Here is a 142,171-nt window from a genome sequence, read left to right on the forward strand (position 1 = left end):
CAAGATTGGGAAACTTCCAACTGTCCCTGACACAGAAGGGTGCTCAGCAAATATTTGCTGGGTAGATAAAAATTTCATCATGCACATTGTACAGTGTTGCAAGTTCCTGCCTGAACTGCATGGGGTGAATGGGAGGCTGCAGGGAGTGCTGACTTACTCTGGGAGTTCAGGCTTGCAGGAGGTGGTGGGGTAAGAGGAGTTAAGCTGAAGACCTGAGAATCCTAGAAGGCACATCTCAACCTTTCTCCTGCCTCTGAGCAGGGTTCCTCTGACCCCGTCCAGACCCATGGAGGAGGACCCTCAGCAGAAAAAGCCCTGGCCCAGAGGAACCTGGGCACCTTGCTGGGGGTGCACTGGGGTGGGGAACGGGAACCTAGCCAACCCCCCTTGCTTATATCCCACACACAGCTCACGGTGTCTCCTTATGGAGCTGGGGAGACACTTGGCCATTTTACACGATCTTGTCGCATTTGTTTCCAAACCCCGAGTTACACTCCATCCTTCCCTTGATCTTGAGATCCAGAAAACCACCACAGGCACCGTGGAGACTCAGAGAGGCTCCTACCCAGAGGACTTCAACTCCAGTTAATCCTCTCTTGAATTAGCTGCGTGCCCTTGGGCAAATCTCTCTGAGCTTGTCTTCTCACTTGTAAAATGAATCATTCCACAGTACTCCATTCTCTCTGGAAATATGACAACATAGGCCTCTTTTCCTCCCTGGCTGGGGAGCTTTTCCAGGGCAAAACAAAATTCTCACATTTCTTACTCCCTCATCCCCAATGGTGGGAGTATAGGAGGCACCAACACGCTGAATAAGTAATACCCCAATGACTGTTGATGTTTACTCTGTGCCTGGCACCAAGCTAAACAGTTTCTATGGATTCTCTCATTCAATCCCCATATTGCTCAAGGAAGGTACTGTTACTCTCATTTTAAATGAAGAAACCAAGGCTCAGAAATGTGTCCAAGGTCAGGCAGCCTTGCATGGGGTAGCGAAGACAGACACCAGAGCAGAACCTCACATGTGTTTGCAGACAAACCTTGCTCCTTCAAGAGGCAGGGACATTCCTGGGAGAGGAAACGAGGCTTGTTTGAAACCAGCACCAAAGGAAGGTTCTGCACCTGCTAAACTGTCTCCAGGGTGTCAGGTTCGGGTCCAGGGTCCCTTACCAAAAGCCTCAACTGGCCAGGTTGAACTCTAGGTGACCCGGCACCAAGGCAGTCCCCGTAGCTCTCCACCTGAGCAGTCCTGTTTGATGTCTTACTTCCACCTAGCCACCCCTCTTCACTTACCCAACATTCTGTTGCTTGGTCATTTATCACCTGCCCCTCTCATTGTTTAACTACCACAGGTTAGCAGAAGTTTTCCCCCTGCAGCGAGAAATACACCCAGACTGAGTTCTCTGTAGGATGAAGTCTCTCATCATCTCACTGCTGATGCCACTAGGGTCTCAGCCATCTGTTTGCAGATGCATACATTTCCTGTAAAACTCATCAGGCCTTGCCTGACCTGTGGTGGTGCAGTGGATAAAGCGTCAACCTGGAAATGCTGAGGTTGCCAGTTCGAAACCCTGGGCTTGCCTGGTCAAGGCACATATGGGAGTTGATGCTTCCAGCTCCTCCCCCTTCTCTCTCTCTGTCTCTCCTCTCTAAAATGAATAAAATTAAAAAAAAAATTAAAAAAAAACAAACCCAAAACTCATCAGGCCTTGTGTGTCCCGCCTTTGGCGACCCAAACATAAGGGAAGGCTCACTTCCATGTTGAGGTCCTCATCTACACTGTTCCTGGCTGCTGTGGTCAACCATGTTATTTGCTCCTTCAGCAGTGGTTCTCAACTGGGGGTGATTTTTGTCCCCCTTTCCCCAGGGGAAATTTATTTGGTCGTGTCTGGAGGTCTGGTTGTCACAACTGAGTGAGTCCACTGACATCTAGTGAGCAGAGGCCAGAAATCCTGCTAAACAGCCCCATAACCAAGAATGGCCTGGCCCAAATGTCACAGTGCGGAGGTTGAAAAACCCTGAGCTACAAAGATGGGACTCCACTATGGGCCCCAGGTTTGGTCCTTGTCTGAAATTCCTTCTTCTGAAATACATATTATTCCCCTTTTACAGGTGAGGAAGCTGAGGCTCAGTGAGGTTGGGACTTACTTTGGAGCTCCAATTGGAAAACCAGGATTCTGTCCCCACCCCTGGGGACCTGGGAGATGACCCACCATCATCAGAGGAAATGTGATGGGGGTTGTAGGTGAAGAGTATATTCAGAGTCAGGAAATCCAGATCTGGTCCGAGCTGTCACAAACCCATCACCTGACCTTGGAAAAGTCACTGCTCATTTTTTGATCCTTCCAGGGTTCTCCCCAAAACTGGCTAACACTGGCCTTTTACTATTGAGAAGTGCCTCTGAGACTTGGAGATGGGGAGGGGTGGGTGACCCAGGTTCTGACAGGAAGCATTTGGGGCCTTCCCAAACACCTGTGTCCACCTCTGCACAGAAGAACAGACAAAGGGAGGAGAACAGAGTCCCTTCCCTAGGGAAGCTGGGGGGAAGAGGTTCTTCTTGAGCAGAAGGATGGGCCCTGGGTCTGCCCAAACCCTGCAGCTCCAGAGGCTAGTCTCCAAGTGTGAGCTCCCAGAGTCTAACATTGAATTCTCCTCCAATTTAGCTAAATTCAGCCATTCTCCAGTATACCCTGATGGGCTGGGACAGGCCTCCTCAGTGTGGTACAGCCTTCTATTAAGTTTTAGACCCATTTCTGTCTGGAAATGAGATGTCCTGCTTACTCACAGGGGGCTTTGGGTGGGACTCCAGACACATCATGGCAAGATTCAGCTTAAACAGCTCGGAAGCCAGCCTGGCCTATGGTGGCGCAGTGGATAAAGAACAGACCTGGAACACTGTGGTCGCCGGTTCAAAACCCTGGGCTTGCCTGGTCAAGGTACATATGGGAGCATATGGGAGTTGATGCTTCCAGATCCTCCCCCCTTTTCTCTCTCTCCTTTCTAAAATGAACAAATAAAATCTTTAATAAAACCTCAAAAACCCAGCCCAGAGCCAGAAGGGAGACCCCCAGCACTGGGGGGCGGGGTAGAGGATGGTTTGTTGAGGGCATTGCAGTTATAGGAATAAAAGGGCTTTGGGGTTCCTGTGCTGCTCAGAGGCAGGGACCAAGACCCTCAGGCTCTGTGGAGCTCCCTCTGCTGGGCACGCTGGAACCCCTGGCTCCTTAGGAAACTGAGGCAGCCCCCGAGTTAGAAGCATTTAGCACTTGGCTGTTTTATTTTCTCAATAGTAAAACAGAGGGAGATGGGGCCCAGCTCAGCACCATGTGGGTGGCTCCCCTTCCCCTGTGCCCACCGTCACCTTCTCTCCTGCCTCCACTGGGAGCCTGCAAGTCAAGAGAACTCCTGGCTTCTGGGGTGTTGCCCCATGTGCCACATTAGTTGGGAGGAAGAAACATTCTTCTGGTGAAAACAGCATCAGAACAATCGGGCTGGGTACAGCTGGTGGCTGGCTGGGTGTCACCTGAGTTTCCTGTGTCATGTCCTGCCCAGCCTCAGCAGGTCTTCCCCCGGCCCTCGGAGATGACTTCTTCAGGCTGGGCACGCATGTACCACTCCACCCAGGAGCCATCATAGATGGCCACATCAGGCTTGCCACACAGGTAGGCCCCCAATGCCACATGACAGGCTGTGACACCAGAGCCACAAGTGGCCACCAGTGGCTGGGACAGGTCCACCTTCTTATCCTGGAATAGGCGGCGGATCTCCTCGGGGCTCTTCTCCAGGCCCTCGTTGGTCAGGAAGTCCATGAAGGGGATGTTCACAGTGCCAGGGATGTGCCCAGGTTCAATGCCTGCAGCAGGAGAGCAGGAGGAGGGAGCAAATACGAGGGCACTATGAACAGCCCTTGCAGTACTGAGAGCCTCCCACGCAGCAATGGTGCTAAACCCTTTATATGCGTCATCTCACGTGGTCCTCACAACTGGAATCCCAGGAACAATTTATAGGCATTCCCATTTCAGAGATGCTGAAGTTTAGTACAGCCCGGGATCATGCCTCTAGCAAACTGCTGGCGGCAATCTGAACCCAAAACTCAGAGCCCACCAGTGCCACACTCTACCCCTGGTTTCCTGAGGACCCACTATGTGCCCTGGGGCAACACTGATAAACAAGACCTCTGCCTCACTAGGACCAGCAGCACTTGCAGTCAAGGAGTTTTGGTCGGGCAGGGAAGACTGGTAATAACTGAATAATTACAAATATGATGAGTGTTAGCAAGAGGCCTCACTGCATGGGGTACCTCATCTAAGATAACAGCTGACATTACTGAGCGCTCACTTTGTGCCTGGCACTGTTTGGAGCCCCTCAGTTGTATTTTCTCCTTTAATCCTCCCCAAAACTCTACGGAAAATAAATTACTACTTTCCCTTTTGTACAGATGAGGAAACTGAGGCTCGCAGACTAACTTGCCCAAGTTAGTAGTGGCAGAGAGATCCCAGAGCCTGTGGGCTAACCATCATACAGCACTGCCTGGGATGGGGTAGTCAGGGAAGCTTCTCTGAGAAGGGCGAGTAGGATTCAGCCAGATACAAGGAAGGGTCTGGGCCACGGGGGCTGACAGCATCCCAGCAGCATCCCAAGCACAGGGGCTCCTAGGGAACACGGAACAGCATGACGCTTAGAGGGGTTAAACATCATCATGGCAAAAGCTCAGACATGGGAAGGTGGAGGCCCGAGGGGAAACTGAGGTAGATGGGAACATCTTAGAAGGCCTGGGTTAAGTCTTGGAGCCTGGACATGACTGCAAGAAGAAATCAGACTTCCATTTTTAAAAGATCATTTTGGGCCCTGGCCGGTTGGCTCAGCGGTAGAGCATCGGCCTGGCGTGCGGGAGTCCCGGGTTCTATTCCCGGGCAGGGCACACAGGAGAAGCGCCCATCTGCTTCTCCACCCTTCCCTCTCTCCTTCCTCTCTGTCTCTCTCTTCCCCTCCCACAGCCAAGGCTCCATTGGAGCAAAGATGGCCCGGGCACTGAGGATGGCTCTGTGGCCTCTGCCTCAGGTGCTAGAACGGCTCTGGATGCAACAGAGCAACGCCCCAGAGGGGCAGAGCATCGCCCCCTGGTGGGCATGCTGAGTGGATCCCGGTCGGGCGCATGCGGGAGTCTGTCTGCCTCCCTGTTTCCAGCTTTGGAAAAATGAAAAAAAAAAAAAATAAATAAAAATAAATAAATAAATAAATAAAAGATCATTTTGATAGTAGCAGGAGAAACCCAGGCAAGGCTGGACAACCATTCATCTAGAGAGCCATACCTTCACCCACATTTCCAAGACCTTCCCCAGGGCTCCCTACACATGCTTCACTTCCACCACTGGTCCTTTTGTTCTCACCACCCCCTATTAGGCAGGTGTTACTAATATCCCCATTCTCACACCAAGGACTGAGATTTGCAACAAAACAAACCCAAACAGGCAATGGCTCAAATCTCAGCCATTTGGACTCTAGGGTGGCTTCTGCCTCAGTTTGCCCGCTGCTATGGGGTGACACTCCTTCAAGGAGCTGCTGACCCACGTCACTACCTCTTCTCAGGACGTCACGTATAGCCAGCACTCTAGTCCATGGTGAGGTTGGAATGTGTCATGCATCTCTACTTAACAAGTGCAGAAACTGGCTCGGGCTCAGTCAGAAACATTACGTAGAGTCTAGCCCGGAGCAAAGAAGCAGAGTGAGCTCTTAACTCAGGCCAGCTACTGTCAGAGCATGGCTGTCCCCATGCCTTGAACCCTACCAAGCAAAGCAAGCTTCCCCTCCCTGCTGGAATGATGTGGCAAATTATAGGCGCACTTGGCCAAGTCTTGGGCTGTGGAATGGGAATGACGAGAACAGTGATATTCAGCACTGGTTTAGATCAAGCCTTGACACTCATCAGCTCCGTCCACCTTGACAATGGGCCTGCTAGGTATATCTCATCTCTCCCATTTCACGAATGAGCAAGCATGATTGCTGCAAGCATGAAGCACCCCAGTAAAAAAGCCACAACCAGAGAAGCATGTTACATCACTTCCCATTTCTTGAGTGCATCTTGTGTGCCGGCGCAGAGTTGAGTGCTTTACATGCTTGCTGCCATTTGACCACATCCCTTAAGTTCCATGTTCTGTTGCCACTCTACACATGCAGAAGCTACGATTCATATTAGGAGACCTTCCAGGTGTCACACAGCCAGTGCAATCTGGGCAGGGCTCTGAACCCAGATCTGACTCTGGCTCAATGCCTCTGTTGCCTCACTCCTCCTCCCCACCCCTCCACGCCTCCCAGGAACTGAGCTGAAGGACCCAACAGGTTCAAGGTGGCATCTTTATTGGGATGAACATGAAACTGCCACCTATGTACGTTTAAAAATGGTTAGATATCAGCAGTTTCATACGGTTTGACCTAATGTTAACATTGCTCTGCAGGGTTTTATGTGGCAGGGACTTTCTGAATTTAACAAACCTCTCTGAGGCCCCCACCCCACGCGGTGCCCTATAAAGGCAAGAGCAATGCCCAGAGTGCACCAGACCCCGTGCCCCAGGGGACCTCCCAGCCCCTTTGGCCATCACTGTTACCATCTCGGGGCTCGGGCTCGGTGCCCCGGAACCGGCCTGCAGCGCGGGCATCCACCACCTGGAAGTGTCGGGATTCGAGGTTCTCCTTGATGTCTTCATACGTCTTGACAAAGGTGGGGTCCAGCACAGCTCGAAACTCCGTGGGCACCGGGCGGCTCTTGCCGGAACTTAGTGGGAGGCCTTGGCGCAGCCAGTTGCGGAGGCCGCCGTCCAGCAATGACACCGCGCGATGGCCAAAGGCACGGAACATCCACCAGATGCGTGGTGCCGCGTAGAGGCCCTGGTCGCTGGCATCATAAACCACTACGTGGGTGGCAGTGCCCACGCCCAGGTTCCCCACATACTCCGCGAAGTGCGCAGCACTGGGCATCATGTGGTCGTAGGGTGACGTTCGGTCACTGCACTGGTCGATGTCAAAAAAGGCAGCACCCGGGATGTGTCGCTCCTCGAACTCGCGGCGTGCATCGCGGCCCAGCTTGGGCAGATACCAGGAGGCATCGAGCAGCTGTAGGGGCTGCCGGGTGGTGCGCAGGTCCCGCAGTGCCTCCGCCACCCACTGAGCAGACACCAGAGCACGGAAGAGCTGCTGTGCGGCCATGGTGGTGCTGGCGACACTGGGGCTGCAGGCCTGGGAGACAAGAGGATATATCAGGAGGGAGCCTAGGAAGGGGCCAGTCCCTGTACAGGAAACGCCTCGTGCCACTGAGACTGGTACTGGGGCAGGTCCTGCCGGGTAGGTGGAGCCAGGGGAGGGCAGAGTCCATGGAACACAAGAAATCAGCGGTGTTGAACTCAGATGTAGACTTCGGTCACGGTCATGGGGCCTCCCCTCCCCTTCTCTGCCAGGATATATACCCAGCACAGTGACCAAATGACCATGACCCTTAGAGAGGGCCAGGAGGGCCACTCACTGCTGCCTGTTGCAGGGCAGATAAGGAGAGGGCCCAAGCAGGGGAAGGCCCTGCTGACATTTTAAAGCAAGGGTGGATGGGGGGTGGAGGTGGGGCAAAAGCCTTAGCCCCTCCCTAAGATGCACCCAGCTATACTTGCAAACCAAGGAAGCTCCCTGGAGAAACTAATTCATAAAACATTTACATAAGCAGCCTAACAGGAAGAGTAGCTGAATTCACTGGGTCCTAGCTAGGTATATACCATTCAGATCTAACCATATCTTAGAAAACAGCATGTTGCTGAGTAGGCGCTGCGATTGGCCCACCATGAAAGCTGGACCACCCACTAGTGGGCAGTAGGGACCAGGTTGACCAGCACTGCAAAAGTGGGTGGTTTTTATAAAAAGTTTGACGACCCCTGCTCTAGATTATTTGTTGAGTGAGTGCCCTCAAGAGGTTTGTTATTATTCTCACTGTTTTATAGAGGAGGCCACTGAGGCTCATGGAAGTGCACTAACTTGACCAAGGTCAATAGCTAGAAGTCATGACACCAGGCTACACACTAAGCAGTCTGACACCAGAATCCAGACCTCACTGAAACGCATTGAGCAAGCTCCCAGAGTTCAGCAAGTTCAGATTTTTGCCCCTTGAGCCTGAGCTTTCTCTGGATCTTCTTGAGGCAGGAGCAACAAGTGACTTAGTGCCTCACCCCCTCTCCCCTCCACTTCCCTGCGGGCCAGCAGCTGAGAGTACAGCAGTCCACCAGTCCACTGTCACACCAGCCCACAGCCTTTCAAAGCCGAGATGCTCCTAACACGCTGAGCCCCTGTCCAAGCAGCCCCTAGTCCACCAGGTGCCTTTGTGTAGGCTAGAGAAAGGGGCTCCTTCTGCAAGGTGGAGGCAGAGTCTCCAGATCAAGCCCCTTAGCTGTGCACCCCTTGCACAGGGCACGGCCTTTATATCCACACTGGGCAGTCCTGCCACTGACCACTGAGGGGAAGAGAGTAGGTAAAGAACCAGAGTTGAAGTTGGGCCTGGCTACAAGCTAAGCACTGCAACAAGTCAGGGACAGCCTCAGGATTTGAAGCCCGATTTTAACTCCTGAGGCTGGACTTCTTCCCCAACCCAGATCACCGATGACCAGGGCCTAATGAGTCCACAGTGTACTACCTTATGCCCTGCCCCATCCCACAGTCTCACAGAAGGCTGACTTTTAGGACCCACTTTGCCCACAGGGGCAGGCCCTGTGCTGGATACTGAGAAACTCTTGATTTTGCCAAGCCCTGGGGGTAAAGACAGGCCATAGGTCTGCTTGAGAAAGAGTGTAATTAAGGAACGGATGGAGTTCAGTGGGAGCACAGAGGGGCCACTAGCTCAGCCTGGGTGGGAGTAGAAGGGGTGGGGAGGTTTCCTGTTAGACAAGGAAATCAAACTGATCTGACCTTTCAGGGGCCAAGGACTGGGGATGAGAGGCTGCCAAAGGAGCTTTGGGTGTGCGATCATCAGAGTCTGTGGGTTGCAGCACAGCTAGATGATGCTGTGGGATGCTGCGGGCTCCCTCTTGAAGAGCTCATTTGTGAACCACAACCACCCATGACCCTTACCATTCTTGGGCCTCCTCGTCCCCCCCCCCCCCCAATAATACATTTAAAGTGAAAAGAACCATGGTTTGGGAGTCAGAATACCCCCCCACCCCCAATCACCAACAACCACCTCAAAGCCAGTGCAAATTCCACTCCGCAGCTTAACAAGTTATGTGCGGAAGGGCATGTTAGGCTCCCTGGCCCATTTCCATTTTGTTAGATTTGGGTCCAGGCCCCCTACCAAAAGCCTCAACTAACTAGGCTGAATTCTAGGTGATTCAGTGCCAGGGCAGTTCCCACAGCTCTCTACCTGAGCAATCCTGATTGATCTTTTACCTTCCCCCTGACCCTGGGACATCCTGCCAGTTAGTCATTCTCCCTTCACTTATCTGGCCATTCTGTTATTGAGCACCACCCTCCCTCTCCCACTGATTAACTGCCATAGGTAACTGAAGTTTCTCCCTGCAGCGGGAAATACCCTATCCTCTATAGCAGTAGTCCTCAACCTTTTTTGGGCCACGGACCGGTTTAATGTCAGAAAATATTTTCACAGACCGGCCTTTAGGGTGGGAATGATAAATGTATCACGTGACCGAGACAAGCGTCAAGAGTCAGTCTTAGGTGGATGTAACAAAGGGAATCTGGCCATTTAAAAAAAAATAAAACATTGTTTAGACTTAAATATAAATAAAACGGAAATAATGTAAGTTATTTATTCTTTCTCTGTGGACCAGTACCAAATGGCCCACGGACTGATACCAGTCCGTGGCCCGGGGGTTGGGGACCACTGCTCTAAGGATGAGGCTTTTCATCATCTCGCTGCTGAAGCCACTAGGGTCTCTCAGCCCATCTGTTCACAGATGCATAAATAAATTTATTATAAAACTCATCAGGCCTTGTGTGTCCCTCCTTTGGTGACCTATCACATTTCTTTTTTTTTTTTTTTTTTTTTTTTCATTTTTCTGAAGCTGGAAACAGGGAGAGACAGTCAGACAGACTCCCGCATGCGCCCGACCGGGATCCACCCGGCACGCCCACCATGGGGCGACGCTCTGCCCACCATGGGGCGACGCTCTGCCCACCAGGGGGCGATGCTCTGCCCCTCCGGGGCGTCGCCATGTTGGCAACCAGAGCCACTCTAGCGCCTGAGGCAGAGGCCACAGAGCCATCCCCAGCGCCCGGGCCATCTTTGCTCCAATGGAGCCTTGGCTGCGGGAGGGGAAGAGAGAGACAGAGAGGAAAGCGCGGCGGAGGGGTGGAGAAGCAAATGGGCGCTTCTCCTGTGTGCCCTGGCCGGGAATCGAACCTGGGTCCTCCGCACACTAGGCCGACGCTCTACCGCTGAGCCAACCGGCCAGGGCTCACATTTCTAATAATGGGGCTTCCAAGCCTTGCCTCTTTAAATAATGACCATACAGGGGCCATGATGATGCACTGTATATGGCTGGCATTAATAATCATTCAAAACGGCTCAATAAAAATCCCTTTAGTTCTTCAAAGTTATTCTTGTAGGTAGGTAGCCTTTGACCAGAGAGCCATAAATCTGAAATCTTAGAATTTCAGGATTGGATGGGCCTTCAGAGGCCTGAGGTCATTCTGTCCCACCCTCCCTGCTCCTTTAGCAGTTCTCACAAAAGACTGGGGGGGGTAGCGGGTCTGGGAGAGCAGGCTGTGTCTGTCACTGAAGGGTGGGGATCAGGTCCCTGTGAGTTTGGCAGGTCTGGATCAGTGTAGTTGGGGGGGTACTCTGAAGTGAAGGACTCTAGGACATACAGGACAGCCCCAGGTCCATCTCAGGAATATAAACAATTGTACAATAGGGTAAGTGTGAGTCCCAGGCTGACATCTGGGTGGACCCTGGCAGAGCAGGGCTCCAATCAGACTGGACATTCTTCAAGAATTTCTCCAGCCTTGTCCTTCCTGGATCCCCCTCAGCCCCCCACTGCAAAGCATAAAGCTCAGAGTCCTCACTGGGTAAATGCTTATCAAAGTATGGCTGTCTGCAACTTCCTGCAAGAATATAATTATTTTAGAATAAACAAAAAATTTAAAGGGGGATGAGAAAAGCATTCTAGGTGTAAGTAACAGCATATGTAAAAGCCGAGTCTGGCAGGGCAGTCCCACCAGTTGTTAGATATTCAGGAATTATGCCAACTGGTTGTTAAACACAGCTCATTGTTAAAAATTTATGTAGGCCCGGGCTGGTTAGCTCAGTTGGTTAGAGCATCCTCCTGGTTGCAGATTCAATCCCTGATCAGGGCACATACAGGAATCAACCAATAAATGCATAAATAAGTGGAACAGCAAGTCGACATTTTTGTTTCTCTTTCTCTCCCTCTCTAAAATAAATTTTAAAAATTAAAAATCCACACACAAAGTATATAAACTTAAAATTAAATGAAAAAATAAGGGCAATAATTTTTAAAAGTATGAGGCCTCCAGATTGGGGAGGTAAACAAAGGCAGCGGGTGCTTCAGCTCTAACACGGCCTGATCTCAACTACATCGAGTACCCTCAAGGCAAACCAGCCCAACTCCTCACTCTGGTCTTAAATGCCTCATTGCGCAGGCCCTGACAAAAGTTAGTTTTGTTTCACTCCAGCAAGTTCTTTGCCAGTTTCTCCTCCTGGCACCTCTGGGTGAGTTGGCCTCTCCCTAGCTTCTGTCAGGCTTTATTAGTCCTTCCTCCCTCCCTTCTGCCGTTTCTGGTGGCACCAGGTGCCCCCTCCCCCACCCATGGCTCCCCACCCGCCTCTGACCCGGACCCCACCATGCAGGGCGCCCCTAGCTGCTGAGTACAGCCATCCTTAGGGCCAACGGGAGGGCGCGCGTTCCCTCCGAGACTGCAGCCCCCTCCTCAACTCAAGCCCCGCAGGAAGCCCTGCGCGGGTACCCCAACGATCGGCCTCCCCCTAAAGAAATCAAGCGCAAGCGCAACACTGCAGTTGTTACCCGGGTCTCGGGCTCTCGAGTTCCGGGCTCGGCCATAGCCCCCACCGCAAGGTGCCCCCTCCCCGCGCCCGCAGCTGTTCCCTCCTCCCGCCACCAACCTGCGGCCAGCCAAAAGGAGGAGACTCGGGCACAGCCCACTGCCTTGGCCACTCGGCGCCGCCTGTGCTCGCGCCTTCCTTTGGCGGGGCCTGGGGGACGCCCGCGCGGCCGAGTTCCGCCCCGCGCCTCCCGGGTGCCGCCCGGTGACCCCAGGGCGGTCGGGGGATCCGAGAGGCCTGACGCGCCGGGCGGCGGTCTGGGACCGGCGCGGCTGGGCGGCGGGCAGCACCGGGCCGAGGCGGGCGGCGCGCGTTCTCCCCCGTGAGCAGCGGCGCGATGGTGCAGGCCAGTTGGGGAGTTGCGGGCTTAGGGTTTGAGCAGCCAACTTCTCAGCGGCAGGGGCGGGAGCCAGGGAGGCAGCGAGGGCGAGTAAGTGCAGCTGGGTGGGGGCGGCGACCAGCTCGCGGGCCGCTCGGGATTGGGCAGCTTGTCAGGCCACCTGCGGCCCAGGGGAGGGTCCCCGTGGCGAGGGCGGGCGCGATGCCCCGGGAACCCCTGACCCAACTGAGGCAGAGGGCACCGAACCAGGGCTGGACTCAGACATCCTGGGGGTGCGCGAGCCCTGGCAGCCAAGAAACCGCTGGAAGGTTTGCGAGACAAGAGGTGCCCGAGGGTTGGGGGTTGGGGACGGGACCATGCAGGACTCCAGCGAACCTTCTTCTCCTATGCGTCCACTCCCCTGCCCTCCCAGGAAAGGGGATTCTAAGCCCAAAATGCAATCTTCCCCGGTCCTGGTCATCTTTTCGCCGATCTTTTCTGGCAAAGTTCCAAGGGCAAGTAGTATAGCTTCTAGGGCCAGCTCCCCCCACCAGAGGCCTCAGAGCTCTTGCCCCACCCCCTTTTGTGATGGGGACCCAGGAAAGGGCGGAGAGACTTTCCTTAGGGAATCTGCAAACTTTCCCATTCCACACTGGTGGGTTCAGTGGGTTAAAAGCTCCTCCCAGGTCCTACCGCGCTAAACACATGGTCCTCATGCCCATCTTTTTCCCGGTTCCTACCCGCGCCAGGTGAAGCGCAGAGCTGAAACCATGGTTCATCAGGTGCTCTACCGCGCGCTGGTCTCCAGCAAGTGGCTGGCGGAGTCGGTCCGGGCTGGAAAGCTGGGACTTGGTCTGCGGGTACTGGATGTGTCCTGGTACTCCCCCGGCACTCGGAACGCCCGTAAGGAGTACCTAGAGTGCCATGTGCCTGGCGCCTCCTTCTTTGATATTGAAGAGTGCAAGGACAAGTCCTCACCCTATGAGATGATGCTGCCCAGTGAGGAGGGCTTCGCCGACTACGTGGGGAGCCTGGGCATCAGCAATGACACACATGTGGTGGTGTATGATGGTGATCACCTGGGAAGCTACTATGCACCTCGGGTTTGGTGGATGTTCCGTGTGTTTGGCCACCGCACGGTGTCGGTGCTCAATGGTGGCTTCCAGAACTGGCTAAAGGAAGGCCACCCTGTGACATCTGAGCCCTCACGCCCAGAACCAGCAGTCTTCAAAGCCACACTTGATCGCTCTCTGTTCAAGACCTATGAGCAGGTGCTGGAGAACCTTGAATCTAAGAGGTTCCAGCTGGTGGATTCACGGTCCAAAGGGCGGTACCTGGGCACCGAGCCAGAGCCAGATGCTGTAGGTAGGTGTCCCAGTGGGTGGTATGGTTCTTGAGGAATAATACCCAGTGGAGGATGGGGAGTAAGGATGTTTGGGACCTTCTTCAGGTTTTGCCCTCAGTATTATAGAAAAACTGTAGGCCTCAGTTTTTTCATCTGTAAAATGAGAGGATAGAGCTAAACCTAAAGGCTTTTTCAGCTCTGGTACATGAGGACCTCCACATGTGGTCCCATAGTCATGTGCTGACAGGCAACGTAGCATCCATGTGGGGTGGCATCTGCAAAGGTGACTGGTGATATATCCACCCACATTCACACCCAGGCACTAGCTCCCCATATGCCCAAAGGTGTGTTACAGAGCCACTCAAGGACACCTAGCTTCTCAGGGCCTCTGTTCCCTAGAAACCCTTATAGACATCAGCGATGTCCTTCCCCCAGCACCACTCCTAGCTTTCCCAGGCCCCCTGACCTTTCCAAACAGCTGCAGCCTGTGTACAAAGCTATAACAGCATCTGCCATTTCATGTTATGCACTCGACATTGCATTATCCGGGGGTCCCCAAACTACGGCCCACGGGCCACATGCGGCCCCCTGAGGCCATTTATCCGGCCCCCGCCGCACTTCCGGAAGGGGCACCTCTTTCATTGGTGGTCAGTGAGAGGAGCCTAGTTCCCATGGAAATACTGGTCAGTTTGTTGATTTAAATTTACTTGTTCTTTATTTTAAATATTGTATTTGTTCCCGTTTTGTTTTTTTACTTTAAAATAAGATAGGTGCAGTGTGCATAGGGATTTGTCCATAGTTTTTTTTATAGTCCGGCCCTCCAATGGTCTGAGGGACAGTGAACTGGCCCCCTGTGTAAAAAGTTTGGGGACCTCTGGCATTATCTCATCCAACGAGGCTTACTACCCATCCCTATTTTAGAGGGCAGGAAACTGAGATGCCAGGATATTAAGTGACTTGCTCGGTTAAGTGGCAGAGTCAAGATTTGAATTCAGTGCTGCCTGTTCTCAACCAGGATGCACGGCCGTTTTGCCCACCCCAAACCGTTCAGGGCCAGGAGGGAGCCCCCGCACTAGGCATCAGCAGCGAGATAGCACATGATTTCTCCCACTCCTGTGGAGGATTCTACACTGCTGGGGGTGGGGATAGTCTCAGGAGAGGAAATGCAGAGTCTAGAACCTCCTAACAGATCTCAGAGGTCTTACCATCACCCCTGCTGGGTGGGGCACTTCTGGTGGATGCATCCTCAGTGCTTTTGGGGCCTCTCATGGCCCCAGCTGGCCTGAGCCCTCAGGATAGCTGGCATCTCCTGGGGCAGTGGCTTTGTCCTCAGTCAGGATGTCTCTGCAGAATCTAACTCCTGTGCAACATTTTGCCTAACTTGTTGAAAAAATATCTCTTCCTCTCTGTGCCTCCAAGGAACAGAACTCTGAAAGCTGTTTCCAACCCTCTTTGAGCTGGAGGACCTGAAAGGTCACCACGTAGGACAGAAGGGAGACAGAGGCACACAGAAGAAGGGGAGGGGTCAAGGCCACATGGCTAGTTAGTGAACAAGCCAGGAGAATGCAGATCTCTGCTGTTCCCATTGTGGTTTTTCCCAGGCCCTGTGTTTTCCTTACTTGGCTTGCTCTCTGAAGGTCCAGAGTTGAAGATTCAAGTTTGTTTGGTAACTTCCAGAGACCGCTAGCAGGAATCTCCTACAGCTCCCTCATGGCCCTGGTTTAAGACACCTTCTCTCCTTGAGACTTCAGCTGCCACTGGGAGAAGAATGTGGAATTGTTCCCCCAACTGCTTTGCAACCTACCCCTTAGCACCCTGAGAATAAGTGAAGGGAAAGAATAGAGGTGCCAGACTCATCCTCCTAACTCTCATTTTAGAGATGAGGAGACTGAGGCTCAGAGAGGGGAACCGGCTTCTGTGGGCGTGCCTCCTGGAGGCCTGGGATTTTCAAGTCTCACCCCCTTCCCCCCGTGGTCCTACTCCTATCTCCTCCAGTTCCCATCTGGAGCCCTGGGGAGGGTGGATCCTAGTAGAGGTCAGTCCCTCCTTTGTGGTGGGACCTCAATCCAATTGCTCAGTTTCTCTGGATTCCTTTATTATAAACAAGAAAAGTTAATTGTCAGTCCTACCATCTGGGGGTCATTGGGTAGAAGGTATTTTGAGAAGTGTGAGGAACTAATTGTACAAAGGCCAGGGCCATCTAGAAAGGCATGGAGGATGTGGCCTTCCCTCCCTCATTTTCTAAGAGGCTTTGCTGGCCTTCTGTCCAAGATATTTGGGGACTCAGGTGCCTGAGGCTTCTCTGAATTCATGGTACCAGCTTGGAGTGGGATCAGGAAGGCAGCCTGTGGGTTTAGCAGTCCAGATTTAGCACCCAGGCAGTCCTTGGACATCCCTGGAAGGAATGTCCCCTGGAGGAACTGGAAGCAGGCCCTTAGAAATCCGACAGCCACGTCCTGCAGAACTTAGACAGCAACTCCCCCTCTGGCCCCAGTTTTGTGCCCCCAGTGCCTTTGGTTCCATTTGTATGGGGAACAAGGTGAGAGTCAGACCCCTGAGTTTCTATCCTGTTGTGGCACTTATGTGTGGCTTTGAGCAAGTCCCTTCACCTCTGAACCCTTAATGACATGAACACTGCTCACCTTATGGGAGGCTGGGGGAAGGGAGAAAGCAGAGATGGGAACTGATCTAAGCTCAATGTCTTTATAAACCTTCCCCCTGAGGGGGAAGAGGGGGACGGCTGAAGAGGGAGAATATTGACCACCTAACGAACACTCCACTGCAGAACCCTTTATATACTCTCCTTGACACAGCAGCCCTGCACAGGGAGGCGGCGGGGTGCGGGTGGGGTGGGAGTTAGAATTGGTCCCATGTGAAGGGGAATGGGAGCAGAGACTTCTCTAGTGAGGCAGAGTGGGCAACCCTGACCCTGGTCTGCAACCATCACAGGGCTGCTGTTTCCCAAGACCACTGCATGTAAGCTGGCACAGGGCTGGGAAGAGTGGTCCTAGCTCTGCGTTGTTGCTATGGGATCATGCGGCTCCTCTGTTTCTTCCCCGAAGGTCTGGGGGCTGGGGGCACAGGGGGGCAGGAGGGTTCCAAGATGCCTCCCAGTGGCCAGGGTTGGAGACTACCACTGGGGCTACTTGCACTGAATTCCTTAGTGTTATAAGAAAAAAAGCAAGATAGCCAAACAGGTTTTCTGGATCTTGAAAACCCACACCTATCAGTAGCTTCACAAACTTGACTGGCATCTTCTTGGCCAAAGCTGGAACACAAAGTCCCAGAGGAGAATGAGAGATCATCTAGTCCATTCCCCGCCACCTCAGCCTCCTTTCCCAGGAAGGCTCCAGGTGATCAAAGAACACAGGCTTTGGGGTCGGACAGGCCTGACTTCACTTCACACGCCTGTGCTGTGTGTCCTGGGATAAAGGGGATAAATGACCTTATCTCTCAGAGCCTGGGCTCTGTTTTAGTGCCAGGAGGATAAAGTTCTTGAGATAACCCATGGTTTTGGGGCCTGATGCCAGGGTACGAGCATGGTGACATGCCTGCTGGGGGGAGGGGAAGCCCAGCCTGCAGCGGAGTTGGGCTTGGAAGAAGAGAAACAGGAGCTTCTGGGCCCACCACAACCTTTCCTCCAGTTGGCTGTTCTCCGAGGCACTCTGGACAAGGTTCACCCCCCCCCCCCCCAGGCAGACCGTTCTTGCTCATTTCAGTTTCTCAGACAGACTCTGAGCCCTCCCTGGCAGAGGTGCTGGTAGAGATGGAAAGGAGGGCCCCACCTCCTGAGGCTGGCCCAGGAGGCTGGCTGTGGGAGACCCAGGCCTGCAGAACTCTGACTCCTTCACTCCGAGGGGGTGCCTTTTATGTAATCAGAGGAAAACAATGAGGCTGATTCATCGGGACGGGTGTAGGGAAAAACAGCATTCAGAACTCAACAAACACTGTGCTTTTAAATGCGCTCAGTCCAGCCCGCTGCATGGCCACTGAACATTTTAAAGTTGGGTTTCTTGGTGAAGAACACCCTTGAAGCCAACAGATGAATTGTTCCTTGTTGGTAGGGTCAGCACATATCTAACCTCAGGTTGGTTTCCAGACAGGTGAAATCACCACAGGAAGGAAGACATTGCTATAATTTTACCAGTTGGGTATCTATTCAATCAAAGGAACTCTTGAGTCATGCCAGTACATTTCAGAATCTTCTCTGACCTTGGGTGAGGAGGAATGGCACACCTACTGTGTGCCCAGGGGTACCTTTGGGAAGCATGTTACACATTACAAGTGGCTTTTTTATACACATTATTACATTAAGAATATAAGTAATTCATCCAAGGTGATGCAGTGAGTGATGCCAGAGCAGAGCTGGGATTTGAAATCTGGTGCTCTGCCCCCAAAGTCACACACATTGATACACACCTACTGTGTGCCCAGGGGTCATCAGGGGCTTTTACTTACTGTAGCTGACTTCCCCACAAGCCTGTGAGATAGATGGGCTTCTCTCCCCATTTCACAGTTGGGGAAACAGGCTCGAGGCTCAAGACCTGCCTGGCTGCACACTGCCCAGTGCATGCTGGTGACTCACTCAGGTTCTCTCCCACTGCTGCCACCCTGAGAGCTCAAATGTGTCTTGGACCCCACTCCCAGTGCCCAGCTGCCGGGGTGTGGGTGCGTGAGGAAGAGAGGAGCAGCCTGGGCACACTGGGGGCTAGATCGAGGCCTTCACCCTGTGGGCAGCACCAGCTCTGGTGGTAGTCTAGTCCACTTTGCCCAACTTGCTGGCTTTTCTGTGTGTGTGTGTGTGTGTGTGTGTATATATATATATATATATATATATATATATATATATATATGTAATATTCTACTTTTTTAAAAAGATTTTATTGATTTTATAGAGGAGTAGAACAAGTGAGAAGTATCAACTCATAGTTGCTTCACCTGAGTTCTTCATTGTTTGCTTGTTGCTTGTCATATGCCTTGACCGGGGAAGTCCAGGGTTTTGAACCAGGGACCTCAGCATTCCAGGTCAGCGTTCTATCTACTGCACCACCACGGGCCAGGCCCTGCTGGCTTTTCTGAAGCCAGATTTGGCAGAGGGGCCTCACTGGTAAAGTGACAGTTCTGGAATTGATCCCAAAGCCAGCCTAGACCCCCATTCTGCTTCCATCTGCCTCTCAGGATTGCTAGGAAGTGCCGGAAGGGACCACACTGCCTCCAGTTTGCCCGCTTCCTGGGGTGGGGGCGAAGTGATAGGAGCAACAGCATCTGAGGGTGGGTTGGCCAACCTCAACTGTCAGTGCTTCACTCCTTACACAGGGTACTACTCTTATTTCCATGTACCCATGGCTCAGAGAAGTGATATGATTTGCTTAAGGTCACCCTGCTGGTAAGTGGCAGAACTGGGATTTGAACTTATAGCTAACACCAGGTCATATGTTCCTTCCACAGCTGTGTGCTTAACAGGATTGACTTCATGAAATTCTCGGTCTGCCTTTACCTCTCTGTGAGGCCTGAGGGAAGCCATTTTATTCTGCCAGCCTCAGTGTATTCATCTGTAAAAGTGGAGTCATATTAATATTAATGAATGAATTCTGGGGGTCTCTTTGACATCTAGCTTTCTTGCTAGGCCATACTCTGAGGGAGCGGGCCTGAGCCTCTCCCTTCCGGCTGTGTCCGCAGCGGTTGACACAGCACACAGTAGCATTCACATGAATCATCTCATTGCTGTTCTCAACAGTCCTATGAGATGAGCCTGTACCACTGAGTGCATTTTTACAAATGGGAAAACTGAGGTTCAGAGAAGTGATATGCTTTACCTAAGGTCAAGGTTAGTAGAGCTGAGACTCATCCCTGTCCTCCCAAGCAGGTATGAGTTTGGACATTCCTACTTCAAGGCAGGTTTGGAGGGAGAGGGCACTTTGTCTTAAGCCATGTGCATGGGGTATAGGTAGGGCCGGGAATAAGTTGAGCTCAGAGAAGGGCAAAGTTATTTTTATTTGCGAAGCACCCTATCCTACAGCCTTGGCTGGTTGCAGTCTCCAGGCCCCACTTGCTCCCACCCCCTATGACTTCCTAACCCTGTCCTTTCCTTTGTCCTTTGCCCCTGACCAGGACTGGATCCAGGCCACATCCGAGGTGCAGTCAACATGCCGTTCATGGACTTCTTGACTGAGGATGGCTTCGAGAAAAGCACAGAGATGCTCCGAGCTATGTTCGAGGCCAAGAAAGTGGACCTCACAAAGCCCCTCATTGCCACATGCCGGAAGGGTGTCACCGCTTGCCACATTGCCCTGGCCGCCTACCTCTGCGGCAAGCCTGATGTGGCAATCTACGATGGCTCCTGGTTTGAGTGGTTCCACCGGGCCCCGCCGGAGACCCGTGTGTCCCAGTGGAAGGACAGGAAGCCCTGAGCAGTGAACTTCTCCTCTACTCATCCATAACTCAGCCAGCTGGTCATACTTCCTCAGCCAAGGACAGTGACACATTTTAGAATTACTAGGTAAAGCTCTCCTTTCCCCTTACGACACTGGAATAAATGTGACTTTTTCTGAGTTGCTGTCTGCCTGTGTCTCCCTGACTTTCACCCTTTCCTGGTACCCCCTGTATTTCCAGCTCCTGCAGGTTACTTAGAACCCACCAAGGAAAGAAACCTCCATAGCTACCGCCAGCTGGGGAAGCCACTTGATTAGTTTTGGCAAGGGAAGCCACCTGTTGTGCCGCAGGTGGAGCACGCTGGACCTACCTGGTAAAGGGGTACCGGGGAGTCAGAGAGGAGTAAAACCACAGCTAGCCAGACACCAACCCCTGTGGTAGTCCCATCCCTCTGGGTGCTCTGGGTGTGTGGAGAGGGACTGTTCAAAGAGGTGTCACACAACACAGGTCCTGGGGCCTCAGAAGAGGTGATACTCAGAACCAGGCCAGAGGAGGGTGGCCTCTACTTTAGGTGACCTTCCTGGCTCAGAATAAGACCCTCTGGAGGTTAATAGGGAAGGGACTGGAGAAGCAGCTTCAGTCCCCTGGACAAAGTCTTAGCCTCCTGGCAGTGTGAGCTGGGAAGCTACAGTAGAAGAAAGTCACCTAGTAGACTGGACCCATGTGGCTGGACTTCTAGTTTTCCAGAAACAGGCTCTCTAAACCCTCCTTTGGGGTTACATGATGATTCCAGGCCCTGTCTACTGGGGGTTCCCTGCTGCCTGCTGTCCAATTTTCCACTGCGCCACCGCCTGGTCAGAGCTGTCCAATTTTGAAAGAAGTTCTACTATGGGTAAAATGCTACCAAACAACGTCAGACGCTACAGAGAAATTGTTTGTGAAAGGAAGAGCCAATTGATAGGGCACACTTCATCGTTGTCTTATAAGAAGAAATTGCCACTGCTACTCCAATCTTCAGCAGCCAACACCCTGATCAGTCATCAGCCATCCTCAATGAAGCAACACCCTCCACCAGCAAAAAGATTATTACTTGCTGAAGGCTCAGATGATGATTAGCATTTTTAGCAATGAAATATTTTAAAGTATGTACATTGTTTTTTAGACCTAATAATATTGCACACTTAATAGACTACAGTGTAAACATAACTTTTATATGCACTGGGAAACAAAAAAATTTGTGTGTCTAGCTCTATTGAGATATTTGCTTTATCGTGAAGGTCTGGGACCAAACCCACAATATTTCTAAGGTTTGCCTGTGCTGTTATGTACCTATAGGTCAGGGGTCGGGAAGCTTTTTGGCTGAGAGAGCCATAAATGCCACATATTTTAAAATGTAATTCCGCCTGACCAGGAGGTGGCGCAGTGGATAGAACTTCGGGGACACGGAGGACCCAGGTTTGAGACCCCGAGGTTGCCAGCTTGAGCGCGAGCTCATCTGGTTTGAGCAAGGTTCACCAGCTTGAGCCCAAGGTCACTGGCTTAAGCAAGGGGTCACTCAGTCTGCTGAAGGCCCACGGTCAAGGCACGTGTGAGAAATCAATCAATGAACAACTAAGGAATCGCAACGAAGATTTGATGTTTCTCATCTCTCTCCCTTCCTGTCTGTCTGTTCCTCTCTCTGACTCTCTCTGTCTCTGCCACAAAAAAATAAATAAATAAGTAAATAAATAAATCCTAGAAAGTTCTTCCTCCCAGTCCCCCCACAAATTAAAAAAAAATAAATAAATAAAATGTAATTCCATGAGAGCCATACAGTATGTTTAACACTAAATACAAGTAAATGCGCCTGACCAGGAGGTGGCGCAGTGGATAGAGCATCGGACTGGGCTGCAGAGGACCCAGGTTTGAGACCCCGAGGTTGCCAGCTTGAGCACGGGCTCATCTGGTTTGAGCAAAAAGCTCATCAGCTTGGATTCAAGGTTACTGGCTTGAGCAAGGGGTTACTCGCTCTGCTGAGGGCACGCAGTCAAGGCACATATGAGAAAGCAATCAATGAACAACTAAGGTGTCGCAATGAAAAACTGATGATTGATGCTTCTCATCTCTCTTTGTTCCTGTCTGTCTGTCCCTGTCTACCCCTCTCTCTGACTCTCTCTCTGTCCCTGTAAAAAAAAATAATAAATTAAAAATAAATACAAGTAAATGTGTGCATTTTATGTAAGACCAACACTTTTAAAGTAGAATAAGTCTCTGAATTCTTTTTAATAACGTTGTTATGCTGTTGCTAACCAATGATGAATAAAGTACTTCTAACTATTAATGCGACTTCTGGTGCTGCATGGTTTTGCTGATGGCTTTGTAGTCTGGTTGATATGTGGTAAGCTTAAGCTTCATGCAGGCATTGAGACTTCCATCCGTTAAACGTGATCGTAGATTGGTCTTAATGTTCTTTAGATGTAAGAAAGACTGCTCACATGCATACGTAGAGCCAAACATTGTCAGTACAGCAATACTCACACGCAGCAGTGTGTGGTATGTGACGGGAAGCACATTCCAAGTTTTGACAATCAGCTAATCTGCAGGTTGAAGTTTTTTCATTTCTCCCCACTTGTGTTTCTCACCAACTCTGCTTGCTGTCGTGCAAGTCCTTCCAAATCTTCATTCAGTGACTTGAACTTATTCACCCACATGTCTGAGGCCTTCAGGTCTGCAGCTTGTAGCTCAAAATCTCTGACAGAAACACCAGGGATGTAACTCAGGTCAGCGACGTCCACTGCACACTCGTGTGGATGGGTGATGAACTTAAAAAGACGAGTGCGCTCATGAAATTCTCCAAAGCGTGATTGGAATGACTACAGAAGATTAGATGTGAAGCCCGCTAGCTGCTGGAGATCAAGATGTTGAGCAGGGTCACTTGCTGTGCATGCATCTTTAAACTCTCCCAGTTTTTCAAAGTGTAGTAAACGACCTGTTTCAATGTCAGTGATGAAGAGTTCCAGCTTGTTTTCAAATGCAAACACTGCTTGTTGAAGGGATAAGACTGTATTTCCAATGCCTTGCATTTTCACATTGAGCTGGTTCAGATGTTCAGTCATGTCCACAAGATAGTAGAACTTCAGGAGCCACTCAGTGTTAGCTAACTCAGGATGCTCGACGTTTTTCATTTCAAGAAAAGTCCAGATTTCACTCAGACAAGCCGCGAAACGGCTGATTACCTTCCCTCTTGACAACCAATGCACATTGCTGTGCAGAAGCAGACCAGGATAACTATTCCCAACTTCATCCAGCAGTGTTTTAAACTGGCGACCATTTAAAGCTCGGGACAACAATAAAGTTGACCACCCGAATGACCAGTGACATCACCTCACCTAGTTGCTCGCCACACATCGGAGCACAAAGCGCCTCCTGCAGTGAAAACTTAGGATCGGTCTCTTTTCATGTTCACAAAGAAGTGCTATGAATCCTCTGTTTTTCCCCACCATGCACAGAGCACCATCAGTACACACCGAACTAAGTTTATCCATTGGTAGATTTTTTTCTTTAGTGAACTCCGTGAAAGACTTGAATAAATCCTCCCCTCTTGTTGTCTCTTTCATAGGCAAAACAGCAAGACTTTCCTCACATAGTGTGTCACCGACAGCATACCTTGCAATCACGCTGAACTGGGATAAATGGCTTATGCCTGTTGACTCATCCAAAGTGAGAGAAAAGAATGGTGCTGCATTTATATCCTTCACTTGTGTTGCCTAAATTTGATTTGCCATCAAGATGGTACGATCGTGAACAGTTCTTGCCGACAGAGGCATGACTTTTATTTGTTTGATTATCTTGTCTTTATCCAAAAAGTCATCAAAAAGTTCATTGGCAACATCAAGCATGAATGTTTTGGCATACTCCCCATCTGTGAATGGCTTTCCGTTTCTCACAATTGCTAAAGCACCAGCAAAGCTAGCTGAATTCCAGTCACCTTGTTGGGTCCAAACATGGAGTTGCTGCTGACTAGCTTGTATTCTACACAGTAGCTCTTGACACGCTTTCTTCCTGCTGTCCCCTGCTGGATATTTCGATGCAAATGTAGTATGGCATGTGTCGAAGTGCCGCTTTATATTTGACCGTTTCATTGATGTAATTTTATCATTGCATATTAGACACACTGCAGAACCTGCTCTCTCCACAAAGGTAAATTCCTCTGTCCATTCCTGCTGAAAAATACGATACTCCTCATCTTTTTTTTCTTTTAGCCATCTTCTTCGTCAAAAGGGTTTCTGCAATTAGCTAGCTGACTACTTGATTAAAAGGAGGGAAGTTTACTTCCTGACCTCACAATGACTTGTGTACATTATGCATTATCCAATAAAAATATGATGTTGTCCCAGAGGACAGCTGTGATTAGCTCCAGCCACCCACAACCATGAACATGAGCAGTAGGAAATGAATGGATTATAATACATGAGAATGTGTTATATTTTTAATGTTATTATTATTTTTATTAAAGATTTGTCTGTGAGCCAGATGAAGCCATCAGAAGAGCCACATCTGGCTTGTGAGCCATAGGTTTCCAACCCCTGCTATAGGTGATTAGTACAGAAGACAAGAGCAAAAACAAGAAACCAGTAGGGAGGTGGATGTGTTAACCAAGGCAAGAAGTGGTTTGGACCAGGGACAAGGAAGATGTGGAGGTTAGATAAAGGAGACCAAATCAAGTGTACTTTGAAGGACTTGCTGATGGATTGCTTATGGGGTTAGCTGAGGGTTACAGGTGACAGCTCTCTGGGCCAAGCAATGTTCTAGGCACTTCACCAAGATGACTTCATTCAGTACTCAGTCTTACATGTGGAGGTGAGGTGGGTTTTTTGTGTTTTACATATGAGCTAAAGAATATGGACAAAGTTACTCTTCTAGTAAGTGGCAGGCCCAGACTCTGAGAATCCCAAGTTTAACCACAATGCTCTCTGCCTCCTGGGGAGACTGCAAAAGCCTGGGAATGTAGAGGGTATTCCCTGTACTCCCACCCCTGCAGAACAGCAGCCAGACAGGACTAAGATGCTGGCGCTAACTGCAGAAGTCACTCAACTTTATACCATCTTCTATAGCCCTTATGTTTCAAGAGGAGGAGAGTAGACCCTCCCTTTCCTACCCCTGCTCTAGTTTTACTAGACCCCTGATCCCTTCCTGATCCCTTTACTAGATTCCTGATCCCTTCCTGTTCCGCTCAGACAGCTCAGGTGCATCTTTCCCTCTCTTCCCCACTCCCCTCTACTTAAATTTATGCTCATAAACATATCTATGTCTTTACTATTTGAGTCATATCTAAACTGTTGAACTCCTATGCATTCTTCAAAATCTAGCTCAAATGGTCCTTCTGTGAGCAGTGTCTTCTTTTCCCTAGATAGAACTAATCACTCTCTCTACTTAATCCTTTGTAATTTCAAGAATTTCCTTCCCACTTGATGGCATTTGAGCCCCTCTGGGGCTGGTGGGGGCTCAGGGGATATTTTGCCCCTGTAGTACTGGCTTTCCATGGCCTCTGCTCCCTAGGATTGGCCTATCAGCCCTCTGAGGTAACAGAGGCCTGTGTATAATGATCGTCATGGAGACTCCAATGAGCAACAGGGAAGGGCTGCTCCCTAGCAACCATCAGTTGGTCTTCACCAGCACTTGTGCAATGTGGTTCTGCACTCCTGGGCTTCAGCGTGCACCAGAGCAGTTCATGTGCTTTCTGACATTATAAAAGCAAGTGCAGAGGTGAGGCAGAGACTTGCAAGGTGGGCCAGGGGTCTGTCATGACACAGGTTTCATCTTCCTTCTGCCCACTCGGAGTTGCTTGTGAGTAAAGAGGGCCCAGACTGCAACTGGAAGACCAACTTTTCCTCCCTTCGTGACCAACATCTCTGTGACCTTCTCTCCAGGTCAGAAACTTCAGTGAGTCCACACATTTGCGGACTGGGGGTGCCATTTGAGTAGATGGGAAACTGCTGTGGGTACTTCAGGTGGGTGGCTTGGAATGAGGACAGGATCAAAAAACTCACTTGAAGGAGATAGAAGATGTGGGACTTGGTTTCAACACCACCTGGGGGAGGTCCTAGTTCTTTCCTGAGCCCCAGTTTCTCTATCTATCCAAGAGGGTGAGTTAATATTTTCGCTGAACATCTCACTGTGTCCTTGTGAAGATAGACTGAATCTACTGCATAACAAATCAGCCCAACACGTAGTGGCTTTAACACAACAATATTATCTCATAGTTTCTGTGGGTCCGGAAAATAAATGTGGCTTTGATGGATCTTCGGTCTCAAGTTCCCTCTCAGACTGTGATTAAGCTGTTGGCCGTGGCTTCAGTCTCATCTCAAGGCTCAACTAAAGAAGCACCCCTTTCCAAAGTCTCTCACATGGTAGGATTGTTGAATTGAGAGCCTTAGTTTCTCATGAGTGGTTGGCCAGAGGCCACCCTCAGTTTTTTGCTTTGTGGGCCTGTCCAGAGGGCAGCTCATAACAGAAAGCTGCTTTAGTCAGAGTGACTGAGCCAAGAAAAACCAGACACAGTTGCTGCGAACCAGTGCAGCTAGTAATTCCAGGTCCAGAGTGGGAACAGTGCAGAATTAAGAAAATAGGCTTAAAGAAATAAAGAATGGGGTTGGGAGGGCTCTGCAATTGCTGATGGCAAGAAGAGCATGCTTCACGCCCGTTTCTCACTTTATTTATAGGGCAAAGTGAGGTCATTAGCAAATTGGAGATCTCTGATCATGTTTCCAAGGCAAACCAAGAATTTAACCAAGGGCAGAAAACCCCTACTATACATAACATCTTAACTTCACACAAAACAAAGGATAGAAGAAACTTGCCTCTAGTTTTTCTGGGAGACATGAGGTTGGGGGGTAGGATGAGTATAAACAATCCAGCACCACAGCCTAACAGCCTTTTGCAACCTAATCAGTCAAGTGAGGTGGGGTGATGGGCAGACTGTCAGCTTACAGCCAATTCCCCACACCTCTGTCCCCCAAAAATCTAAACTGCAAAAACCCTGTTGGCTTTTCAGTCCCCAACACACAGTGTAACAGGACAAAGTCACAGTCTTGTATAATCTCATCTTGGAAGTGGCATCTTGTCATTTTTGTCACATGTCATTTGTTAAAAGCAAGTCATTACATCCAGCCCACACCTGGGGGGTGGGCAGTGGAATTACCCAAGTAGATGAATATCAAGGAACAAGAGGTACTGGAGCCATGTCAACTGCCTCCCTCTCGCCCTCGATGACATACATCCCTTCCACATGCAAAATACATTCATCCCCTCCCAAGATCTCCAAACATCTCATCTCATTACAGCATCTCCTTAAAATCTATAATCTGGTCCTATAAATCAGGTGCAGGTGTGAATGAGGCTCCTTGGGTGTCATTTCTTGAGTTCAGTTCTCCATCAGTAAATCTGGGAAACTAAGCTACCTTCCCTGAACACACACCTGGCATACAATAGTGTGACAGGCATAGGAGAAGAGCTGCCACCATTCCTATGCACATATGAGGAAGATGGATACACTAAATCACTGGTCCATAGCAATTCTGAAATCCAGTCAGGCAAATGTGGGACTTTCCTTATTCAATTTCAAAGCATGGAAATAATTTTCCATAGTTCTCAGCTCTGTCCTACGGACCCGTGTTTCCACTCTCTATGTTATCCTTCTTTTAAAAAATAAAATGCGGGCCTGACCTGTGGTGGCGTAGTGGGATAAAGCGTCGACCTGGAACGCTGAGGTCACCTGTTCGATACCCTGGGCTTGCCTGGTCAAGGCATATATGGGAGTTGATGCTTCCTGCTCCTCCCCTTTCTTTCTCTCTCTCTCTTTCTCTCTCTCCTCTCTGAAAATTAAATAAATAAAATCTTTTTTAAAAATAAATAAATAAAATGCGTCTGATCAGGTGGTGATGCAGTGGATAGAGTGTTGGACTGGGGTGCGGAGGACCCAGGTTCGAAACCCCAAGGTCACCAGCTTGAGCATGGGCTTATCTAGTTTGAGCAAGGCTCACCAGCTTGAGCCTAAGGTCGCTGGCTTAAGCAAGGAGTCACTCGGTCTGCTGTAGCTCCCCGGTCAAGGCACATATGAGAAAGCAGTCACTGAACAACTAAGGTGCCGCAATGAAGAATTTGATGCTTCTCATCTCTCTCCCTTCCTGTCTGTCTGTCCCTATCTGTCTCTCTCTGTTTCTGTCACAAAAATAAATAAATACATAAATAAATAAATAAATAAACAAACAAATAAATAAAATGCAAGGCAGCCTGTGTTTTCTGCTGAGTGGGTTTTTTCAGACTATTTACCATTGATGGAATTTGCAAGTCCCCTGGACTCTCTTCATTTTATACTGTCTCTGTCTCTTCTATGTCAATCTGGCAGTACTTTTGTCAATATAGTTTTCTCATAACACTAGACAACTAGTAACACTAGTGACACGGCACTAGACAAACGTCTTCTCCACTGGCACTCCTGCTGAGAGATAGCACCCTTAAGCTTCCTAGAGGTTCTATTATTCCATTAGGAAAATCTGTGAGGCATTTTTATTTTATTTTTTATTTTACAGAGACAGAGAGAGAGTCAGATTGAAGGATAGACAGGGACAGATAGACAGGAACGGAGAGATGAGAAGCTTCATCATGAATATTTTGTTGTGCGTTGCAACACCTTAGTTGTTCATTGATTGCTTTCTCATATGTGCCTTGACCGCAGGCCTTCAGCAGACCAAGTAACCCCTTGCTCTAGCCAGAGACCTTGGGTCCAAGCTGGTGAGCTTTAGCTCAAACCAGATGAGCCCACGCTCAAGCTGGCGACCTCGGGGTATCGAACCTGGGTCCTCTGCATCCCAGTCGACGCTCTATCCACTGCGCCACCGCCTGGTCAGGCATATTTTTATTTCTTTTAAGGGCTCATTGTCTGACTAAATAATACTCTGATTCTTTCATCTTTCTAAGGTTTGAACCAAAGGTTTTACAGTCACATCCTTGGCTACATTTTCCAGACAGTGCTCTGAAGACTTTTCTTAATTTTAGCATCTTTCAGCTTCTGGAGAGGATGAGAATTTCCAAACCTATGAAGTCCTGCCTATTTTTCCTTTAACAGTTCTTTCTTCAATTTCTCTCTCTCCTCTCACATTTCCCTTTGAGCAACAAGAAGAAACCAGGAGGCACCTCTAGTGCTTTGTATGGAAATCTCCTGTGCTAGGTAACCCCGTTTGTCAGTTCCAGGCTCTGTTTTCCACATAACTGCCGATGAGTGTCGCTACACAGCAAGGACACTTCTTATCCAGGTTCTAATAACACGTTCCTCCCTTTCTTTTGTGCCTCAGTGGTAGTGTCCCCAAAGATCAGATTTCTTGGTGTTTTAAGGTGATAAAGTTTTAAGCTTTTTTCTGTTTTGTTCCTCAAATCTTTCCAAGCTCCATCCACTGCTTGGTCAAAAGCCGCTCCCACATTTTTAGGCATTTGTTAGAGCAGCACCCCCTCCTCAGTACTAAAATATATATTAGTTAGCTATTGTCGCATAACAAATTAATATAAAGCTCAGCAGCATAAAACTGTACTTTAAAAAAAGAAATGACAAATTTATTATTTAAGTAAAAAATAAAGTTTTGCTTGATAATTTTTCAAGATGACAAAATTAATCATTTTTAAACTGCTCTGAGCTTGCTGCCAGCAGAGCCACTTGCTGGGCGACCTAAGACAAGTCACTCTCCTTCTCTGGGCCTCGGTCTCTTTATCAATAAAATGAAGTGGTTGGATTAGCTTATCTCAGAGAGATCCCTTCCAGTTGGACTAAACATCTGTTATACAATAAATTGTTTTATCTTATTTCAAAATTCACAAAAACCTTTAAGAACGTGATAAAATAAGAGAATATGAACAAGGAAAGATCACCTAAGAGAAAGGAACACAGAACTGAAAGGTGTGGAGGTTTGTGAAGATGCCAGACCTGCCCGCCCCCCCTGCTCACCCCCAAATCTGGCCCAAAGGCCTGTCTTCAGAGGAAAGACGGGTCACACCAGAGTGGGTCCTTGTTCTCAGCCCTGCTCCACGTTGGCCACATTGGTTCCCTTTGCTTGAGCTTGAATGACCAGCTGGTAAAATGCAAAAAATCCTACTGACACCAGAAATATTAGTGTTCGTGCTGCTGGTCACCACTTTAGTCAAATAGGTAGAGACAGGGCCGGTGATCTGAGGAGACAGGGTTGTGTCCCCTAAAAAGCTCCTACCCCAGCCAACCTGTTTATAAGGGGCAAAAAAGGGCAGGCAAGGGTTTGGGAATTTCAAGGGAAAGTTCATCAGATAATAGTCAAAGTTAACTGAATCATAGTCAGTGGGTGTTCTGTCCTTGGAGCACAAAGGCTTTGCTTGCAAATCTCCTACGGCCCAGAAATGGATGACTTGCAGTCCCCTGGGGCACAAAGGTGGCTTGCTCGCAGGTCCCGTTAAGTCCTGTAGGCCCGCTCAGGTGTCCCAGTTCCCAGAATAAGCTCTTACTTGCATTAACCGTTAAGCTTATTGATTATAACTAAAACCACTATTACTCGGGCTAAAATTGTAACTTGCATTCCCCCTATCACTGTTTGAAGGGGGAGGCAAATTGTCACCAGGATGGAGAGCTTGGGACAGCACCCTACAACCAGGGTAGTGCTGGGTGGTGCAGAGGGGGGAGGGGGCAACGAGGAGCCCAGGCCCCAGGCTGAGAAAAGTGACTAGTGGTGGGGATGACCAGGGCTTTCCAGAAAGGGCCGAGCCCACGGGGGTCCAGGAGGCAGGCCCAGTGCCCTAGCGCTGGGTGGACGGGGTAGGGCCTCCTTGAGTGCCAGAGAGCACTGAAGGCAGCATGAAGGGACCTCTGGTCGGGCTGGGCAGATGGCCACAGGTCTCCCTGCTCTGCAGTCAGCTTATCCCCATTCACAAAGCCTCTGTGACATCTGAGATGACACAGTTTGTTTCTTTGCAGGACTAAGCTTGGAACCAGAGACCATGGAGCTGGGCCGCCAAGCAGGTAAGACAGGCCGACCAGGGATGGATTGGCAGAGGACACACAATGCATACCCAGGGCTTCCAGAGGGACTCCCGGGGGGGGGGGGAGGGCAGCAGGAATGACCCTCTTCCTGCTCCCTCAGTCTTGCTCTGGCTCCCAGACCCTCTGTGTGGCCCTGACCTCCTCGGGCCACTCTGTTTGAGAACAGAAGGGAAAGGGGAGGAAAGGAATATTGCTGAGCCCTCCCATCTGCCAGGTCCGGGGATCACGAGCCTGCCACAGAGCCCCTCCTCAGGGCTCGGAGGGGAGAGGCAGCCCTGCGTGGGCACCGCGTTGGCATAGAAATGTCCAAACCTGTGGAGAATTTTTATGAGTTTATTTGAGCCAATCGACAACATAGACCAGGGAGCGAGATCTTAAATGCTCTGGAGAAAAACAGTTGTGCAGTTCCTTTAAGCGTTTGCGATGAAGAAGGGGACGTGAGGAAGGTTGTAGGAAGGTGGGAGAAAGCCAGGCCAGGACTGGATTATAGGAGAGTTAAGATTATTTACTCTCTTGAGGGTGTTTACATTTTAGAAGGAGAGGTCTGAAAGGGTGGTCACTATTTGAAGGAGGGGTCTGAAAAGAGGTATTTGAAAAGTGTATTAACCTAGATTCACAGAAGCAATGGGCGGGGCTTGCTTGAGGCAAAGATAAGCCTTTAGTGAAGAAGTTCAATGCCAGGGGTGTGACTGCCTAGAGTGAAATGCCGTTAGGGATTTATGATAACTTCCCCAACTTGTGAAGTTACTTTTTGTGGAACCCCCCTTTTTTCATTCACAACCAGATGGGCAGACTGTGGGAGAAAACAGCGGGGCAGGAGGCCTGGTGTCTATGGGTAGGAGGTACATGTAGGTCGTGAGTGAACCCAGCTCAGGGGTTGATGTGGCCCGAGGAGGGGAGAAGAGTGTTCTAGGCACCAGGAGCAGTGTGGGCAAAAGGTCTAGAGGTGAGAGAGGGCTGGTGCTCTGAGTGAAATTCAATATGGCTTGAAGGCTAGAGAGTGAAGTGGGAGAGAGACCAGGCCTGGTCCCCGGCCAGAGCCCCGTGGGTGGAGGCTCTGTCCTGAGGACAAGGGGAAAGGGTTCCACTGCAGTTGTAACTGGATCAGGTCAGCTCTGAGAAGGGTCCCCACTGTCCCCACTGGTGAGCGGACAGTGGCTGGGGCTGACTGATGGGATGTGGGCGACAAGCCAGTGAGGTTGGGGCGGGACTCCTGCTGGAAGGTTTCTCTAAGGACCTAAATGACCCAAGGGCCTTGTTAAATGAACACCCAGACTCCCAGCCTCTCCCTCGGAGATCCTGATATAGCAGGTCTGGGACAGGCCCAGGAATCTGTATTTTTAGTGAGTGCCCTGGGGCATTCTGATAAATGGCCAAACTTGGAAAACTCTGAGGACTCATCACCTGACCATCTCAGTAGCAAATGGAATAGGGTTTACTGCACCTGTCCGACAGCTGCAAGAATGGAGGGGAGGGGAGGGAGAGTTGCAACGAGATCCCTGGGATGCCAGCTGCAGACTTGCAGTCTTTCATTCAGCAAACATTTAACCCCAGGGGGACAAGGGTTGGCCCCTGTAGCTCACTCACCGTGTGTCCCCAGTGTCTGGCACAGCACCTGTCACACCCCTGAACTGGTGACCGTATTGGCTTTCTGAGCCAGGGGATATTGTACAAAGTGCCGGCAAAGGGTGCGCAGGCAATTCCACAGAATGTGCTCGCAGAGGAGGCAGGCAGGAGCACAGCCTGGGAGAAATGGGGAGCACTATCCTGGAGCCCTAAGCCCCGAATGCTGGAGGACCCCAGGAGGAGTGCCATCCTGCACTAGGCCCCAGTCTCCTCATGAGCAGGAGGAGAGGGGTCACGGTTGACCAGGTGGGTGCTGAGTGCTCTTTAAGCTTCCTGTCTCCATTTCTTTTGAGAAGGGTCACTGTCCCCATCCTGGAAGCCTTAGTTTTTCCTGGAGGCACCGCACTCCTTTGCCTTGTTGGATCAGAAACTAGGACAAAGGGAGGGAAGGCTGTTGGGGCTCATCTTAGACTCAGGGAGTGCAGTGTGACTCTGGTCCTTACGGCCACCTCCTGGTTCCCTCTCTCGTGCTGGGCTTCACCTATATCTTAGATGCAGAGGACTCTCTGGCCGTGGAGGCCAGGGCTGGCTCACCGGTGGGCACCCCTCTCCCCCAATCTAGGAGGAGAAACAAGATGGTTTTTAGCTCACAGTGGCAGAGAAAGGGAAAACACAGGGTTGTGGGAGATTCTTGGAGCATGTTGGGGACAGAGTTGTGAATTTGAGAGGAGGGAGCCAGTCCTGCAGCTTGGGGAGGGTGTCAAAGACCACGTCCTGGAGAGACTGCGTGGAAAGAAATAGTAGAATTTTCATTTAGGGAAAAGGAGGATGTGGCCTTCTAAGAGCAGAGCCAGCCTGGGCAGATACAGAGGTGGGACATCCCACTTAGTGTGGAGATAGGAGAAGAGGGTGAAGAGGAGGCGCCACAGGCTGGGAGCAGGAGGCCTCCTGGGACTGGGAAGGGGGGGGAGGAATGTGGGCGGGAGGAAGGGAGGGGAGAGGTGTGGTGTGAGAGCAGGGAGGGCACCCTGGGATGACACCACCGGATTAGCCAAGAGAATAGAGGAGGGAAGTGAAGGTTGGGGAGCAGCTCAGAATGGGAACAAAGACCAGGGCCCGGCTCCAGTTCTGGTTCTTTCCAGCCCTGTGACTTGGCCAAGCCAAGTAATGCCCTGTGCCAGCTTCCACGGCTGCAGCTCCTATTGTCAAAAACCATGTGGGATGACCGTGTCTTGAGGGGGACTTGGCAGCTGAACTACCTTCTCTCTTTGACTCTTTGCAAATTTCTTACCGTACTTTTGGCTCCTGTGACTTCTTTCTGTTCCCATCCCTTTTTCTGCTCTGGCTCTCTGGGGTTCTGTGTCTCCCTGTTCCCACTTCACACCCCCACCGCTGTCTTCCTTCCTGTCTTCCTATTGTTGGGCAGATAAAATATATTATGCTCACTTTGTTAAAGATGGCACTGCCCATGTGGAGGCTGTCGCCCAGGTGATATTAGTGTGTGTTGGGGGCAGGCTGTGGGCAGGCAGAATCCTTGTAGCCTGGGGCTTGGTTTTGGGATTAAGCCTTTCCCACCCTTTTTGATGTGGGGTGGTACAATCCTATCATGCCTCAGAAAGTGACTTTGTGTTAGAGACTTCCCTATTTTGTATATTGGATTAAAGGTTTTGAATCTACACTATAAAATGGGGGCAGAACAAGAGCTTGCTCTCTTGGTTCCTGAGATTAGCATTAGAGGAGAGAGCAGAGAGGAGAGCAGAGAAAGGCCACGTGGAGAAGGCTAGGAGAAGCAGCCAAGATGGCGGAGTGTTGAGTGAGAAGCCAGTTTGTGCAGAGTTTGTGCAGGGAGAAGGAAGGAGATGGGGAACAGAGGTGAATAAGTCTGGTGAGCTAGAAACCTTTGATTCTAGGAAACTCGGATAAGTCAGTAGCTTTATGAGCACTGAATGTGAGTGGGTTTTGGAGCCAGTGTGTATTTTTACTTGCCCGCCGGGTGCAAGCTAGGATTAAAGACTATGGCTCATCAGTTTTTGGCTCCATTGTTTCTTTACCGACTGTCCGAATCCAATGCGAACCTGCATGGGCCAGGCTGCTGTGATGGTGGCCTTGGCCACTGGCTTTACACTCCCTCTCTGCATTTCCCTGTCTCCTTCTCTCCCTCCCTCCCTCTCTCTTCCCCCTGTTCAGGTACAACTGCTTTGACCAGGGTCTATCAGAACAACAAGGAAGGCCAGCAGGACATGGACCCCAGGAGAACTTCCCACAGCCCCTTGGATAGCTCCACGTTCAAGCACCAGGCCCCAGTCTCCCCGCAGCCGTCCCTGCACCAGGAAGGCAGGCCCCAAGGCAGCTCCCTGGGGCAGGACAACCTGAAGGGGGTCTGGCCTCCACCCCCTTCAGCTGCCAGCAGGAATGGAGTCAGGCCTGAGTCCCTGAAGAATGGGCGCTACACACCCTCCCCAAGGGAGAGCAAGGCCACTTTCCAAGATGGGGCTCAGCCATGCCAGGGGCTGAAGGAAGACCCCAACTCCAGGGCCCAGGGCCAGAGGAGCAACATCATTCCTGACAACATTCACCACAAGTTTGAGAGCAACAAGGTGGACCAGATGGTCCCCGAAGAGCAGGTATTAGCACATGGCACAGGGGGTGAAGGGTGGCAAGAGGGTGATACATGGAGACTTATAATGGGGTCCCCAAAGGAACCTAATCTTGAGAACAGAGTCCCTGTAATAATATGACCAGCAAGTAGTGTTTACTGAGGACTTTCTATGTGCCAGGCACTGTGCACTGTTTAAACTCTTCACATAACAACTCATTTCATCTTCCCAATGAGAAAGGTGCTATTATCCTCATCTTAAGGATAAGGAGCCCAAGGCTTAGGTGGGGTTAAGTAAGTTAACAAAATTTACCTAGTTATGTAGGATGAGGACCCAAACTGAGCCAACAGATAGATTGTGTAGCCCTTGCCCTTAATGACTTTGCGATTTTAAGTGTTATGTTTGAATTAGATGCTTTTAACTCACACAAGGACACAGTATTGAATGGATGGACGATATTGATTGGGAATCAGAAGACGTGGGTTTGAGTCATGGCTTTGTCTTAAGTGCTGAATGACTTTGAATAAGTTATTTCCCCTGCCTGGGTTTTAGTCTCTACATCTATAAACTGAGGCAGGTAGACTAGATCCTGCTAGCAAATACATGGCATGCATACCACAACTCTCCTAGTCTGCATCCATGGCAGACATCACTAATCAATGCTGGTACCTTTCCCCACCTGATACATCATCTTAGGGAGTTGTTACTGATCAGTTGAAAGTTGAGATAAAACTCATCTGCCATTTCTGTTCGAATACTAAGGGTTCTTCCTGCTTTGGCATTCTGAGACACATTTTCAAAGCCCTCCCCACCCCCACCCTTAGCACTCATAGCAACTCCATTTTGTGGTAGCCTGGGCAGGAGTTATTGCCTACTTTCTAACAGATGGCAAAACCAAGGCTCAAAGAGGTGATATGATCTGCTCAGGGTCATACTGAGGAAATGGGAGATCCAGGCTCACAAGGCTGTGGGCTGGGTCCCTTTTCATTTGTCATCTTAAGGTGCAGTGAGCCTATCCACCAACTAGTCTGGGAGGTCACAATCTTAAATGTTCTGCCTTACTTGGAGCACCTTGTCCCAGTTTGAGGTATGGTCACTATCTCTCATGGCCTCTCTCGGCCTTCAGAAAATGTAATCTCTCTCTTCTAAGTGGCCAAGAGAAGAACAGAGACGTGCCCAAAGTCAGCAGCTGGTATATGGCAGAACTCGGACTCAAACTCAGGTTTCCTGGCTCCTAGGCCTGGGCTCAATCTTTCTGGGCCTCAGTTTCCACATTGGCACAAGGAAGGAGTTGGCTTCCATGCAGTCAGTGGAGCTACCTAGAGCCTACTAATGTGATAGCTCGATTCTAGGAGGCAAGCTGAGCTCTGTGGTTCACCAACTGTGTGAGCAGCAAGCCCCCACCCTGAGCCCCAACCTTCCTCACTTATAAAATGGTCAAGAAATATCACCTTGTGAAGACCTCTCCCAATGAGGCACACAGTAGGTGCTCCATGCAGGAGTAGGTTTGTGATCACTATCATCTCTGATGTCCTGGTCCAGGTGGGAGGTGGGATGGGGTGAGAGGGTGGGGGGCCTGCATGTTGGTTGAAGGCTACCGTGCGGTGGGGTGGTGAGGGCAGGGTCAGTGGTGTTAAAGGGGAGCTATAGGGCTTGATCCTGCTTCTCTATCCCTGGTCTTTTCTCTAAACCCTCCCTGCTCAGGCTCAAAGGGCCACTGGTGAAGTCTTGGAAGGCCAGAAGAGGGCAAGCTCGTGGCCCAGCAGGACCCAGAATTCTGAGGAAGTCTCCGACATCTTCTCAGACTACTATGACCTGGGCTATAACATGCGGTCAAATCTGTTTCAAGGTCGGTCAAAGGGCAAGGGTGGGGGCTGTCAATAACATGGTCCCCCAGGGGCAGGAAAGGCCAGTGGGATGTCTACCCCTTCCTAAACCTCTATGATTCAGACCCTAGAATACACCCTCAGGGACACTCATTTCATGGCCACCAAGGGCTGGCTCTTTGCCAGGCTGTGCGCCGAGTTGTAAATGTCCAGTCCTCTGGCAAGTCTGTGCTCACTGTGAAGATCACCAACCCCAGTTGGCTGTCAGCTCCTCCCTCCCCCAAACACCTCTGGTGTCCTAATCTGCCGAGACCCAGGCACTCCTGACCCGGGCACCTTTGGTCACAGTGATATCAGGTTTCTGGTTCAAAGCTCAGCTCAGCCACTCACTGGGTGTGGCCTCACATAAGATTCTTAACCTCTTTGAGCCTCAGTCACCTTCTTGGTACAATGGGGACAGTATGATAATATGGCCCTCACTGGGTTGTTGGCAGGACTCTCTGAAGGTCCTTGACCTGTGACACACAGTGAGGGCTCAGTAGCTGGCAGGCTGGTGTTTTCCTTCCCAGAGCCTGGTGGTGGCACTACCTGGATCAAAGGGTGGGTTGGAGACTGGGACATTGACGGTGCCACCGCGGGTCAGCCGTAGACCGGTCTGTTACAGGGGCGTGCTGTTAGCTCTAGTTCACAGACAGGTCGGAAATGGTTTGTCCAGGACCTCTCAGCAGTAGAAGGTGGATCTGAAGCTCAAATCCAGGTTTTCCTTCTGCCTCTGAACCCCAGAATGTTTTTTGGCACCAGGTCATCTCCCTAGCTATGACCCTGTTCCCATAGGAGCATTAAATGAATTGCTGGGGGGGGGTGTGTCCATGGCCAGCTTGCAGGGACTTCTCTCTGCCCCCACAGTCCAGTTTAGCCTCATTGCAAAAAGCCAGGTCTTTCTGGTCCTCTTCCTTCTTCCTGCCTCACTCCAGTGTCCCCAGGGGTCTGGCTAACCTTCTCACCTGGCTCAGATCCCTGTTACTCAAGGAATCTGACAGCCACTGGAACTTTCTGGGTTTTTCTTTGAGTTTGTAGAAGGGTAGGTGCAGGGGGAAGGAAGAGAGAATAAAGCTCAGATTGTCCTGTATTCTGGGGCCTCAGGAACCAGCCTTCACTTGTGTCTTTAACACATATCACCCAGTAGTTCTTACATACAACCTCATAGAGTAATGTCTACATAAATGTAGAGGAAGAATGTAAAGAAATCTGTCTGATTTCTTCTCAGACTGCCCATCCTCCAGTCTGAGAAACACAGCTGTGTGTCATACCAGCTTGCACCAGCTCACAAGAGTAGAATGTTAAATTTTCCCGGACCGATTGATTGGTATCACAACGCTATCTTACTACTGGCAATGGTAGGAATTTACACTCCAGAAATTGGCAAGCGCTGCGAATTAGGACATCACCTTCAGTACACTGCATCCTCTCCATTTCCACCCACCCAGCTTGGCCTCTGCACTTGCTGTTCTAGGTGGGCAAGGCTCCTGTGATTGGACAGGAGTGAGAGAGAGGAAATAGGGAGGAAATGGGCCAAGTGGGGAAGGACATGGAAGGTCTTTTCTCTTAATGTGAAGCCAGGGAGGCTCTGGAAGCAGGAGAACAGCGTTGTCTGTCTTAGGTTAAAGGATTGATCCAGTTGCTGTGTTGAGAGTAAATGTGGGGAGCTGGGACAGAAACAGGGAAAGCAGTGAGAAGGTGACTGTAAAAACCTAGGTGGGACAGGTGGTGGTGGCTTGGTCTGGGAGCAGGGCTGGTGTGCTGCACAACCCTGGAGGTACCATTGTGCAATCTGATGGCCCAGGGAGGTCATGGTGGAGGTGGTCTGATGTGTAGGTAGGATTCTGGGTGTAAGGTGGAGCGGACAGAATAAGCTAACTAATGGATTTGGGGTGTGCAAGAGCTGAATTAAGGTTGATGTCAAGGTTTTTGACCTGAATAACTGAAAGGATGGAATCCAGTTTACTGAGATGAAGAAAGTTCCAGGGGGAGCAGGTTGAAGAAATCCTATGCCACGCTGAGTCATAAAGATAGTGTTTTCTATAGTCTTCTAAAAATATTTAGCTTTGCTTTTCACATCTAAGACTTTAATCCACCTGGAGTTGAATTCTGTTTTCAGTGTGAAGCAGGAAGTCATTTTCAATTCCTCCTTTATGTGGAGTCTCTTTTATTGAATAGTCTCTTCTCTGCCCCCCCCCCCCCCCCCAGTGACCTACAAGGGTAAGGCTGGTATCTATCAAGTTTCCTATCAACACAGATCAGTTTCCAGGCTCTCTGCTATTCTGCCCATTGGTCTAATGTTACACTTTTAATTGGCAAGGTATTAGAAGTAGTCCGATCTCTGATTGGGTAATTCCTCCCTTCCTCCACCCCACACCACCACCACCAGCTGATGTCTTTGCTATTCTAGGTTCATTACTCTTCCATACAAGTTCTAGAATCAGCTTACCAGTTTCCATGAAAGACTCTGTTGAGATTTTGATTGGAAGTACATAGAATCTATAGCTCAATTTAGGGGCCATTGTCAGTTTTATGATAATGAGTTTTCCAATCGATGAATATGGTATTCGGCTCCATTAATTTAAACCTTTCTTTAATATCTGTCAATAATATTTTCAAATTAATTTTTCTATAAAGGATATGTAGTTTTTTGTTAGATTTCTTTAGAAGAACCTCTTTTTTTGCTGTTTATTGCAAATAGTATCTTTTTTAAAGCTATATATTTTTTAGCTTTCCTACTTATATATACAGAGATAAATTTTAATTTTTATACATTAATTTTATATCCAGAAGCCTTATTCAGCTCACTTATTAATTACAATAATTTATTTTTTGATTCTTTATAAAGATTTTATTTATTCATTATAGAGAGGGGAAAGAGAGAGAGAGAGAGAGAAGGGGGGAGGAGTAGAAAGCACCAACTCCCATATGTGCCTTGACCAGGCAAGCCCAGGGTTTTGAACCGGCAACCTCAGCGTTTCCAGGTTGACACTTGATCCACTGTGCCACCACAAGTCAGGCTATTTTTTTATTCTTTGGGGCTTCTTTTTAATAATAATAATTACTACATTTATGCATAGCATGTAGTATGTGCCAGGCACTGTTTTACTTTAAATACATATATATATATATATATATATATATATATATATATATATATATATTTTTTTTTTTTTTTTTTTTTTTTTTTTTTTTTTGCATTTTTCTGAAGCTGGAAACAGGGAGAGACAGTCAGACAGACTCCCGCATGCGCCCGACTGGGATCCACCCGGCACGCCCACCATGGGGCGATGCTCTGCCCACGAGGGAGTGATGCTCTGCCCATCCTGGGCGTCGCCATGTTGCGACCAGAGCCACTCTAGTGCCTGAGGCAGAGGCCACAGAGCCATCCCCAGCGCCCGGGCCATCTTTGCTCCAATGGAGCCTCGGCTGCGGGAGGGGAAGAGAGAGACAGAGAGGAAGGCGCGGTGGAGGGGTGGAGAAGCAAATGGGTGCTTCTCCTGTGTGCCCTGGCTGGGAATCGAACCCAGGTCCTCCGCACGCTAGGCCGACGCTCTACCGCTGAGCCAACCGGCCAGGGCCTACTTTAAATATATTTTAATTTTCACAAGAACCTTAGCCTTACGTATTAAGTGATATAATTCTCCCCTCCCTTTTTTTTTATATTAAAAAAATGAGGCACGGAAAAATGAAAAAAATTGCCACGTAGCTAGGAATGGTCAGAGCTGGGACTTGAACACTGCAGCCCGTGACTAGAGTTTACATTGTTAACCACTGGGCTCTTCCTCACCTTTATGCCATCTGTCTTAGTGGACTTGTTCAGGACACTAGTGTGTATAAGCATGGGGAGCAGCTATCCTCATCTCCTTGATTCTAACATTTTACCATTAAATATAGTATTCAGAAATTTTTATCAGATTAAAAAGGGTATCCTTTATTTTTAGTTTGCACATTAATTTTAAAAAGTTATGGCCCTGGCCGGTTGGCTCAGCGGTAGAGCATCAACCTGGTGTGTGAAGTCCCGGATTCTATTCCTGGCACACAGGAGAAGCAACCATCTGCTTCTTCCCCCTTCACCTCCCCCTTCTCTCTCTCTTCTCCTCCCACAACTATGGCTCCTTGGTTTGTGATTGGTGTGCCTTGCTCCCCTGTGCTGAGGATGGCTCTGTGGAGCCTCTGTCTCAGGCACTAAAAATAGCTTGGTTGTAAGCATCAGCCTAGATGGGGGTTGGGTTGCTGGGTGGATCCCAGTAGGGGCACATGTGAGAGTCTGTCTATTTCCCCTCCTCTCACTTAAATTTAAAAAAAAGCTATGAATGAGTGGGTGTTGGGTTGTATTAACTATTTATACAATAGTTATTCAGATGACCATATGAATTTTTTCCTCTGATCTATCGATATGGTGTAAATTCTATGAACTGATTTCCTAATATTAAACAAAACTTGTGTTCCTGCATTTAAGCCAGTATAGGTACATTATTATTATTTTTTTTAATTGTGAAAACTACTACCCACATAGAAGAGTATAAGAAAGTCTATGGGTGCAGTTTAAAGAATAATAATGACTGGCCATGCAACCTCACAGGTCAAGGAGCCTGGGAAACCTCTCCTCTCTTCTTCTGGCTGCATCCCTTGACTTCTGTCAACAATCCCTTTGCTTTGCTTTTTAGTGTTAGCCCCTCTGTATGAAGCCCTAAGTGACCTCTCTAGCAGGTGACATCTGAGTAGAGACCTGCAGGAGGGGAGCAGGTCAGGCTGTGGATTGCTGGGGAAAGAGCAGTTGAGCAGAGGGACCATGTTGAGGACATTGGATTGTCCTGTCCCTGATGCGGGGAGGCAATGTAGTCTGTGTCACACCTCATTTGGATATTTGATCTTTATCACACTTAGGGCTTCAGTCCAAATTTCTAACTTAATTCTCTTATGTAAGCATATAAAGTCATACATGTCAAACACAATAAACATTGCTTAAAAAAGGTTGATTTTGCCCTGGCTGGGTAGCTCAGTTAGTTAGAGCAGTGGTGGGCAAACTCATTAGTCAACAGAGCCAAATATCAACAGTACAACGATTGAAATTTCTTTTGAGAGCCAAATTTTTTAAACTTAAACTATATAGGTAGGTACATTCCTTATGGAGGTAGTGCCAGCACGTGATATTTTGTGGAAGAGCCACACTCAAGAGGCCAAAGAGCCGCATGCGGCTCGCAAGCCACAGTTTGCCAACCACTGGGTTAGAGCATCATCCCCATTTGCCAAGATTCTGGGTTTCATCCCTAGTAATGACACATACAAGAATCAACCAATGAATGCGTAAATAAGTGTGACAACAAATCAGTGTTTCTCTCTCTCTTTGTCTTTCTCTCTCCCTCCCTTCCTCACTCCCTCAAAAATCAATCATTAAAATATAAAATAAAGTAAAAAAGAGCTGATTTCTAGCTTGATGGGATCTTCATTAGAGAACATGGCCTATAACAAGTTCATTTACTTGGCATTGTCAAAACTTGCTTGATAGTCTAGGAGATGGTCCATTTTTCAGATGATCAGTATGTTTGAAAATTATCTCTTGGGTTAAGGATTTTGTTTGTCTAAGAGTGCAGGTTTGCTAATTAATTCTCTACAAATCTTCCAATTCCTTGTCAATATTCTTTGTTTGATCTATTAATTACTAAGTGATGCACCTGTTAGTCTTTTCCATGGATAGCAGATTTGTCGATTTCTCCTGCAGTTTTGCTTTACTGTATTATTCTAACAGCACATTTAGAATTATTACATCACCTGACTGAATGACCATCACTTTTATTTCTCATACTGCCTTTACCTTATAGTCTATTTTGTCTGATTTTTTTTGTCTTTTTAAAAGATTTTATTTATTGATTTTAGAGAAAGGAGAGAGAGAGAAAGAGGGGCAGGAGAGGGAAGTATCAACTTGTAGTAGTTGCTTCGTGTATGTGCCTTGACCAGGCAACCCTGGGGTTTTGAACTGGTGACCCCGTTGTACCAGGTCGACGCTTTATCCACTGCGCCACCACAGGTCAGGCTGTGCTGATTTTTCTATGCTGCTTTTTTCTGTTTTCTTTCTTCTTTGGATTCAAGCGAGCTTTTTTGCCCCCCAATGTAATTTTGTTCTTACTTTTTGAATTCTTTTAGTGGTTACCACTGACATTTTTACATAGTCTAAGCCGTGGATTTTGGAGCTACAGGATCTAGGTTTGAGTCCTAGATCTTTCACCTACCAGCTGTGTGACTTTAGACAAATGACTTAACCTTTCTGTGCTTCAGTGACTTCAACAGTAAGATGGAGATAATAATTATACCTACTTCTTAGTGCTGTTGAGAAGTTCAGAGAGTAAGTTCTGTAAAGCTCTGAGAACTGTGTGCTCAGAGCTTATGGTAAATCTTCAAAATTGGTTAGCTATCATTGTCATGATCATTATTTTACTGCATAAATTAGACATTGATACTGTTATTATAATTGGTGTATATTGAGGTTTTCAAGGTTTCCATTTCTTTGCTCTATTCCTTCTTGTATCTCAGATCTTCCAAAATCTCTTTTTTTTCTGATTGATTGATTTTTTTTTATAGAGAGAGGAAGGAAGAGAGAGAGAGAGAGAGAAACATTAATTTGTTGTGTTATTTATTTATGCATTCATTGGTTGATCCTTGTATACGCTCTGACCAGGGATCAAACCGGCAACCTTGGTGTATTGGGATGATGCTCTAACTAAGCTACCTGCAGAGCTATTTTCTTTTTCTTTTTGAGGTATGTTATTTAGATATTTTTGGGTTAGATTCTGTTGTTGGTAAATTTTAGACTCCTAAAAGTCTTTATTTTATCCTCATTCTTAGAAGACAGTTCTTGTAAAGAGTTCTAGATGGACAATTGTTTTCCGTCAGCACTTTGATGATGTTAATTCATTTCCTCCTGGCTTTGATGATTAATCAAATTCATTGTTATTCTTTGTAAGTAAACTGCCTTTTTCCTATGGCTACTTCTAGGGTTTCTATGTCTCTGGTGTTTTAAATTTTAGTTAGCCACACCTAAGTAAAGAATTATTTTTACTTATGCTGACTAGGAAATTATGATTTTTGAATCTAAGGATTCATGTATTTCATTAATTTTGGGAAAACCCCAGCCATTATCTTCAAATATTGCCTCTCCCTATCTCTCCCAGTCATTCCTTCAGAACTCCAATTAGATGTATGTTAGGCCTTCTCATTGAACAGCTTTTTCATATTTTCCATATCTTTTATTCACTCTCTGTGCTGAATTCTAGTTAATTTCTTTAGCTATACCTTACAGTTTACCATTTTTCTCACCTGTATCTAATCTGCTGTTTCACCCGTTCACTGAATTTTTTTAATGTTTATTTTATTGATTTTAGAGTAAGAGGAAGGAGGGAGAAAAAGAGAGAGAGACAGGAACACCATATGTTCACATACAGGCACATATGTCCCTGTATGTGCCCTGACTGTAGATTGAACCAACAACCTCTGTGTTTCAGGACGATGCTCTAACCCAGGGGTAGTCAACCTTTTTTTTTTTTTATTAAAACATTTTTTTTAATTTTTATTTATTTATTTATTTTTTACAGAGACAGAGAGTGAGTCAGAGAGAGGGATAGACAGGGACAGACAGACAGGAACGGAGAGAGATGAGAAGCATCAATCATTAGTTTTTCATTGCACGTTGCAACACCTTATTCATTGATTGCTTTCTCACATGTGCCCTGACTGCAGCCCTTCAGCAGACCAAGTAACCCCTTGTTCGAGCCAGTGACCTTGGGTTCAAGCTGGTGGGCTTTTCCTCAAACCAGATGAGCCCACACTCAAGCTGGTGACCTCAGGGTCTCAAACCTGGGTCCTCTGCATCCCAGTCTGACGCTCTATCCACTGTGTCACCGCCTGGTCAGACGATAGTCAATCTTTTTATACCTACCGCCCACTTTTGTATCTCTGTTAGTAGTAAAATTTTCTAACCGCCCACCAGTTCCACAGTAATGGTGATTTATAAAGTAGGGAAGTAACTTTACTTTATAAAATTTATAAAGCAGAGTTACAGCAAGTTAAAGCATATAATAATAATTACTTACCAAGTACTTTATGTTGATTTTTGCTAAATTTGGCAGAATAAATCTTTATAAAACAACTTACTATAGTTAAATCTATCTTTTTATTTATATTATGGTTGCTCCACTACCACCCACCATGAAAGCTGGAATGCCCACTAGGGGGCAGTAGGGACCAGGTTGACTACCACTGCTCTAATCAATCGAACTACCTGGCCAGGGCTGTCCATTGTATTTGGTTTTAAACACAATGATGTTAATTTTAGACATCTTTTCTCCTACCAACTCACCCCACCCCAGATTATTTAAAATAAATCCCTAGGCCTCTTATTATTCAATGAATTTTCAGTTATTATGTGTTTCATTTCTAAAATTCCATTTGCTTCTTTTACAAATTTGTTCTTTCTGGGTACTTTCTTATTCTTTGCTTATACTATTATTATTCTCTTTCATGAATCCAAACATTAAATACGCCTATTTTATATTGTGTCACTGATTATTCAAATCCTTGCTATCTTTTGGGATTTGGTCCTCTGTTTGATGTTCCTCATGACTCTTTATCATGGTAACTTATTTCCTCATGTGTGTTTTAACTTTACACATAGAGATACATTTCGTGAAAATACAGGGGATTAATTGCCATATGCCACATGCTTCAGCGAATTTCCAATAAAGTAATCTTCCCCATGCGAGATCATTTCCTTCCTTTGAATAGATAAAGAGACCAAAGCTCTAAGAGGTTAAAAATTTGTCTGAGGCCACACTGTCCATAAAGGATGGAGCAGGGGTTTGAGCCCAGGCCTGCTGTTCTCTGCCTTACCCTCCCCATTCTTCCACCCTTGCACAACTCACCCTCCAAGGGAAAACTAGCATCCAGATTTGACCCTTAGAGCATCTGACCTTCACTGACCCAGCACTTCTGTGGATTTTTTCATGGGGTTCTATAGGGGCCTCTGAGGAGACGGAGAGCCTCATGAAGGCCTCTTACACCCCAGAAGTGATCAAGAAATCAGTCATGGACTTAGAGCACTGGCATGGCAGGAAGACGGATGATCTGGGTATGTAGGAGCCGGGAGGATGGGAATGGGCACTCCCCTCCCTGGGCAGGGTGTGCCAGCCCCAGGGTCCAGAGAGAAACCAGAGCAGCAGAGACAGCCTGGGGTGTGAGCAGTGGGCCTGGAGAGCTTTGGGCCACCACTGGGGACTGGGCACTCCAGAGGTCCTCTGTGTGATCTGTGCTGGCTCCCGCCCGGCTCTCTGCAGGACGGTGGCACCAGAAAAACATCATGAACATGAACTTGCAGAAAGCACTGGATAAAAAATATGAAGAAAATAGCAAAAGCAGGAACCCGAAGTCCTAGATCTGACCCAGAAGCGGTACCCTCGACTCAGCGAAAGTGCTAATAATAAAGAAAGGCACAAATTAAACTCTTCTACTTTTCCTTGGTATCTCTCTTCTTATAGGGGTGTGGCCAATGTATGATGCTGGAGAGACCAACTAAGGGAGGACAAGCCCTGAGGGCTCCAACTCTCCCCCAGCCTACCCTCTAGACACACACACACACACACACACACACCCCTACCTCTCCCCCGAATTCCAGGAAAGAATGTGAGAGCTGAGTGGAGTTTTAGGAAAAGACGTGAGAAGACCAATGTGCTGGGCTTCTCCCTCCTCCTGCCTTGTGTGGTGGGGTCCTGCAGGGGGCACTGCTGGATCTTGCCTTGTATGTGCTCCCTAGCAGAACCCCAATTATTTCCAGATGCCCATTCCTTGCCTATGAGCCCGGGGACTTCAGAGGAATTGGCCACATACCCCTCCATCCAGGAGTAGTTGTAATTGGGCTCTTGGTAATTCTGACCCCTTCCCATACACATACAAAAAGATTGCTTCAGATATGGGTATGTGACTCAATTTGGCCAATGAGAAACGTGTGAGGTAACGTATGTGTGTGTGTGTGTGTGTGTGTGTGCGTGCGCGCGCGCCCACTTGCATGTGTAACCTCCTGGGAGATTCTTTTCTGTGCAGGAGAGCTGGGGAGCATGGCTATCTCCGGTTGTACTGAGTGAGGAAGCGCACAGCCCAGACTGCTCCTCGCAGACACAGTTTGGGTCCTGTGCAATCTGGGTCCTCCAGGAACCTCACTGAGCTACCCGCCTCTGGACTTCTACTGTGAGCTTGGGCATCTGTTTAGAGAGCTAACCTTACCCTTGTTTGATAAGGCCGTGGTCACAACAGGGTAGGGACTGGGAATTGGGGTCCCAGGGAAGAGGATCGCCAAGAAGGAGTTCCAGGTTAGACAGTCATGTTTACCTGAAGCTTATTACCTGCTGGTTCTCCAAGCCAGCAGCACACCTTACCCCCAGATCACTGACTTACTCTCTCAGAACATGCTCTGCTCACGGGTTATTTACTGTCTTGCAAACCACCCCAAAGTTTAGTGGCTTAAAAATAACAGCAACATTCACCTGCTGATGATTGTGCAATTTGGGCAGGGCTCAGGCAGGTGTGGTTACTGTCTTCTCCGTGTGGCATCTGCTGTGAAGGTGGCTGCTTCTCTCACATACCAGCCTCAGCGGGATGAGTTCTGCAGCTGGGGGTTGGCTAGGCATCACTCTCTGTGGCGAGCTTGGGCTTCTTCCTGGCATGGTGACTAGGTTCCAAGAAGGAGCCTTCCAACTGGACAAGAACCAATGTGCTAGAACTTCTCACACCTTACACGGGCTTGTTAATGTCCCTGTGGTCAAAAGGTCATGTGCCTGACCTGTGGTGGCGCAGTGGCTAAAGCATTGACCTGGAAATGCTGAGGTCGCCGGTTTGAAACCCTGGGCTTGCCTGGTCAAGGCACATATGGGAATATGGGAGTTGATGCTTCCAGCTCCTCCCCCGTCTCTCTCTCTCTCTCTCTCTCTCTCTCTCTCTCTCTCTCTCCCTCTCTCTCTCCTCTCTAAAATGAATAAATAAAATCTTAAAAAAAATACCATGTTTAAAAAAAAAAAGGTCATGTGGTCAAGCCCAGACTCGTAGTGGGAGGAGACTGGCCTGGAGTATTCCTATGGGCAGGATTGGTTCATTGAGGACCACCACAATAAAGCCTTCCATGAGGATGATCATGCTTTGGAAAATCAAACAAGATCCCTGCCTGGAGAAGGCGGGCTGCCCCTCTCTCCACAAAACGAATGGCTTCTTTTAGGTAGGATTGGAGCAGGATGCAGTATGGGGAAGTGAATTTGACTTGATTTAATATTTATTGAATACTTATGTGCAAGGTGCTGAGTTCAGCTCAGCTTCCTTATTGAGTACCTAATCTCTGCAGCACATTGTTCTTGTGCTGGAATAGACTTTATTGAGTAGCTACTATCGGTTCATCACATAGGGCAACTGAAGAAATGAGCCACCCAGCGTATTGTAGCCAAAGCAAATGCCATGCTGTTTGGACATAGAAATTCTAATTTGCCGATGCGTATGATAATGTGCCAAATGCTTTACACACGCGACCTTTTTTTCAACCTTACACCAGTGCTCAGAGTTACTACCATCCTCTTTATGAAGATGAGAAAATGGGGGCTTGGAAAGGCCATGTAAATTGCCCAAGATTCTACCAAGAGGAAACTGTGACGGAAAACCCAGGAATTTCTGAGCAAAGCCATTTCTACGCCACCAGGCAGTCATACAGTCATATCAATAAATACATACTGAGCACTGCAAACATGTGGCCGTGTTAGGCACTGTGGGGACAGTGCTATGCATCTACTGCAGTCCTTCTCCTCAAACACAGGTGGATGGGGAGAGGCATAGCATTCCAGACAGAGGGCACAGTGTGAACGAAGACCCAGCACGGCATATTTGGGGAGCCATGGGGTGAAGGGCGTGTGTTAAGCTTGGAGAGTAAGGCTGCAAATTAAGGCACAGAAGTCAGGTGGGAAAGGTAGAAAGAAAACCTATGCTTGGGTGGGCTGTGTGTGCCCTGTGAGGGCCTTAGATGTGGGGCCCAGTCGCTCCCCTAAGAGCTTACAGTCTGGCTGGAATTTAAAGGGTTTTAATAATGACTGAAGAAGCCACATCGAATTGTGGAAAAGATGCTCAATATCCTCAATAATCAGAGAGATGCAAGTTAAAACAATATACTTCTTGGTTTGGCAAACATTAAATGTTAAGTGTAGGTGAGAAGGAGGGAAATGGGAACTCTCATACACTCAAAGAATTATGAGTGCAGAACAGCAAGGAAGCATTTAGCAAAATTGAAATTATATCTTATAATTTAAAATTCCATTTCTATGTAGCCTACAGAAACTCAAACATACACACCAGGAGCCCTGCACAAAGATATTCATTGCAGCACTGTTTGTAATTGTGAAACAACACACACATCTGTGAGCAGGGGAATGGAAAAATGGGGTAATGTACATCTGTGGAAAGGAATGAACCACATCTACACACACCAGCATGGAAAGATCTCACAATATATCTCAGTGGGAGAAAATGACAATCTTCCCATTGAGCCCCATGGTATGAAACATACCATTTGCACAACATTCAAAAGGCACATACAGCCCTGGCTGGGTAGCTTGGTTGGTTAGAGCATCATCGTGATACACCAATGTGGATTCCATTCCCTGTCAGGGCACATACAAAAATCAACCAATGAATGCATATAAGTGGAACAACAAAATCAATGTTTCTCTCTCTCCTTTTCTCTCTCTCTCTCTAAAATCAATAAATTAAAAAAAAATAGCACACACACAACCACTCAATTGCTCAGGGACACAGGTTTGAGGGTATAGAAGGTGGGTTGGACTGATGCTGCAGAAATTCAACTTCACATTATAGTGAGTTTATCCCTTTTCAGATGCAGCTTTGCTTTCTATAACTACAGAGAGAGCTGCCAACATCCCCTCCGAGGAACGCCAATGCTGGAAAGAGTGGCCAGGAAACAGAATGCTGGGGAGCAGAGCAGTTTCAATTTTGACAAAAGTGAACAAATGATACAAGTTTCACCAATTTGCCTCAGTCAAAGATTTTATCTCAGAACATTAAGAGGAACCATTTTAAATTAAACATTGAATATTCTGGAGAGAGAGAAGCTGTAAACTTGGCAAAATAAAACATGCATAGATTTCTAAAACCTAAATAAGGTCTTTAACTCACCGGTGCTGTTTTCAACAGTGTTCCTTGTTCTTCATGCTTCTCAGGTCCCTAGATGGTGGAATTTACATTGATTCTTAAGTTTCAAGGAGGTACAGGGACCAGATCTACAGTAGTATTAATTCACACAGTGGAAAAGTTATACACTCTTCAGTTCATGTAGGACCTCCTTTACTCATGATTCAGACCCGACTTCACAATTTCTTTTTTTTTTTAAATTTTATTTATTTATTTATTTATTTATTTATTCATTCATTCATTCATTCATTTTAGAGAGGAGAGGGAGAGACAGAGAGAGAGAGCGAGAGAGAGAGAGAGAGAGAGAGAGAGGAGAGACAGAGAGAGAAGGGGGGGAGGAGCTGGAAGCATCAACTCCCATATGTGCCTTGACCAGGCAAGCCCAGGGTTTTTGAACCAGCAACCTCAGCATTTCTAGGTCGACGCTTTATCCACTACGCCACCACAGGTCAGGCGACTTCACAATTTCTGCTATATCCAAGGACCATCCCAGTGGGAATCCACCAGTTCGCTGGCACCACGTGGTTATAGTCCGAGTCCAGCTCACCCCCTGGTGGCAGCACCTCTTAATTGCAGGCCAAGTATGGGTCTCATAAATCCATGCTAAGGAGGGAACCTAGACGGTTTAATGAACACCTTTCTAACCGTGCGTTTCTTGCCCCTCCACTTATATCTTCATTTTATAGATGAGGAAACTGAGGTCCAGTTAGATTTATGTCTAATCTGGAAGTAAATAGTCCATTTTGCCAGCTTTGCAAATCCAAATTGCTGGGGATGATATGGGTGGCAGGCCAAGTCTTTACTCATTTTCCCTGCAGGAATCATGGTTTTTGTGGTTAGCAGGAGCAAGCAGGAGCTGCAGCAACTGCAGAGGAAAATTCAAATGCAGGTTTGTGGTCAAGAGGCCACAGGAGCCTGACCAGGTGATAGCACAATGACTAGAGCATTGGACTGGGATGCAGGGGACCCAGGTTCAAAATCCCAAGGTCGCCAGCTTGAGTGCGGGCTCATCCGGCTTTAACATGTTCTCACCAGCTTGAGTGTGGGGTTGCTGGCTTGAGCGTGGGATCATAGACATGACCCAATGGTCACTAGCTTGAGCCCAAAGGTTGCTGGCTTGAAGCCCAAGGTCACTGGCTTGAGCCTAAGGTTGCTGGCTTGAGCAAGGGGTCACTTGCTCTGCTGTAGCCACCCACCCCCCATCAAGGCACATATGAGAAAGCAATCAATGAACAACTAAGGTCCTGCAATGAAGAATTGATGCTTCTCATCTCTCCCTTCCTGTCTGTCCCTCTCTCTCTCTCTCTCTCTCTCTCTCTCTCACACACACACACACACACACACACACACACACACACACACAAAGAGGCCACAGGAGACTGTAGATGAAGGTGACTCCCTAACTAGGCTCAACTCCTTGGGAAGACCATCTCACTTGTGAAAGCCTGCTTCTCATTCCCAGCAGGGGTGAGAACGCCTTTTCCAGAGGCTGTTATAAGGATCACCTAAGAAAATGCACATCCGGGACCTGGTGCAGTGCATCACCCTCTTACAGGCGTGTAGTAAATGCTATTCTTTTCATTCCTTCAGGTCCAGTTTTCCCAACTATGTGCTTCAGGGAACACTGGGGCATGTAAGTAGGTGCTGTTGAGGTATGAACATTCAAACCTGAAAAATTTTTTTAATAAGATTTAATTTGAGCCAAACTGCAAACAATTGCCAGGAAGCAAGATCTCAAATGCTCTGGAAAATGATGGTTTTGCAGTTTATTTTCTACACTTAGAATTATTGAGGGAATGTAAGGAAGATTACATGGAGGTGGGAGAAAGCCAGGTCCAGGATAGTCAGTAAGACTCTATGCTCCCTTGAGGGTGCTTATGCCTTTGAGGGGTCTGGAAAAGCTTACCTCTGGCATTTCAGGAGTGTGTTTACCTAGAGCAGTGGTTCTCAAAGTATGCGCCAGGATGCACTGGTGCACCCTAGAAGATTTCCAGGTACGCCCTATAGTATTCCAGAGAAATATGTGCCTGTTGGGACCAAAAAACCAACAGGGTTTTTGGAGTTTAGATTTTGGGGGGACAGAGGTGTGGGGAGTTGGCTGTAAGCTGACAGTCTGCCCAACTCCCCACCTCACTTGCCTGATTAGGTTGCAAAAGGCTGTTAAGCTGTGGTGCTGGATTGTTTACACTACCCCCCATGTTCCCTGGAAAGACTGGAGGCAAGTTTCTTCTATCCTTTGTTTGGTGTAAAGTTAAGATGATATGTATGGTGAGGGTTTTCTGCACTCAACACAAGAGTACAAAAAAGGAATTCTTCAATGTATTGATGAGAAAATGAGAGTTTGCCTTTCAAATATATGCCCACACATTGAAGAAATCGCTAGGACACATCAGGCTCATGTTTCTCATAAACACAAGAATGAAAAAACACATTCGTGCTGGGACCTGCCGAATTTACTAAATCTTACTAAAGAATGTATCTATAAACATAAAAAGATAACTTTTTTGTTGTTTTTTCATTTTTAATCCCTCTTTTTTATAAATTCTAAAAAGCATAACTCAAAAAATATAAAAATGTTTTTTAATGTCAGAATAAATTTAATTTTGTCATAATTATTTTATTTAATTACCATAAAAGCATGCTTGGACTTTATTTTTTTTCCTCTAATATTTGACTTAATTATTATAACATATTTCTCAGAAATTTGTATATAGTATGCCTACAATAATTTGTAGGATTTTAAATGCGCCCCGACTTCAAAAAGTTTGAGACCCTGGAGGCACAAGAACAATGGGCAAGGCTGGCTTAAAGCAAAATAAGCCTTTTCCTAAAGAAGTTCTATGCCTGGGGCATGACTACTCACCAGCAATCTGCCCAGTTAGGAATCTATGATCAGATCGCCCTGTGAGGTTACTCTCCCTCACTGGACTTGCCAGTTTTATTACAGGACCCCTCTTTTTGTGCACAGTGCTTGGTAGAAAATTGTCCCATTGTCAAATGAATTTGGGTTATGTTTATTGTTTAAATAACAATAAACATCTATTTTGTGCAAAACTTAGAACCTGAAATATGCTAAAATTAATTGTGTCAGTCCAAATCATTGCATATAGTATTCACTGTTTCCCACTGTGCCTGGCACAGACAGAGTAAGCCACTAATAGCTGTGACAATGATAATGACTTTATAAAAATTGCAGGTTCAGAAGTCTGAGAAGTCAACCTGGGAAGAGAGTAGATTTTTGGGGGTGGGATGAGAGGGGTGGGTGAATGAACTGACAGGTAAGCCAGGATACTCATTATCAAGGCTCACGGAGAACTGTCTGCCAAAGGGCCTGGCCACCGCCCCTTCTGGCCAATCCTGCAGATATCGCACCTAGGGAGCAGAGGGCATGAGCCTGTCCACAGAACAGTTTGGGTGAGTTTTATGGCTGGCACTGCAGAAATCAGGCTGAGGGCTAGCCACTTCCCTGTGCTGCTAGCTCACCTGGTTTACAAGCAAGAGGGTGACCTGCCCCAGGCAATAATTGCCAATGGTAATTCTTTTCTGTGGGCCAGTGTATGGCCAGTAGTTGCTGCCCTCACGGCCATGCATATGTAGGTTCTCATTGAATTTGGACAGATGGGGTAACGGGGATGGGGAGGTGGGGGGGAGGGGTGGGGGAGGGGAGGGGCACAAAGAATACCAGATAGAAGGTGATGGAAGACAAGTTGACTTTGGGCAAGGGGTATGCAACATAATCAAATGTCAAAATTATCTGGAAGCCCTGGCCAGTTGGCTCAGTGGTAGAGCGTCGGCCTGGCGTGCAGAAGTCCTGGGTTCGATTCCCGGCCAGGGCACACAGGAGAAGCGCCCATCTGCTTCTCCACCCCTCCCCCTCTCCTTCCTCTCTGTCTCTCTCTTCCCCTCCCGCAGCGAGGCTCCATTGGAGCAAAGATGGCCCAGGCGCTGGGAATGGCTCCTTGGCCTCTGCCCCAGGCGCTAGAGTGGCTCTGGTTGGGACAGAGTGACGCCTCGGAGGGGCAGAGCATTGCCCCCTGGTGGGCAGAGCGTCGCCCCCTGGTGGGCGTGCCGGGTGGATCCCGGTTGGGCGCATGCGGGAGTCTGTCTGTCTCTCCCCGTTTCCAGCTTCAGAAAAATACAAAATAATAATAATAATAATAATCTGGAGATGTTTTCTCTGAACATATGTACCCTGATTTATCAATGTCACCCCATTAAAATAAAATAAAAATTTGGACAGATAGTAAAGAAACAGTGGAGCCAGAAAGTGGTGGGCCATTCCTTTATTAAAGTCTCACACCGGTCGATGAGCAAACACACAGGGAAAACACTTCCTTTTCTCTCAGGGCTCCCAAAGCCACGACACGTTCTCTGGTTCCACAACCAGGAGAATCTTCTCTGGTTTCTCCTAGAATCAAGGGCCTCACCAGTCTCAGCAGAGCTCGCAAAGCCCCTCACCTGTGGTTCCCCATCTGCACACCTTCTCTCTCTCTGCAAAACATGGCTTCTCCTTCAGCACCCTGCATTCTCTCTGCTCTCACTCTGCAAACATGGCTTCTTCTTCTCCTTCTCTCTCTTTTCAAAACTTTCTGGCATGAAAACCTTTCCTCCAGCAAACATTAGCAAAACAATGGCGCTTCCCAAGCAGGAAGGTAATTTGCAATTTCACAGACCACAATTACCTGGCACTGCTCAGCCCCCATGCAAACTATAAGCGAGCAAACATAAAAATCATATTTTACAAACTTATTTGACCAACAGCCAGTATTTACTGAGAACCTGCTATGTGCTTGGTATTCAGCATCATGGCAGTGACAGGTGTTGGGTCGCCAAAGGAGGGACACACAAGGCCTGATGAGTTTTATAAGAAACTTATTTATGCATCTGAGAACAGATGGGCTGAGACCCTAGTGGTGTCTGGGGATTTACCGTATTCTCCCATGTATAAGATGCACCCTTTTTCGAAAAATGTGGGGTCTAAAAACTGGGTGCGTCTTATACTGTGGTTGTAGATTTTTTACCTGCATTTTCTACTTTTTCACGCTTGTTTTTGTGCTCATTGTTGAAGACAGTGATTTGTCATCAACACAGATGAGGACAAGCTAATGGATAGAAGTTTTGACAGTGATGAGGAGTTGTATAAATTTTATGATGAATAAAACGAGTTTAATAATTTTATTTCAAATGTAATACTTTTTTTTCAAATTTCAAGCCCCAAAATTAAGGTGCATCTTATACACGGGAGTGTCTTATACATGGAGAAATACAGTAAGTTTTTTTTTGTTGTTGTATTTTTCTAAAGCTGGAATCAGAGAGGCAGACAGATTCCCGCATGCGCCCGACTGGGATACACCCGGCACGCCCTGCACATCCAGGGCGTCCCTCTGTCGTGACCAGAGCCACTCTAGCGCCTGGGGCAGAGGCCAAGGAGCCATCCCCAGCGCCTGGGCCATCTTTTGCTCCAATGGAGCCTTGGCTGCGGAAGGGGAAGAGAGAGACAGAGAGGGAGGAGAGGGAGAGGGGTGGAGAAGCAGATGGGCGCCTCTCCTGTGTGCCCTGGCCTGGGAATCGAACCCGGTACTTCCGCACACCAGGCCGATGCTCTACCACCGAGCCAACCGGCCAGGGCCGAAATACAGTAAGTTTTGTCAATGTAAAACAACTTCCAAACCTGTAACAATTTATTTATTTATTTTTATTTTTTAACATTATATTTATTAAAATGAATGTTAGCCTTAAAAAAAAAATGAAGTTAGCCTTAGGCTTAGGAAGATTTTTCTCTTCATTTCCTTGACTGGGAATTATATCGTGATTGGAAGAGCTGTTCCCTTTCTTGTTGAACTCTTTTCTTTTCTTGCTTTCCCCAGCTACATAATTAACATTGATATTTCCACTGTGTGTCCCAAGCCTGAAGATTCTTCTTTTTTTTTTCTTTTTGGTTTTATATATGCAATTTTTTAAAATTGATTTTAATTTATTGTGTTTACATAGATTCTAGTGTTGCCCCAAATGCATCCCCCCTGCCCTGTATTCCCCTCAACATCTCCCTTGACCCCCTCCCCACAGCGCCCTCCCCCCTTCCCTTCAGCTTTATCCCATCTTATCATCCCCTTTCCCTCTGTCCTCTTATCCTTTGGTCCCTTTGATCTCTCCTCTGTCTCAATTCTGTTCCTCAGTTCACATTGTTCATTGGATTCCTCAAATGAGTTAGGTCATATGATATTTTTCTTTTTCTGCCTGGCTTATTTCACTTAACATAATATGTATAGTTTCCATGTCCATCCATGTTGTTGCAAAAGGTAAGATTTCCTTCTTTTTCATGGCCCCATAGTATTCCATTGTATATATGAACCACTGCTTTTTAATCCACTTGTCCACTGATGGACAGTTGGGCTGTTTACAGATCTTCGCTATTGTAAAAAATGCTGCCATAAACATGGGGGTACATTTCTCCTTTTGAAACAGTGCTATGGTGTTCTTGGGGTATATTCCTAAAAGTGGGATAGCTGGGTCAAAAGGCAGTTCAATTTTTAATTTTTTGAGGAATCTCCATACTGTTTTCCACATTGGCTGCACCAGTCTGCATTCTCACCAGCAGTGTAGGAGGGTTCCCTTTTCTCCACATCCTCGCCAGCATTTATTCTGTGTTGTTTTGTTGATGAGCGCCATTCTGACTGGTGTGAGGTGATATCTCATTGTGGTTTTAATTTGCATTTCTCTAATGATTAGTGATGTTGAGCATTTTTTCATATGCCTATTAGCCATCTGTATGTCTTCTTTGGAGAAGTGTCTATTGCCCATTTTTTGATTGGATTGTTTATCTTCCTGGTATTGAGTTTAACAAGTTCTTTATTGATAGATATGTGTATTCCAAACTGCCCTCTTGATGTTCTGCTTATCTGTCAGACCTCACCATTACTGGACTATCACCCCTGAGACAGAGGAATTCCAAAAAGCTAACAAGCCGCCTCAAGGAGGGGCTCTGGACATACCAGGACTTTTTTTTTTGTATTTTTCTGAAGCTGGAAATGGGGAGAGACAGTCAGACAGACTCCCGCATGCACCCGACCGGGATCCACCTGGCACGCCCACCAGGGGCGATGCCCTGCCCACCAGGGGCGACGCCCTGCCCACCAGGGGGCGATGCTCTGCCCCTCCGGGGTGTCGCTCTGCCGCCTGGGGCAGAGGCCAAGGAGCCATCCCCAGCGCCCGGGCCATCCTTGCTCCAATGGAGCCTTGGCTGCAGGAGGGGAAGAGAGAGACAGAGAGGAAGGAGCGGGGGGGGGGGGGGTGTGGAGAAGCAAATGGGCACTTCTCCTATGTGCCCTGGCTGGGAATAGAACCCGGGACTCCTGCACGCCAGGCTGACGGTCTACCGCTGAGCCAACCGGCCAGGGCATACCAGGACTTTTGATTCAACACCCACATGCTCGAAGCTCCCCAAGAAGGAGCATTCCAGACATACCAGAACTTTTGCTTCAGTATCCCCTCAGGCTCCCCCAAACACTATATAGTTCACCCCTAGTCTGTAAGGGGTGCTCTTCTCCTCAGGAGAAGTGCCCAGCAGGGTTCCTTTCTTCCTTTCAATAAAGCCTGTTACTCTGGTCTTTCGGACTCCCATGGATTCTAACGTTTATAAATTTTGGTTATTAACCTCTTACCAGATGTATTGTCGAATATGTTCTCCCATTGTGTAGTTTGTCTTTTTATTCTGTTCTTATTGTCTTTAGCTGTGCAGAAGCCTTTTAGTTTGATATAGTCCCATTTGTATATCCTGTCTTTTATTTCACTTGCCTGTGGAGATAAATCAGCAAATATATTGCTGCGAGAGATGTCGGAGAGCCTACTGCCTATGTTTTCTTCTAAGATGCTTATGGTTTCACGGCTTACATTTAAGTCTTCTATCCATTTTGAGTTTATTTTTGTGAATAGTGTAAGTTAGTGGTCTAGTTTCATTTTTTTGCAGGTAGCTGTCCAATTTTCCCAACAACATTTGTTGAAGAGGCTGTCTTTACTCCAATGTATGCTCTTACCTCCTTTGTCAAATATCAGTGTAAAGCCAGTAGCCACAGCCACCATCACAGCACCTGGCCCATGCAGGTTTGCATTAGATTCGGACAGATGGTAATGAAACAATGGAGACAAGAACTGGTGGGCCATTTGACCTTTAATCCTAGCTTGCACCTGGCGGGCAAGTGAAAATACACACTGGACTCCAAAACCCACTCATTCAGTGCTCACAAAGCTACTGACTTATCCGAGTTTCCTAGAATCAAAGGTTTCTAGCTCACCAGCCTTATTCACCTCTGTTTCCCATCTCCTTCTCTCTGCACAAACTCTGCACAAACTGGCTTCTCCTTTAGCATTCTGCCATCTTGGCTGCCTCTCCTCCCTGCTCTCTGCCCTCCTCCTAGAATGCAATCACTCTTCTCCCAGAACAACGTGATCTCTCTTCCTTTTAAAACCTTTTGGAGCGAAAGCCCTCCCCTAATACATATTAACATAATCACGCCCATCCCAAGCAATCACTTGGGCAGCACCATCTTTAACAAAGTGAGCATAATATATTTTATCTGCCCAACAATCAGTTGTCCATAAAGGTGTGGGTTTATTTCTGGGTTCTCTGTTCTGTTCCATTGATCTATATGCCTGTTCTTATGCCAGTACCAAGCTGTTTTGAGTACAATGGCTTTATAGTATAACTTGATATCAGGAAGTGTGATACCTCCCACTTTATTCTTCCTTTTCAAGATTACTGAGGCTATTCGTGTTCTTTTTTGGTTCCATATAAATTTTTGGAATATGTGGTTCTATATTTTTGAAGTATGTCATTGGTATTTTCATTGGTATTGCATTGAATTTACAAATTGCTTTGGGTAATATATACATTTTAATGTTTATTCTTCCTAACCATGAGCATGGTATATGCTTCCACTTGTTTGTATCTTCCTTGATTTCTTTTATCAATGTTTTATAATTTTCCAAGTATAAGTTTTTATCTCCTTGGTTAAATTTACTCCTAGGTACTGAGGAGCCCTGAGGAGCCACTGCGTCACCTCACCCGCAGGTGTTGTAAAGTACCAAAAGCTACAGAATCAATATTAATATTTTAAAAGGCTTGAAGAACATCTTATTAATTTGGGTTAAGGTGTGCAGAGAAATTTTGTAAATAATCTCTGTACTGTGTGATTGGCATAAAACCAGGATGGCCCTTGGCATTGTATTGTAAATGCAAAGGGAAGGAAAACATGGATTCCCTGACATTCCACCACACCTGTGGGGAAAGAGGTGAATGGCTAGCCAGGTGCAGGAAGAGAAAAGCCAAAAGAAAACCTTTTCTTATAGTAATGAGCCATTTGCGGGCATTTGTCCCCATGGAAACTACCTCTCCCATGTGAATGCATGTAGTTAATGTGTGTGACTCTGGACAAAGAGATGGCGTGTAAACATTAGAAAATATAGGAATGCCTTTTAATATGTAAAGAGAAATCTTTCTACCATTGTGTTGACTTGTAAATTTTGTTTTCTCCAAAATGATGTATGGCTTACAAATTGAACATGGTCCAATCATGTTAAAGGGCATATGACTATAACCAATAGTGGTAAAGGACACCTAATTACAATTTTTGCTTCTGTACTTCCCGCTTGCAAAACTATAAAAACTAGGTAGAACAAAGGGCCGGCGTGCTCTCCCTCAGATTTCCGTCAGAGTTGCCGCCGCTTGGCCAAGCTAGACAATAAAGCTTTGGTGTGGAATCGACGGATTTTGTTCGTGTCTTCAATGTTTCGAGTCCCTCTGGATTAGGCTTAACAGGTACTTTATATATAACAATTTGTTATGAGTTTATTTGAGCCAAACTGTCAACAGTTGCCGGAAGCAAAGTCTCAACAGATTGAGAAAGCACTCCGAAAAATGGCTTTTTCACTACTTATTTTATAATCAGAATCAAAGGAAAAGAAGTAAGGGGATCACATGAAATTGGTGACAGATCAGGAGGAGGGAGAAAGTAATGCGGGGGTGGGGTGGGGATCTCTGGGATTGGGTAAAAAGTAAAAATGTATATGTTGAAACTTCTTTTACTTAGGCAGGAACAAGTCAGTTAATAGCTAATGATTCATATGGTAATAACAATGGGGGTTTGTTGGTTCCTGCTCTGGTGGCATGCCTTCCCTGAGGGGGCAGGAAAAGATGATTACACATTTTAAAGGCATGTTATCAGGTATGCTATCCTAGGTGCAAAATACAACAGACAGGCTTGAGTAAAAGTAAGCACTGGCATTTGTTTAGAGAGAAAATACTTCTGTAGGACAGTGTAAAGCCAGTAGGCAGAGCTACCATCATGGCCACCTGGTCCATGCAGGTTCGCATTGAATTCGGACAGTCGGTAAAGAAACAACAGAGCCAAAAACTGATGAACCATCTTCCTTAATCCAGCTTGCACCCGGCGGGCAAGTAAAAACACACACTGGGCTTCAAAACCCACTCACATTCAGTGCTCACAAAGCTACTGACTTATCCGATTTTCCTAGAATCAAAGGTTTCTAGCTCACCAGACTTATTCACCTCTGTTCCCCATCTCCTTCCTTCTCCCTGCACAAACTGCACAAACTGGCTTCTCACTCAACACTCCGCCATCTTGGCTGCTTCTCCTGGCCTCTTCCACGTGGCCTTTCTCTGCTCTCTGCTCTCTAATGCTAATCTCAGGAACCAAGAGGGCAAGCTCTCGTTCTGCCCCCATTTTATAGTATAGATTCAAAACCTTTAATCCAGTATACAAAATAGGGAAGTCTCTAATACAAAGTCACTTCTCTGAGGCATGATTGGATTGTACCACCCCACATCAAAAAGGGTGGGAAAGGCTTAATCCTAAAACCAAGCCCCAGGCTACAAGCCCACACATTATCAATATCACCTGGGCAACGGCCTCCCCGTGGGCAGCGTCATCTTTAACAAAGTGAGCATAATACATTTTATCCACCCAACAGACAGACATGATTACCCACCATGAACTGCTTTTAGTTAGAAAGGTTTTAATTTTAGATCATCCTGTGTGGTCACTTTAGGTCCCTGAGTTTGTAAGGCTACCATGCAGTCTTTCTCTGAGCTTATCAGGTTTAGTTTGCGGCCCCATCTTCTGTGTATTTTGGCCCACAGCTTTTATAGAATTAGTGAGCAAGCCTTAACCAGGAGGTTAGTTTTGGCACAAAATTTTGGGGCGGGGTGGGAGGGTTGGCTCAAGCGGGAGGTTGGATGGAGCATCACTTACTGAGGAAGTTGCCCAGCGGGAGGTTGGGTGAGGGGATGCAGGGTATCAGTCAGGTTTGCTCAGGTGGGGAGTTAGGGAACTGCCTGTCACTTCAAGTTTAACCTGGCTTAGTAGTTTTTTGGTAAGGGGACCTGGATCTGAGCCTAAAGACAGGGTTGTAGTCAGTCCTTGAGTTTAAAGGGCTACCAGGCTCAGGTGTGATAAGGGGGGAGATAGACAAGCATAATACAAGGGGGTGAGAGGGTCAGGAAAGGAGGGAAAGAGAGGCAGTGTGTGGGTGTGAGGATTTAGAAGCTGTGAAGCACCGCCCCAGGCCACAGGGGATTCTGGTGAACAATGCTGGAGCCCTGGGGCAGGTCAGGGCCCTGGTGTGGACCAATGGAGTAGAACATTCCATACCCTAGGAAGGACATTGGTGACGACTGCCATTCGGAGGCCTTCTGGTAATGAGTTCCACTTTACCCTGACATTGGCTCTCATGGCACTTGCCCTCAAACCCTCATGGTTATAGGTTCTTCCTTGGATTTATCTCAACCTGTGACTCCTAAGGGAGTTCTCATCAGTTTTCTTTTGCCTTCCATCAGGTCTGTTTACCCCTTTGCCCAGGTGCAGTAGCCGCGGCCGTCGGGGATGCCATTCATTTGTAGGTTCCCATTAGATTCGGACAGAGGGTAATGAAACTGCGGAGCCAAAAACTGGTGGGATATACCTTTATTCTAGCCTTGCAACTGGCCGGCGAGTAAAAACACACAGAAGGCAACAAAACCCACTCACATATTCTCCGGTTCTACAATCAGGAAGATCTTTTCCAGTTTTTCCCAGAATCACAGGCCCCTACTCATCTAAGTCACCTCTGGTTCCCCATCTGCCAACATGGCTTCTTACTCTCTGCACAGACTGGCTCCTTTCTCCTTCCCCTCCATCTTGGCTTCTTCCTCTTCTCCTTCTTTCTTCTTCACAAACTTTATTTGGCGTGAAAACCCCTCCTCTAGCACACATTAGCATAACAAAGCCCCTTCCCAAGCAGGAAGGCAATTAGCAGTTTCACCTGGCAGTACATTTACCTGTACAGTGGCCATTTTTAACAATAAAAGTGAGCAAACATAATAATCACATTTTACAAACTTATTTGCCCATCACCAGGGTAACTCCCCACTCTCCAGGTTCCTTGCAAATGTTTGCCACAAAAAAGTTGAATCACTGTAGAGAGCCTGTATTTCCTCAGACTGAAGCAACTTGGAACACAGGGAGAGCCTATTAAGAATAATAGCTAGCACTGATCAGAGCTGTACATGCATTAACTCAAACACCACACCCCTGAGAGATAAGTACCTGTATTGTCCTTATTTTACAGATCCAGAAGAAGAAGCATAGAGATGTCCAGTAACTTGCCCAAGGTCACACAGCCAATAAGTGCCAGAGCTGAGATTTAAACTTCATAGTCTAACTCTGAAGTCCATGCTTTTAACCAGTAGGTTACATTGCTTTGAAGAAGTACAAACTATGATATTCTCAAGAATTAGTGTGGGGAGGGGGCAAGGCTTCTAGAATGTTTGTAATGAGGAAGGAAGGGCGGGCCCCCTCTTCCTTGAGAAAGAAGAAACAAAAAGAATACGAAGGAAAGAAGCCAGCAAGGACAACTGAATCAGCCAGTGATAAATGAACTACATCCCATAGTTCTCTAAACAGTTGCTTTGAGTTGCTTACAACACAAAGCAATAGAAGCAGGATCTGTATGTAGCTATGACCAGTGATCTGGAAAACACTTCCTCCTTGCTAACCCCACTGAAACTCCCCCTCCCCTCTCCTTGAGTCCTGGGAAACCTTAAACAAAGAAATCATGTGCCCATTGCTTAGATACTGTAAAGGTATATAACCTGTGAGACAATCTAATTTGGGTAGCACGTGTCTTTGGAGCTACTATCCTTACATGCTCTGCCGGCTTTTAATAAATTCTCTTTCCTCTGATCAACTTATCTGAGTGTCTTATCCTCCACTAGGTCACTTCCTGCTACAATATTGTCCAGAGATGGATGTTCACACAGATATTTTTTGTTTACTGCTACTTCTTAAATTCTTCCTGGTAACAAAATACCAGTGGTCTTTTAAAGCTCGTGAAGGAGGAGAACAGGCAGCAGAGCATCTAATCCAGGGGTCTCAAACTCGCGGCCCGCCCACCAATTTTGTGTGGCCCGCAGACTAATCAAACTTCGTGGATTAGTCTGCGGGCCAGTCTGCGGGCCGCACAAATTTGGTGGGCGGGCCGCATGCGGCCCGCAGGCCCGAGTTTGAGACCCCTGATTCTAATCTGAGTAAGAGCAAGGCAGTGTCTGCAGGGAAAATTAACTCAGGTAATGTGTACAGGTGACCATGTGTAGCGGGCATATGGGACTGTGGACTCAAGGTCATTAGACTACATGTTACCTCCCTAAGTAGGAAGACAAGGGCAAAAGCTGGAAGTTCTTTAGAGACCCCTGAGTTCCCTTATTAACAAATGGGTAGAGGGTCGATGTTGGACATGGCCCTTCTACCTCCCCAGCCACATAGCATCATGGTCACAGATCCTGACCAGAGGCCATGAGATGAAGGGTAGTAAAACTGTAACTGTTTTACTAAGAACAGTGAAACCGAGTCACCAGATATGTATCAAGATGGAACAATACAAAGCAGCGTGTGCCCTTCCCTCTATCCCCTGCTCACCTGCTTGCTTGCATGTAGACAAAAAGTTTCATTTGAGTAAATTTTCAGAGCTTAGTTATTTAAACCACTACCCTACCCAGCAGTGCATGAAACTTTCACTGACCGGCTGCCATCGGTGCTGCCCCTGTATGTAAATAATAAAGGCTATGTCCACTCCATCTAGTCCTCCTTGTGATTTCTTTGGGATCTCACAACAACACCAGGTCCATTTTCTGGGTCTGGACCTCCTGTGTTACAATGGGGAAACTGAGTCACACAATGGCAAGTGAAGTGGTGCCGCTCAGCAACTAACTCAGTTCGCAGGGGCAGAATTGAGTTGAACTCAGGTGTCAGGATTCTCCCTATGGATGCTGCTCAGCTGCCAATCAGCTGTCAGATCCCAGTGGGGGCGGGGGTTCCTGAAACCTCGCTGAGAGGAGAGATGGAAGACATCCATAGGGTCAGAAATCAGACCCCAGGGTGACCCCTCCTGGAGGCTGGGCAAGGCTGTGCCTTCTGGAGACAGGTAAACACATCACCCACTCCCCAGCTACCTTGTCCACGGTCAGCTGGCTGAGCAGAGAGAAATTTTAAAACAGTACCTCAAGTCAGTCCGTGAGGGCAGAGCACTGATGACTGGTTCTGAACCTTAGGGGCAGCCTGGGAGTTTGGCTTTCCTAGAAGCAGACCTGGGCAAGGATCTCATGCAAGGATTTAGTAGGAGATGACAGTTGGGGAAGGGAAAAGTGAGAGAGAAGAAAGGGAGCAAATAAAATGCACATTGTTAGGTAAATTACCACTTAGACAACTGGAAGGAACTTAATTCCCCCAAGGAATGCTGGGAATCAATGTGGGCCCTGGGCTCCAGGATTGTCCCACCCAAAGGGGCTGGGGTGAGGGCTGCTCCCGCGGTGCCCACTCCCTGGTAACTGCAGCCTTTGGCAAGCTCTGTTCCAGCAGCTGGCGGGTGTCCCTGCCAGGGAGGTTGTGCAGGCGTTGGCCAGCAGAAGCCAGGTTCAAAGCCCTGGAACCTTAAAGGTGGCAGGGGTGTGGTGTCAAAGGTAAACAAAGCCAGATACAGTTAAAGTGGTAAAACAGATTTCATTAGGTAACTTCTGAGAGCTTGAGTAGGAGCCAAGTTCATTTAATCTGTGCAGAGGTGACTAGATGTTTTAAACGGAGAATGAGGGGCCCTAGCCATGTGGCTCAGTGAACAGAGCGTTGTCCCAACACACTGAGGTAGCAGGTTTGATCCCTGGTCAGGGCAAGTACAAGAAGCAATCATTGAGTGCTCAACTAAGTGGAACAATGAGTCAATGCCACTTTCTCTCTCTCCCTTTCTCTCTCAAAGTCAATGGGGGAAAAATAAAAGATACGATACTGGGCTTCTTCCATTTTTAATATTTGTTAAAATAATTAAGTAAAAAATAAAGGAAGAATGAAGGTGCGAGGAGGAGGAAGTGGGGCTTTAGTGAACACTTCCCAAGCTTTTTGGTCAGTGTGACTGATGAGGACAGCGGTGTTCACTGGCACAGAGCCCTGTCCCTCCTGATGGTGGCATTTCAAAGGAATGGCTTTTATTCAGGCCCTTGAGAAAAACACTCTGTTTTCAGAGGACGTTCTGAGAAAGGGAGGGCACAGATCTGTCACCGCGTGGTGGCTAGGACAAACGGGAAACTGTCCTGGCAGTTCAAGCATTCTCAGCCCTGCATTCCAGCGGGGCCTAGGGCGTCCTAGGGACGCAGTCTTACGCCAGAGAGGCTGTGAGTTTGGTCAAGTCTCTGAGGGTGGGGGTTTGGACAGAGTCCTTATGTGCTGAGAACTAGCAGTTTCAGTGGGCAGGGCCTGACAGCACCTGGTGCAGGGCGTTTTGGCAAAACCTACTGCTCTGCTATTCCCCCGGGGCCTCCGTCAGAGACCTGGGGCTCACCTGTCCTGGAACACAGAAACCTGCTCTCTCTCTCTCTCTCTCTTTCACACACACACACATGCACGCACACAAATACACTGTAGATAGACATACACATAGTCACCTAAGCAAATGTGTATTCACATCGGCACAGCGGGTGCACAGCCACACAGTGCATACTCACAGACATACATGTTAGCACGTGCACACACACATACGCGATATACAGAAGCATCGCTAACATGCACACATCCAAATACAAGTACGCAAGCAGGAACAGCGTCCTGGATGTGCAGCCCACACAGCTGCACAGGCTCACAGTTGGAAAGCCCCATGCTTGGTTTAATGCTCTACTGTTATGGTTTTGAAATGCTTAATAATTTTTGACCCAATGCACACACACAATTTTTCTCTATCTCATTAGGTCGTGATCCTGCCTTGTCTTCATACCGGATGTTCCCATGAAACTTTGCCCTTTGCCCTGAAAGGTGAAAACTGAAAATGAAAACTGAAAACGGCAGCTGGAGGGGATGTTCCAACAGAGGGGATGAGGTAATGTAGGTAATGTCCGCTTCCGACCTCTAGGTGGCAGCACCAAGCCGAGCCATGCCTCAGCAGGGGACCACAAGGGGGACCGGAAGGGGCGGCGGGTGGAGGGAAGGGGTGTCACCAAGTCATCACTGGAATCTACTCTTTTTCAGAAAGCATGGAGATTTCCCAAAGCAACAGCCTCCAAGGGATTATCTAGTCCATTCTTCTGCATGTATATTTTCATCCAATTCAGTTTTTCCATTTTTGTTAATATTTTTCTTTTTCCAGTTCTTAAATTTTTCTGATTACAAATGCAACACGTTTGATTATGGAAAATAGAACACACAAAAAAGTAAAAATCATTCATAACTTGACACTTTTTGGTTATTATTTTTTTTTAAGGCTGTAAAAGGAAGTGACAGTATCTCTGGTCCTCCAAGGACTTTGCCTGTACCTATTAGACATCTTTCTCTGCTTAAACACCTACACATTGATTGATTGATTGATTGATTGATTGATTGATTGATTGATTGACTGATTTTAGAGAAAGACGTGGGAGAGAAAGAAACAGAAACATCGATCTGTTTCTGTATGTGTCCTGACCAGGGACTGAACTGGCAACATTTGCATATCAGTACCATGTTCTAACCAACCAAGCTATCCAGCCAGAGTGACATTTCTTATGCACACATATAAACACACATATGAGTATTTTATTTTCTCCTTAAATAGAGTCATAGTCTACACACATTCTGCAACTTACTTTTTCACTTAATACGACCTAGTTTTGTTTTCAAGTTGGTGTGTATAGATCTGCCTCAGCTTTTCAATATTCTGGGTCTAATTTTCCAAAGCAGGCTTTAGCATAACCTTGGTAGTCAGCTTACCAAACAGTCTGGACTCAGTGGGCACAAACATGAAGTAGTTTTATTTTCTGCCACTGTGGCATTTTCACGGGGCTATGTGAACTCTCCCCATTCACCTCCCTAATGACATCTTGGGCAAGTTTCCTAGTTTTCTGACCACTGTCAGTATGTTAAAAGTTCATCCCATTCAGTCCATTCTTCCTGCCCCTATGACTTGATCCGTAGCTGAGGGAACCAGAGCAGGGACTCTTGGGCGCTTGGTCCTTCTCACCCCTTTCTCATGATGTGTTCGGATGGGAGAGCTGGAGAAGGTGTACCTCTTTGCAGGGGTCTTTGTGGTCAGCCTACATATTGTTGTTGCTTCTCTGGCCGGCTCTGACTGGGGTCTTCCCTTGGAGAAGGGGCGCATGCTCCTGGGGACAGCTCTGCTGCACAGTGCCCTGATGAGGGCGATGCGAAGAGCTCAGCTGCTCTCATCCCTCCTCCGGTCCTGCCCCTCTTCATGCAACATCCCATTGCCTCTGCCTGGTGGGGTGTCCTCAACCCCACGGGCTGCCCTCTTGAATGGGCTCCTGCGGCCATTCAAGCTTTGTTACCTTCCCCAGGTCTAGTGGAACTTTGGGAAGCTCCCTGTGCTGTGCCATCAGGTGGGAGGAGTGCAGGCAGCCCTACTTCCCTCACCTCTCCACCCATCATCTCTCTCCAATTCTCTTCCTCCCTGATCAGAGGTTCGGAAGGCAGAGCAGGTGGAGCAGCAAGTCCCCTGCAGGCAGTCACTCAACTGGGGAATGAAGTGTCAGTCTTCCTTTCCTGCAGCCACCACTGGCCTCCACTAGAGCTTCTCCTGAAGGCACAAGACCTGGCCTGGGGGCGGGGGGTGCAGCCACCCAGACCCAGGGGAGGGAAGAGAGGAGCACAGCTTTTCCTACCTGGCCACGCACTCACCTCTCTGACAGTCCTTTTTTTTTTAATCCTTTAAAATTTTTCAATTACAGTTGACATGCAATATTATATTAGTGTATAGCCCAGTGATTGTCATTATATAACTTACTTAGTGATCATCCCAATAAATCTAGTACCTATCTGACACCATACATAGTTACTACAAAAGTATCGACGATATTCCCTATGCTGTACCTTACAGCCCCATGACTATTTTGTTCCTATCAATTTGTACTTAATCCCTGCACCTTTTTTACACATCTCTCCATCTTCTGAAATCCCCAGCCCCAACCCTCTTCCACTCTGGCAACCATCAGTTCTCTGTCTATGAGTCTGTTTCAATTGTGTTTATTTATTTTGTTAATTAGATTCCACATATAACTGAAATTATAGGGCATTTGTTTTTCTCTGACTGACTTATTTCACTGAGCACAATGCCCTCTAGTTTGGCAGTCTTTTGTCTCCCACGCTTCAGGACTGGAGGAAGAGGGTGGGGCAGAGTGTGTTACAGGTGATTCGGGGTTGCCAGGCCCAGAGACGGCATCTGACCCCCACTGCTTGTGGTTCTTTTCAGATGTGGCATCCTTGATTCCTCTTTGTCTAAATTTGGAAGAAATTGGATCCTTATCATATACCATACACAACAATTAATTAACTTGGAATGATGTAAAGACTTAAACGTAAGACTTGAAGTTGTACAACTTTAGAAGAAAATGTAAAGAAAAAGCACCTTGACATTTTTCTTGGCAATGATTTCTTGAATACGACACCAAAGCACAAGAAACAAACAAATAGCCTGACTGAAAAGTGGGTAAAGGACCTGAATAGACATTTTTTTCCAAAAAAGACAAACAGAAGGCCAACTAATACCTGAAAAGATGCTCAACATTGCTAATCTCCAGGGAAATGAAAATCAAAACCACAATGATAACCGCATACCTGTTAGAATGGCTATTATTAAAGAGATAAGAGCTAGCAAATGTTGGCAAGGGTGAGGAGAAAAGGGAACCTTTGTGCACTCTTGGTAGGAATATAAATTGGTCCAGCCACTATGGAAATCTGTATAAAGCTTCCTCAAAAAAAAAAATAGAACTATTATATGATTCAACAATCCCACTTCTGAGTATACATCTAAAGGAAATAAAATCAGAATCTCAAAGAGATAATTACATTCCCATATTCATTGCAGCATCATTCACAATAGCAAAGATATGGAAACAACCTAAGTGTTCATAAGTGAAAGAATGGATAATGAAAATGATATAATAGCCTGACCTGTGGTGGCACAATGGATAAGGTGTCCACCTGGAATGCTGAGGTCTCCAGTTTGAAACCCTGGGTTTCCTGGTCAAGGCACAGATGGGAGTTGATGCCTCCTGCTCCTCTCCCTTCTCTCTTCTCTCTCTGCCCCTCCTCTCTAAAATGAATAAATAAAATCTTTTAAAAAAAGAAAATTATATACTATATACTTCTGTATATATATATAGACATATGCATCAATGTGTGTGTATATATGTGAATTATATATAGCAAAATATTATCTAGCCATATAAGAAAGGAAATCCTGACATTTGTGACAACATGGATGGACCTGGAGGATGATGCTAAGTGAAATAAGCCAGACACCTAAAATACATTTTGCATCTTAATTCCGCGTTAACACACTAACATTTGCCGTATTCCTATAATTCTGCCCTGCTTGACATTTTCACTTGAATTTTAATGAACCTGAAGTTTAATAGTTTGCAGAGTACATATACCATTAAAGTTGTAATTTGAATGGAGATATTTATATATCTATATATATATATATGGTACTGCATTCTGGACACTGTATTAAATACTTTACAAAGATGATATACAATAATGTTAAAAGTATCAACTTAATACCAGCCAACAGATTTAAATCCCAGCTTGGATACTTTATTAGCTTTGTAATTTAGGCAAATTAATATTTAACAGACCTTTCATTTTCTACTTATAAAATAGAAATACTGCTGGTAACTACTCCAGGACTATTTTGAGAATAAAATGAGATATTGCATGTAAAACTCTTACTGACAATCTGGCACTTAATAAATAAGAAGTTCAGCACGAAAAAAATAAATAAAACAAACCAGTGGTGGCGCAGTGGATAAAGCGTTGACCTGGAACACTGAGGTCACCAGTTAGAAATCCTGGGCTTACCTGCTCAAGGCACATACAGGAGACAACTACTATGAGTTGATGCTTCCTGATTCTCCCCTGTCTTTCTCTCTTTTCCTCTCATTCTCTCTCTCCTTTCTCTAAAAATCAATAAGTAAAATCTAAAAATAAAAATAAAATAAACTGTTAAAAAAAAAGAAAAAGAAATAAGCCAGACACAGAAAGACAAATGTTGAATGATGTCACTTATATATGGAATCTAAAAAATTCAGATTCACAGAAACAGAGTAGAATGGTGGTTGTTACAAGCTGGGGTGGGAGAAATGGGGCAATGCTGGTCAAAGCGTATGAACTTTCATTGTAAGATGAGTAAGTTCTGGGAATCTAATGTGTAGTATGGGGACCAATACTCTATTACATACTTGAAATGTGCTAAGAGAGTAGGCCTCAAGTGTTCTCAGCACACATAAAGAGAGTAACCATGTGAGGTGAGGATGTGTTACTTAACTGGATAGTGGTGATCATTTCACAATGTGTACTTACATGAAATTACAATGTAGCATACCTTAAAAAGTGACATTATACAACCTAAATATATGGCATTTTAATTTGTCAATCATCCCTCAATAAAGCTGGAGAAAAATACAAATGATTTGGTATGAGGAGACATGGTGAGGCCAGTTGAGATGGAGAAGCCTCGTCCCCATCCCTCACCTGGTGACAAGGAGCCACACCACAGTGCAGATGGAGGCAGGAATCTTACCCAGGGAACAGGCAGCGTGTCTGCTCAGAGTGAATCGTTGTCAGAACCAGTTCCTAAGAGGATGTGATCTGGGATGATGGGCAAGCCCACGGCGGCTGACAAAGCTGGCTGGGTCTTCCAGGGGTCCTCTCCCTGCTCCTGCAGCCTCAGCAGGAACACGCGGGGAAGGTGTCATTTACTGTCAGAAGAGAAGAGAAGCAAAAATGCTTGACTGAGGAGCCATCGCTGTAACTCCTTATTCTCTTTGGTTTATATGTATCATTTGATTATATGTATCATTTTCTAGCAAATATGCCACAGAAACCTTTGGAAGGGTGGTAATTCCTGCTTCAGTGGCTAGAGCAGCTCCAGCCTCCTTGGAAGGCTCTGTAGAGTTTTTCCTTTGCAGACCAGGGACAATTGGATACCACCTTTGGAATGGGCTCCATCAGTTCAGTGAGGGCGCGATGGGATCCAGGTAGAGCGGAGGCCAAATGAAAGAACTGCAAAGGTGGGTGTGGTTAGCCTAATGGGAAGCAGAGGCGGAGCAGGCAGAGTACAGTCTAATCCAGGGGTCCCCAAACTACGGCCCATGAGCTGCATGAGGCCCTCTGAGGCCATTTATCCGGCCCCCGCCGCACTTCCCGAAGGGGCGCCTCTTTCATTGGTGGTCAGTGAGAGGAGTATAGTTCCCATTGAAATACTGGTCAGTTTGTTGATTTAAATTTACTTGTTCTTTATTTTAAATATTGTATTTGTTCCTGTTTTATTCTTTTACTTTAAAATAAGATATGTGCAGTGTGCATAGGGATTTGTTCATAGTTTTTTTTTATAGTCCAGCCCTCCAACGGTCTGAAGGACAGTGAACTGACCCCCTGTGTAAAAAGTTTGGGGACCCCTGGTCTAATCCAAGAGGTGTTCAACAAAAGTGGATTGGTCAGACAGGGTTGGACAGCCTATTCAAGTTTTCATCTGCACAAGTGAAAAAACTCTCAGTGAGCAGAGATATGATGTGAGTCACCTCACTATGGATTAGGGTCCCCTTGTCTAATTCCTAGAACCAAGACAGCTCAGCTACCCAGAGGCCCTTGAGCCCATGGTCCCAAGGAGGTACTATGCTATACTGCCGAGAATGTATATGGTGTTTCTTCTCTCTTTCTCCAAAGGGACTGCGCACTGGATAAAAAGAAGTGCTCAGACTTTTTGAAGATTACTGCCCAGGAACAAGGCTAGAACTGAGACTGGCCTTTCTTAATGGCCCACTAGCAAAAATATTGTTCCATTCTACCTCTGGTTCTCTTAGGCCACCTAAAATCAGTCATAGTGGGCTCTCCCCCTCCTCCCACTCTTCCTGTCAGTCTCGTCTGTTAGGACTTTTGGGTTTTATTCCTTCAGTCATTATTCAACAACTCGTGTTTAAACACCTACAACATGCCAGCTACAGTTCCTAGCTACGGGCCTTCAACAATAACAAAGCCAGACCGAGTCCCTTCTCTCCTGAACTAGTACCTTATCATGTTTAGAAAGACAGTCCCATCTGAAGATTACAAAAACAAATGCCTGTCTTTTTTTTCTAGTACATTCATGGCATTATATTATTTTATTTTTAGATTTTAACCAATTTGGAAATTAGTTTTGTAAATGGTGTGAGGTAGAGATCCTCATTTCCACATGGAAGCTAATTACTGCAACAGTTTGTGTGTGTGTGTATGTGTGATCCATCCTTTCACCTTGGTTTGAAATGACATCCTTGTCTTACAAAAAAATCCCCACATGTATCTGGTTCTATTTTAGACTCTTGGGGCAGGTGGCCTTCTAAAATGGTTCCCAGTGACACTTGCCTCCTGGTATCCATGACCTTGTGTAATGCTCTGCCCCGGAGAGTGGGCTAGATTTAGTGACTCGCCGACCAACAGAATAGTGCATGAGTGATGGGATGTGACCTCGAGATGAGGCCATAAAAGGGTGTGACTTACTCCTATGGCGCTCTCTGTTCCCTCCCACTTGCTGACTTTGGTGACGCCAGCTGCCATGTTGTGAACCGCCTGACAGAATGGCTCACTTGTTGAGAAACTGAGGGTGGTCGGGCTCTGGCTAAGTGTTCCGGAAGGAACTGAGGTTCTGAGTCCAGCAGTCCATGAGGAACTGAATCCCATTAACTGTGACAGAGTGAGCTTACAAGCAAATTGTGGCTTTGAGATGACCGTGGCCCTTGGCTGTGGCCTTACCAGAGACTTTGAGCTGGAAGATACAGCTGAGCACATCTGGCCTGAGCCAGAGACCAGATAATTAGTGCTGTTTCAAATGAGGCACAACCTAGCACTGTTTCCACTCCTCCGCTTGAAGGTGGGGTTCCGCGACCGCTGGGCCATCTCGGAGTCTGACTTTGTAGCTAATTCTCCTGTGGATGTGGCAACACCAGTGGGATTGGCCCCGGGCCCAAGAGACTCCCTGTGACAGCCAGATAGAGAAGTTGCCAGACTCCACATGACATCCGAGCACAAGTTTATCTCACATGGAATAATGAAGCAAACACTTTAATTTTTAAGAGACGCACATATACTTATAAACAGCAAGCAAGCAGAATTACAACCACAGAGGTTTTTTTTTTTTTTTTTTTTTATAAATATAGTTTTGAGAAGGGAACTTAGAACAAAGAATTTGCAGACATGTGCAATTCCTTTTTGTTAGAGATAAGCAAGCTTTCCTCGAAAGGGACATGAAGCCTTCAGCACGGCTCCTTAAGAAAACCAGACAGCAGTTTACAAGAAAGAAAGGAGGACTAATTTCCCTCTTCGCACCCAAAGAAGCAAGTGCCGGTGCTGTGCTGTCCGTGAGGCCTGAGGCTCCGTGCGGAGGGTGTTCCCAGGGGAGCCCGAGAAGGACTCACCAGGTAGAGTGTTGGTGCCAGTGAAGTTACAACTAGGACTGCTTCCAGATTAGAAAACATTTTGCGTCGAAGGTATTAACGATTTTATCTATTCTACATATATTATATTCTATATATATTATATCAGCAATTTTATCCTGAGTGTTATAGAAGCCTTCATGCTGCCCTTGCCTTCATCAAATTTTAAAAAAGAAAACAAAAATGTTTGATGTACAAATGAAAATGTAGATGCTGTCATAGACATAGAGAAAATTAATAGATTATAAGGAACACTACATGCAAGTTTATGCCAATAATGTGGAAAATCTAGACGAAACGCACAATCATTATGTAAACACAATGCTCCAAAATAACCTGAAAAAGAAGTAGAAATGCCAATGTAAAAGAACTAAGGTGAGAATCTTTTTGATCTTGGCTTTAATCTGATGTTCAATTTAATAATATGCCACAGCATATAAAATTAATAATGTGCCACCGAAGACCCGCTCAGCTCCAGGGAGGGGCTTTTGTTTGGATACAGACCCTTGAGAGGTGAGAGTTAGCTGTCATGCAAAAAAAGAGTATTTCTCAGAAACCAACAAGTCTCCTTTTAAATGGTAAAATACTAAAAAACAGGATACTCATAGAAAACAGTGGGAAATCATATTTAATAATTACCACTTATAACTGCATCAGGCCCAGACAGTTTCACGGGCGAGTGCTTTCAAGTTTTTAAAATATTTTTATTTATTGATTTCAGTGAGAGAGGAAGAGGGAGAGAGAGAGAGAGGAACATTGAGCTGTTCCCGTATGCACCCTGACCAGGGAGCGCACTGACAACCTCTGTGCTCCGGAAGGATGCTCTAGCCAACGGAGCTATCCAGCTTGGTTGGGCTCATTTAAGTTTTTAGGTTCTCTTAAGGCAAATTACTTTTAAGCAACAGATAATTGCCATGTTACTTGAATGCTCGCTGAGGAAAGGAAATGATGGAAGGGAAGCTTCCCAATTAGTTCAGTGCTGTTATCCCATTCTTCAAACGTGGGCGAGCTCACAGAAGCCCCTCTTTAGAAAGAAAACCAAAGATCAGAAAGATGAAGATCTTTTTTTTTTTTTCTGAATGGGCTTGCAGGCTGGAGTTTAAAACTTAAGGAAAAAAGCCTCAAAGACAAATACATTTTTGCTTTACCTGAACTCAAGCTGCTGTCTCCTAGAAAAAAATGAGTTCTTCTGATGCTGACAAACGTGTTCATTTTCTCTTTATTACACCTGTGGAGACTTAGAATAATTCGGTTGTTTCAAATGCTGGTGAAGTATTGCTCAAGCTAAATTATGTAATTCATGAAAATTGATGATGGCTCAGAAAACGATGTCAGTTTACATAAATGATTAGAGAGCAAGCTTAGCAGATTTCCTAAAGAAGTATGATGTTGAGAGAGGATGAAGCCTCCGTGGCTGATTGCGCACAGAGAGAGACATTCCTCTCTTTCTACTGTAAGAGAATTTCTAGATATGTGATATTTGACAGCTTTTCAGTCAGGAAATACAAATGTACAGCAATGGGTTTTTAATTATCTATTTTTAACTGTTTCTTCCATGTTCCCCAAATCTGATAAAGCTAGCACAAAAAGAGCTCTATAAAGTAAATTTACTTATACGTGCAGACACAAAATCGTAAATAAAATATTGGCACATCAAATCCAGCAGTGCTTTAAAAGAACATCTTTCTGAGTAGAATTTATTCCAACAATGCACTCACAGTGTTGGCTTAGGAAATCACTCAGCACTACTAATTAAAGGAGAGACCTTTTCAAGTAAACCCTATGATGTTAGAAGTCTCCCCATAACCCTGAACAGTTATTTCCCTGGTGGGTTTGGGGTTCCAAGGGAGTGTTCCACCAGTGTGGCTTCCATGTTGCCAAGCTGGGAATTACCAGAGCAAAACTTGTACCAGGAAAAGTTAGAAAGACTAGAAAGACTTTATTCAAGATTATTGCAAGGGGGGTGAGAGACTGGAACCAAGTCTGAGCTCAACTCTGTTGGAACAAACATGTGGACGGGTTTACAAGTGCTGGTGTGAGAGGGAGATCATGGGCCATATGTGTTTGGTAATTGGCTTTACCCAAAGGAAAAGGAAACTTGCCCTTGTCTATGACAGAAGGGAACTTTGCAGCTTGGAGCAGGCACCCACTGAAGTTAGGCTCCTTCCCGGCGACAGAGACTGGGAGACAGACACACTATCTTCCTTGGTAATTACACTGCAAAGGGATGGCTCCCAGGGTTTCGAGAAAAACAGTTATGGATTGTAAAGCTGGAAATAGGCTTTATTTTTTTTATTTATTTTTTTAAAATTTATTTATTTATTTATTCATTTTTAGAGAGGAGAGAGAGAGAGACAGACAGAGAGAGGAGAGAGAGAAGGGGGAGGAGCTGGAAGCATCAACTCCCATATGTGCCTTGACCAGGCAAGCCCAGGGTTTCGAACTGACGACCTCAGCATTTCCAGGTCGACGCTTTGTCCACTGCGCCACCACAGGTCAGACTGGAAATAGGCTTTAATAAAAGATCTTTATATATTTCAAAGAGGCAGAGAAAGAATTTACAAATTGGCTAAAGAAAAGGGGAATAGAGCCTAGAGTAAAAAAGAAGACAGTCTAAGGTTTAGTTGAGAATGTTAAAGGTATCTTGGTCAATCTCTATCGCCTGCCTGGTATCCCAACAGGAACCTTCTGGTGTAGTCTTAATCTGACACTCTTTTTATTAAAATGCTTCACATGGCTATTTGGAAATGGGGACAGGGACATCTCCTTGAACACAGCTCTCGAGACACAAACGCCCACATTCATGTGTAAAATATTTTTAGGGCCTCCTTCACAAACAGAATGAAGAGTATACTTCAGAAGCAATATTAGCTACTTGTTGAAGTGTGAATCATCCCTGCTCACTGATGATGGGCACAGGCACTAGTCATCATTGTTTTGAGCTTTCTAGCTAATACAACCAGACAGGAACTGTAAGTAAAACAGTATTAAAAATGAGATTGACTATTATAATTTGAGGAAGTTATGATTGTATGTGTAGAAAATCTGTAAGATTTCAAAAAGAATTAGTCAACAAATAAGACTCAAGAAGGGGCTGGTTATAATCTCATACAAATATCAATAGTTTTTCTTTGTATTAATAATAATCAATCAAAATAAAATGAGTTGGGGAGATATTAGCCACAAAATAGAAAAGAAAAAAGAGAGAGAGGAAGGAGAAAGAAAGAAAGAAAGAAAGAAAGAAAGAAAGAAAGAAAGAAAGAAAGAAAGAAAGAAAGAAAAAAAGAAAGAGGCCCTGGCCGGTTGGCTCAGCGGTAGAGCGTCGGCCTGGCGTACGGGGGACCTGGGTTCGATTCCCGGCCAGGGCACATAGGAGAAGCGCCCATTTGCTTCTCCACCCCCACCCTCTCCTTCCTCTCTGTCTCTCTCTTCCCCTCCCGCAGCCAAGGCTCCATTGGAGCAAAGATGGCCTGGGTGCTGGGGATGGCTCCTTGGCCTCTGCCCCTGGCGCTAGAGTGGCTCTGGTCGCAACAGAGCGACGCCCCAGAGGGGCAGAGCATCGCCCCCTGGTGGGCAGAGCGTCGCCCCCTGGTGGGCGTGCCGGGTGGATCCTGGTCGGGCGCATGCGGGAGTCTGTCTGACTGTCTCTCCCGGTTTCCAGCTTCAGAAAAATACAAAAAAAAAAAAGAAAGAAAGAAAGAAAGAAAAAAGAAGAGAAAGAAAGAAGGAAAGGAAGAAGAAAAAAGAGAGAAAGGGAGGAAGGAAGGAAAGCTGATCCTGAAATAACTTAAAAAGCTGGAGATGACTCTAACAAGAACAAAGGAAGAAAACTTAGAATTTGCTGAAGTAAAATTCCCAAATAAATGAAGCTCCATAGACCCCAGATAGAAAGATCCAATATTACAAAGTTGTCAAAAGGTCTCAGGGCTTTCCAAATTTAGAATTAAATTGAATGCAATTCCAATAAAAATTTCCAAAGTGCATTTTTTATGGTTTGATTATAAAGATAATCTGGAAGAATAGAAGCATGATAATATCCAAGAATATATCCAGTGTTCAAAAGAAAGAGTAATGGGTGAGGATACCAAGTATCAAAGCACACCACTAGTTCAGTGGGGCAGAAGAAAATTGTCTCAGTTATCTATGGCTACACATGGAACTAAGACATCATGATACCAAAGCATCAGTCAGGACTTTCTTCTTCTGGTGGAAAGAAAGGAATTCTTTTGTCTTTTTTTCCTTCCTTCCTCCTTTCCTTTCTTCCTTCCTTCCTCCTTTCCTTTCTTCCTCCCTTCCTTCCTCCCTCCCTCCCTCCCTTCCTCTCTCTTTCTCTTTCTTTTTTTCCTTCTTTCTTTCTCTTTTGTTTACCGCTGTTTTTCTAAAGCAGGTCATGCCCAGGGCTCCATGTCACTTCCAGGAAAGCTAGCTTATCTCTAACATGAAGGAATTATACTTGTCTACAACTTTTTTGTTTAAAGTTGCCTTCTCAAGTTTTTGTGTGTGTGTGTTTTTAAACCCTCTGGAGTTGTGATTCTGCTTGCTTGCTTGCTTGCAGTTATATGTGTACACTCTTCTCTTAAAAATTAAAGTGATTGCATTGTTATCCCAAGTGAAATAAAAGGAACTTGTGTTTGGATGTTTCACGAGCCCTGGCAACTTCTCTATCTGGCTGTCACAGGGGGTCTTTTGGGCCCGGGGCAAATCCACTGGTGTTGCCACGCCCACAGGAGAACTGGTACAAAGCCAGACTCTAAGGTGGCCCAGAGGTTGCGGAACCCCACCTTCAAGCAGGAGACTGGCCATAGTGGGCTGTGCCTGGCAATGCAACAAATAGGGAATTAAGAGGGATATTCTTTGACTCATCTCAGTCTCTTTGTGTTGGGTAACTGCTGTCATTTCATGGGGATCAAAAAGCATCAGATTCCAGAGAGGGCAGGTGTGTATGTCTGCCCAGCCTTGGCCAGCTCTTGGATTGCAGGCAGCAGAGGCTGTCTCCCATGGTCTCTAGCCCTTTCTGGGAAATGATGTCCTGGCCCACAGGTGTGCTCCGCTTGCCTCTGGTGACAGTGTAACTGGCCCGTGTCTCCATCAGAGGCTGATGCCATGTCACACCTGGCTGTCCAGCCCCTCCCTTGGAGGCTGCAGCATCCAGCGGTTCTCAAGGGCCTGCCCGGCAGGGTTTCCCGCAGACTGCATGTGTGCCAGACAGGCTGGCTCAGCACTCTGTCCAGTTCACCTGCTGGATTGCTCATGACAAACGATCACGTATCTGTGGGGTTTGTAAATTTGATCTGGGGACTAGTCAGCTCTGGGATCCTGGAAACAGATGTTCTGGGCCTGGGCAGCTAGAGGCCAGATGTGGATCATGCCTGGGAAGTCACCCAGATAAATGCCTCCCTGTAAAATCTCTTGGTAACAACACTAACTGCTTCCATTTGTCACTGGCTTAAACTGGTCAGCCCAGAAGACAGAACATTGTGGCCAACGCAGGTCCCCAAAGTCACTGTGGAGACTAGAATTGGTTCAGAATGACCTCTGTTTTCATTGTCCTTTGGTGGAATAAGAGACCCAGAGAAAATGGGGGAAACAAAAGTGGCCCCCTGCCTTCTTTTGAAAGGGAGCATCCTGTCATCTAAGAATAGAATTCTTTCTACTTCCTTTGTATTAAAATATCCTTTTTAAAAATACAAAATGATGTTGACAGTAAATGTAGTTTCTTTTAAATTACTCTTGATTTAAAAAGAAAAAACTGATATTCTCCTTTTCCTGTTTTTCTTTTTTCTTTTTTTTATTTTATTTTATTTTTTAAAATATTTTATTTATTGATTTTTTTTAGAGAGAGAGGAGTGAGAGAGAGAGACAGAGAGAGAGAGAGAGAGACAGAGAGAGAAGAGGAAAAGAGCAGGAAGCTTCGACTCCCATATGTGCCTTGACCGGGCAAGCCCAAGGTTTCGAACCGGTGACCTCAGTGTTCCAGGTCGACTCTTTATCCCACTGCGCCACCACAGGTCAGGCCTTTTTTCTTTTTTTAAAATCTTATCAGTATCAATAAGAACCCAAAGTCTAGAAACCACACATGCAAGGGTTGGAAGCGAGAGGAAGGCAGCAATAATATAGGAAAAATATGTCCCCAATCTTTAATTGGAGGTGCTGAGAGAGGTGTCCAGTAGCAGGGTGTGGGGGGGTCTCTCTCTCAAGTCTTTCAGGACAGAGACTCTGGCATGGGGCAGAAGGCAGGAATTCAGGCGTCAGAGGCTGGCACAAGGGGGCCACAGCTCTCAGGAATAAGGTCAAAGGATGAGAGCAGAGGCTCATGGAGGTTGGGAACCACTCAGGCTTTGAGCACCCGCCCCACCTTGGCTCAGGGCTGCTCCTAAGGCTGAGAATGGATCTCAGTCTCCAGCTAGGCAGTGGAGGAGGGCACAAGTGCAGTGAAGGGGAGAGGAGGATCCAGGAGCAGGAGGTAGACAGGTCACCACTGAGCACAAAAGTCCTGGACAGACAGATTCTGTGAGTGGCTCAAGGCATGGAGCTGCCTCTAAGGGAGGGTCAATGGGCAGAGTTGCCAGTGCAGCAGTAAAAGGGGTGGGTGTGGGGGCTGGGCTCAGAGAGGGGCCCTGTGGAGCCATGGGAGCCTGTGATATTGGCCTTGGTTGAGGAGCTGGCAGAGAGGTGGGAGGGAGCTCAGGCCAGTGAAGTCTCCTTCTCCATCCTGGGAACCCTCCCGATCACCGCCACTGGCAAGGACCTGCCCCGTTCCATGGGGTGCCAGGCTGTACGCACTAGGTTCCTAGCTTCAAACACACAGACTTCGGGGCCAGTGTGAGAGCCCACCTTTCCCTGGACTGTGATTAGTCCCTCTTTTGATTTCTCCCTCTTCCTTGCATAATTTGATTCTTTTGAATTAATAGTGCCACCCGAGGCAGAGGAGGAGTTAAGCACATTCCTTGAGAGATTAAGATAGAAGTTACTGCCTGACCTCTGGTGGCGCAGTGGATAAAGCATCGACCTGGGAACATTGAGGTTGCCGGTTCAACACCCTGCACTTGTCTGGTCAAGGCATATATGGGAGTTGATGCTTCCTGCTCCTCTCCCCTTTCTCTCTCTCTCTCTCTCTCTTCCTCTCCCTCCCTCCTCTCTAAAATAAATAAATAAAAATAAATTCTTAAAAAAAAAAAAAAAGATAGAAATTACTTAAATAAGGAGCTGATCACACCCGAAGGGGCCCAAGGACATAGGAGTTAGGGTTTCGTAGGAACATGGATGGGTGAATAGATCCAGGCTGCAGGGGACCATCAGGTCCTAAGGTCCCACGTTGACAGGGCTGACCCATCACCACAATCAAGGTAATGAACATACCCCTCACCCCATTTGTTTTTTTCTTGTTGGAAGAGCCCTAAGTAACTGACTCACCCCCAGGTTTCCTCCAGGCTCCACTGGGAGGACGGGGCTCCGGGTTGGGGGCTGTGGCTGGCATGCTGGACCCTCAGTCATGGTAATAGCCAGTCACTCTGACTCTGGGACCACTTCCCTAGGCAGGATCCACTTTGCTTTGATGCCACAGATCAAATCACTTTATTTCAATGACTGTTCCTCCATTGAATAATGATAGATCTGAAAAGAGGATATAAGCATGCAGATACAAAATGAATACCTGTTAAAGATATCATTTAAGTCATTATTAATGAGGGAACCAAGCAAGTGCTACCCCAGTTCAAGGGAGACTACGAAGAACAATCACACTTCCGTGTACAGATTAAGAATATTGAAATGAACTGCATGTATGTGGCTGGGGTGGGGTTGTCCCTTCGCTGAACAGAATTGGTTTGCATGTTTGTCGACAAAGGTTATTTCGCATCGCTATTAATCAGGTACAATTTACAGAGTTGTGGAACAGCTCAAAGGCAACAAAAGGCTAGACTTGGATCTCGCCTCCCCCCGCTGAGGTGTGGCCCAGGTGTGGCCATCTTTTTTGCTTACTCCAAATTCCCTTAAGCTTTAAAGAGTAATTTTAAAGTCTCTGGTTAAAGCAATGTGAGGTTTGCAGCAAGCCAGGGCAAGAAATTAATTGTATTACACCCATTATTCATAAGCCAGATGTGCCACAGATGGGCTCTCACTCTGTCTCATGGGCTGCCTTTATCTGTTACTTTACTGGGAAAGATGAAGGAACTTACTTAGAATCAATGTCCATGTGACCACAAAGCAAATCTAGTCCTGAGTTTCTTGGCTGAGATTACCCACTGAGGGGTTTTCATAAGCAGCACTAACCATTGCCCAGGGAAGGCTGCGTGCTTCTCAGCACCAGGCTCTTGCCTCTGTGCTCACGTGGGGGCAGCTTCTTATCTGTCTGTGGGTAGAAGAAATGCTGCTGAGGTCTCCTCTTCTTGTGACCACAGTTCTGGGAACCTCCTTTGCCTCCTAGACCCACCCTTGATAAAACGCATGTGGCTTGGGAGGAGGGGTGTCGGGCATCATTGCTAGTTCCCATTTTGGCTAAGCCCTATCCTAACTCTGCCTATTGATAGCCATGTGTTGTTCAGCACTTCTCTGGCCTTAGCAGGACTGTGGCCCGGGGCAAGGCCATTTATAAAAGGAGAGGTAGTTGGGAGCTGAGGGGTCATGGTTAGCAGAGGCGGATTTAACAGTGGGCGCACCGAGTACGTGCCCTGGGCCTCGACTCCTGAAGGGCCCCACAAAACCCCAACTTTACACTTTTTTCTAATGTAAAAGGCTCAATATTTTCTTCTGTGCCCGGGGCCTCAATTGACCTTAATCTGCCTCTAATGGTTAGGTTGAATTTGAGGCATCTCTGGAATATCTAAGGGGAGGTGTCCTGTATGTAGTTAGCTCTCAGATTTGGAGGACAGAACTGACCTAGAGAAACACACAGGGAGAAACTTGAGAGAGCCGGAGACCCTGAAGGCAGAGCCCAAAGCACATGGTCATTCAGGCAGAGTGGAGTGAGCACTAGACCCCTGGGGATGCCGGTGCTGAAGGTGGAGGCTGAGGAGCCCAAGGTGGGGCAGGGACAGAGAAGGGACAGTCAGAGACCGTGGTGGAAGGTATAAAAAAGGAGAGATGGTTCAGGCATCAGGAGTGGCAACAGTGTTGGCTGCTGTGTCAAAGTGGAGGCGTCCATCGAGTCCCTCTGACAGGTAGTATGAAGCTCCGAGGGGTCACTGGGGAGAAACAGTTCTGGGTGTGGTGGCACAGAAGCCAGGTGGTAGTGATAACATGAGAAATGAAGACGGCTCTTTGGAGAAGCTTGGCTGGAAAGGGAGATCAGAGGTGGCATGCGAGCTTAATGGGGACACTCAGTTTGGGGGAGGGGCCAGGGCATTTTATTTTTTATTTTTATTTTTTATAATTTTATTTTTTTAATGGGGCGACATCAATAAAGCAGGATACATATATTTAAAGATAACATGTCCAGGTTATCTTGTCATTCAATTATGTTGCATACCCATCACCTAAAGTCAGATTGTCCTCGGTCACCTTCTATCTAGTTTTCTTTGTGCCCCTCCCCCTCCCCCCTTTCCCTCTCCCTCTCCCTCTCTCCCCTCCTCCTGTAACCACCACACTCTTTTTTTTTTTTTTTTTTTTTTTTTGTATTTTTCTGAAGCTGGAAACGGGGAGAGACAGTCAGACTCCCGCATGCGCCCGACCGGGATCCATCCGGCACGCCCACCAGGGGTGACGCTCTGCCCACCAGGGGCGATGATCTGCCCCTCCGGAGCTTGGCTCTGCCGCAACCAGAGCCACTTTAGCGCCTGGGGCAGAGGCCAAGGAACCATCCCCAGCGCCCGGGCCATCTTTGCTCCAATGGAGCCTTGGCTGCGGGAGGGGAAGAGAGAGACAGAGAGGAAGGGGGGGGGGTGGAGAAGCAAATGGGCGCTTTTCCTATGTGCCCTGGCCGGGAATCAAACCCAGGTCCCCCACATGCCAGGCCGACGCTCTACTGCTGAGCCAACCGGCCAGGGCAACCACCACACTCTTATCAATGTCTCTTAGTCTCACTTTTATGTCCCACCTACGTATGGAATAATGCAGTTCCTGGTTTTTTCTGATTTACTTATTTCACTTTGTATAATGTTATCAAGATCCCACCATTTTGCTGTAAATGATCTGATGTCATCATTTCTTATGGCTGAGTAGTATTCCATAGTGTATATGTGCCACATCTTCTTTATCCAGTCATCTATTGATTCCAGGGCATTTTTTAAAGATGAAAGAGAGTTGCTTATTTTTTCAGGTCTGAGGAATATACCCAAATTTTATGAGATACAAGATAAAGAGGGGACCAACTGATGGAGTGAGGGACATGGAAGGGTGGACTCAGGTCATAACTGGCACAGTACAAGGTAAAGGGAGATGACAGTGACCAGGGAAAGTTGGTCCTGGAAAGGCCAAATGGCCATGTGCCTGCCTTCAGAGACATCCCTGGCATTGCATCTGTAGTGACCAGCTGTGTGATCTCAGATTACACTGAGTCTACCAGCAAGCCAATGTCCCCCTGAAGAACAAACTGTAACAAACCACAACAACCTTGGTGGCTGAAAACAACAAGCACTTATTAGGTGTCACCATTCTGTGGTTGGCTGGGCTTAGCTGGGTGGTTCTTCTGCTCCTCGAAGCAGGAAGCATCAGCCAAAGGGCAGCACTTAGCTGGGAGCTTGGCTAGGGCTGGAGGGATGGGCTCATGGGCATCCTCTTATCCCCCAGGCCTTCTTTGTCCATGAAGGCCCTGCAGCCAGAGAGCCTAGGCTACCTTACCTGCTGGCTAACTTCTGAGAGAGCCAAAGGGACTGAAACGTCTTAGAAGGCCTTGTCCCAGAGGTCATGCAAGTTCACTCCCATTGCATTCCCACTGTGTCTGGCTAACATATATCCCCAGATGGCTCAGCTCTAAGGAAAGGAGAATTGGATTCCACCTGTTACGAGGAAGAGCTAAAAAGCCACAGCACAGAAGGTCCTGGGCGGTAGTAGGGACTGTTTTGCCATTTTTGGAAACAACTCAGCACAGGCCATTTTAGGACTCTATGTCACAACTGAACATTCATTTTCAAACATAGGCAAGCATGTGAGATATAATGAGATATAATTTGCAGTAAAAATATCCTACATGATGTTTCACCAAAAGGAAAAATGGAAGTGACCTGACCTCTCATTCCCTAAAGAAAATGCACAAGCATGTATAACACTGCAGAGTTTTGGACTGACAATTCAACCTGCAATACCGTTAGCCAGAAACTCCTTTTATGACCATTACAATTCTTTAAAATCTATACTTGCCAAGAAAAACAAAAGATATATTGCCTTTCCTGAATAATCATTGCAAATTGTTAAGTGGAACCTGAGATTTTATTGGAACAGAGAGGGATGTTAAGTGTAGACCTAATTTTTGGAGTCTACTATACACCTGGAGGATGCTAGGCTCCCACTCTCAAGCTGCTTACTGTAGACTAAGAGACACAAACAAAGGAAAAGAGAATTTCAATTGATTGTAGGAGGAGCCACAGCAGAGGATGCAGGAAGGCCTCTGCACTCCGAGCACCCCATGGGAAGGGGCGTCAGACAGCACACGGGAGGAGGGATAGACCAAGTCTCTCACATGTGTGGTGATCCTGAGTGGAGGGCCGAAACACAACAGGAGTGCACCAGAGCCTGAAGGAAAGGAGTGAATCATGAACAAATGCAGGCTGGTGGGGAAATGTATAAACGGAGGGCCTTTGATGTAATTTATCATATTCCAGGTTTTTGTTTTTCTTATTTACAGATTGAAATTTTATTTTTTTTAAAAAACTGTTTTGTTTTGTTTTTTCTTTTTTCTGAAGCTGGAAATGGGGAGAGACAGTCAGACAGACTCCCGCATGCGCCCGACTGGGATCCATCCAGCACGCCCACCAGGGGCGATGCTCTGCCCACCAGGGGGCGATGCTCTGCCCCTCCAGGGCGTCGCTCTGCCGCGACCAGAGCCACTCTAGCGCCTGGGGCAGAGGCCAAGGAGCCATCCCCAGCGCCCGGGCCATCTTTGCTCCAATGGAGCCTTGGCTGCGGGAGGGGAAGAGAGAGACAGAGAGGAAGGAGGGGGTGGGGGGGTGGAGAAGCAAATGGGTGCTTCTCCTATGTGCCTTGGCCGGGAATCGAACCCAGGTCCCCTGCACGCCAGGCCGACGCTCTACCACCGAGCCAACCAGCCAGGGCCTAAAAAAACTGTTTTATCGTTCAACACAAGTACCCCAAATCACACAAAACATATTTAGCTAAAGCCATTATAAATGACTATCCTTGTACTTCCCTCCCCAGGACCAGAGAAAAAACCTAGCCAGCCAGCCAGAGCCTCCACATGCCCGCTGCTCACAGACAAACCTCCGAGCTCCCCTGAGCTCGTGTCCTGCCTTCTACAGCAGCACCCACCACTCTCCTTTCTTTACTGTTTGGTCACCCAGTGCGCCTCTCTGAACTCTATTCCATTGTTTTACCGTTTTTATCCTAGAAGTACCTACCTCCCGCTCTTTTTATTCCTTGCAATGTGCTTGCTGATGTACTTTTCATGCTGAAATTGAATCAGTCAGTGGAAATGTAAACACCATTTATTATTTCAAGAGTAAAATGCCACACTAATGAATGATCATGAAAGCTGTTAATTTTATGAAGAAAAGCAATAATTAAGAGTTTAAACAGGTGAATCAGGACATAGATTGATGGTTAATATAAATATTAAGAGAGTGTCTTTGCTGATAATTTCAGGAAGACTATAGATAGTGGGGGATTCTAAAACTTAAATAACAATAAAAGGCAGAAAATAGAGATTTAGTTATGTCATCATTCTAATCTCTATAGATTTAGAGTATGAGTATTCCTTACATGGAACAGAATCCCTGTAAGAATTCTAATTCATTTTTTTAGAGGTCTAATTCCTTTTAGGTGATAGATTCTTAAAATAAATAAATACATAAATAAATAAATAATCTTGTCGAGAACTGTTTGCATCTTGTGAGAATAAATTAGAAGCAAAATGTCCATTTTGCCATGTCCAACTTTCACAAAGAGAAAAATGTTAAAAATTAGTTCAAGAGCCATGATAAACTATGTTTGAGGTGACGTAATGGAGAGAATTAAGAAAGGTGAGTTTGCTCCAGATCTCTCTAGGCTGGCAGGTGTTTCGCCAGGTCTGGAAGGTCTGAGGGCTCCTCCTGCCCATCTTTGCCCTGTCCCCTTTCTCCTCATTCCCAGCATGTCCTCTGCATGTCTCCCTCCATCTCAGGGATAGCTTCCTGGAGGTCTCCAGCTGTGACAATTCCTTAATCAACACCTGCTACATTCACAGCTCTGGACTGGGTTATGGAGGGTGGGGGCACACAGGTGGGTGAGACGTGGTCCTGGGACTTCCATGCGCGAGAACTTGAACCATTATTATTTAGCTCCCGGAGAAATACAAACATTTTTCATGGACACCTCTGTTTCTATCTGCTCCTTGCGTCGACTCAGCTTGGTTGATGGATTTTTCTGCCTAGCCAAGCAACATGAATTACCTTGCATCTGTGAGTGGATCATCAGGTGAGAGATCTTGTTTTTGAGGCAGACTCTGAACCACTGGGCCAGAATTCAAATCCTGATTCAGCCAGCTACGGGCTGGTAGGCCTGAGCTAAGTTATATAATCTCTCTGTGCCTTAGTTTCCTCACTTACAAAAAAGGAAGCATAAAGACAGTAGCTGCCTCAGCCACTTGTAGAGATTAAAGGAGTTGATCCCACTAAACCAATGGGGCAGTGCCTTCTGGAAATGCACTCTCAATAATTTTCAGCTATTTTTATGGGGAACTCAGTTTCTTACTTAGTTCTTCCCTCTCATTAGAAAGCAAAGAGAGGATACCCAGTTAAATCTAAATTTCAGGAAACAATGAATATTTTTTTTTTTTTAGCGTGAATATGCTCTTTATACCACACCCCCTCTGTCTTCTTCTTCTGACTGCCCCCTGGCTTGTCCCGGACATTCCACCTGCCCCTCACTCTGGAAGGCACCTCATTTCTGTCCTCACTTAAGCTGTCCCCAAACTCACTGCCATGACTCAAAGACCAAAGATCCTCCTGTTTAACCAAATTCATCCTTCTTCTTCTTCTTTTTTTTTTTTTTGTATTTTTCTGAAGTGAGAAGTGGGGAGGCAGAGAGACAGATTCCCACATGTGCCCAACTGGGATCCACCCAGCAAGCCCCCTAGGGGGCAATGCTCTGCCCATCTGGGGTGTTGCTCCGTTGCAACTGGAGCCATTCTAGCGCCTGAGGCAGAGGCTATGGAGCCATTCTCAGCACGGGGGCCAATTTTTGCTCCAACGGAGCCTTGGCTGCAGGAGGGCAAGAGAGAGATAAAGAGAAAAGAGAAGCCCCTGGCCGGTTGGCTCACGTCGGCCTGGCGTGCAGATGTCCCGGGTTCGATTCCCGGCCAGGGCACACAGGAGAAGCGCCCATCTGCTACTCCACCCCTCCCCCTCTCCTTCCTCTCTGTCTCTCTCTTCCCCTCCCACAGCCAAGGCTCCATTGGAGCAAAAGATGGCCCGAGCCCTGGGGATGGCTCCATGGCCTCTACCCCAGGTACTAGAGTGGCTCTGGTCGCAGCAGAGCGTCGCCGCTGGTGGGCATGCTGGGTGGATCCCGGTCGGGCGCATACAGGAGTCTGTCTGACTGCCTCCCTGTTTCCAGCTTCAGAAAAATACAAAAAAAAAAAAAAAAACAGAGAGAGAGAGAGAAAAGAGAGGGTTAGGGGTGGAGAAGCAGATGGACATTTCTCCTGTGTGCCCTGGCCAGAATCGAACCCGGGACCTCCACACGCCAGGCCAAGGCTCTACCACTGAGCCAACTGGCCAGGGCCCTGAATTCATCCTTCTTAAAGCAGCCGAGGTATCAAATAGTCCCCTCCCCAACTACTCCAACACAGCGACATAAGTTTAGCATTGGTTTGGTTTTATAATAAAATATATTTTATTGCAAAAATTTTTTTTCAGTCAACAATGTCGGAACATTTTGGAATTAATATCTTGGGCTTTTTTCTAATATATGTCGGTCCACCTCACTCATTTTTAACATAGGTTTCTACTTTAGAATGTACAAAAAGAAAGTTAGTGATTTTAGTATTGGTGAATATTTAAGTTGTTTATATAATTTTCTTCGGCCATAAACATTGCTGCGATGAACAGGAATTGATGAACAAAAGTAACAAAACCATCTGCTCTGCCACATGTGAGAACATATTATAAAGCTATAAAGGACAACGGAAACGGTAGGGTGCCACGGAGAGAACATTATAATATTGAAAGCCTCGTAACTAAGTACATACAGGGACTTTCTCTATCATAAAAGGGGCATTTCAGACACCCGGATGAGTAACAGGTGACCCATCAGATAATGCAAAACACCTGGGCCACTCTTCGGGGGCAGCATAAGGTGAGCTCTCCAGCACACATGCGTACATTCCCAAACCATTAACATTTGACATGAAAAGTTTGAAACACAAAAAGTACTAGAGAAAAATTAGGACAAGGGCACTTTCGGAGTGGGGAAGGCCTTTGTAAATTTGACACTAACACTGGAGTCACGTGGGGGTCTATGTGACAGGAAACTCTGCTTTGCGACCTCCACGAGCCTCATACACACGATTAAAAGGAAAACCACAACAGAGGGGAAGATGTCGGCACCAGGCGTGAAAGGTCATACAAAAATAGTTTTAAAAACTTCATCAGAAAAAGATGAATACCTGACAGAACCAAGTTCTTGAAAGGTTTAGCCCAGTAAAAACAAAACAAAACAACACAAAAACCAAGGCCCACACAATATATAAATACATGCAAACTTGAAAGTTATCAAATAATGCAAATTAATACAATTTAATGCCATTATTTCTGTATATCAGGAGGGCAAAGATTTAAAAGAACCAGAATCCCCTCATAGGCCTAGACATAGGCCAAAAGCCCCTCATACTCGGCTGGCAGCAGCTGGAGTTGTAGGTCTTTCTGGAAAAAGGGCTGCCAGGCAATTTTGACCATAAGCCCTAAAGTACAGGCCTTTTCACCATTCTCTTATGTTGAGCAGCTCTTTGCAACTTTTCTACAGGGGACTTGGGTACTTTCCCTTCTCCTCCTGAATTTTCCAGGCCCCACCAGCCTGGGTGTAGAGAACCAGGTCAGCCAGGAACCAGCATTGCACACTACTCAGACCAGTGCCCTGCCCGTGATGCAGGTCCTGCGCCCCGACACTCCCAGTCACCTTCGTGGGACCGGCAGGGCCTCCCATGAGCTCGGAACAGCTCTACCCTTGCACACCTCCTTGCCACGTCCCTTTCTTGGAGTGACAGTTGAGATTGGTGCTTGGTCTCGGCGTCTGGGGCTGCAGTGCCTGACAAAAGCAGGTCCAGTCCTGCGCAGTTCTGTTAAGCTTTCAACCCCCAAGGCCCCGCCTGGAGCCCCTGCCTCCCGAACCTGGGCTGGAATCTCGAGTTCCTGCCTGGACAGGCTGCGACTCGGGTCCTCCTACACAACCAGACATCCGAGTAGGCTCTTTTGAAGACAGGACAGCTAGAACAGGCTTAGCGTGGACCTCATACTCACTCTAATCATCAATCAAGAAAAAGAGAAAGAAGAAAAGAGCAAAAGCAGGGAGATGTGGTAATGAAGAAAATGAGGGCAAGTGCAACGAGTTTGGATGGAACGTTCTAAGATTTCAGAACCCAAAAATATGTGCACTTGGAAGAAAAGTGTGTGTGTGTGTGTGTGTGTGTGTGAGAGAGAGAGAGAGAGAGAGAGAGAGAGAAGCTTGACCGTGCTAAAAGTCAAGAGAGAAGATAGAGGATTCGCTCATTTTCCTGGTCTCTCCTTGGCTTTGTAGAAATGAGTGTGGAAAATACCAGAGGCTGGTGGGAGAAAGGCTGGGCAGTAGGGAAGGCAGATCCCTTCCTTCCACGTGTCTCCCCCAGGGTCTGCAGGGTCTCAGCACACCTCCCCAGGCCTGCTGACATCCCAGGGGGGCAGAGATAGGTAGTCCTGCTGCTTCAGGGCTTTGAAGAGCTGAATGGCTGGCACCTGGGGAATGGCCTGGCATGGGCGTTTCTTGGCCTGGAACACCTGGTCCAGGTCCCTGGTCTCAGGACACAGTCCAGGAGAGGAGGACTTACTCTGGGGTGAGAGAGGGCCAGCTCCCACGCCGGGGAGGAAGCAATAGTCACCCACCTGCTGCAGAACCAGGAGCCCCTCGGGGTGTGGAGAGCCCGGGGTCACATTGACCCGGGGCTCCCTGGGGCTCAGGATGTGGCCGCTGGCTACAGGTGGGGCATGAGTGCCCAGAGCGGACTTAGGTGACTGGCCCATGGTTGAAGGGAGCTCCACGTAGCTATCAAACACTAACTTCACGGGGGCTGGAACTTCAGGGGGCCCACCTGCCAGTCTGGGACAGAGGCTGTGGCTGTGGTCTGAGGGCAGGCCCAGAGGAGGAGCCGGGGAGGCAGGTGGCGCCCCTGTGGATAGGCTGAGTGCCAGGTCCGCAGTGCTGACATAACCAGAGGCCACGGCCCCGTCCTTAGGGCCCCCAGACATAGTAGACAGAGCTGTGGGGCTGTCCCTCGTGCTCTGACCACCCACCATCAGCCCAGGTAAAGAAGGGGTAGGACCTGCTCCCTGAGAGGGGCTCCCCTCAGCCCCCAGGGAGGGCCTCCTCTCCACCCCGCTGGCCTGGCCCTGTCCCATCACCTGGGCCAGCGGGACCAGCTGGACCTGCTCCCCTTTGGGCAGGCACAGGTACTCCAGGGACCCTGAGGGCAGCGGCTCTGGGCTCACACCCGTCTGTGGGAGCCCCTCCTGGCCCACAAGGTCAGGCAAGGAGAGGCTGTGGGGTGACCCCAGGTAGGGTCCATTGAAGTCGAAGCCGGAAACCTGGCTGTCAGGCCTGCTTGAGGGTGCTGAGAGGCAGGGCAGAGGACTTGGGGGCAACTCCGTGGGCAGGTCTGAGGTGGCCGGAGTCATGTTAGGCTCAGATGGTGAGTCATAGATATTTTTAGGGTCTTCTATGGTGAGAGGTGACACCTTGCTGTATATGCAGTCTACAGGGGACACACTGTGGGGAGAATGGGTACAGAAGTTTGCGACCACACCGGGCAGACATCTCAGCTCATGCCAGGGAGCCTGTGGGTGACAGGACTTTGGAAGGCCTGGACCAGCAGGGCTCTCTGAGAGCACAGAGCAGGGTGAGGGGCTGTGTGTGTGTATGGGGGGGGGGGGGTGTGCAGAGCAGGAAGCCAGACATTCCTCCATCTCCCTGTGGTTCTGGCCCTCCAGCCTCCATGCTTCTGTTCAAGGTCCTCCCCTCCCAAGTGCGTCCCTCTCACCAGCTCCCTGACACGCCCCAGCCTCGGACCGGGCCAATGCCCGGCCTGTGCACACTCAGGTATTCCCTCCTTCCTCATCCCTCAGCATGCAGTGCCCTCTCCTGGGTGAGGAGCTGGCAGTGCAGGTGCTGACCATGGCGGTTTGCAGCTCCTTGGCCACCCATGAGGCTGAGGCAAATGTGAGGTGTCCCTGAGAAGCAGGGCACAGAGAGGCTACCTCTCAAACCTGGCTATGGCTCTTGCTAACCTGGGAATCAGGAGGTTCCTCCAGCCATCCAACTGAGATGCCCCTTGCTTTAGGGCAAGGTATCTCCACGGACCTCTTCCCTGAGCCACATGCCAGAGGCCGCCTCCTCTGAGCCTCTGATGTGCACAATGGGACCACCCACCCACTTCCCAGGGATCTGGGCCCAGACACTCACCCCTCCAGGTCAGAGAAGTGGCTGCTCCATGGCCCCTTGTGTGAGGGGCTCTTGGTGGTGACAGTCGACTTGCTGTCTGGGAGCCAGAGCCCCGCCTTCCCGTTCTACAAGAGAAGGACGTGTGTGCCTGTGGGTGTGGGGCCTCGAGATGGTGACAGTGTGGAGAGGGCTGTGGGGTGACAGGGAACTCAGCGAGTCCCCAGACATGGGAGAAATGTGAACATGGTCAGGACCAAACCTGGCCTTCTGACACTAGGAGGGGAGGCCAGGGAGGGGCTGGGACTTCACTGGGGTCCTCCACTCCAGCAGCGAAGGACAGGGGCCGTGTTCCAGTAAGGCTACTCATCTGGGTGTTGCTGCCTCCATGTTCACCCCATTGTTGTCCCACACTGGCCTTGAAGACCCTCCACACTCAGTGCTGGCTCTGCCTGACCAGAGGGCTCTTTTTAGCTCTGTGGCCATGTCAACCTCCTGTGATGTGGCCCCAGCCGCACTGCCCACTCATCTCAGTCCTTCATGAAGTGGTCTTGTTCCATCCCCCACACGCCTTCTACCTGCAGTGACCTTGGCCCCTGCACCACCCGGACCCTTCAAAGCTCAGCTCTGCCATCCTGTCCTCAGGGAGCCTTTCTGCCTCCCACCAGTCCACCTGCCCTCAGAAGAATGAACCACTTCTTGAGCCTACTCTGCATTCCTGGCATCCCCATACTCAACTCTCCTGCTCCACGTGGACCCCGAAGTGCAGGTGCAGTGCTCCAGGGCACCTTGTGCATCGGTGGGGTTCAGAGGTCTGCAGGGATGAACTTGCAGGTGCTGGCTTTGCTCTTAGAGCTCCCCCCACCCTGGCCACCTATGTCCCACTCTCAAAACTCCAAGGAAGGGAAGGAAGACATGGACACGGGGACATGGGCATGAACAGGGACATGGGCACAGGTGCAGAGGAGCCCTCACCACCGCAACTGCCCTCACAGCCAGACCCTACCTGGAACAGGTGGCTCTTGCCAGGGTTGGGGATTTTCTCCTTCCACTTCTGGTTCATCCTGGGAAGACAGCAGGGAGGTGGCAGCCATCAGAGAACTCAGGGCAGCTGCCCATGCTCATATATAGAGGGGAAACTGAGGCCCAGGGAGAGGGTGAGATTTGTCCAAGAACACCCAGGGAGTGAGTGACACAGTAAAGATCTCTGGGTATCCCTACCGTCAGCCATCATGGAGTCCCCTTACCTGTACCCGTAAATGCCACAGAAGTGCAGGGCCAGGAGGAAGATGAGGGTGGTGAAGACCAGGATGAGGGCCAGGCCCCATGTGGGCAATACTTCCAGGCAGCCAGGAAAAGAAAAGAAGCATTAGCATCTGGGAGGGGGAAGCAGGAGGCTCAGGAGGCAGGGGCAGGTGGGGCCCGATTCTTACCGGTACAGTGTTCCAGAAGCTCATTGAGGGTTTGAGGGGAGAGGGGAGGGAGGTAGACACAGGCCAAGGAGAAGAGGGCATTGTTACACACACACACACACACACACACACACACACACACACACACACACACACACACAGTTCCAGTGCTGGAGAAGACACAGAGGGCATTGTTCTATACACACACACACACACACACACACACACACACACACACACACAGTTCCAGTGCTGGAGAAGACAGAGGGGTACAGTTTTTCCAGTAGCAGGAAGTGCTAGGATGGGAGCAGTGACTATAGCCCATGGAAACTATGGGGGAATCCCGGAGAAGGTAGTATCTGGGCACACCTTGGCATGTATTGCAGATTTGGTTTCAGACCATTGCAATTAAGCAAATTTCACAATAAACTAAGTCGCATAAATATTTTGGTTTCCCAAGGACATAAAAATGTCATGTTTACTCTATATTGCAGGCCATTATGTGTGCAACAGCATTATGTCTAAAAAAAATGTACAAATATAAAATACCTAGGAATAAATTTAACCAAGGAGGTAAAAGTTCTGTATTTGGAAAAGAATAAGCCATTAAAGAAAGAAATAGAAGATACAGATAAATAGGAGCTTAGACTGTGCTCATGAATAGGAAGAATGAACACTGTTAAACTGTCCATACTACCCAAAGCAATGGGTAGATTCAACACAATTCCTATCAAAATACCAATGGCATTTTTTCACAAAATGACAAAAGACCCTAAGTAGCCACAACACTCTTGAGAAAAAACAATAAAGTTAGAGGTATCACCCTACTTGATATCAAGTTATACTACAAAGCCATAGTAATCAGAATAGCATGGTACTGGCAAAACCAAAAACAAAACACATAGATCAATGAAACAGAAAACAGAGCCCAGAAATAAATCCATACCTACAGCTCAGTTAATATATGACAAAGGAGGCAAGAACATGCGACAGGGTAAAGACAGTCTATTCAATAAATGGTGCCGGGAAAACTGGACAGATACATGCAAAAAAAGGGAACTAGACCACCTTCTTTCACCATATACAGGAATAAACTCAAAATGGATTAAAGACTTGAATGTAGGCCTTGGGACCATAAAACTCCTAGAAGAAAACATAGGAGGTAAAATCTCACACATTTCTCTTATAGTAATATTTTTTTCTAATATATCTCCTCAGACAAGGGAAACAAAAATTAAACAAATGGAACAATTTCAAACTAAAATGTTTAAGGAAACCATCAACAAAATGAAAAGACAGCCTACTAACTGGGAGAACATATGTGCCAATGATAAATCCCATAAGGGGTCAGTATCCAAAATTTATAAAGAACTCAAAACCAGAAAAAAAAAATCAAACAATCCCATTAAAAAGTGGAGAGAGGACCTGAATAGAAACTTCTCCAAAGAGGACATACAGATGGCCAATAGACAGACGTATGAAAAGATGCTCAATGTTACTAATCATCAGAGAAACGCAAATTAAAATCACAATGAGATATCACCTCACATCTGTCAGAATGGCTATCATCAATAAGTCAACAAACAACAAGTGCTGGTGAGGGTATGGAGAAAAGGGAGCCTTCAGGCACTGTTGCTGGGAATGCAGACTGGTGCAGCCACTGTGGAGAACAGTATGCAATTTCCTTTAAAAATTAAGAATGGTACTCCCTTATGACCCAGTGATTCCACTTTGGGTATATATCCAAACAAACCCAAAACACTAATTTGAAAGAACATATGCACCCCTATGTTCATTGCAGCATTATTTACAATAGCCAAGATCGGGAAGCAGCCTAAGTGTCCATCAATAAATAAGTGGATAGAAACAAAGTATTATGGAGTATTACTCAGCCTCAGAAAGAATGAAATATTACCATTTGCACGTGCACAGATGGACCTAAAGTATACTATGCTAAGAAAAATAAGACAGAGAATGACAAATACCATATGATTTCACTTATCTGAAGAACATAAATGAACGAATGAAATAAAAACAGACTCACAGATACAGAGAGTAGATTGATAGTTCCCAAAAGGAATGGGGTTGGGGGCTGGGTAAAAAAGGTGAAGGGATTAAGAAGCATTAATTGGTAGTTACAGAATCATCACAGGGATGTAAAGTACAGCATAGGGGATACAGTCAATAATATTGTAATAACTCTGGTGCCAGGTGGGTACTCGAAATATCAGTGGGATCACTTTGTAAAGTACATGACTGTCTAACCACTACCCTGTACACCTGAAATTAATACAAAATGATATTGAATGTAAACAGTGATTGAAAAGTAAAATTAAAAATAAAAAGAAGACAATATCTATAGTTTAATAAAAAAACACTTTATTGCTAAACATTGCTAACCATTACCTGAGCCTTCAGCAAGTCATAATGTTCTTGCTGATGGAGGGGCTGCCTCAAGGTAGATAAAAACAGACTATCTGCAAAGCGCAATGAAGGGAAGTGCCTACAAGGAGGCTGCGCCTGGAGGGCGGGGCTGGAGAGGGAGGTGGGCAGAGCTGTGCTGGAGGAGGGACCAACAGTGGCAAAGGCCCCTCAGGGCCCCGCTTCTCCTGCTGGGCATCCTCCAGCTCTGAGGTGCTGGGCCCCTCCAGGACACCACCCTTTTCCCTCCCCTGGGAGTCTTGCACTTGTTTCCTGGTGACCACTATGGTAAAAAGGGAGGGACAAATGCAAGTAGCAAGTGCAGGAAAATGGGGAAGATAAGAAATCAGACCCTCTCCGACCTCTGTCTGCAGGCCCTGGCATGTGCTGGAATTTCGGGCTCAGTGGTCACTGGGTAGAGGCTGCCACAAAGGCTAATGAAGCTGTGAGTGAGTTGTTCGAAAAGAGGGCTAAGGTCCTGTGTGAGGGAGGAGTGAGGATGAGAACTGCTTTTCTCTGCTCTAGCAAGACCTCACCTGCAGTCTGGGTTGCTCACTTGGTGTCACCTTCCAATGACTAGTGACAAGGGGAAGAAAGGTTGTTTGGGTGGGTCACATCTCTGTGTGCACATCGCCCCTGTCCAATGCCCAGTGGAGCTATGGCAGGAGGGGCAGGTGGGGGCGGGGAGACATACCCCACTCGGTGTCCCACGAGCGCTCCTCACTCCACTCGCTCCACATCCCGTTGTAGCCCCCGTAGGGCTTGACCCTCACTCTCGCCTGGTACCTGGTGGAGGCCTCCAGAGGCGGCAGCGACATGACGTGAGTGTTCTGAAGGAACTCTGTCTTGCTCTCCTGTGGGTGCAAGTGTGTCAGCAGGTACGCAGAGGCTGAGGCAAGGCTCATGTGGGCACAGCTGCACAACGCCCCACCGCAGCACCAGGGGTGGGGTTCAGCCGGTTCGCAACAGTTCGGCAGAACCAATACCCAGTATTTTTTTGTTGAGTTTGGCGAACCGGTTGTTAGAATGGCACTTGTAATCAGGGTTCTCTCTAAGGTGGGCACTTGGGCAGCTGCCCAATGTGGAAATCACAGATTTACATTCCTTAGTCTTTTTAATCGTTCATCTGTGCAACAGCGTGGTCTAAGCCCCTTAGTAATGTTCATTCCATCCACAGGTGAAAAATATTTGATGGAATTATGCCTGTAATATTTACTTATTCACTTCATAAAACTCATTATATCTTTGATAAAATACTACATTTTAATTCCCTCACGTTTGTTACTTCAGTAAACAAACATATAACATAAAGAGAAAAAGTGCCAAACAACCAGGGGGTGACAAGCTGTCATTGGAGATATCTTAAATAACAGTTGTATTGTTTTTTGTCAGGTATTATTTAATATTTTTTTATTAATGTTTTAAAACTCTGCCTGACCAGGCAGTGGTGCAGTGGATAGATAATTGGACTGGGACGCAGAGGACCCAGGTTCGAAATCCCAAGGTCACCAGCTTGAGCATGGGCTCATCTGGTTTGAGCAAAGCTTTCCAGCTTCAGCCCTAGGTCGCTGACTTGAGCAAGGAGTCACTCACTCTGCTGGAGACCCCCGGTCAAGGCACATATGAGAAAGCAATCAATGCACAGCTAAGGAGCTGCAACAAAGAATTGATGCTTCTCATCTCTCTCCATTCCCACCTGTCTGTCCCTATCTGTCCCTCTCTCTGTCCCCCCCCTCTGTCTGTCACAAAAAGAATAAAAATAAAAAAATAAAAATTTTAGACTCTTTTTTATAACATAATCTAGTTTTGTGTACCTCTTTTATTATTCTTATTTAAGTATTAAATGCATGAAATAATAAATTACCTTTCAGTATATTGTTTTTTTATACTTAAAACGGTCATTAGGACAGAGAACTGGTTGTTAAATTATTTGCATTATTTACTGAGCAGGCCACCACTGCTCAGCACCTCAGGTCTCTGGAACCAGTCAGCCCCCAGCTGTGGTCACAGTCCCTGAGTCTGAGGCCCCACAGAGAGCACCCCACATGGGACCAGGGACCACACCTCTTGCAATGATCCTGTGAGATGTGACAGCACCAAGGCCCAGAGACCCTAAGGGGTCATTCTGTCTCATCCTTACTTGAGACTCCTCAATTTCCCAGTTCATCAGGGGCAGTCTGGACCCCAGTTATGGCCTTCTCAGGAATGCAGTGTAGGGCGATTGGACTCTGGTCTCTGAGACAGGGTTTTAGGTACCCAGGGCCTAATCCCAGGTCCACCACTGACCAATCCATTCCTGGCCTCAGTCTCTCCATTTCCAGCCTGGGGCTGGCTCCGAAGTTTCTGGTCTGGCTTCTGTGGGGCCGCAGGCTCTGCACATGGATCAAGGGCTGCCGGTGGGGGGGGGGGGCTAAGCCTGAGTGGGGCTCTGTCTGCTTCCTCAGGAGGGGCTCTGCCCTGAGCAGCTGCACATTTGCACTCTGGATGAGAGTCCTCTGAAGAAACGCCCCCTTTATGACTTCTGAAAACCAGCATCTCTCACCTCTTCCTGCCCTGACATCCATGCTCCCTTTGACATTCAGGGTCACCTGTGTTAATTTTAGCCAAGTCGTGCCATCTCTCTGAGCCTCAGTTCCTTCTCAAGGGATGGAATAGTGACCTGCTGACTACCCAAGATTGTGACCACCAGGTCCCAGTGGCTTCTTCTGACTGGTCACCTGCTGGAGCCAGGCCTCTGGCAGGTGGTGCTTCCCGGGTGTTGTCTCACATGCCCCCCACCCACACACACAGTCCCCTCCCCCAGGCCACAGGTCCTCACCTTCCACGAGGGTGCCTCGCCTTTCTGATACTGGACCTCAAAGGTGTGTTCTATGTGATCATAGGTCATTTTCTTTACTTCCCAGCGTAAAATGTAGCTGTCTCCGCCCTTGGTCACCGTGAGTGTGGGGGCAGCCATCTGGACTGGAGGGAGGGAACTTTTAGGGAACACTGTTGCCAACATTCCTCCCATGGAACATTCTTTGCACTCCATTCTGGTCACAGGTACTGTCTCCAGTGACCCAGGACCCCAGGTCCTGCTCATCTCAGCGTCCTTGCACCCCTCACTTCACCATATGATCCGTTTTGACCTGAGCAGCCCTGCTCTTGGGTGATGCTGAGTTTCACTTGTTTTGCAGAGCATGGGTTACTCACAGCATTTAAGTAAAAAATAAAATCACTATTATTGGTTTTGTTCTAGGCTCTGTGAAAATGTTCAATCTGTATGAATTATTTCACTCAGTTCTAACAACAGCTCTGTGGGATAGGTACTATTAACCTGTCACACTTTGCCTAATCTGTGGTGGTGCAGTGGATAGAGCATCAACCTGGATAGCTAAGGTTGCCAGTTTGAAACTTTGGGCTTGCCTGGTCAAGGCACAGACAAATGCTCTCTCTCTCTCTCTCTCTCTCACTCTCGCTCTTGCTCTCTCCCTTCTAAAAAATCAATCAATAAGTAGAATCTTTAACTTGTCACATTTTGAAGACAAAGAAACTGAGCCCCAGAACAATTAGTCACTTGTCGAGGACAGGCAGCTAGCAAAGGCAAGGGGTAGACTCTAACCCAGGTGACTAAGACAGACTGGCTGCTGCCTGCAACACACCCTGTACAACGGGAAGGAAGAGTGTGGTCATCTTGAAAGAACGCGGGGCCTCCTCTGCACAGGCCCTTGCACATAACAGGAACCAGGGATATTAACCCGCAAAGGGCGCTAGCTCACTCCCCCCCAACCTGGCCCCCCATCTGAAGATGTAAATCATAGGTTGGTTATTTTGAAGACTGAAAGGATCCATCAGGGGAGGACTTCAGAAACCTGAAAGTGAAGCACCCAATTCAGAAAATGAAAGTGTGGTGGGAGGAGCCAGGAGGCCAGTCTGAGAGCAGGAGATCTGGCACAGCTGCGGAGTTGGAGAGGCCGGCAGAGCTAGTGGAGCAGACGGCGTTAAAGAGAGAGGTATTCCCGGGGAATCTCATTGGAATCTTCCTACATGTTCTCTGACATTGGCACTGTTCTATTAATGCTTCTTGAGAACTTTAAGAGAAGAGAATATTCTAATTACATTTATTCACTTTGCTCACCGGACTGTGTTTCTTGGAAGTAACAAACGTGAAGACAGGGACATGGGAACCCTGAGTTTACATGGGTTACACAATAAAATACTGTCCCAAGACCTCCTTCCCCCCGTAGGAGGCTGGGGGCATACTCACTGTTCTCTGAGTTCTTTATAAGTTTCTCTTCCTTCTTTGGCCGAACAGAGATGATGTACCGGCTATGGTTTCTGGGATCAACCACGGGCACCTGGCACCGGTGTCGGATGTGGGGGCCGCTAGCCTCTTCCTTCAGCACTGGGGAACATTCTTCCTCCCTGAGTGTCACAACAGAGGTGAGGGCAGGAGGAGGCAGGGACCATGGCAGGAGTGTGACCTCAGGATGGGCTGTGGCTACGGCTGGGCACCCAGTGGCCAGAGGAGGCCTGGAGCAGGGCAAGGCCGAGAGGGGAGGAAGGGACACAGGGAGTGAGGGACACTCACTGTGCGCTGGAGCTGGACTTGTAGAAGAGGGCGAAGGAGACGGAGCTGGCCACCTCGGACCTTACTTCCCAGGAGCAGCTGAGCAGGGTGTCCCCGTCAAAGACGCACTGGAGGTTCTGGGGCTGGGCCTCGTCCCCTAGGAGAAGAAGTCTCTCCCTCATTCCCTCCTTCATTCGTTCCCTGTTGTCAGTTGGCTTCCCACTATGAGATTCATCAGAGACGGATCTTGGGCTTTGGGGTCCCAAAGACCAGGGGTTCAATTTTAGCCTGAACCAGCCAGCTGTGTGACAACGGGCCAGAGTGAATTGTGTGAACCTCTGTATTTCCCTGCGGAAATGGGGACAGTGTCTAGCTCCAGGGTTTTGGGATTTAACACAAGAATTGTGGTTTGTCCACACATGGTACAGCTCTCATGAAACACAGCTGCTCAGAACGCCATGGGGATTACCATCGTAATGATTACTGGGCAGGGAGTGTGCAGACAGTGGGGCCCAGGAGAGCAAGATGCTGGCCTGCCTCTGCAGAGTCACGTGGGGCAGGAGGGCCCAGGGAGGCGACTCTGAATACATGGCACAGAAGGTAGTGCCCGCACTGAGGACCCCTGGACTCCTGTCCGGGAGCTGTAATGAGCCACCCTCCCCACAGAGGGGCATCACCCCTGCTCGACTCCCTTACCTGGCTGGGAGTCCCAGCGAACCTCCGGGCTCCACTGGCTGGGCCGCCCTGAGAGCCCCGAGCCCAGGCCCAGCCGAGTACGCACGCGGGCCACGTAGGTGCTGCTGGGAATGAGGTGGCACAGCCTCAGGCCAGCCTGCTGCGAGGCGGAGTGGAGGGTGGAGGCATCCTGGTGGGAGAGAGGCATTGTTGGAGCAGGTGCTGGCTGGCCTGGTTACCTGTGGGCTTGTGGTTGAGCTGGCAGAGCTCCCTACCTCCCAGGAGTCCTGAAGCCGTCTGTAGGTCACCTCAAACTCCAGGTTTGACAGCCACTGGCTCTGGGAACCCCCGAGGGCCACAGTCCAGGTCAGCAGGAAACAGTCCCCAGCAGCACTAATGTGGAGGTCCTTGGGTGCAGGGGGCTGCACTGAAGGGCGAGGAAGGCAAGAGAGCCTGTGAGAGGCTGGGTGACTGCGGGGTGCTAAAGGGCCTGAGGGTCTTCGTGTGGGCAGCCTGGGGGTCCAGGAGGAGTGCTGCCCCATCAGCTGACTGACCATGGACAAGACCCCAGTCCTCTATGGCAATGGTCCCCAACCCCCGGGATGCGGACCATGACCAGTCCATGGGCCATTTGGTACAGGTCCGCAGAGAAAGAATAAATAACTTACACTATTTCCGTTTTATTTATATTTAAGTCTGAACTATGTTTTATTTTTAAAAAATGACCAGATTCCTTCTGTTACATTCGTCTAAGACTCACTCTTAATGCTTGTCTCAATCACGTGATACATTTATCCCTCCCACCCTTAAAGCCGGTCCATGAAAATATTTTCTGACATTAAACCGGTCCGTGGCCCAAAAAGGGTTGGGGACCACTACTCTGTGGGACCTTCAGGCCCTTCATCTACCAAATTGTGGAGATGCAACATGACTGTGAATGAAGGCTGTACAGATAGTTGTGCATATATAACATAAGCTTGATAAAAGGTTCTGGCAATTAAACTCCAAACACAGCCTCCCTTTGTCCTCAGGTTTCCAATGTCCAGCATGCAGCCTGTGTGGCACCCCCAGCCCAGCAGAGGGCACTGTGGCTCATGTTACTCCCTCTGTGCGGTCCACTGGCCTTCCCCTTTCCACCTGTCCAATGTCCTGCACCTCTCAGTGCCCAGCATAAAAGTGTCCTCTTCTGGAACCTTCTTGGATTCCCTCTCCCCAGGCAAACTCTGCCCCTTTTCCAGTCCCACCATAGCCAATTGTATGGCCCTTACCCTGGTGGGTTTAAATGTTTCTACATCTGCCTCTCCAAGTGACAGAGGAACTTGTGGGATGGCAGGTTTGGATCTGAGTCCCGTCCCTCTCCCCAGGGTCTGAGATGTAGTGGTTCAGTGAATTTGTGGGACAAATTAAATGAGGAAATGAATGAAGACACGTAGGTAACCTTCAGAGACTTTTCATGAAATCATTTCATCAACCAACAGCAAGCATACCTCTCTCTGTTGGGACCTACAGGGCTAAGCAAGCAGATTGATTGATGAATAGAATGGCTCCCGCCCTCCTGAAGCTTCTGTGTCTGAATGCCCAGGGATGACTTTCAAACACAAAAAATTCAATAAGAGCTCAAACAAGATGTAAATATTCTATGCTGGACACGGAACATGGCATGCTAGAGTATGTCCGAGCTGGAGCCTTCAGAACATCTTCAGCCCAGAATAACAGAGACAGGGCACCCCCTTCCCACCCACTGTCACATCAGACATCACTAATCAGCTGTTGCACTTCTAGCCCCTGAGCCTGTCATGAAGCGGGAGTCCTTCTCATTATGGAGCTCTAGGAAGCTACTACCAACTGGGTACCCGGCAGAAAACCTATTTATCCAACCTGAGAGATTTTAGTCCATCAGCCCATTTCACCATGGAGAAGCCAACTAAGGAAGTGAAACTCCAGATCTCCAAATATCTCTAAGGCAGCAATATGACCAATCACTGTCACTTCTGCTCAGTGGTAGCACTTTGGAAAAGTTATGAAACCTCTCTGGGTCTCAGCGGCCTCATCTGTAAGATGGGCTGCTGCAGACATTGGATGAGAGCCAAAGATGAAAGAGTTTTATAAACTGTTAAGTCTTTATGTGCATCATGGAATGGCTCTTCTAGAAAGGAAGCCTTTAGTGCTGGAAGGCAATGGCTTAGCAGATGCTGGAGCTGCCGGGCCGGGGGCCACCTATAGCCAGGGCCTCTTCAGGCTGTGCCTGCTCCAACATCTGCATCATGAGGACACCTTTTCCCTCAAGAGACCAAATGCAACCCCAAGCCAGTGTCTCCATCCCCTGAAGAGTCTTACTCCCTGGGCCACCCTCTTCAGTCTGGCCACCCCCTGGGGCCCAGTATCCACACTGGGACCACCCCCAGCCAGGGACCCTAGGCCTCACCATGCTGGGTCAGAATAACGGTGAGCTGGGTGCCCAAAGGCCTGTCTGGTTGGAATGAGAAGTAGTCCCAGTCGGCAGTGACAGGAACCTTGTGGGGAATGACGCATCTTCTGGGCACACAAGGGGGAGAAGGGCAGTCTGACCAGGGCATGCTGTCACTAAAATTACAGGAAACAGGCTGCGGGGGCGACCTGCCAGGAGAGGACATGGGTTAGTCCAGAGTGCAGGAGAATCATTCATTCGCAACATTATCGTATGGTTTCCATGTATGAACCTTGCCCAGGGCCAAGAGTCCTGGCAGTGAACAACACACACACAAATCCCTGCCCAAGGAGCCGACATTCTGCTGGACACACATGAAATAGCTGAATAAAATAAGTCGTATGTCAAATAGAGAAAACTTTATGTAGATAACTGTAGCAGGAAAGGGTGGTGAGGCCAGAAGGACTGGGGTGAGGGATGCAATTTGAAATAGGAGAGACAGGGAAGGCCTCTTGGAAAAGGCAATATTTGAGTAGAAACTTCATTGAAGGAGGTCAGGGAGGAGCCATGCAAATTATGGAGAAAGGGTATTTCAGGTAATTATCATAGTATGTGCAAAGGCCCTGGGACAGGCTCTGGTTTGTAGTGTTGTATTACTAGGTAGTTAAATATTGTGCTTATATTAGAATATGTGAGTTTGGGAGGTCTAGGAGTCTAATTGGGTGAGGGGACAGAAGCTTAACACTTAAATGTAATTTGGATTGCACTATAAGTGGGAAAAATTAGAGTTATGAGCAAAGGACTGACATATGCTTTAAAAGGATTCTGCTGGCTGCCGGGTTGTGGACAGATTGGTTTGAGGGGGGATGGCAATATTGGAAGCAGAAAAACAAGTTAGGATGCTTCTAGAATATTCCAAGTGACAGGAAATGGTTTGAACCAGGGTGGTGCTGTTAACATTGGTCAGATTCATGTTCTAGTTGAAGATAAAGCTGACATTTTGCTGGTGGATTAGATGCTCCAATGGGGAAAGCAAGGTGTAAAGTGATTAAAACAACAAAACTGTCCCGAGTGTTTGACTTGGGCCATGAGGAGCCCCCATCCAGAGAAGTGAGATGCCAAGACTGGAGCAGGGTCTTCTGGGTGCAGAGCAGGAATTTGGTTCAGGCCTGCTCAGGCGGTGGCAAGGTGGATAGAGTGTCAGACTGGGATGCGGAGGACCCAGGTTCAAAACCCCGACATCACTGGCTTGAGCACGGGCTCATCTGGTTTGAGCACAGCTCACCAGCTTGAGCCCAAGGTCACTGGCTTGAGCAAGGGGTCACTCACTCTGCTGTAGCCCCCTGGTCAAGGCACATATGAGAAAGCAATCAATGAACAATTAAGGTGCCGCACAAAGAATTGATGCTTCTCATCTCTCTTCCTTCCTGTCTGTCTATCCCTATCTGCCTTCTCTCTGTCTTTGTCACACACACACACACACACACACACACACACACAAAGAATTTGGTTCAGGACGTTTGGGGTGGAAGACTCCTATTTTTCTAAGGGATGATATGGAGAGGCAGGTGCCCCTCTTGGATTGCATGGTGGCAGCATTTCCTTGAGCAGCATGACTGGATGGGACCCCGGCTGCAAAATCATTGCAGGTGGATCCAGGGGGACGGCAGGTGTGTGGCCCGGCAATGAGAGCATGGACGGTGCTGGGGGCTTCTTTTCTTGGTCATCTGGTGACTCAGTGCAGGAGGAAGCAGGTCACAGCCAAGGTTAAGGAGGTAAGGAGGGAGCTGCTGTAATGAGGCGGGTGGAGAAAGACAGAAGTTCCCAGGAAAGCATGGAAGACAGCAGAATGACCATGCTGTGTGTGTGACAGTGGCTCCTTCCCAGGGTGACCCCCCCCAGGGGCTCCATCAACCCTGTGACACCAGCTGTTTCATTATTTCTATTATTTTGAGTTAGACTCTTACCAAGTCCCAGCATGGTTGCAAGCACCTCTCCAAACGGCATGTATTGCAGAGACCATGCGCGGAGAAAGGACAAACCCCTCAGTGTGGAGATTTCAGGCCCTCGGGGGCAGAGGGGGCCCGCCCCTGCAGGCCAAACACAGGATGCTGGCCACCATGTGGTGGGGTGAGGGACCTCAACTCCACAGCCTGTCTCCTTATCTGTGAACTGAGCACTGTATCTCCACCATGCCTACCTCTAAAATGGAACGTGTGCATGGCGATTTTGGTAAATTTTGATGAAATAAGAGATTATCACCATCATCAGCAACATTAACAGATGCTCTTCCCAGAAACCCTGGCCTCAGACAGCAGCACCTGGCGACCACCTGACAGGGCAGGAGCTCCTGGTCAGGGAACTCCCCTCCTCTGTCCTCTGTCCATCCCCTATCTGGCACAGCCACACAACCCCCTGCCCTTTGGCCCCTGGGCCCGAGTGTCACTCACTTATTTAACCTGTGGTGGAGAGTCACATTGATGAGCCGATGGGCATCCTGGGTGTCCGCCCAACTGCAGATGGTGCGGCTGGCGTAGTTGTTATAGCATCGCAGGGTCTGCAGCGGGACAGTCTCTGACCCGGGAAAGGCAAGAAGGTGATCATACCTTGCCCTTCCAAGTGTCCCTTGTCACCACCCCTCCCAGCCCAACCTCAAAACCCAGCAGTGGGGGTCTCCCAGAATCCTGTGGGGGGTCCTGGCTGCCAGACAGAGGGCCCCAGGGGCCCTAGGCAGGGCCTGGAGCTGTGTGGGTCTGAGGGTGTTGATTGTGCCGCCCCAGGACAGGGACGTGCAGCAGGCCTAGGCCCGGCCCCTGGCGCCCTCTCTACATGTGGGAGGAGGGGCATAAACCCAGACCCGAAAAGTGGCAGACAGAGTCCTGCTCTGGGACCTCCGCCCATGTCCCCAGTCAGCTGGCAGGCCTGGTGGTTGGAAAACGGAATGTGGTTCCCATGGTTATCAGAGATGCCAAGTTCCCTGGGAACCCTTGGGGAGAGGGTTAGTGAGCCCCGGGGGCATCCCGGCTGGGCCTCCAAGCTGGAGGAAGTTGCTAGAGCCGAAGCAGGGAGAGATCTCTGGGCTAGGGCCCCAGGGAGGTGGGCGTCAGCCAAGGCCACTGTCAGAGGAACGGATCGGGGGAGAGAGGCCTTGAATGCCACACTGAGAAATGGGGACAGAGAAAGGACACCAGCAGAGACGGGCTTTACAGGAGGCCTGAGAACAATGAGCAGGATTGTGAGAGGAAGGAGGACTCACCAGAGAAACCAGGGAGAGAAAAGAAATGTGGGGAGGAAGGGAAGGCCTGGAAGCTTCCTGGGGGATGTGGGGGGGACAGCCTCCCTCAAAGGGCCCAGCAGTGAGGAGGAGGAACTGGGAAGGGGAAAGAAAGGATGGAAAGGGCGCAGTCGGGCTCACCTTGGGCCCCTGCCACGCTGGGTAACTGACACAGAGCCAGCAGGGTGATGGGGAGTGGCCACTGGGTCAGCGGCATTGCTGGTCAGCTCTGGGTGGGCAGGGCCGGCACAGGTGGGTGGAGGTCTAGGCAGGGTCCGGCTCCTCACTGGCCTAGAATCATGTGTCCCTCCCCATTTGGGGGCCAGGCCAAACCCTCATCATCTGCTTTTGTGAATCCTCTTTCCAGAGCTCTGTCTTCTCTGGGCCTGTGGGGGAAACGTCACCTGGGAGATGCCCCTCTCAGTCCTGCGTCCCCAGGGACCTGGCTCCCGTTTGCGGTGAACCTCTGAGTGGCCCTGATGCGTGGGCTCTAGCCCCCACGGCTGCCTCAGCCTGGCACCTGGGACAGCCTGGCACCTTCTCCCTAGCCTCGGTGTCCGCGGGTGACTGTGAGGGAGATGCACCGACGGCCTGTGAAGGAGTGGGTTCCCACGGGGTCACGAGCACCCCTGTGCAGTGCCCTGGTGGGGAAAGCTGACAGGGAGGCCTGGCACTTGACTTGCCCTGAGCCCCCCATGGGCTACTGACCTACATCTGCTTTGGGGAGTCACTGGGCATGGAGGCCACAGCGTCATCCCCAGGTGTGGTCACATGCACACTCACACCCTCAGGAACTGGTGCTCTCCCCACCTCTGCCCCATTTCCTGGCATTCCTCCCACACCACTCTGAATTCCAGTTCCCTTTTCTCAGCAGAAGGCTGGGGATTTCCTCTTTGTACCCCTAGGAAGATAGTCTGAAACATCACTGCACTTTTAAAAGTCCACACACACACACACACACACACACACACACACACACACCTGCAGCTGTCTGGCTGGGGTATGGCTCTGTTCTCTGCCAACCTGACCTTCTGACCTTCAACACAGGCTCTGCCCCACTCTTGCGGGGCCTGGACTGACTCACGCATGCTTCTTGAACCTCACTCTCTGCATCTATACAGTGTCCACAAGTGTCCATGTCTCACATGGTTGTCGTGATGAGAACCCAGTGTGACGCCGTGTATAGAGTGGGTGGTCTGGCTAATGCACAAGAAGGAAGAGCAGTTTTGTTGGGAGCTGGGGGAGAGTGTCCACTCTAGCTCCCACAGATGGAGCACCGCCCTGGCGTGGGTGAGTGTGAGGCTGTGTGTGGCCTGGTCTGCTCATAGTGTTAGCCTGAAAATGCAGAGCCCCATGGGGGCTTATCACGGTAGAAAGACAAGTGTAAAGAGAGCAATTCACCCCAAAATAAGTAAAAGGTTTAACATGATTTTTATAAAAATCTAAGATTTGTTTTGCAAGAACTCAGAAGAAAAAAATATATACATATATATGGGGAAAGTTAATGAGGCAGTTAAAGATAAGGAGGCTCTACCCAATAGCAAAATGTACTAGAAAGATCTGACAAAGAAAGAAGTATGTTGTTGTCACACACACACACACACACACACACACACGACAAACTGTTTTAGACAGGAATTGCTATGTGGTGAAGGAGGAATCATGAATCAACGTGCAGAGATGGAATAAGTAAATGTGCAAAGATAATTGAATAACAACATAGACCAGATCAGCCTAAGTCCTTACCTCACAACATTCTCCAAACATCAGGCTACTTTAAAGTTTAAATGGAAGACGTCAACACATATTAAACTTGCAAACCATAGAAGTGAATACCTTTAAGCCATTCAAGCTTAAAAACAGAAGAAATCAGAGAGACAAAGGCTGACAGATAGAAATATTTAAAAGCAAAATCACAGATTTTATAACTCTGTGTTTTATAAAAACAACCAGACCATAAAGCAAAGGACAAAGTGCAGAAAGGAAATGTTCACAGCAAAGTTACGGAGAACAGATTACTATCTTTGCGTTGTGAATGGTTAAAATGAATTCATGTCATCAAAGAACACAAGCATAACATTCACATGCACACAGAAAATTCCTATTAGTGGCTAACAGTGATACAATGCTGACTGTGAACAAGGGCAGTTCGAAGGTCTTCACAGATATCAGTACATCCATGTGTAGGTTACTATTAGAATCCCTCCTTTATAGGTGAGGAAACAGGTAGACGGTCCACGATCACACAGCTAGTAAAGGACAGGCTGGGACTGAAGACCACAGCAGATGGACGCTGGAGTTTTCCTCTTAACCACTAGACCAATAGTCATATTTCCCAATCATTGGTGTCATACATGTCTATTATGATGTATACCGACCCAAAAGACATTTCTACAGACATGCATAAATACAGTCACGACAAAAATCTTTAAAACATCTTAATGAGCATCCTCAGGGAGATTTGAGAAATCATAGCCATTTAAAAGAACAGACTGCTATACAAAGAACAAATAAACAGAGATCTTGGAATTTGATGGTAAAAAAAAAAAAATCCATAATTAAAAAAGAACAAAACAAAAACCCCAGTAATGGCCCAGATTACAGAATGAACATGACAATCATGTTAGGGTGGTACATAACAAGGACAGAGCAAATGTGCGAGGAGGGAGAAAGTCTTAGAGAAAAGCTGAGACCCGGAAAAGAAATCCAGGAGTTCCAATATCTAGAAGCAGGGGACAGTGAGAATTGAGGGCAGGTGTGGAGACCGTGTCAGCCAACTAGCTGTCCCCTTCCTCCTTGGTGAGAAGTTTAAGTTCTATCTGGACCTTTTGCTGCACAGAATAAAAGACTGTATTTCCTACAGTCTCCTTTTGTTAGGTGTGGTTATGTGACTAAATATTGTCCAAGGAGCTATGAGTGGGAACCTTGGATGTGCTATCCTAAAAGTCTGTTTAAAGGGATTTGGCTCAGGTAGGAGAGTTCTACCTTTGTCCTCCTACCTTTTCCCCTTTCTTCCAGCCTGCAATTGGGAAGTGATGGCTGGAGCTCCAGGAGCTATTCTGGACCATAAGTTTACCTTGCAAATGAAAGCCATATGCAACTGAAAGAGAGAAACTTGGAGTCCTCTTTTCACCGTGAATCAACCATCCCAGCCTGAGACACCTACTTCTAGACATCTTTTATGTGGGGGAAAAAAGAAAACTTCTGTATTGTTCAATACCACTGTTTGGGGGATTTTCCATGTGCACCCAAACAGATACAATTTGAAATAAAAGTTCACAGGGCTTTGAAGGAAGCAGGAGTTCACTAAGTGAAAAGCAAGATTAATTTTTAATGGTAGCATACTCAGTCACCTACTAGTGAACTTTCAGTCATCCAAGGATAAAGGATAATCCGACAAGCTTCCAGAAGGAAAGAAACAAACAGGTTATTTTAAATGCATTAAGGGATTAGGTTGGCAAGATCTTCTCAAGAAGTTGGTGATCCTGAACTCTAAATAGACAGCAATATCTTGAAACTATGGCGAGAAAATATATTTAAAACTAGAATCATAATAAGTCAGGCTTACTTGGAAGTTCAAGGAGAAATAAAAATTACAACATTTTGGAATAGTTAAGACACAAAAAAGCTTTTTAGATCTTCTCTGAAAAAATTACTCTAGAACGTTATTTCAGAAAGAAAAAGTCTAAGAAAGAAAGAGAGAAAGGAAGGAAGAAGGGAGGGAAGGAAGGAAGGGAGGGATGGACAGAGGGAGGAGGGAGGGAGGGAGGGAGGGAAGGACAGAGGGAGGAGGGAGGGAGGGAGGGAGGGAGGGAAGGACAGAGGGAGGAGGGAGGGAGGGAGGGAGGGAGGGAGGGAGGGAGGGATGGAGGGAGGAAAAGAAAGAAAGCAGAATCAGTGGTGAGAAAATAAACCAAGAAGACTTAGAGTTAAGTAAAGAAGAACTTTACTGTATCGAGTGAAAATAAATAAATACATATAAGATCACAATATTAAGTTCAAAAATCGAATGACTTTAACTAGAGAGTGGGCTGTGAAGCTGGGGTGGATGGCAGAGGAGTGAAAGCTTGCTGAGGGTCTTGTCTTGTTTTGGAAGAGCATACATATGTTAATTAAACCCAACCCCTGATGGAAAACAGAGGTTAAATATGTGTGTGAAAAACTAAGAGTGAGAGGTAACCACAGGGGCAACAGGATGACAGAGGGAAAGGAGAAGGTGGGAGAGGAAGAAAAGAGAAGAGAAAAACCAAACACCTTCTCACTCAAAATAAACATGCACAGCAAAATCCCCAGACTCGTGAAGAAATTTAATGGGAGGAATAAAAACTGGAAATGAAAACAAAACAAAACAACCCAATTCACTGTGGACAAAAACAATTTCAGAGGACGATTTGACAGAGAGCCATGAAGAAAGCTATTCATGAGTAAAAGAAGCAGGTGAACAGATTAAAGGGGGGGGAGGGTGAGTTTATTTTGACAGATGCTCCTAAATATATATTCAATAGTATAAAAGTTATTCCTGCTTAAACAAATAATGAACCTCAGCAAATGAAGAGATGAAGAAGTTGGCATGTCTGGTATCTGCTAGAAGCCTGTGCCAACATGAGAGGTCAAGAGAACGTTGCTGCCCTACATAATGCCCGCACAGACATTTAGTTTTATATCAGAGGTATAAAGTAGAAGCTGCCCACCATTGTCAGTCCTCTCCCAAACAATTGCTAAATTCAATGCAATCTTAATCAAAATTCCAGAAAAGTTTCAAAAGGATTTTTCATAGACTTGACGAACTGATTCTAAATGATGACAAACCAAAGATGAGAGACTTGCTCAATTAGCTATAAAAAGAATAAGGAATATAATCATGGAGAGATAGAACAGAATGCAGGAAAATAAACAAGTAGGAATTTGGGAAGTAATGGTGGCATTTCAAAACACTGAGGCAAAAATGGGCTGCACACACATAATTAATGATATCTCTGTTATTAGCTGATAATTTTAAAGTTATTATCGCATTACATATTACCCACTCCTCTAAATTCTCAGTGGATTAAAGATCTAAAAATTGAAACTAAAATGATAAAAAGCATCACAAATATTTCTTGAATCCTAGGAGTTGAATAAGACATCAAATCCAGAAAGCATTAAGTAAAAAATAATGACAGGTTTGACTTAGAAGCGATAAACACCTTTTTATACAAAACAGGTGTCTGAAACATGGCGAAGGAAATAAGTGATAATCTGGAAGACTAGGTTTTCAACATCCACGAATAAGCTGAAGATACACACAATGAATGATTCACTCTTAAAGTGAAGATGTCAAAGGCAAAGAATCCATCAGAAAATGGACAAAAGAGTTTCCATGTCCACCATCAGAGGGGGCCATTCGATCAAGATGCACAACATCACCCATAATCAGAGGGAAAGACATTCCAAGGAACCACCAGATAATTTTCATCCATTACATTGGATACAATGAAAAGATCCTTGCCTAAAGAGAAACCGGCCTTTTTATGCATGGCCATGTGCGTATATACATAATTTGGCTACTTTGAGGATGATTTCAAAGTACCTATATAAAATTTTTTTAAACACGCAATCTCTTGCCCCTTACCTCTGCTTCTAGGAATCTGGGCTGTGGAAACACTTTCCTACATTTGGGAAAATCGTGAAAAAGCTAAGTGTCTATCAGTAAGGGAACTGGGTAAATTGTGGCGTGTCCATGCTAATAAATGTTACATACTTCTTAGGGTTCATAAATGAGTTAAACCTATCTGTATTATTGTGGAAAGACACTAAAACATAATATTAGGGGAGAAAATAAATCATAGGACAATATGTAATAATCCCATCTATATACAAAGAAAAACTGTATACTTGCATTCTGCTTAGAAAATATTTTGGAAGGATACATGGGGTGAAGAGGGCAGGATGTGGGTCTAGGGGATAGAGATGATTGGGACTTTTATGCTGCATAATTCTGGATTATTCTAGTTTTTCACAGAGCAGATATCCATGCATTTGCTTGTCTAATATTAAATACGCTCATTACCTCACAAACTCATGAATATAGCACAATATGAGCAAAACTGATGAATACAAAAAGAGTGACCTAAAGTTACTAGAAAAGTTTTTACTTGTCATAAAACTATTAATAGGAAGGATACAAAGTAGAGAAAATCAGAATCTGGCTACACAAAATGTAACAGTGTCTCGGAAGAGGAAAATTCACACAGAGGCAACTTGTTATCAAAGGCTGCCTGGCAAGGCCCCACAGGCTCGCTCCCCAGTTCAGATCCCGAGAAATACCCACCCTCCCATCCACACGGTGAATGCACACACCTGCACATCCATGCAGACACCCCTGGACACCCACCCACCCACTCAGACACACTTAGAGACAGGACACCTGGGGTCCCAACCCCTAAGTGCCAGCAGGTCAAGGCAAGTGTGATAGCAAAATTGTTCTCTGAAGGATGTGTCTGTGGGTCGGAGACCAGGCTTTCCCAAGTGAGCTGCCCAAGCTGCACCCAGCCCCAGGCCTGAGCTTAGCAAGGCTTCAGTTTCCCCTTCCCTTCCAGTCTCCCACATCCCCATATCCCCGTGGACACCAAGCACTCTCTCTCTCTCTCTCTTTCTGTCTCTCTGTCTCTGTCTCTCCCTGATGTCAGGGGCTATCGGCTCTCTTCCCATTCTAGAGATGAGGACACAGAAGCCCAGAGCAGGGAGCTGATGTTCTCACTGCCTCCAACACCTAGTGACACCTTAGTAATCAAAGCAAAGGGGGACAGGACACAGTGTCTGGCTCCCAGGCCCGACTCTCCACCACCCCGGGTGTAACTCCCTGCTGCCAGGACAGCTGGACCCCACCCAAGCCCTCCACACAGCCCCCAAAGCAGGTCGGCTCTCCATTGACTCCTCACCCACCAGCTGCCGCAGGACTCTGGGCTCAGGTCTTTCCAAGAGGCCAAGCCCTCCCCTCCCCAAGTCCCCAGAGCACACCTGCCCACTCAACACCCCCAGGTTCTTCCTGTCCCTTCCATCCCAGTCTCCCCACATGCCCCTGCTCCGCAGCCCACCCATCAGCCTGCCCCCCACTGCCGGGCCATACCTCTTCGTGCTGGGGCAGGCTAGCCTCCTGCTGGAGCCTCCAGGCGGCGGCCAGGCTCTCACGTTTCCTATTTATGCTGACGTCGTTAGGAAATGGAGAAGCAGAAAGAGGAAGCGATGCCCAGGCCTGTTTCTTCATAAGATTACCAAGATTCTTAGAATTGTGAACACCAGGCTATCAATTCTCATTCTAAGTCTTACTGATTTTGCAAATGCTCCTTCTTTCAGGACTTCTACCCCACTTTGTCTCCCTGCAAACTCCTACACATCCTCTGACTGTCAGCTCAATGCAAATCCCTCCGCGCAGCGCCACCCCCATGCAGGGGGATGCAGGCGGAGGTGGCTGCTATGCCCAAACCAGGTGACCACAGCCCAGAGCCACGTGGACCTGGCCCCGACTCCCACCTCCACTGCTGCTCAGAGTGTGATCTTGTGCCAATTCCAAGCATGTGTCTTTAACAGGTCCCAGGACCTCCACCTGTTACTTAAAAGCATCTGAGACATCAAAGGGCCATTGAGAGACGTAAATAAGACGCTGCGTGGCAAGACCTGAGCTCAGCCTCGCCACAACAATCCCCAAGGGTTGGTCAATATTATTTTGATCCCTCCAGTGTCCTTTTGTTCTTGGATCTCCCACACTGTCCCACAAGCCTCAGTGTTCATTACTGTTTTTCCCTGACACCGTCTTTTGTGTACCCCTTTCTCTCCCCAGCACCTGGCACATGCCATAGCAGAGAGGAGGCCCCTAGTGACTGGAGGCAGAATGAAAGAAAGAAAGAAAGAAAGAAAGAAAGAAAGAAAGAAAGAAAGAAAGAAAGAAAGAAAGAAAGAAAGAAAGAAAGAAAGAAAGAAAGAAAGAAAGAAAGAAAGAAAGAGAGAGAAAGAAAGAAGAAAGAAAGAAAGAAAGAAAGAAAGAAAGAAAGAAAGAAAGAAAGAGGGAGGGAGGGAGGGAGGGAGGGAGGGAGGGGAGGGGAGATAGAAAGAGAGAGAGAAGGAGAGAGAGAGAAAGAGAGAGAGAAAGAAAGGAAAGAAAGAAAGAAAGGAAGAAAGGAAGAAAGAAAGAAAGAAAGAAAGAAAGAAAGAAAGAAAAGAAAAGAAAAGAAAAGAAAAGAAAAGAAAAGAAAGAAAGAACAAGCTGGGGTTAAGGCAAACTGAGTGAGATACCTCCTCCTTGGGTACCAAATTTAAGAGGGCTCTCAAACAGTCATCAAGATACCTAACTTTTTTTTTATTCAGTGAGAAGAGGGGAGGCAGAGACAGACTCCTGCATGCACCCCAACAAGGATCCACCCAGGAAGCCCATTAGGGGGTGATGCTCTGCCCATCTGGGGTATTGCTCTGTTGCTTAGCAACCAAGCTCTTCTTAGTGCCTGAGGCAGAGGCCATGGAGCCATCCTCAGCACTGGGGCCAACTTGCTCCAGTTAATCCATGGCTGCAAGAGGGGAAGAGAGAGAAAGTGAGAGAGAGAAATGAGAGAGGGAGAGTTGGAGAAGCAGATGGGCACTTCTCCTGTGTGCCCTGACTGGGAATCAAACTTGGGACGTCCACACGCCGGGCTAACACTCTACCACCAAGCCAACCCGCCAGGACCCAAGATATATAACGTTTTAATGCAATATTATAAAAAGTCAAAATTCATGCAAAAAATTCACAATAAAATATGAAATTTTAAATAAAAACGAACTCAAGAACAGGGCCATGCCAAGTCAGTTGGAGTCGGAGGCAGAAGGAAAAAGCAGAGACAGAGTAAATGAAGAGGAGGAGGCCTTGCTGGAAAGAGGGGATAGTGGCAGGGACGGAACAAGGGACAAGAAGGTCCAGGAGCCTGTAACAAAGCCCTGGATTCCTGGCCTTCTCCTGTCAGGAAGGGCAAGCCTGGCCAGGAGTGGCTTGAACTCTCCTCCCAGGCGGAGGGAACCCAGGCTGGGGGCAAAGTGGTGGCTGCAGGGCCCACGTGTTCTTGGGACTTTAGCTCATGTGAAATCCCTCCTGGTGTGGAGAGGTCGTGCAGGGGTCTGTCTGGGGCTGGAGAGGAGGGACATGAAGTAATGTCCAGGGCTCACCTTCTCTCCTGGGGGTTTCCACCCAGTCCATCCTCCCTACACTCCTCTGTGTGCTAGCCAGGCTGAGGGCTGGGGACCCCTGAAGGGGTCACATTCAGGCCTGGTCACCAACAGGCCAGCTTGGGGGAAAGAGGTCCTTCCGGAGGTCAGGTAGGTGGTGGCCTCTCATTGTCTACTTGGCCCAACACTGGCCCAGAGAACCGGGGCCTGAGAAGACCAGCAGCGGCTCTGGGCAATCCAGGCAACCAGGGATTTCTTGGAAAGCTCCATCTTGTTGCTCTGAGGGGAGGTCTAACTCCCACTGCCCACCAAGAGAGGGTAAGAGACCCACACTGTGAGGAACCCAGCTGCCAGCTGTGTTCCTGTGTGTGCTTCTCAGGCTGACTCCAGGCAGTTACAGAGCTTCCCCTGCAGGCTCCGCAGGCTGCTGCCCTGCACACTCCTGCACTGGGTCTGGGCTGGTCTCGGAGGGGCTTGTAGTCCAGGACTCAGGCACCTGGCAAGTCGGGCTGTCACCTAGTCTCATGCCATCTTCATTTGCCTCTAAGGAGGCCTCCTTTCCAGGGAAGAAGGGGGAAAACACCTCTTCCTCACTGACTCAGCATCCAGTCAGTACCTTCCACTCTGAGCCCTCTCCTCTGCCTTCCCCTGACCCCAGAAAGCCTCTTGTTCTGTTCCCTCAACACTGACAGCTGCCACCTGACCCTCCATGGGCACTTAAGGGAGACATGGGGATTGGAGCTTTCTTGGGTTTTACACCCTTGCTTCTACCATCTCAGTGAGCAATCAAGGCTAGCTCTTTCCTTTTAGGACTTGCTGCTCTGCCTGGCTACTCCCATGCCTGGCAGCTCGGCTCCCTCTCCCAGCACAGGTGAGCCCCTGCCTATGGGTCAGATTCCTCCCCCAGGTGGGCTCAGCGGGAGGTGGCCTGAAGATAGAATATCAGAATTTAACATCGTTCAACTTTGACAAATAAAATCGCCAATGGTACAAAATCCAGCAAAGAAGCAGCAGCAATAAGTCAAGCACAGATAAAAGAAGGAAAGTTTAATCATGCTCACAAGGGTGCCTTTGATGTGGGTGTGAGATCCCACAGGGGAAATGGGGCTGTGGTTACTCACTGTGGCCTTGATGGGGGGCGGGGCCTGCGTGGGCCCCTCCCGCTCACAGGCTGCTTTTCTCAGCTCTGGGATTCCTGGCCGGTCCGCGGAGCCTAGCTCCTCTCTGCCTGGGACTTAGGAAGTTCTGCTCATGGAATTGTTAAAATGGTTTTCTACTGTATTTGCATTTAATTTTTCTTTAAATTTCCATACTCTGACGTGTACAGATCTAAAGTGTACAGATCTTAAGTGTACAGTGCAGTGAATATTTAAAATCTACACATCCATGTAACCACAACTAGAACAAATATAGAACATTCCAGACTCCAGGAGCCTCTTTTGCTCCCCCTTCCTGTCACTATCTCTCAAAGGTAACCACCACTCTGATTTTTCTCACTGTAAATTAGTTGTGCCTGTTTTTCTTTCTTTCTTTTCTTTTCTTTTCTTTTCTTTTCTTTTCTTTCTTTCTTTCTTTCTTTCTTCCTTTCTCTCTTTTTAAATAAAATTTAATGGGCTGACATTGGTCAATAAGAACACATAGGTTTCAGGTGAACATCTCTATAGTATTTGAACTGTTGATTGCGTTGTGTGCCTATCACCCAAATGATTCCATCCATCACCTGTTTTTCTAATTGTGGTAAAATATGCACAACATAAAATTTATCATTTTTATCATTTTTAAGTGTACAGTTAGTGGCATTAAGCACATTCACATTGTTGTACAACCATCACCACCATCCATCTCCAGAATTTTCTCATTCTCTCTCACCGAAACTCTGTCTTCATTAAACACTAATTCCCACCCTCCCTCTCCCAGCCTCTGGCACCCACTCTTCCACTTTCTGTCCCCACGATTTTGACTCCTCTAGGGACCTCATATAAATGGAAGTATCCAATGTTTGTCATTCTGTGTCTGGCTTATTTTACATATTATAATGTCTTTATGGTTCATCCACATTGTACCATGTGTCAGAGTTTCCTTTTTTAAGGCTGAGTAATATTCCATTATATGGATATACCCATCTGGTTTATCCATTCATCCATAACCAGACATTTGGGTTTTTTCCACCTTTGTGCTATTGTGAGCAATGCTATGAACACTGGTGCACAAATGTCTGTTCAAGTCCCTGCTTTCAATTCCTTGGGTTACATAGTCGGAGTGGAACTGCTTGTCCTATGTTTAAATTATTGGGAAACTGCCATACTGAATGAACCCTGCCTCCTTTTGAATTTCACTGTATGGGGTCATTTGTGCTGGTTGCATCTCAGCTGCTTCAATTGAATAAAGGGACAGGCAAAGATTTTCGTACACCAGTGCCGCTTACCAGCCTGCTCTGTTATGCTTATTCATTATAACTTGATTGCAGCACAGATGGCTCCACATCTGGCTCTGAAATGATGTTCCAAGACCATCTTCCGAGGCGCCATTAAAAACGCAGAGTTTAGACTTTTAGATTAAATGAGAGAGTTAAGCCAAATCACAGACTACATCTCTCATGTACTAATCAAAATGAACAAAAAAATCGGCTGAGAAATTCAGACACAAATGTGCCAGTAGCAGCCAATCATGAGCCTGGAAGGGACCCTCTCTCAGTTTTACAACGTAGAAGTAAGGAAAGTCCCAGAAGAGGCCGGTAGGCCAGCGTAGGGCATCCCTCTGCCCCTTCAGTCAGAAACAATTCTTAGACGGAGGGTGAGTCAACAACCCTGACAGAAATAACCATTAAAGTGGAGAAGGGCAGGTTAGGGGCCAAATAGGCGGCCTGCTAAAATCTGGGGAAAGGCCCTCACATCCCCTGCACCCCAGCTGCATGGAATCAGAAAACGTTAGACCAGCCTCTGCTGCTCCACAGTAACTTTCCACAGGGCGTCCAGCGCTCAAGAACAGTGAATGATCTAGTACTTCCATAGGAGTGATGACCTAAATACCCAAGGGTCCCTTTACTACAAAACCTCTAGATCCTGGATAAACTTAGTCTTTAAATGCATTGCTAGACTCCTGGGAGGTGAAGACATTTAGCACCCCCGCTTTTCAAACAAACACTCAAATCAACAAAAATTGTGAGCTGAAACCTGTTAAACAGAAAATGTGGTCTCAAATTTGCTCTCAGGGCAAATGCTGAATAAGTGGTTCTGACCAGCTGAATAATGTGTCTTACAATGGTGGCATCTTAGAGTCTACGAATTACAGTAAAATCTTGAAAAAAGACATAACAGTAATATTTGACCATGGATTGAGTGCTTACACTGGACCCCGGGCTTCACTCACACAATTTCTTACATTCCTCACAGTAGCCTTTAGGTATCTGTTATTATTTTCATGTCACAGATGAAGACACTAAAGCATAAAGAGTGAAATAATTTGTCAAAAGTAACATCAGCCAGTGTGTGATAACAGTGCATTTTTTTTCTTTTTACTTTTTAATTTCAAAATACGGAAAGCATTAAGGGTGGTACAAAGAACTCCAACGCACCCTTTGCGTGAAATCCCGCTCAGGCTTTGCTGATTGTCTTTATAGCAAAGGGTCTGGTCCAGGACCACACGCTGCACTGGGATTTCACACCCCTCCAGCCTTGATCAATCTGGAATAGGGCCCTCGGTTCTCTTTGCCGTCTTCCGGTCTACAGGCCAGCCATTTTGCAGAATGTCTCTCACTTTGGGTTTGTTTGATGTTTCCTCATGAGGAGACTCAGATAATGCATTTTTTGGCCAGAATAACCGATCCTGGGCTCTTCTCAGTGAGTCTTATCAGGTTTCAATTTCAATTTGTCCGTTTACGGTGATCTTTACTCTGATCATTTGATACAATGACATTGGCCAAGTTTCTCTGCTGTGAAATTACTGCCCTCCCCCTTTGTAATTAATAAGTATTTTACAGAGAGCTACTTTGAGACTATGTAAAATTCCATTCATCATCTCACTGCCAGCCACTAATTTAATATTCAATGATGTTCCTTAACTGAATTAAATATTGTCATGATGGTTGCTAGTTTTTTAATTGCATCAATCCTCTATATTTATTAGTTGGCATTCTATTTTAATAAAGAGCTTTTTACCCCTCCCCCATGTTTTTATTCACTTATTTAATCGATGTGGGTTCTTAGTTTATTAAATGGATTGCAACCAATTGCTATCATTATTTGTCTGGCTGTTTTAATCATCCCAGGTTGGCCAGTGAGAACTCCTTCAAACTGACTGCTACGTCCTTTTGACATATCCCCATAATTCCCTAAAAAGCCTTCCTGATTTTCACATATTATAAAATACTCTCATCTGATCTTGGACTTCTCCTGCCCCAGCTTTGGACTTGGGCATTTCTCTAAGGAGCTCTTGCTTTATTTATTTATTTTAAATCTAATTTTATTGAGGTGACACTGGCTAACATAATTATACAGGTTTCAAGTGCTCAATTCTTCAATACATCTGTGTACACTGTATTGTGTGTTTACCACCCCTCCCCCCAGCTCTTCTTCCTTTTAGTGAGAATGGTATTTAGAGCTCACTGCTGCTAGGGTGTCACTGCCCTCAGACTTCCCAGTGAACAAAGCCAGGACATGGATGAATGAATGAATGAATGAATGAATAGATGAATGAATAAATGAATACATGTAGGTACAGCTATATTTATTTCTACATCATTTGAAAACTAATAATACTCCTAATTCCAATCCAATACCCCAGGGATCGTTCCAGCTTCCTCCCGAATGTCTCTGTACTTCTCTTTGTTACATCCTAGCGAGATAGGCCACAGCAGGCCCAAAGTGAATTTTATAAGTTTTATTGCAGACCTGCACAGGGACTGCAGGCAACCCATGCAAGGGAGCACTGCAGCCCCCCCCAAACCTGCGCAGGGGATGCAGGTAACCCACACAGGGGAACACTGCAGCCCCCCAAACCTGCGCAGGGATGCAGGTAACCCACGCCTCCGAAGAGACTGGAGCACTGCAGTCAACCAAACCTGCGCAGCCAACAAACTGCGCAGGGACTGCAGCCCCCCCAAACCTGCACAGGGACTGCAGCTCCGAGCTTCTAAAATGGCTCCTTTTTATAGGGTGGCTGTCTAGGATGAGCAAGCATCATACAGAAGCTGATGTGGCTGTTAGTCATTGGCTAGGGAGGTCGTGCGCAGTTACGGGGGGGGGGGGGTATTACTCAGTGGAGAATTTCAAACATAAACTTCTGATAAGGGTCTCTGACTCAATGCAGGATGTTGCTGAACTCTTTGTTCTCAGCGTCACAGGGACCTTGTACACTCTTGGCAGCCCCAGCATGTCAGTACTCCCTGAATCTAACATTCCCCCATCTCTTTTGGGCATAAATCAAATCCTTGATTCTTCATCAGTGGGGAGAGTGGTATAAGGCTGGGGCTCATGAGAATTTTCTACTTTAGCTGTAGCTATAAGCTAATTAGGTCAGGGGTCCTCCCTAGTATGTGCTGGCACGTTGATAGTATGCCCTTAGTACTACAAGCTTTACGGACTAATTTCTTTCTGCCTTGTATTTTTCTTCTCTGTACTAACTTCTTACAACTTGCACAAACCTTCTGCAACTTACACAAACCTTCTGCAACTTACACAAACTTTCTTATCCAGGAATAACTGGCCTTCATAACAACTTGCTTTTCCTTTTCTTTTCAAAAGTACCTCTACACCTTATACCTTCTATTATCAAAACTATACAATTCCTTTCTAGTCAAAACTAGATTTTAAAAACCTTTGATTTAAAAATCAAAAATTTTGATTTTTAAAAACCTTAACCTTCAGCAAAGACTAAGTTAATACTAAGTAATCCTCTTTTAAAGATTGCTTTTTGGAGGTGTCCTTTTCATAAGTAGCCTATTGGACACATGTTTCAAGTATGTTTACTTAGTTGCTCGCCCATGTGCATGTAGCTCACCTTCTCACTAGGCAGCTACCCTTCTCTGATACCCACATTGGGGTTCAATTGTTACCCCTCCCCCAAAATATCTTGAAATCTTAACCCCCAGTACTTCACATGTGACCTTAATTGGAAATAAAGTCTTTACCGAGATAGTCAAGTATAGAAGAGATCATTAGGGTAGGCCTTCATCCAGTATGACTGGCGTCTTTATGAAAGGGAAAGTAGGCACAAAGGTCGATGTGACAACATAGACACAGAATACAGCCATGTGACTGGAGTGAGGCATCGATAAGCCAAGCAACACCAAGGGCTGCAAGAAACACTAAGAGCTGGAAGAGGCAAGGAAGGATTCTCCCCTACAGCCTTCTGAGAGAGCCTGACTTGCTGACATCTTGGTCTTGGACTTCTAGTCTCCAGAACTGTGAATCATTAACCTTCTGTTGCTCTGAGCCACCCTGTTTTGGGTACTCTGTTATGCAGCCACAGGAGTGGAATGCATCCTCCTATTCAAGTCCTGGTTGACTTCCTGCCCTGTCTCTGCAACTCTCCTCCTCGGAAGGGAGTCTGGAATCAAGAGGCCCATCTGTCTCCAAAAGATGGATTCTTAAGTATTTCACTAATTGTATACAATAATAGGAAATATCAATATAAGCCTATTAGTAAATTCTATATCAGGTGTTGGTACACAATGGCCTATAGGCCAAATATGGATTACTGCCTGTTTTGGTTCAGCCCATGATAAAAAAATGATTTTAAACTTTTTACATTGTTGAAAAAATCAAAAGAAGAAATATTTTGTGACATATGGAAATTATATGAAACTGAAATTTCAGTGTCCATAACTAGTTTCATGGGGCCACAGCCACGCTCTTTGACTCATGTTTTGTCTGGGGCTGCACTCTGTTTTTGCACTACAGTGGTAAACTTGAGCAATCAAAACAGAAACCGTGTGCCCTGCAAAGCCGTATTAACCATCTGATCCTTAACAGGAAAGGTGTGCCAGCCCCTGTTTTCTGGTATATATTCAAAGAGCGTTTGGCAAGAGTATGAGAGATGACATCTATCTAGGGAGGCAACGGAAGGTTTCCAGGGATATATGCTTGCTCTGGGTAGTGAACAAGGACATAAAACTTTGACATTAATTCATTTATTAGTCCATTAATAAGCATTGAGCACCTGCTAGGTGCTAGGTAATGGAACACAAGCATGAGCAAAAGCGATGCCTGACCACATATTCTAGGGAGGACGATGTGCAAACCTCTCCCTTTCGTACTGTGAGAACCCCCTCTCACGATAGAAGGGTATGGAAGCTGGACACTCATATCCTGGGAGGTCAGAGGCACCTCCAGAGCTGGATATTGGAGCTGATGAAGGCTCTTGTCAAAGGAGAAAGGATATCTTGGAAGTGAGGGCTTTTGCTCTTGTTCTCATTATCCCTGATACATACTCACTGAGCTGGCTAGCTAAGTAGGGTACCAGGCAGTCCAGAGAGCCTCCACATAGGACTCGGTCCACACTCCCACTTCCAGTCTTACAGGCAGTAAGTGACATCCTAAGGTCATAGCCAGTTAGTGGCTGAGTTGAGACCAATGCTACCTCTTATGACTTTGAGCTCAGTAAGAAATCTCAGGAGTAAATATGAAACCCTGAGCTTTCTATACACCTTCCTCCATTTGCATACTCTGGTTCCTAGGACTTTGGATAGGAAGATGACCAGGAAAGTTCAATATTGCCTCATTTCCATAGGAAACTCAGCAAGAGGAGCCTTAACTCTCCCAGCCTTCTCCTGCCTCTGCCCTCCCTCAGTGAACTGCAGAATCTCCATTTTAGCATCTTCCATGTTCTGTTGTGGTTGCTTACATTCCTGTCTCCCTTGTTAGCCTGACAACCAGTTAGAAACAGGAGACATACCATTTATCTCTTATCTCTGATGCTGAGGAGTTGTAGATGCTCAATTAACAGCTGTTGAATGGTTTAGAGCAGTCATTGAATTGAATGGAATGGAAAGGATAGGATTGAATCAAATAGAAATGTAAAGCCACCAAAGATGATCTCAGTGGGACATAGGTGACCCCTCTATATCATCTCCAAAGTCACAGACTCTTCCAATAGTTCCTTTTTGGATAAGTCATGAGTCCCTTTTAGGGGTCATGGCTGGGAATTTATCTACAGTCGTATTTTGTTTAAATGTTAGGGTATCTAAGTAGACTTCTTGTTGCTTGAGTAACTGCAACTACCAAAACCTCAGTTATTATCTCCTCAACATAGCCAGCCCTGTCCCAAAGATCTTTCTGTAAACAATTTACACTCAGTACGTCTGACCACCTCACCATCCCACTTGCTGTTAGACCTAAAGTTGTGTTAGCTCCCTCTGGCAAAAACTCAGACTTCTGTAACTGTCTACCTGTCCCTCCTGCCAACCCCCCAGTCAGGCTTTATTATGTCTCCAAGAGCTTCTCATCAGATGATCTTGCCCTGAACTCCTCTCAGCACCAGCCCTCCCTCATAGGCCATCATGTTGTACAACTCCAGGGGGCACCATTCACATTATGGGATTCTAAATGATGTCTCCTGAGTTGTGCAACACAGTGACCCTGGGTGGTCGCCAAAGTGACCTGTCACTACCTGGCTCCAAAAAGACCATCAGCCCTGGGATTCTCATGACCAAGGCATCAATTCTGAACCTGTCCAAGTTAAGACCCTCCATGAACCTCCTCTTGTGTGGCACCTCTCCCAACTGCCCTGAACCAAACTAGTCTGTCTAAGGGTGTGCTGACATCCCCCATTTTTAAGACCTTGAGTCAAGCCCCACTTCTCTCTACTGTGTTTTTTGTTTGTTTGTTTTTTGTTTTTTGGGGTTTTTTTTTGTACTTTTTCTGAAGCTGGAAACGGGGAGAGACAGTCAGACAGACTCCCGCATGCGCCCGACTGGGATCCACCGGGCACGCCCATCAGGGGCGATGCTCTGCCCCTCCGGGGCATCGCTTTGCTGCAACCAGAGCCACTCTAGCGCCTGGGGCAGAGGCCAAGGAGCCATCCCCAGTGCCCGGGCCATCTTTGCTCCAATGGAGCCTTGGCTGCGGGAGGGGAAGAGAGAGACAGAGAGGAAGGAGGGGGTGGGGGTGGAGAAGCAAATGGGCACTTCTCCTATGTGCCCTGGCTGGGAATCGAACCTGGGTCCCCCGCATGCCAGGCTGACGCTCTACTGCTGAGCCAACCGGCCAGGGCCTCTCTACTGTGTTTTTAAACCAAGAGTTTCCATCCGCCATAAACATACTCAGGTAGCTGCCCTCTTTAAAAAATAAAACTCTCTTTTTTACCTACATTCTTCTCAAATCCAATTCTTCTCCTCCCCATTCATTCATTCATCCAATCAACATTTTTGAACACTTGCTGAGTGCCAACCCCTTGGTCCAGGCACTGGGGCTATATCAGTGAACAAAACAGGTCAGGTACTCAGCCTTTAGGAGTCTTACAGTCTCAGAAGGGAGATACACAGCCTACAAGGAACACAATAATTAGTAAAGAACGGCATGCACATGGTATTCGGGAAGGGGATACGTGCTGTGGATAGAAGTAGAGCTATTTAAGGGGATCGAGCAGACGAAGGGAGAGCAGGTGGCAGCATCACATGGGATTGCCAAGGGCTCCTCCTTGGGCAGAGGAGATACTTGCCATTTCTAAAGAGTCTTGTCCACATTCATTGTCATCACCTCACACCTCACACTTATTCCTAAGCCTGGGAAATCCGCTCCAAAACACTGCTTCCGACAAGTCCCACAGAGACCTCCATGTTGCCACAGCCAGGGTCACCGTGCGGCCCTATGCAAGCAGAGCTTCATGCTGGTGCACACTGAGTACTTGACTCAGTCTGTACCTTGGCCTCCAGGACACCCTACATTCCAATTTTCTTCTATTTCACTTTTGTCATCTCTTCTTTCTCTGTCTCTCCCTGAAGTGACAGTGTTTCCAAGTCCCATCCAGGCCCTCGCGCATATCAAGCTGAGTTTCCCTGGAGAGTTCCACCCACATACGCTGTGAGACCCACTGTTCCAGCCCTGACCTCTGGAGAGACCTGCGGGCTCCTTTCTGTCTATGAAAGGTGAGGCCACTTCCCTCCCGCCAGAAACGCGCTCTGCATACCCAAGTTTCAAGCATTGTTTCAGACATCTGGAGCCTCCCTTGGCAGAGCAGGGGGAAGGCAGTGGATTAGGGCCTGAGGCCTGGGGTAAGAGGAGGAATAGAAGGTCTACTCCACACTGTGGCAGGGTGTGGAGACCCTGGAACTATGATCACAAGTGAAGCCAAAAGAGAGACACCACCAGTGAGAGCTCCCTGGGGGATGTTCTCTCCCATTTTGGGGGTGCTGGCCTGCTCTGTGTGCCCCCATCTTGGAACCGGGGCAGAAGCAGACCTGGATTGCCCCAGACAGTACAGGGTGGTAGGGGCGAGAGCACCCCTCTCTGCCTGCCCTGACTTCCTGTGTTCTATAGCTTTCTTTCAGGCACCATGCTGATAGAGGGAGCTGGCGTGACGTGGTGGACATGCAATCATGGGACTTATGCAGACACAAACTTGGCCAGTCACCAGGAGGAGCAGTGGGACAGCTGGATCCCAAATGTCTCCCAGTCACCGAGCTCTAGTTGACTGTTCGTAGAAGACACCACCTTGACTTCCCACAAAGCTACATCCTTCCACACACAAACTCATAATTAAAAACTACTAAACACACAAGAAAACAGGCCACCATGGGTAAGAGTAATTGGAAACAACAAAACAATAGAGACCCTAAGAACCAAAGATATTAGAATAATCCAATCTTGGATATATTCCTGCACCCAGTCCCAAGAAGGTAGAACATTAAGATTAATCTAAGCTACTCAGGGTAATCGTCCTCTTTCCAGCAACTGGCTAACGAAAGGGCACGTACACTCAATCTGGCTGATGAGATATGAAAGGAAACCTTCTCTTTCAAAGAAGGATGTTCTTCCTATCGCTAGAAATTGTCCTCTGCCTGTGACATCTGAAGCCACCTCAGCCATCATCTGAGCTATCTGAGCTGTCAGAGCAAGAGGTTCATGATGAGGCCGAGACCCTGAGCTGACTCACATGTCTCTGCCCACCTCCAGGCTCCGTGTCTTACTGCTCAGCCACTTTCTGTGGTTTGGGGTTGCTTGCAGCTGACAGGGCCCCCGTGGCTGCACCTTTCCACATGCTGTATGTTTTTCCCCTGCATCCTTCTCTGTCTGCTCCAGGAACCCTCCCAGTTCTTCCCCGTGAGTGAGAGCAGCCAGGCCCCCTTGCTACTCAGTGTGGTCCCCGGACCAGCAGCAGCAGAGAAGCAGAATTCCAGACATCCCTGCAGATCCAGGGAACCAGAATCCATATTTTAATGAGATTCCCAGGTGATGTGTGAAAAGAAGGTAAGCTGATTCTCAGTTACTGCTTGTTTTCTGATCTCCTTTTGTCCTTTTTCCCCACACAAGATCTGACTGCAGAGCAAGGACATGACTTAAAGTACCAACCTTAAACTACTTAACTTGCTCCTACTTAACTGAAGCTACTGAATTTACCTATATAACTCCTTGATACTCTTTCTTCCTTTCATATCATAGATTGCCCCCTTTGATCAACACCTCGTACCTGCCCTGTTCTGTGGGCGTTTCCTGTTGGGGGCTCAGAGGCAACCCCTGTTTGCGCTCAGACCTCCAGCATCTCTGCCCCCAGCACAGCCTGGATGACGCATGCTGCCCAGTGGACACCCAAAGGACATGACACCATTTTTCACAACTCCAATTGTTTGAATTGTTTCACTTGCAATTTTATGTGTTAGTTTCATGATTCTGAAGAGATTCTGGTATCTGAAGCTTTTCATGCATTTGGCAATTTTGCGTAATGTTTGAGCTGATCAGCTCTGCTTGTAACCCCCTTACAATCTAAAATCAACGGGAAGTTTCTATTCTGTGCAGACAACTAAGATATCATCAGGAAGTAACTGTCCATCTGAAAGAAAGTGGGCATCTTTTTCTTGATCAACTAGTATGTCCAGCTGAGAGCCTGGACAGAACCTCACAAGATGGCCAGAGTTATAAGCCCTCCATCTACTTTGATGTAATCTCGAATACCCAGAAAGGCCTTCTTCCCCTCCAGCCCCCCAAGGACGGAGCTCTAGGTTGCAAACTGGCCTTCCCCACACAGCCCCTGATTGGTAGCCAGCATGGCCTCGTGGAGGCATGGACTCCAGAACAAAAGTGAAACAAATGCTCTCTCTCCCCTACAAACAAACAAACAAACACTAGGAAATAACTAGGGAGGGGCTAGAGGTGTGGAGAGGTAAGGAGATACTAACCAGGTGGAATAAGTGGACATTTTAAAATTTGTTTTGTTTTGTTTTATTTGTTTGTTTGTTTGTTTTTACTGTGAGGATGTAGGTACTCTTAGAATCATTTTAAAAAATAAACTAAGACTCAACTTTTAAATTTGATCTTGGGCAGAAGGGAGACTCTTATGGGATCAGAGTAAGAATTTTCACTGATGATCATTTTATATTTTACTTTTTGATTGTATTACCTATTCAAAATATACACAAAATATAAATTCTATTCTTCCTTGGAACCCATTTCAAATGCATTGCATTTCTCTGTGAGACCTTCCTCAATTCCCACCCAGGCATCTCTCCCCTGTTCTTAACCCTCAGTGAAGCATTTAGCACATGGAAGTTTTTGTATTTTTCTGAAGCTGGAAATGGGGATAGACAGACAGACAGACTCCCGCATGCGCCCGACCGGGATCCACCCGGCACGCCCACCAGGGGGCGACGCTCTGCCCACCAGGGGGTGATGCTCTGCCCCTCCGGGGCATCACTCTGCCGTGACCAGAGCCACTCTAGCGCCTGGGGCAGAGGCCAAGGAGCCATCCCCAGCGCCCAGGCCATCCTTGCTCCAATGGAACCTCGCTGCGGGAGGGGAAGAGAGAGACAGAGAGGAAGGAGAGGGGGAGGGGTGGAGAAGCAGATGGGCGCTTCTCCTGTGTGCCCTGGCCGGGAATCGAACCCGGAACTTCTGCACGCCAGGCCGACGCTCTACCACTGAGCCAACCAGCCAGGGCATCACATGGAAGTCTTTGAAGAAGATGTTTTCGGGCCCTTGACATCTGCCCTACACTGTGCTCTGCCTCTGCCTCAGGGGTCTCAGACTTCAGAAAGCTATACCCTTTCCCCAAAATTATTATGGTGACCAATGTGGCATTGCCATTTGGTTGGAGGGCTGGTACTAGGTAAGAACAATTTAAAAAGCAACTACTGGCCAGTCAGTTCCCTTCTGGTTTAGGGCTGCTCACGTAACTTGGCATTATTAATTCCTGATTCTTCAATTGGGGATGTTGTTCTTCTTCTAGTTCCCTTCCTGGAATTTTAGGGGAAAAAAAACTATGGAATGCAAAAGTCAAAAGTGGTCACCATACCATACACCATTGCAGATTTTACCAGAATTTTTTTAAGAGAAAGAAACATGTCATCTCAGAATGAAGAACAGTCCTTCAAATTCACAAATGCCCCCCCCCCCCATTACACTCAGGACTGATGAGGACTTGATCTTGGACTTGAACTTGGGAACAGGTGATTAACTGCTCTTCCTTGGAGGGAACCCCTGCAGGTGTATTTTGTTCCACTCTTGGATGCTAAGTTTCTCGAAGCTGCCTTGTCTGGTAGCAGCAGCGCTTGGGCAAGTCATGCGTCCTGTCTGCTTCTCCTCACTGACCAGGACTCTTGTCTCCTGGCCACACTCAACTGCAAGGGAGTGTGGGTAATGCACTCTTTATTCATGGTGACCATGTGTAATAGCTTCCTACAGTTGCAATAACACATCATCACACACTTGATGGCTTAAGACAACAGAAACTTATTCTCGCAGGCCAAAAGTCCAATACTGTTGGGCCCGTGGGGCTGTTCTCCCTCAGAGGTGCTAGGGAGGGTCCAGGTTGGCCGCCTGTAGTTTCTGGTGGCTCCTGGAATCCTAGGGCTTGTGGCTGCCTAACTCTAGTCCCTGCCTCTGTCTTCACATGGTCTTCTCTCCACCTCCCTGCTTCTCTCCTTGCCTTTTTCTTACAAGGACACTAGCTATTGAATTTAGGGCCCACTTAGATAATCCAGGATGATCTTACCTTAAGATCCTTAACTTAACTACATCTGCAAATAAGGCCACGCTCACATGTTTTTCTAAATAAGGTCACATCCACATGTTTTTGAGATTAGAATGTGAACATATCTCTTTGGGGGCCACCATTTAACCCAATACACTATGTGTCCAGTACAAATTCTTTTATTAGGAATCAGGAAGTGCAGACCCTGGGGAGGGGGGAGACAATGAGCAGCCTGCCCCGCCCATGCAGGATGAGGGGCATCCCTGGGAACTCAGAGCCAAGCTTTGCGGAACTGAGAAAGTAGTTGGGGAGCTGCAGGTGGCTGAGACTCTGAGACAGCTCTCAGGACTAGCTACCCTGTCAGCCACTCAGCAGCAGCACCTGCCACTATGGTGACCACTCTGCTCTGTTTCTGTCCCATCCTCCTGCCACTGCCCATCAGCACCCTCAGGCCGACTGCCTGCATTGCTTATGTGTCCCGTGGGCTCTTCTGCCTCAGGACCTGGCCCCTGCCTTCTCCACGTCACAAGTGGGGATCCCCGTTGGGAAGACTCTGAGATGGAGTATAGTGTGGTGGAGCGTGTTTATTAAGATGTGCCCTCTCAGTGGGAAGGACAGGAAGCAAGGCAGGCAGTACAAGCGGAGCTGTGATACAGGCCTAACCACAGCCTCGGCCCATGAGTCTATATTTATTCTAACCTTGGTCCACTTCTCTTTCCACACAAAGTAAACAACCAAACGTCCTGCCCACAGCAAGGCCCACTAGGAGGACGTGTCCCTACCACGCTCTTTCAGGGTCCCTCCTGTTGGACTGCCCGCTGGAGTACCGGTGTCATGTCGAGATTGCTAACGCGCTAGTCATTCTTGTGCATCTGGTTTGATGGGTGAGCTATCATTGATGCAGTGGGTCAGTGTGATGTCCCACAGGCTGCCAGATAACCCAGATGTCTTTGGATTATATTATTATTATTGAGGATAGAAGAGTCCACCTCTGGCCTGTCAGCTGCAGTTGAAGCTTCAGCTACTTGGCTGAGTCTGTAGCAGACCACTGCCATTCTCCAGGGTGTGGTGTTGTTCTCAGAGCCATTAGCTGGTCGATCCCACAGGAGTCAGAAGTTCCCTTCAGAGTTGTCTTGAGTTGGGCCAAGATGACCAGGCCTTTTCATTGCATCCATTAGTCACTGCATATCCCCTCCCCTCCCCTGGAAAGGGCATGGCCTTTGGCAAGGTAGAGCTCTGCAGCTGAGGCTACCCAGAAGGGGCTGTCAGCAGAGCCAACAGCACTCTCAGCTTCTGGGGTCGCAAGTCCTTCATTGATGGGGTGGCTCAGAAGTGAATCAGCACCAAATCCTCACTCTCTCACCCAGTCTCCTGTGTTCAGGTTCACAAAAGAAAATCAACTAATCCAAGTAGCACAGACAGAAAGCCAGCTGTGAGTGAGGATGGCTCTCGAAGGGGTCAGCTGCAGGGAAGACATGCTGAGGTCTGGCCTCCCTGTTGCTCTTATTCGTACAATGGAGACATCACCACCTACTTGTCACAGCACGGTTGGGGAAAGTCACTGAAATTACCTGCATACATGGTCAGCACACAGTAGGCATGAACTTGGTGGAAGCTTTGTTATCCTGCTTCTCTTCATCCTGAAAACAACAACCCTTAATTTCAACTCATTTTCTTCATTTCTGTTCAGTTCAACTCAACCAACATGCAATGCAGCAGCCAAGATCTGTTATCTACTTGACAGGTTTCATTAGCCGTCTCCAAAATCATCCCCAGGGATTCCTGTCTCCTGAATCCACCTTCATGCTGTCCCATCCCTCACTGCACCAGGGTTGGTCAGTGTGACCAATAGAACAGAGCAGAAAACAGCATGTCATTTCTGGGGTTTTAGTTATGAAAAGACACTGTGGCTTCCATCATGGCTCTCTCTCGCCCTCACCCCCGCCCCGAACCTCCCACCAGATACCTCACTCTGGAAAATTCACCTGCTGTGTCATGAACAGCCCTATGATCAGGAACTTCATGAAACCTTTTGCCAACAAACACATGAGTGATCTTGCACGTGGACCCTCAGCCCCCGTCCAGCTTTCGGGTGACTACTGTCCCCGCCAACTTGAGTGAAACCTCATGAGGGATCCTGAACCAGAGCCAACTAAATAAGCTACTCTTAGATTTCTGACCCTCAAACACTGTGTGGAACATTTATTGGTTTTAAATTGCTAAGCTTTGAGGTAATACAATGCATCGCAAGAGACGATTTCTGTATTCCTACAGAACTGTTATTTTGGGGGAAGATCCCTTGGGCTCAGGGAAGGTGGTTCTTTTTTACAGTCCATTAGAAGAACCATGATTTAATAGAGCAGTGTTGGAAGTGTCCTTCTGCTTGGCCATTGATTAGCTTCAGGATGAACATCTGACCCGTTTTGATAAAATGAAAAAGGTGGTCTGCTGGAGAGACCTCCTTTTCACAAAAAACAACAAACCTCGGCTTGGGAGGATATGTCCTTGCCTTCCCTTCTTCTCCATCCTTCCATCCTTGAACATGGACTTGAGCTCTGGATCACGGTTGTCTTCCAATTGTGGAGCCGACAGCAATGTGTGAAAAGCCAAGAGAACCATTCACATTATGGTCCTGGTGTTACCAAGGCACAGAACCAACCCTCACTTCCGGATTTATTCTGTGAGAAGAAATCAAGCCGTTGTAAATGAGTGCAAGCTCCCTGAACAATATTATGAGCTTCTCCTATGTTCTGGGCACTCTGCATGGTGTTGAGAACACAGCAGCCAATGAAACAGCCAGGGTCCTGCCTATGTGAAGCTCTGGGTTTGATCAGGAAAGCGATAACAAGCAGAGGTGTGGTGGACTTCTCAAAGCTTTGTCAAAGGAGAAGTGTAGGTGCTATAAGTAAATGGTAGGGCTGCCTAAACTAGCCTAGGTTTGGAGAAGGCATCCCAGAGGATGTTTTAGTTGAGCTGGGACTGGAAGGATGGGCAGGAGCTGGTTGGGAGGGAAGAGTGTCCGATAAGAGTTTCTGAGATGAGAGGATATGAGCCCTTTGAGGAACCAGGAAGAGCTGGGATGGAGCCCAGAGAGGGAGAGGAGAGGGAGGGATGTGAGGAGATGGAGGCATGGGACAGCCCAGGTCCTGCGGGGCTTTGGGGCCATGTTAAGAATCTGGGGCTTTATCCCATAGATACTGAGAAGCTATGGGAATTTCAAGCAGAGGAACTATATGATCAGATTCACATTTTAAACAGATGGCTCAGGCTGCCATGCTGAGAACAGACTGAGACAGGGACCCCACTGAGTGGGCAGGCACCAGAACGAAGATGATGCTGGTTGGGATTTTGGTGGTGACAGTAGGAAGAGAGAATAGTGAATAGATTAAAGACATACTTAAAGAATAGAATCAAAGGGTCTAGTGATGACATCATGTAACCTGATAGAACCAGGAGGTTCTCTGTGCATCTGGGTGGGAGGAGGTGGGACAGGGGCAGGTCTGGGGAGAGACGAGGCCTTCAAGAGCAGTTGCTGTGGCCCAGCTGCTGAGCCCTGCACGTGGAAAGTGTTCTGTCAGAGTGTGTGGAACGAATTCATTTCCCTGGTTGGGAAGCTGCTCTGACATCCTGGAGTCAGAGAATTTGTGGTTCGTGACTTCAGGATTCCACCCCCATCACTGGACCGTCTCAATGGCTCTGCCTTGAACCACTACCTCTCCCAAGGCCAGAAAAGTGCCCAACACACATCTCCTACTGGCAGGGGCATCCTGAGCCAGAAATGAGGAACTGTAAAGGAGGGCCCAAAACCACCTGCTGTTTTCAAGGGTGAGCTAAGGTGGTGAAGAAGATATAGGAGCCGAACTGTGTGGTTTGGAGTCATGAGGATGATAAGGTCCTGTCAGCATCTCATCTGTGCACGCAGATAAACTAATGTCCTGGTGGGAGGAGCTACAGGGAAATCCCTGCCAGCTGCTCCTTCGCGAGGGGTGGGTCTCATCCACAGGCGCTCCGGGTTGGGGAGATCTGGGCTGAGCGACTCCAGGAGATGACTAGTGGCAGGTGGCACTGACCCAAGGAGAAGGGTGTCAGGGAAAGCAGGTTTGTTCCGAGGGTCAGACTGTCAACACACCGGAGGAGCACCAGGTGCCAGGTTAGGAAGCCAGCTGGGGAGGGGCAGAACAAGGCGGGCCTTCGTCTTGAGCTTTAAAAAACATTTTTTTAGGATTTTATATATTTAGAGTTTTAGGTTCTAGGTTCACAGCAAAATCTCCCCCTATTCCCACACATGCACAGCCTCCCTCGTCAGCATCCTGGGCCAGAGTGCACACTCGTTACTCGATGAACCTGCAGTGACACATCATCACCACCCAGAGTCCGCAGGTGACATAAGGTTCACTCATGGTGTCGTACAGTCTATAGATTGGACAAAGGTATGATGACACGTGTCCACCATTATAGTTCCAAACAGAATAGTTTCACTGCCCTACAAATCGTCTGTGTTCCTACTCATCCCTCCCACAACCCCTGGCAACCACTGACCTTTTTACAGTCTCCCTAGACTGCTCTCTCTCTCTCTGTATTGCATAACTTGATGTTCTTGAATTGAAAGTTTCTTGAGTACAACAGAAGACATGGTGAGCATGTGTCTTAGGGTAATTAGCTTGGGAGTAGGGGAGCTGACCAGACACCTGTGGTCTCCCACATCACACTGCCCCAGCTGATGGGCGGGGGAGGGAGGCTTTGGTGAAAAGGCAGATGTGGAGACCTGAGTTGACTGAGAGTGCTGGGGGCCATCAGCCTGGGGGCCAAGGCCATCAGGGCCTCTCCCATCTGAATGCTGCCCCAGGACTTGACCCCCAGCACTATTTCTTCCGTTCAGCCCAGCCAGTGGGGTGGCCTTCGCTGCAGTAGGTTCTCTGGTAGGCTCCAGAAAGTCTCCATAGCCCCTGCTTCTGCTCAAGGGGCCACTCCCGCGGCAGCCTCAGGGACTCCTGCTCCTCCACACTCCCCGGGGCAGGGTGCCTTGGAACTGCCATGGCACGTTCCATGTTCCTGGGAATTTTGTTTTCTTATTTACTACAAAATAAAACTTGATGAGGTGCTCAGTCTGATTAAATGAAGAAGGTTCTGGAATTTCCATGGACCTTACTCTACACCGAATGGTCAGTGATGATAACTTGGTTCTGATGGCCCCAGGGGAGACCTCCTGTCCTTTTATTTCTAGGAGGAGGCGGCCCAGCCACCCTCGCTGCTGCCTGAGAGAGCCGCCCCTGCGGAGGCCTTCACTCCCCACCAGGCACTTTAGTCATGAAGAGTGGAAGAAAGGGCAGCTTTCTGGCAGCCCAGGCTAGGGCCAGCACATCGACTCCCTGGTTCGCCCCCACCACTGCCAGAGTACAGGCTCCTGAGGCCTCCGCCATGACCCAGAACTTCATTCCAGAGTAGCCCGTATGTTTCCTAGTCAGTCTCCTTATCCGATCGCTTAGCCTTCCCAAGCCCTGTTCATACTTGTGGGAACTCATGGAACTCATGGATAGCTCACTCTGTTCATCTCTTCTCTGAATGCTCCTTTCATTCTTGTTAAAGCCGAATTGTACCCCCCCCTCAAATTCATATGTGAAAGTACAACCCCCAGTTGGCCTCAGAATGTGACCTTATTTGGAGAGAGTCTTTACAGAGGTAGTCAAGTTAAAATGGGGTCATTGGGGTTCAAATGAGGTCAAAATGGGCCCCTAACCTACTACAACTGGTGACGGAGCTATGGTTCAAAGTCTGTGTCTTTCCACAACACCACCGGTAAAGCACAGGGATTCTGGAGTCAGTCTGCCTGGGTTCGGTTTCTGGCCCTGCCACCTAGAGCTCGGAAGGCAAGTCTTTTAACCTCTCTGGGTATCTAGATCTTGTGTATAAAGTGAGGATTATACTAGTATCTATTTTATGGGGTTGTTTTGAAAGCTAAATGGGAAAATACAAATAAGGAACTATGAGTCACATAATAAACTCATAATAAATGTTAGTGGTAGTATCAGTATTAGTATTAATATTATTATAATACTAATTATACTCAGAATTAAGAATAGTCTAGCAGGCCCTGGCCGGTTGGCTCAGTGGTAGAGCGTTGGCCTGGCGTGCAGAAGTCCCGGGTTCGATTCCCGGCCAGGGCACACAGGAGAAGTGCCCATCTGCTTCTCCACCCCTCCCCCTCTCCTTCCTCTCTGTTTCTCTCTTCCCCTCCTGCAGCCAAGGCTCCATTGGAGCAAAGATGGCCCGGGTGCTGGGGATGGCTCCTTGGCCTCTGCCCCAGGCGCTAGAGTGGCTCTGGTCGCAACAGAGCGAAGCCCCGGAGGGGCAGAGCATCGCCCCCTGGTGGGCAGAGCGTCACCCCCTGGTGGGCGTGCCGGGTGGATCCTGGTCGGGCGCATGCGGGAGTCTGTCTGACTGTCTCTCCCCGTTTCCAGCTTCAGAAAAATACAAAAAAAAAAAAAAAAGAATAGTCTAGCAGGTGAGACTTAGTAGCCCAAGAGGCAGGAGGAGAGTGAGAGGACAGGCCAAGAGACTGTTTCCTCGGTTACTTGATAAACTAGTGGTAAGATCGGGTCTGGGCTACAGACTTTCTAAGTCCCAGAAAATGACAATGAATTATCTATAACTAACTTACATTTATTGTATAAGTCAGGGTCTAAGCCAAAGATATAAATCACACCACTTACTTGACCAGAGAGAACTTAACATGAAGACTTTTTAATTAAGTATAAAATTAACTAGATAATTAAAAGTTTAGAGAGAGAGAGAGAGAGAGAGAGATCTTTAAAATGCAATGAATGTCACAACTGGAGGAAGCAGCTGCCCAGCCTGGGGCTGGAGGGTGGTGGCTGGGGAAGGGCTTGGAATTGTAACAATTTAGAGATTGAGTGGAGGGACCCCATCAGGTGAAAATCAGGCCTCTGAGGAGGATGCGCCTAGCTGGTGCGGGTGTCCTGGAGGCGGGTGTTGCTCAGGGAAGTTGGTTCCGCCACAGGAAAGCCTTGGCACTGGCGGGAAGGAGTAGTGTGACTGGGGTGGGGCTGCCGGCACAGCGGGGCAGGAAGGAGCCAGTCCTGTCTCCTTCCTGCAGCCTCACAGCTTCCCTCCTGTGCCCCTGCCGCAGACTAACAGGGAGCCAGCTGACAGAGCAGAAAAGTGCTTGGGGAGTCCCAGGCCCACTACCACGACAAAGCATAGGACAGAGGCTGGATTTGGCCCCGAGGGACAATAGCTTAATAACCAGCACAGGCAGGTTATCTCCATGGGAGGAAAAGAAGGAAACGGGCTGGGGGTGGATTGGGAAGGGGGCTGCATTATCCAATAAGAAAGGTGAATTCCATCATCAATGCCAATAAACTGTACTCTTAAACTGGGGATACTCCTGTTACCTTTCACGCAGGTGCAGGGGCTTAGCCCTGGATGATGCGTAGAGCAGGCCTGGATGGAAGTGCTCATCATGGGCTGCCGTGGTCGTGATCCCGATCCCGCCTGTTCTTGACTCAGGACAATTCTAACTCTTCCATATGGTTAGGTTAATTAAATCAAGCAAATTATTATTATTCAATTATGTTTTTATCTTTTAACCACTCACCTGATAGAAATGAATACATTTTAATAAATGTTTTACTTATTGTTATTCACTCTTTAGCAAATAAAACACTTTTCCCCCCAAAAGATCTTTGCTTTTCCTCCTTGACAACACATCTTAAGACTTTCAGCTGCCGATCTTTTTCTGAGTTATAGACTTATATCAACTTCCTCTATGATTTTTATTAACTCTGCAGGGCCCGGTGTTGGGGGCCAACAGCCTTGACAAGATGTTCAGGGTGTTCAGAGGCATATGGGAGGGGCACCTGAGTTATCTGTCTTTGTCCTTGGGCCACCCTTTCTTTGACAGGGCAGAAGGCTAGAAGGGAAAGCACCTACCAAGTGACCTCAGCCCCTCACTGAGACAAGGGGACAGGTAGCCCCACTGACGAGCCATCACCTGGTGTCTTTCTACCTCAGGCTTCAGAAACATTTTGTCCTTTTTGTGTGACTTTGATCGCATCCATCCCAGGGTGGTTTTGTTGTTTTAGTATTCTTTGCCCCATACCCGTCTCCCAAGATACACACACACACACACACACACACACACACACACACACGCACGGAGTTATTCAGAGGTTTTATGATTCAGTCATGGGGATTCTAGGATTCCAGTTGCCCAGGCTTATGAGGTTATAAGACTTTAGCATCTCAAGAACTAAGATTGTTATTCCAAGGCCCCACTTTCCAAGCAGGAAAAAATAAACTCTAGACCAAAATCACCAAACATCCCAACTGGTGTTATCTGGGTCCACGTGGACATTGTTTAAATGTCAAATGAGGCCCAGGGTGGTTGGCTCAGCAGTAGAGCATCAACCTGGCATGTGGAATTCTGGGTTCGATTCCCAGTCAGGGCACACAGGAGAAGCAACCACCTGCTTCTCCACCCCTCCTCCCTATCTCTCTCTCTCTTCTCCTCCAGCAGCCATAGCTCGAACAGTTTAAGCCAAGTTGCCCCTTGACACTAAGGATGGCTCCATGGCCTCACCTCAGGTGCTAAAATAGCTTGGTTGCCAAGCAATGAAGCAGTGGCCCAGACAGGCAGAGCATCTCCTGGTAGGAGGCTTGCCAGGTGGATCCTGGTCGGGGTGCATGTGGGAGTCTGTCTCTGCCTCCCCGCCTCTCACTTAATAATAAAATAAAAATAAATAAATATCAAATGAGTGAACAAGTCAATCTGCCTTAAAGGAAACCTACTGATGAATTTTATAAGTCATGAGAGGAGAAGTACACAGTTTGTAAGTGTCCACTTAATCGTAATAGCTGTGTCACAAGTACAGTTCCTAGAGGACATCATGTGTATGAGGGCAGCTTTCTCCTCCAAGGAATTGTTACAGGATTGGTTGGGCAGGGGGTTGGTGGGAAGTATGATCGAGGGTCTGTGATTCCCTCCAGACTCCAGCCAGACCTTACTGGGCCCCAGTTTCCTGCTGGGTCATGGCCCCCAGCTCAAATGCTTACAGTTTCTAGTTAAAGCTTAGTGATTGAAGTCTACATTTTTGGGGGATGACATCAGAGTAATGGCGCGGTAGGAAGCGATACCGATAAATCTCCCCCCAAACTCAACAAGATATTTTCAACCAGAAACAGAAAAACCTATCCTTGGAGCCTCTAGATGTTTCGCAATACACCCGAAGGTATGGTCGAGCGAAAAATTGGCTAAATATATAATCAAACCCCGAAGGAAATAGGGAGTAAGAAATGCTCCGCCTTCCTCACTAACCTAAACAGGGCTGCTTTCACTGGGAACTGAGAATATAGAAAATATTGAAGTCTACATTTTTTGAATGAGTGTTGTGTGCCAGGCAATGTGCAAGATATATTTATTTTCATCAAACCCTATGATAAAGGAAGGTAATATTATTATTATTATTATCCCATTTTACACACGAGGAAACTAAGTCTCTTACGCAAGTTACCCAGCTAGGAAGTGACGGAGACAGGACTCATGTTTTCAGCCACAGCACCAGACAGCCTCTCTTGCTTCCCCTCTCTTCACAGTAGCCTCCAAGTGCACAGCTGCCTCCCTTTCCTTTTTAGTGTGAACTCTCCTCTCTACCCTCCACCTCCCATGCCCAGTTATACCCACCCTTCCTTCCTTTAGTTCCATTCCTCCTTGGCCCTAAAGACAGAAACCTTCCAAACCAAAGTTATTCAAGTGTTTACTGTACTTGCTTGTGGGGAACTACAACATTAACTAGAATTTCAAAGGTGGAAAGTCCCCAAGTTTTCAGCCTGAGAAGAGAGCTCCAAGTCCTTCCCCCAAGACAGAATAGACACCTCCCCTGCCTATTTTTCCAAGGCCAGGCTCACCAATCCATAACCTCATCCTGCTTGATTTTCAGAAAAGCCCACTTCGACCACATTCATCTATTAGAAGAGTTGAGAAAACATATTGAGGTCACATTCACAGATTGCCTATTGCAGCCTGGGGCACAACAGATAATAGAAGTCACTCTCTCTCAGAATACCATCACCATCCAATCACTGGAGAAAAGAGAAATGTCACCCGTCATTCCTATTGTGCCCCTTCTGTAGTCAGGGGAGAAAGGATTGACCAGAGTCACTTAATGTCCAAAAATGTGTGAAGTGACCCAAGACAGGAAGGGAGTGAATGCTCTCTCAACAGAATACATCAAAACAATTCATTTACACAAAATAAATCCAAAGTTCTGAAAACTGGAGAGTATGAATCTGCCATGGAAGCCAACTTTCAAACTTTTCATCTCTATCACATCTTTAATGTCCTATCTGAGACATAGAAAAGGATATGTGTAAACATATGTAAGCTATAAAGTGTAATAGCTAACAGCTATGACCCCACCACTCAAACCTACTAGAACACATTACCAATCATTTATATCTATTTGTGCATCCCCACCCTTGCTCCCAGAAGTAACCACTATACTGGATTTTGTGTTTGCTACTTTTTTTCATAGTGTGAACTCTGAGAAAGAAGCCACCTACTAAGAAGGGCTCCTGGTGACTAACTGGGCTCAAATTTAAAACAAACAAAAAACTCAGAACTTATTAGCCATTTCTAAACAAGGCCCTCTCATGCAAACTGTACTTCAGGGAGAAGCTCCCATTGTACTGCCTGCCTGCCCTGTGCTTCTGCCATCTGAGCCAGCCTTTATAAAGGAGTTCCTGGGATTCTATTTCAGCCAATAGAACTGAGGTTTTCCCCCATCCAATTGGAACTGTGCAGTTTTGATCAATAATAGCAGCTCTATTCTGACCAATCAGGGTAGTCCTTTTGGACCAATCAAATTGTAAGGATTTGGAGTCCTTATTTGCATAAGAACAGACTAATCCCATGATGGCGAACCTTTTTATAAAAACTGCCCACTTTTGCAGTGCTGGAAGGACCAGGTTGA

General features: G+C 47.4%; 4 protein-coding genes and 1 long non-coding RNA gene across 11 annotated transcripts; 3 read left to right on the forward strand and 2 right to left on the reverse strand.

The window, feature by feature from the left end:
• Positions 1-3,249: 3,249 nt before the first annotated feature.
• MPST (mercaptopyruvate sulfurtransferase) lies at positions 3,250-12,259 on the reverse strand. 2 transcript variants are annotated; one of them, XM_066259216.1, is made up of 3 exons: positions 12,128-12,259; positions 6,606-7,233; positions 3,250-3,853 (listed from the first exon to the last, which is right to left on the reverse strand). In XM_066259216.1, exons 2-3 carry the CDS (start codon positions 7,201-7,203, stop codon positions 3,555-3,557), a joined length of 897 nt encoding a protein of 298 aa, XP_066115313.1. In that variant the 5' UTR covers positions 7,204-7,233; positions 12,128-12,259; the 3' UTR covers positions 3,250-3,554. The 2 variants fall into 2 exon arrangements, with proteins under 2 accessions (XP_066115313.1, XP_066115321.1); XM_066259224.1 differs by lacking the exon at positions 12,128-12,259 and adding an exon at positions 12,030-12,080.
• On the forward strand, positions 12,257-20,282 carry TST (thiosulfate sulfurtransferase). Of its 5 annotated transcripts, none has more exons than XM_066259195.1 (3): positions 12,257-12,389; positions 13,136-13,751; positions 19,843-20,282. In XM_066259195.1, the coding sequence occupies exons 2-3, from the start codon at positions 13,157-13,159 to the stop codon at positions 20,139-20,141; spliced, it is 894 nt and encodes a 297-aa protein (XP_066115292.1). In that variant the 5' UTR covers positions 12,257-12,389; positions 13,136-13,156; the 3' UTR covers positions 20,142-20,282. The 5 variants fall into 5 exon arrangements, with proteins under 5 accessions (XP_066115292.1, XP_066115284.1, XP_066115273.1 ...); XM_066259187.1 differs by having other exon boundaries at positions 12,286-12,413; XM_066259176.1 differs by having other exon boundaries at positions 12,350-12,497.
• Positions 20,283-25,787: 5,505 nt separating this feature from the next.
• CIMIP4 (ciliary microtubule inner protein 4) lies at positions 25,788-53,823 on the forward strand. Of its 2 annotated transcripts, XM_066253088.1 has the most exons (6): positions 25,788-26,012; positions 31,073-31,117; positions 34,892-35,328; positions 37,006-37,150; positions 46,180-46,290; positions 46,496-46,640. In XM_066253088.1, the coding sequence occupies exons 2-6, from the start codon at positions 31,096-31,098 to the stop codon at positions 46,591-46,593; spliced, it is 813 nt and encodes a 270-aa protein (XP_066109185.1). In that variant the 5' UTR covers positions 25,788-26,012; positions 31,073-31,095; the 3' UTR covers positions 46,594-46,640. The 2 variants fall into 2 exon arrangements, with proteins under 2 accessions (XP_066109185.1, XP_066109186.1); XM_066253089.1 differs by lacking the exons at positions 46,180-46,290; positions 46,496-46,640 and adding an exon at positions 53,697-53,823.
• Positions 53,824-59,893: 6,070 nt separating this feature from the next.
• On the forward strand, positions 59,894-69,852 carry LOC136319952 (uncharacterized). The gene is made up of 3 exons (XR_010728244.1): positions 59,894-60,207; positions 66,673-66,800; positions 69,162-69,852. It is a non-coding gene; the product is annotated as an uncharacterized lncRNA (long non-coding RNA).
• Positions 69,853-89,346: 19,494 nt separating this feature from the next.
• On the reverse strand, positions 89,347-115,255 carry CSF2RB (colony stimulating factor 2 receptor subunit beta). Its single transcript, XM_066259239.1, has 14 exons — positions 115,000-115,255; positions 108,033-108,277; positions 107,068-107,191; positions 104,636-104,826; positions 102,486-102,637; positions 102,232-102,400; positions 101,557-101,692; positions 101,233-101,390; positions 99,805-99,947; positions 97,681-97,840; positions 94,401-94,491; positions 94,160-94,217; positions 93,178-93,281; positions 89,347-92,484 (listed from the first exon to the last, which is right to left on the reverse strand). The coding sequence occupies exons 2-14, from the start codon at positions 108,106-108,108 to the stop codon at positions 91,365-91,367; spliced, it is 2,682 nt and encodes an 893-aa protein (XP_066115336.1). The 5' UTR covers positions 108,109-108,277; positions 115,000-115,255; the 3' UTR covers positions 89,347-91,364.
• Between the last annotated feature and the right edge of the window lie 26,916 nt (positions 115,256-142,171).

The sequence above is a fragment of the Saccopteryx bilineata genome, chromosome 1 (assembly GCF_036850765.1).
Source record: "Saccopteryx bilineata isolate mSacBil1 chromosome 1, mSacBil1_pri_phased_curated, whole genome shotgun sequence".
NCBI lineage: Eukaryota > Metazoa > Chordata > Mammalia > Chiroptera > Emballonuridae > Saccopteryx > Saccopteryx bilineata.

Coding starts and splice junctions, on each gene's coding strand:
- MPST (XM_066259224.1), bottom strand. CDS start 12,065: ATGGCCGAGCCCGGAACTCGAGAGCCCGAGACCCGG. Junction 7,234..12,029: donor CTCGAGAGCCCGAGACCCGG/GTAACAACTGCA, acceptor CTTGTCTCCCAG/GCCTGCAGCCCCAGTGTCGC. Junction 3,854..6,605: donor CGAGCCCGAGCCCCGAGATG/GTAACAGTGATG, acceptor CTCCTGCTGCAG/GCATTGAACCTGGGCACATC.
- CIMIP4 (XM_066253088.1), top strand. CDS start 31,096: ATGGAGCTGGGCCGCCAAGCAG. Junction 31,118..34,891: donor GGAGCTGGGCCGCCAAGCAG/GTAAGACAGGCC, acceptor CCCCCTGTTCAG/GTACAACTGCTTTGACCAGG. Junction 35,329..37,005: donor AGATGGTCCCCGAAGAGCAG/GTATTAGCACAT, acceptor CTCCCTGCTCAG/GCTCAAAGGGCCACTGGTGA.
- CSF2RB (XM_066259239.1), bottom strand. CDS start 108,108: ATGCCGCTGACCCAGTGGCCACTCCCCATCACCCTGCTGGCTCTGTGT. Junction 97,841..99,804: donor GCGAGGCACCCTCGTGGAAG/GTGAGGACCTGT, acceptor TTGCACCCACAG/GAGAGCAAGACAGAGTTCCT. Junction 94,492..97,680: donor CTCGTGGGACACCGAGTGGG/GTATGTCTCCCC, acceptor GCTGCCTGGAAG/TATTGCCCACATGGGGCCTG.
- TST (XM_066259164.1), top strand. CDS start 12,609: ATGCCCCGGGAACCCCTGACCCAACTGAGGCAGAGGGCACCGAACCAG. Junction 12,732..13,135: donor GAAGGTTTGCGAGACAAGAG/GTGCCCGAGGGT, acceptor TACCCGCGCCAG/GTGAAGCGCAGAGCTGAAAC. Junction 13,752..19,842: donor GCCAGAGCCAGATGCTGTAG/GTAGGTGTCCCA, acceptor GCCCCTGACCAG/GACTGGATCCAGGCCACATC.